This window comes from Pelodiscus sinensis, chromosome 16, assembly GCF_049634645.1.
Source record: "Pelodiscus sinensis isolate JC-2024 chromosome 16, ASM4963464v1, whole genome shotgun sequence".
NCBI lineage: Eukaryota > Metazoa > Chordata > Testudines > Trionychidae > Pelodiscus > Pelodiscus sinensis.
This window is the reverse complement of record NC_134726.1, coordinates 18449988-18556030: the sequence shown is the minus strand read 5'-3', so window position 1 is coordinate 18556030 and position 106043 is coordinate 18449988. Positions and strand designations below refer to the sequence as shown.

At 43.4% G+C, this 106043-nt stretch overlaps 1 protein-coding gene across 2 annotated transcripts; it reads right to left on the bottom strand.

Moving 5' to 3' along the window:
- Positions 1-396: 396 nt before the first annotated feature.
- On the bottom strand, positions 397-99526 carry ABCC1 (ATP binding cassette subfamily C member 1 (ABCC1 blood group)). Of its 2 annotated transcripts, XM_006119586.4 has the most exons (32): positions 99333-99526; positions 60382-60558; positions 58735-58860; positions 55613-55750; positions 54223-54348; positions 51995-52056; positions 50273-50404; positions 47739-47966; positions 44863-45040; positions 43519-43680; positions 42157-42249; positions 39069-39272; positions 34595-34741; positions 32721-32808; positions 30124-30193; positions 28950-29076; positions 26759-26935; positions 23759-23926; positions 22787-22964; positions 20261-20284; positions 18256-18340; positions 17165-17303; positions 15267-15474; positions 14487-14797; positions 13265-13464; positions 12526-12652; positions 11747-11848; positions 8788-8934; positions 5743-5901; positions 4286-4452; positions 3013-3207; positions 397-1981 (listed from the first exon to the last, which is right to left on the bottom strand). In XM_006119586.4, exons 1-32 carry the CDS (start codon positions 99378-99380, stop codon positions 1873-1875), a joined length of 4602 nt encoding a protein of 1533 aa, XP_006119648.2. In that variant the 5' UTR covers positions 99381-99526; the 3' UTR covers positions 397-1872. The 2 variants fall into 2 exon arrangements, with proteins under 2 accessions (XP_006119648.2, XP_006119649.2); XM_006119587.4 differs by lacking the exon at positions 20261-20284.
- Between the last annotated feature and the right edge of the window lie 6517 nt (positions 99527-106043).

The window sequence follows — 106043 nt, the reverse complement described above, 5'->3', positions numbered from 1 at the left end:
GCTGGGCATCTTGAACACTGGAAAAAATCTTCAGCAGCCACCTCGGGGAGCCAATACTTTTTATGTGCCACCCTACAAAGCACACACTGCTCATTTCACATTGTTATTTTAACAGCACTCCATAGAGATACCATGCAGCTGAGGACTATGATCTTCTCACTCAAGGCACATGCTTCCCCATATTCCCTTCCAAACAGGCCTGAGAATAAGGCTCGTTATTCTCATCTGTTAATTCTTTAGCTGGTGATGAGTCTTAGTTTCTACAGGCTTCATTTTGAAGGCATGAACATCAACCTCAGATGCACCCACAGTTCTCTGGGCCTTAAAGACTGTGTCAATAATGGAGCCAACATCAACAGATTGCAAAGCAGTAAAAAAAAATATAAATAGGGACAATCTCTTTCAAACAGAAGTTTACTCCAAGTTCTTTGCAAATATTCCTATTTCCATTCTAGTTATTACAAAAAATACCAAAGAATTTTTCGGTTTACTGAAGTTTAAAGAATCATAACTTACAAAAAATAAAATAAATAGCTTTTGTTCTAAGAGAAGACACTTGGGAGCTATGTTGCTGCCCTTAAAACTAGACAAGAGTCCACATTTCCAGAGTGGTAGATATTTGGATCCACTGAACTCAAACTGCAGTCACTTCGCCATTTTTGTATAAAATAAGACTGTATGGAACTTGAGAAAAATGCAACTTTTCTTTTTTCCTACAAAGTGAAAACCAAACCACTCGAGTTTCTTGGAACTAGACTCCACTGTAAATTAAGCTCTGACAGGACTACTCTGGCTACCCACACATTTTAATGAATAAAAAGGTATATATATTTTTTGGAACAGTAAGAGCACATTCTGCACAAGCATTAAGAATTAATAGCAGCAGCCTCTAGAGAAGGTTTCTCTGTTTCCATAGGGCTAACAGTCCTGGATGTGGCAGGGCTTCTGAATTAAATATTAGACAGTGAAATACAATGACAAAGAATACTACAACCAAATTATAAGATAACTGACTCTGAAGCCTTCAGTCAGGTAAATCCTTACTCACAAGGGTACCTCTCCCTCCACTGGCATAAGTGATGCTTTTCACATAAGTAAAAACCACTGAGTGAATAGAAAGCAAAGAATTGGATTCTCAGTGTTGCAATCCATTAATTTTTGCATCCAAGCAAGTGTTTTGGTGTTAGGGTGACAGAGATTCCATATCTGCTTAATAAATACTGTTTTGACTATGTGCTTTTTTCATCAGTGATACATTTCTGCAAACTTGTTGCTATAAAATATAAACACATATGAAAATGTTAACATAATGCATAAAAGCATTAACCACATACAATATGTGCCAAGGCAAGATCTGGCACACAACAGTATTTCACAAGGATTAAAAACGTTGAGCCATATTGCTATTCCAAAAAATATACTGAGTGTCGCCCATGGCAGATGGTTCTGAAAATGGTAAATGTCAACTGAACACACAGGTAGCATTTTACAGAGATTTTTCGAACAAAAGGACCTTCAGATCATAAGTGAATCAAGAGGAAAAGGACTTTTCTTGCTTTCAAAAGACGAAAACATTTTTCAACTGCAGTTTGATAGATCTGAGGCAAAAGATGAAACAGGTCTATGTTTGGTCTTTAGCAGAGTACATTCGCAACTTCTACTTCTTGCAAAGTAAATCTTTAAGGAAAACCAAATTGCATTTATGCTACTTATATTCTTTGTGTTAAACTCAGATTTTTTTCTGGGTCGGAGGTGGAAATGTTTGGTTTGAATAGCAGAACAAAGGAAGTCAGAGCTCTCAAAATCTTCTCAGTGTCTATATTCAGTCAATTTTCACCCCTCTTCCCCACACGTACAAACTATGTTCTTGTATTACACCAAGCCAGAATCTTTGGCCATATTATAGAAAATGCCTTTCTTCTGAAGTAGATTGGCTGGGGAATCACACTCCACAATTTCGCCTTTATCGAGGACTATAACTCTAAAACAGGAAAAGGAAAAAAAATGGTCAAAATACTGATGTATCTGGAATTTTAGCAATCTTAGCAAAGCATCTCAGTGCCACCAGAAAACACCAGAAACTACTTGTAAGAATTTCACAAATGGACGAATTTGTCCCCAATGTCACTAATCCTACTATAGATACACTGATTTTCTTTGTGCTTAGACTACCTAAGCAAAGCAACAGTGTTACTGTAACAAGAAGGCTGTGAAAGCAAGCACTAACAAGTCATGACACCTAGCATTCAGAGTTGAAATGCTACCTCCAACTCGCTGTTAGAGGACAGAAAAATATTGCTAGGAGCCCCTAGGGCAATCAAACCAAACATGCAGGGGCTTCTACTTGTGAATGGCTGGAGTGCTGAATTAGTACTGAGTGAGTGTTAATAGCAGTGGTGAATCCCTGCAAGTTTGGTGGGGATATAATGCCCATTTCTGCTTTGTCCCTTCAACCATGTGGCTCCCCAGTCCCATTAGAGCACTCTATTGTAAGGTCCGGAAAGATGGGAGGACCACTTGAGTCAGGTGCTTGTCAAGTTTTGATTCCCACATCCTACTCAGAGAAACAGGGAGCATTATGAGCCTATGTTTCAATTACAAGAACAAGTGCTGCCCTCAGCCACATCTGTGCAAACATGCCATGGACAATGGGGTTGCACAACCATCACCAAGGACAGAACTTGACCGTCAGCATGCTTACACTAGGGACACATACAAAGAACCCACGAATTTCAGCTGACAACAGGTCTAGCAAACAGGGCCAGCTTTAGGCCGATTCGGCTGATTCCCCGGAATGGAGCCCCACATTACGCATGCACAGGGCTGCCCCAGGTGAGCGACACATGTGCAGTGCCACCACCCCAGGTGCACAGCACATGCGCTGTCCCACCCCCGGAATCGGGCCCTGTGCTTGTTAAAGTCGGCCCTGCTAGCAAATATAATGCAAGTAAGAGATGCCTATTCAGTGCAAGGCACAGACAATTTTTCTTTGCAACAGTTGCATCACTTTACCTTTCATAGTCCATAATAGTGTTTAGACGATGTGCTATAGTTACAACAGTGCAGTCTTCAAATTGAGTCCTTATTGTTGATTGTATAAGGTCATCAGTTTCAAGATCAACAGCAGCTGTGGCTTCATCTAAAACTAAGATTTTGGACTTTCGAAGCAGAGCCCGCGCGAGGCACACCAGCTGACGCTGTCCAACACTACAAAAATAGAAAAGGTAACTGTAAGAAACTTGTGGCACCTTATAGACTAACAGATTTATTGCAGCATAAGCTTTCGTGGGCAAAGACCCACTTTTTCAGATGCATGTAGATGACATGCATCTGACGAAGTGGGTCTTTGCATAAACAACAAGAAGTCCTGTGGCACCTTATAGACTAACAGATTTATTGGAGCATAAGCTTTCGTGGGCAGATTCAGACTAACATGGCTACCTCTCTGATACTTGTAAGAAACTTGTAATTTGTTTCAAACCCTGACTTGGTTTCCTATACAACCTTTTGCGAATTTAGATGCTGAGAGTTTAGCAAGGTTTAGATATAGAACTAGCTTCAAGTTCTGATACTTCTCTAAAAACTGGTAATGGTAACAAAAGTTTTCAAGTGTTTTCATTGTTAGGAAAATACACATTACCAAAGGGTTTCCATGTAAGTGCACCAGACCATAGCACTGAAATAGTGCAGACTGTGGCAAAGTTCTGTGGAATAGTTCTGTATATGAACTGGTTTGATGGCCAATTTGTAATCCTAAATAAACACCTTCAATTTACTGATTAGCATTGCAGTTCTATTACAAGAGCACTATGAACCCTGCATTTGTTAGGTATAATTCTCCCTCCAAATTATAAGCAACTACAACAGGCTGAGGTTAATCAAAGTTTTTCCTAAGATTGCCCAAGCCAATAAATATAAATCTACTATATTTAACTTACTATTTCTAAATTATGTACTTTTATTTTCATGACTTAAAGCTTAAAAAATTTTAAACACACCCAACTGCCTGGTTTGGCAATTTCACGTTAAAATTTCTCTTCCCAAACACAAGATAATCAAGGTCTTACACAGTGAATTAAAAAAAGCAGAGTTTATTTATATAGTTAGGGCTGTTTTGATGTCTGAGATGGATTTTAAAGGTTCATGGGTCATGGATGGCTTGTGTTTGTACAGTATTGAACCTGGATAAATAAAGTGGGAAGAATATACAAAACGTGTTTCTCAGTGTCAAAAGTTTTAGCTCTAACAGCAAATTGTCACCGAAAAAGAAGGCATTTTACTGTACCTTAGATTCTCTCCACCTTCAGAACACTCGTGATTAAGTTTATCAGGAAGAGAGGACACAAAATTTTTCAAGTGAGCCAATTCCAAAGATGTCCAAATTTCTTCATCAGAATATTTCTCAAAAGGGTCAAGATTCATACGCAGAGAACCAGAAAATAATACTGGATCCTAGTCAGAAAATAGCATGCATTCAACACTTCAATATATAAAGAATATGGCAAAATTTCAAGAGAGTTTTCATTTAAATGGTAAAGAAACAGCTTATTTTGTAGGCAACTAAAGAAATATAAACTCTTGAGTTTCTTTTAAATAAAATGACTCATTTTTTGCTTAGAAAATGTGTTTGCAGAAAGAACCTCAGACTAGTTGCAATACCAAACAATATATAGAACCATCTTCCACTAAGAGGCCAAAACATCTTTTTCAAATAAAATGGCATGTGAAAACCAAATTCAGCATACATTCCCACAAGATCCAAAGTCTGAACTGGCTGCATCAGTAAATGCACCATGTGTTCCAAAAAACATCCCATGCTTGCAATCAACAGTGGCAGCAGAGCTGGAATCTAATATGGAATGATTCAAAAAGGGCAAAAGCAATACAATTCCCTGACCAAACCTATTACCCAGATCCATCATAGATGAATTGCAAAAAACCTCCTACATTATATAAACCCAATTCTTTTTTACATTATTATAAATAGGCAGAAAAGCTTGTAAACTTATTGCTACAGAATAGTAACTCATAAACCCAATTGTTTTAAAAACTAAATTCAATGACACTTCACTACCGCGCCCCGAGTAAGGAAGTGACTCAGTCATGCAGAAATAGATAAGCAGACTTCAAGCCCAAAACAATAACCTGATCAGTGGCATAGTCCCCATCTGATTAATGTTGTTTCTCACAGTTCCCAAAGAGAAGTGAACCTCAGAGACCAGACTTTATCTACCAAGTCATAGTGAAAACAGAGTGAAATGTATTGAGTCCTACAGTAAATCTAGTGAGAAATCTTCACTCTGAAATATGCGATCTATATATACTCTCTATTGGTCCAGAAGCACTAGAGGCTTCTAACGGCCTGCATCGCACCAGTTATACTACCTGCTCCTAACTCTACACTTATGCTGAGCAATCTGCAGCATCAGAAACTAAGTGACTACTGAAAATCTATTATGAAGGAGTTTAAACACAACGAGTTCAGAATGTCAGAAGACCATGGATCCTGCTTCTATGGCATCCAACCAATTCAGCCCAGTGTGACTTTTTACATAAAGCCAGCACAGAAATCTGACCCTCCCGCCCCCCGTCAGCTGAAGTCAATGGAAAGAGTCCCACTGACTTCACTGGGTGTTGAATCAGACACTAATAAGGTATATTAACGAGATACGAATCCAGTTCATTAAAGTCTCAATAGCCTTAAGAAATTAATTGTGGTTTTTGTGGGAACTTTGCACCTACCTGAGGAATAATGGTGATCTTGAACCGCAGCTCATGGAGCCCTATTTTTGCAATGTTATTTCCATCAATAATAATCTCTCCCTCTGCGGACTCATTGATTCGAAATAATCCTAGAGTAAGGGAAGATTTTCCAGCTCCTGTTCTTCCAACTATTCCCACCTATTAGAAGATGCACAGAAAGAAGTTACCATTTACTAATTCTGAGGAAAAGGAAAAAGTCAAAGTGTCACTGAAAATGTCCAGAAGTGGCCACAGCTTCAGAAGGTCTTGCAACCCCTACATCTACCCTGTGCCAAGCAGCTGTGTTAAGAAAACGGAGAACTAAGCTGGCATAAGCAACTGACAGCACATATATCCAGAAAGTGAAAATACCCCTCGAACAGCACATCAAAATCTCAATGTCACCTGAAAAGCTCTGGGACTTTCCTGGACAGGGAAATGGAATTGTGGTGAAAATGCTAAGTAGAGAGGCGCTGACAAAGTTCAGATCACACCTGTTCCTGTATTTGTATGTGTTTTGTGGAGCTACAGGTTTGGATCTTGTTTTGCCACCTGAATTTAGGATACAATTGTGCTTATTAACATAATACTCAGTTGTCTGATTAAGAAGTTACAAAAATGTGCCTTTCTTGGATTTGCGCTTGTATGGTTTATACTAATATAAACTGCTGTGCATTTAATACTTAAATAAATTAATATGCTCACTTACATTACAAAAGGATTCAGAAATCAGTAAAATGGGATCTCTGACATTACTTAGGCTCTTCACAGTAAATACAATTTAAACTTCATACATTTGCCATTTCATTTTGCTTGTGTTGAATACAAGAAAAGGCCATCGGTTAAGGCCACACATTCTCCAGTACATTTATTTGTATTTCTGTACTAAAAGAACACTGAGGAAAACTGAGCATGTGTAACCCACAATGTACAGCATGGGTGTCTGTCCCACTCTAGCTGGCGACTGTGGGCTCTTGTTGTCTTATAAAGACCAGCCACTAAAGGACTTATTGTTTTAGCTCCAATAGAACCTCATCCATCCATTTTCTTCATATAGTGCACGGTCAACCTGTGGAACTCCTTGCAAGAGGTGGTTGTGAAGATGAAAACTAACAGGGTTCAAGAAAGAACTAGATAAATTCATGGAGGATAGGTCCATCAATGGCTATTAGCCAGGATGGATAGGAATGGTGTCAGAGGCTGGAAATGGGTGGCGGGAGAGGGATTGCTTGATGATTCCCTGTTCTGTTCGCTCCCCCTTAGGCATCTGGCATTGGCCATTGTCCGAAGACAGGATACAATCTTCGGAACTGTCATAACTGAGAAAATGGTTCAGTCTTTCTTTAATAGGATAACGAGTCTTGTGGATAAGGGAGAAGCGGTGGATGTGGTATACCTAGACTTTAGTAAGGCGTTTGATTCGGTCTCGCATGATATTCTTATCAATAAACTAAGTAAATACAACTTAGATAGGGCTACTATGAGGTGGGTGCATATCTGGCTGGATAACCATACTCAAGAGTAGTTATTAATAGTTCACAATCCTGCTGGAAAGGCATAACAAGTAGGGTTCCGCAGGGGTCTGTTTTGGGACCAGCTCTGTTCAATATCTTCATCAACGATTTAGATATTGGTATAGAAAGTATGCTTATTAAGTTTGCAGATACCAAGCTGGGAGGGGTTGCGACTAATCTGGAGGATAGGGTCATAATTCAAAGTGACCTGGACAAATTGGAGAAATGGTCTGAGGTAAATAGGATGAAGTTTAATAAAGACAAATGCAAAGTGCTCCACTTAGGAAGGAACAATCAGTTTCATACATACAGAATGGGAAGCGACTATCTGGGAAGGAGTACGGTAGAAAGGGATCTAGGAGTTATAGTGGACCACAAGTTGAATGAGAGTCAGCAGTGTGATGCCATTACAAAGAAAGCAAACATGATTCTGGGATGCACAAACAGGTGTGTTGTGAGCAAGACACGAGAAGTCATTCTTCCGCTCTACTCTGCACTGGTTAGGCCTCAGTTGGAGTATTGTGTTCAGTTCTGGGCACCGCATTTCAAGAAAGATGTGAAGAAATTGGAGAGGGTCCAGAGAAGAGCAACGAGAATGATTAAAGGTCTAGAGAACATGACCTATGAGGGAAGGCTGAAGGAATTAGGTTTGTTTAGTTTATAAAATAGAAGATTGAGGGGGGACTGATAGCAGTTTTCAGGTATCTAAAAGGGTGTCATAAGGAGGAGGGAGAAAACTTGTTCATTTTGGCCTTTGGGGATAGAACAAGAAGCAATGGGCTTAAACTACAGCAAGGGAGGTTTAGGTTGGACATTAGAAAAAAGTTCCTAACTGTCAGACACTGGAATAAATTGCCTAGGGAGGTTGGGGAATCTCCATCTGTGGAGATATTTAATGATAGACATTTATCTAACCTATCAGGGATGGTCTAGACAGTATTTGGTCCTGCCATGAGGGCAGGGGACTGGACTCGATGACCTCTCGAGGTCCCTTCCATCCTAGTATTCTATGATTCTATGGTTCTAAGATGAGCCAGACATATTGGACAAACCTGAAATAAGATGGCTTCTCAATAAATCTTTACAGGAAAGAGATAGAAGAGAGAATTGTGGAGTAGTGTTCTATGTTGGCACAGCTAAATCAATGCTTAAGGTTTGAAAACTAAAAGGCAGTGTTATTGGAAACCAAATTGATTATAGCCCTTTTTTGTTAAAACAGTGAATAATAAGAGTTTATTAGGATAAAGAAAAAAATACATTTGATGGAATTCCCATTTAACTTTAGGGTTTTTTTGTTCTTTTTTTAAATGGACAAATTTTAACAAACCCCTTTTTGAAAGAAATCTGAAATAAAAAAATTAACTTCATGAAAAAAATATGAAAAATACAATCATTTCAATAAAGCATGTACATTTTCCTTTTATTTTCCAAAAAAAGACATTTAATTGAGTTAAGGACGCAACTCTCAGCATTCTGCTAGTAGTTTATAAAGTGGAGTGCGGGTATATAAGCAATAAGCCATAGTACTTACCTTCTCTCCTCCGTTTATGGTCACATTTATGTTTTTCAGAACTAAATCCAAGTCCTCCCGGTAACGTAAGCCATAACCTTTGAACTCTACTTTGCCTTCATGGGGCCAGTTGTCTGGTGGAGCAGTTTGTTCAATACGCCACGGAGCCTGAAAGAACAAATTGCCCACACATTCAGATAGATTGTCATTAACAGATGATCTATTACCCTTCTAGACTGAGCAAACTAAATAAACAGCTCCACTATGGGTTGAATAAGGAAAAAGAGGATAAGTCTAGTTTTCAAAAAGGGCTGTATTTGAAAAACACACAGGGACAAATTCAACTACATTAAAGATATTGAAGTTACAGGTTATAGTCAAGGGCAAGAACTGACTCAAAGGTTATGAAAAATCTATGTCCTGAGTAAAACAAACTTCACCTCCCAGGATAAGTCTCTCTACAGTTGCTGATGTGAAAATAACAAAACCAGAAAATATTATGACAAACTGGTCCTGCAACAGTTACACTCTGCTCTGCCAACCCAAAGAGCCTAAACAGAAGCTAGAAAAAAAGCTTGTCTGAGACAACAAACATTGAATACTTTGTGTGGGGGTAACAAACGAGTTTTGATTTGGACTTCAGTGGGCGTGCAAAAAGAGCAGGGTTTTTTATCCTAATCAGCAGTTTTATTAAAGCAGAGATTCCAGTGAGTTTGTTACTAGAGCCAATTAAACATTTTTTAAAAAAATCAGGAAATTTAAAGTTTTAGAGGAACCACAAGAGGAAAGGAGTGAGGAGAAACCCTCTAGTTTGTATCCCCACCCCGCAAATAACTCAGACTGGCCTGGGTGCTGGGTTTTGATTTGAGTGTTTGGCTTCCTATGAACACAATGCTGAACATAAGTGTGTGTGGAGGAAGGAGGTTAAGAAGAGACACACACATGAACAAAAGAAGTTTACATAAGTCATTATCAGACCAAAAATTAATTTTGCATAATTTAGTATGGACTAGACAACAGACAAAGCTTTCCATAAATTAAGTGCAAATAATGAAAAAATGGGAAAAAAAAAGATACAAATGCTAGAAGTGAAGAAAGAAATGTAAAGTTAACATTCTGCCAGTAAGGGGCAGTCACAGCATTAACTATGAAGAAAAAAAAAAAAAAAATCGAGCTTTTACAAAGCAAATTCCAAACATGAGGATCTCTAGACTTCCTTGTAAGAAACATCTTAGAGCAGATGTGGGCATTCATTTTTGATGGGAGACCCTTCCAAGAATTTGGGAAGTAGTCAAGTGCCGCACTCTTCCATGATATTAATGGAGGAGATGTGGGGTCTGGAATGGAGGTTGGTTGCAGAAGTGAGCTTGCGGTAAGGTATTGGGGTGCAGGAGAAGGTAGGGTCTGGGAAGGAGTTTGGGTGAGGGAGACCATGGTGGCCTGAGGATCGGAGGGCAGGGGTTTGGGCTGTGACCTAGAGTAGGAGGGGCTTGTGAGCCAGAGCAGGAGATTGGGGTGCAGAGTCTGGGAGGGAGTATGTATGCAGGAGGTGGGACAGAGGGTTTGGGTTAAGGTAGGGGGCAGAGGGAGATAATGAGGTGCCAGAGTAAGGATGTTAACTAGCAATTAATTTACTAGTCAAGCAGTCGATGGAGTTTCCATCAACTACTCAACTATTCGATAGGCACTTCCGTGTTCTGCCTTTGAAATGTACAAGAGCCCCAAAGGGGGCACTTGTGCATTTTAAAGTTGGAACGCTGCGTGGAGCCCAGGGCCACTGGAAAGTCCCACTGACTCCAGGCTCCACACAAGTGCATTTCAAAGTGGAAGCACAAGAGCCTCACCGGGGGCTCTTCTGCATTTTAAAGCAGAAGTGCCAAGGTGAAGCCCAGTGTCAGCTGGGGAGTCTCCAGCTGATCCCGGGCTCCAAGCAGCACTGCTGCTTTGAAATGCCACACGGAGCCCAGTGTCCCAGACTCCACCAGGCATTTCAAAGTGGCTTGCAGCCTGGGATCAGTAGGGGGCTCCCCACCTGACCCCGGGCTCAGTCCAGTGCTGCTGCTTTGAAATGCTGTGGTGGTGTTTCAAAGGGGCAACGCCACACAGCTGACCCAGGGATCCATACGGCACTGCCGCTTTGAAACATCGTGGTGGCATTTCAAAGGGACAGCACCGCCTAGAGCCTGGGATCAGCTGTGTGGCCCTGCCCCTTTGAAACGCCACAGCTCTGTGCGGCGCTGCCTCTTTGAAGTACCCCCCTCTTGCTGGCTCTATCTGATAGAGGCAGCAAGGTGGGGGAGGGGGGGAGAAGAGGGGAGGAAGAGAGCGACTAGTTGACTATCCTACTGGATAGTCGACTAGTCCTTAACATCCACATGCCAAAGGCCAGCTCTGGATGGGCGACTTACCTGGGCAACTTCCAGACAGCAGCCCAGCAGGTTTCTCAGGTTTCTGCGTCTGAATTTCTGCAAGCCTGAGGGGAGAAAGGGAGGGGTGCTTTGCGCGCCACCTATTTTTCAAACAGGCAGCTCTCATTGGCCAGAATCCAGACAATGGGATTTTGCTGGTGGCAGCAACTGCACGCAAAGCACCCTTCTCCCCCAGGCTCACAGCTGTTCAAAGACAAACAGGACACCACAACCACCTTCCAGAGTGGTATGAGGATTGGGGCGGGGCAACGCAAGGAGCCTGCTTGAGAGCCCTCACTGCATCCACAGGCCAGATCCAGTGTCTTGGCAGGCTGCCATATTTTGCCAGCCCTGTCTTAGAGGAAGTTCTTCTAGTCAGGAACCAATACCATAGTCTAGCCAACTAAGAACAGCACCGATTTGAAAGAAACTCCCCCCTCCTATCGCATTACAAAGACAATAGCCATACAATGCAAGCCTGCAGCATTGGCTAATAGCAGGGAAGACCTTTTGACATAAAATTATAGGTGCTCTCAGGGGAGAAGTTCCAAAACCTACTAGCCACAATGTACCTCTTTCTCCATTTCTGAGTATTCTTTGACTCTTTCCACAGCGACAATGTTGGTCTCCAACTCAGATGACATGCGAACCAGCCAGTTTAAATACGTTGTAACCTGCAAAAAGAATTGCTCAATGTAGAATTTACAATGCAAATGGACATTAACATACAGAACATTTAGCATGCAACACTAAGCTGAAAACTCAAAGTGCCATCTGCTCATTAAATGCATAAACACACACAACGGGCTTTACCTGGGATAAAATGAGAAAAAAAAACTCAGCCACCTTCTATAATTGTGTGTGATCCTTAAACCAGCTCCCCATTTGTCCTACTAGAGTCAGGGTCCATCATAATTTCATTTAATTGGTTCAAAAGGTTTCTCCTTACAGTCCCTCCCACATAGGAAAGCCCTTTATAGCCACACCTCAATCTCTTTTCAAATCTTATCTGTAATTATTTTCCCCATTGCATGCTTCATAAATTACATACTCTCTCTGGGACTTGTTTCATAAAGAATTCGGGAATTCAATTTGTACGTGACTACAGAAGGCATATCAATTCTCAACTCTAATTCCATTACAAATTTATATCCTGATACTGGGATTAGGGATGTAAAATCCTGTTTAATTAGTTAACCAATTAAACGTTAAATTTAACCAGTTAACTGATTAAATGGGGTGGTGGAGGGGGTGGGAGGGGCTGTTAAGGGTGATGCTGACTGGGTAACCCATTAAGATCCGTAACTGGGATGTGGTCTTAAAGTGCAGAAAGATTTCCTGAAGCATATACCTGTAGTGAATAGGACACTGAGAGTCCAACTAATCCAGGGCTGAGGCTTTTGCGAGCAATCACTGCAAACAGCGCCGCAAAGAGGACTATACAGTTCCCCACATATTCCAACCGGACCGCCAGCCACCTGCAAGATACAAACAAGGGATTCGATTTTCCAGAAATAGGTCACTAAACAAACAAAAAAAACTCAGGGTGAAAATGCTTCAATTCACTTTGTTTTTTTGAATATAGGATTATACTGAGGCATTTACAACTACTCTTCTCCATCTTTGCCAATGACATGGGAACTGGCACATTTGGATCATGTCCAGAAGCATGGGTTGTGGAAGCACATGAAACTAATAAGGGCAGAAATGCTTGTTTTAGCCTTGAGCAGGATGGGCCTTGGGTACCCAGTGCAGCCGCAGTTAAGCAAAATGAACAGAAAGGGAAGGAGGGGCTCCTGCAGGTGCTGATCTCGCCCTGCCTATGCATCCCAAGCACTCATTTAGCAAAGGCCTGGGAAACACGAGCTCAGCAGTCCCATTCTAAATTAAAATCAAAATCTTTCTAAATACATGCTTCAGTAAGCAAAAACCGCTGCCCCTGGCAGCGAAGCAGTGCGTTAGGCCCCAGACCTGCTGTCCTTGTCCTGGCAACAATTCCTCTGAAATCAATGGATTGTACTTGACTGCAGAACCTCACCTCACTATGCAACCGCTCTCGGCGTGCTGATCCAGCCCTCGCACCCGCCTACCTGTTTGCAACAATGCTGGGATAGTACGCTTTCTGATTCTCATCCACCTTCAAGTCACTCTGCTGGATGAAACGCTTCTGCTCCTCAAAGGCTCGAATGACACTGACACCAAGGAGAGTCTCATTGAAGTGAGAATACACTGGGGAGCGGCTGACCGATTCCAGGCGTTTCAGCTGGCGAGAGGTGGCCACATAAAATATCTGGAAATCACATAGAGGAGAACACTAGGAGTCTAAAGAGAAGACACAGCCTGGACACAACTGCAGTCCCTATTAAGTACAGGGAGTCAAGGGAGCCAACTCTCACCCAGACTTCTACTCTGGATAGAAGTTCTACCCATCATTTAGAGAAATCCTATTTGCTTCTATGAAAATTCACTTATTCATGGATTTTAAAACCAGGAGAGACAATATGATCATCTAGCCTGACTGTGTTTGTAAGAAGCATGGTAAACACAGCATCGTGGGGATCGGTCACCACCAAATGGCCCCAGATCACATCAGAAAGACATATTTTTCCCCTCAAATGCTGGTCTCACAACTCACTCTGGGATCTGAGAGCCAAGCTGAGTTCACTTTGGATCAGGTACCACCACCAGGAAAAAAAGATTGCTCGACTGGAACTTGGTGAACAAAACCACCGTGCCAAAAGGGAAGCCAATTCCCTTTTCCAAGGCTGTATTGGCTCAGCAGGGATCACAGGAGCAAAGCAGTGATGTCTTTTTGGCCACTGAAGTAAGCAGGCATGACAATACACACAGGGAGCCCGACTAGAGATAAAGAGTTGCTGTCAATCCTATTCTCTCCCTGTTTTAGGCTTACTTTTCTGACCATACCTCCACTTCATACATCTGTGCCTCTAAGCAGCACGCTGTTTGAATTACACTGGAAAACTCCTACTAGAGCTCTGAATGCGAAATACCCTACATACTGCACCTTAGATTCCTACGATTTTCTTTAAGACCAGTTATATTAAAACATTCCTTTTATCTTCTGGGTAGTCGGTACAATAAAATGATCCCTAATAGCAAAATTATTCATGGTTTGACACAGAGTCCTATTCAGAATGGCCAAGTAGAGCATGCTCAGCTACTTCATACGGTGCCCATAAATGGTCAGTCAAACATGGACTCAAGTCACAATCATATCAAATCTAAAACCCAAGTAACCAAAGGAGAGGAGAGGTAAATGCTGGAGTGAGCTCAATGGCTGACGTTCCCTACCTGCACAAAGACGTAGACAAATCCCAGCGGTGGAATGACAATGGCAGCTATTGGTGTAGCCATGAGAATGATGATGCAGGCCCCAATGACGTTAAACATGGAGCCCATGAACATTTTGATTATCTGAGGAATCATTGAGTCTATAGTGTCAATTTCTTTAGAGAACCGGTTCACTAAGTTCCCACTGGGTGTTCGTTCAAAAAAACTCATTGGAGACCTAAGGACACTGTGAAGCAGGTCAACATGTAGGTGTCGCGAGGCAAATATCCCCCCTATTGACACAGCCATCGAGTAGCCAAACACAGCAATACCTGAAAAAGAAAACCAAATTAACTTTCTTCCCCTCCCTGGGCAGGAACGTTTTACCTAATTATGCTTATTCTTTGTTTTAATAATAAATTAAATCTAAACCATAGAAAATTTAGTCAACACAATTTAAGTCACTGACGGCGGCAAGTGGCATCCTCGGGACGTGGCCAAATCCAAATTAAGGAGTTTGCTAGACATGGGGAGGTTAATTCTGGCACCTCTGGTGCTGGTGCCTCAGCTCTCCCTGGGAGCCGACAGCCTCCCTGCTACTGAAGTAGTTCCACTGGTCGTCCTCCCCCCCAGCTGCTAGACCGGCTCGACTCCCAGCCCCTCAGCCACTGGCCCCTCAGGTGCTGGCCTAGCTCTGCTCCCAGCTCCTCGGACACACGAGTCACTGATCATTCTAACATTCGGCTTAATATTTTGAACCAGTCAGTTTTAAAATAACTTAATAGATAATTCCAGGCAAACCTTGAGAAATTCCCAGTGCTCCATATACTCCTAGCCGGACATGGGTGCGCTGCTGAGTCCCATTAATAACGGGATCATCTGTCCATAAACTTAACCAGTAGTTGGAAGCCAGGGAGGCTACATGGTTACACAAAAAAAGGAAGATGCTCAGGAAAGAGATAAAGAGTCCAATGGCTTTCATATATTCCCAATACACTGTCGCTTTTACCTAAAGATGTAAGAGGAAAAAAAGTCACTTTACACAGGAAGTATCAGGACTAAAACACTCATATTTAAACACCACCAACAGACTGGTGAAATCAACATACTTGTTACAGAGTTTACATCTTTATGGTGGGTCACAAAATACCTACTGGTCCTGTGCCAGAAAGCCAACGTCTGGCAACACCTGCACCATATTCTACCAGAATGCCTTGCAAAGGTTAGTTCTGAGACCCTCACCTGCCCTGGGATGTTGGCAGGCACTGCCACTTTTACATGCATTCAGAAAGCGAGACACTGATTAAGTGACTTTCATTAGGCACTTACCCTGAAAGTGCTTAATCAGTGAATGTCTATGAACTAGGGGGCTAGTGAACTAGGGAGGCTAATGTAGGCTTTCGAAGTTGCAAATGAAGCCCGGGATTTAAATATCCCAGGCTTTATTTGCATCTTACCATCCAGGAGCCATTTTTAAATCCCCTTCGTCTGAACTAACTGCTCGCGGCTACACGTGGCAGTCAAACGTTAACTCGAACTAAGTCCTTTGGAAAAAACCCTGTAGTCTAGACACACCCTTAGAGAAAGACTCAAGTGAAACAGTTGACATCGGTGCTGCAGCAGAGAAGTAACGTATTTTAGAGAATATACCCCACACCCGAAAATACCCCACACCCAAAAATACCCCGTTGTTTTTCCGAGTTGAGTAAAAAAATCTTGTATACCCCGTGCATGAGCATAACCCGCAAGGTATACAAGACTTTTATTTCAAACTGTGCCAGGGTATATTAGCCAATTTACGGTGCCGGGGGAGGGGAGAGAATTAGCCAGCCTAAAATGCTATGGTTCCGGCGGGCAGTCACGTCCCCGGTTCCTGCGCAGCCACCAGCATCCAGTCTCCTGGCAGGGGAGTGCTCATCCCCCCTGGTTCCTGCAGCTGCACAGGAACTAGGGGATGAGCGCTGCCCCACCCGGAGGCTACGCAGGAACTCACCAGGTGAGTAAAAAAAAAAAAAAAATGTTGTATACCTCACACCCGAGTATACCCCGTGGGGGGGAGGAGGGGGGGGGAGAGGTTTGTAAAAATGCATATAACCCACAGGTTATATGCGCTAAAATATGGTACTTTCCCTTCAAAGATCTAGTTCACATGACTTACAAAAAACTCCCGAGTGCACTGAGACTCGGCACTTGGATCAGACCGTGGAAACTTGGTTTTAATCCAGTTAATTCCAATCCCTCTAGAAAGTGGCTCAGGTCACAGAACTGGTCACAACCTTTTTACTTCATTTTTTTTCCCCAGCTTGCCAAGTAATGGTGCCAACCACATCAGTGTAAGAGACGTTTTTATTTCATCCCTCTCTCCCCCTTCTGTGCCTACAATCAAATCTGAGATGCAAGTTTAATTGCAGCACATCTAGAAACGATCAATCCATGAAGTTACACATGACCGGTCAACTCAGCGCCTCCCCGACTAGTTACTTGTTCTCTGCAGGGCTGCTGAGAGCCATTGAACCAAAGTGTAGGCCCTGAATCGAATGAAAACCATTTCAAGCCAAAGAGGGTCCTGCTGCAACCCCAGCATCCCCAATTCCAGCACTTATGGCTCTTTGCTCCTGTATCTGAATGCTATTGTCTGCTGAATCATTAACATTATTGATAACTAGATCCAGAAATAAAAGAAAATAATTAAATCTCACCCTCCCAGTCTTGGCTTTGTCAGCCTCCGTAAGTTTCCAAGCATTCTCTTCTGTGGGTGCCTTTTGAAGCTCTGTTGTACTAGTCTGATTCAAAGACTTCCCTGTTTCTCCACTGTAGGTGGACGAGTTACTGAGTTGTCTGAAAAACATTTTTAAACACCATCAGATTTCAATGACCCAAGTCTACAAGTCTGGGTGCAAAATTACTCTATGCTTCACCGAGTCAGGCAGAAACCTCCCTTACGAGAGAATGCATGTGAGTGTTAAGCAATGAGCCATTATTCTCTACTTGACTGCACTTCCTTGGCACTTGAAGACAAGTGTTTCAGAAGAAGTACAAGATAATAGACTAACATGCCAGAAAGGGTTTCTTGCTTGAGCAAGCAAACTCAAGGAAAAGAGATCCTTTGGTAAAAAAAAAAAAGAACAACAAAACCTAAAATCAGCCTTTCTGGATTCTGCCATTGTTTTGCGCAGATGCCAGAACTCAAGAGTTTTCCCATCATCAGCTGCATTGGAAAATTAACCCCGTAATATTTAATACATAACTTGTCAGATCTCAAAATTTGCAACTGAACTGTCTCTCCAGAAATGGGCACATGCATGTCTATAATGTTTAAAGGAGGCATGGACTGAGTTATGTGTATCCTGAACTGAAGCCCACCCAGAAAATGCAAACCCATGCAGAAGAAAATGCTTACACATTTTCATGGGAAATACAATTTTTACTGGCAAATGAACTCCCGCACAAGGCTTACACTATGGGACTACAAAATAGCCTTAGATGTTCTCTTGAGAAGCCTGAAGGGGTATTCTAAGTCTTTGCTCAGATCAAAGACTTAATTATTTAAGGAAACTCATTCTCACAAAGAGCAAAAATACTCTGTAGAGTAGGCTGCAAACTGTCCAGCATAAAGCAGAAGAAAAAGACTAAGGGTTTGTCTAGATGACGAGAAATTGCACAGACTATTGGGACCGTACATGTGTAGCACATTAGTGTGTCACACACTCGCTGTCTGCATGGATACCACTATTGCACACCCATTTCCCTAGTGCACTTTGATCTACTCTGCTTTGAAACAGCTACACACCTCATTATCGGTTTTCCTGTTGCTTCATTTGCAAGAACACCATTTTCCATCGGCTTTCCTTCTTTCACAGATGGGCTGTTTGCATCTGCAGGAAAAGCAAAAATGAGCAAAGTTAGTCACAGCTAAAGATGTCATACTCAAAACCCATCAAATATTTGTGCACCAGAATTGCATCCAAAAGGGACAACACAATTAAGCAATTAATTCTCTATATGGTAATTATGTCTAATGGGTTTAAACAATCATACTTTTTTGCACTAGTCTGAATCTTAATCTTACTGAGTAAATTCAAAGATATTATGCTCCTTGCCCTACTCAACGCACACTAAAGTGGATACTTGAAGTAGGATTATGGGATGTATTTGACACGAAAGCACTCAGCTTCATAGTACAGTACAAGCTGTGACTAATTTAGAAGATGCTCTGAGCTTTTTTTACTCTTCAAAAATATGTCTTGACTATTCATTATAAAGACAAAGTTATTTTCATTTTAGAGTAAACTTGAAAACAGACATAAAATGGGTTTTAATGCAGTGGTAGAAGATGTATTCAGAATAGCCTGGGGAATGCAAGACAATTCGCACTATGCAGCAGGCAAAAAACAAACTTTCCAATAGGATGAATCAAGTACATGCTATTGAAGCCAAGTAACTAGAAAGGCCTTTCTATAAATCTAACCTTAAGCAAAAAATAAAGTGTTACGTTTCCCTTGAAACACCTATATAAACCCATTCTATTAACAAGAGGAAGTATTGCATTTAGGCAAGTTATCCCAAAATGCTTCGAAAACCAAATCAAAATGTGAAGTTTATACAGCCTGTGAAACAGCAACGATAAACAACAAGAATTAAGTTCAAAAGCTTTCTCTAGACAGTTTAATGAAACTCTAGAAAACAGTGTGTCTAGTACAGCTATTGGATCCTGACACGTGTATCTGTCACTAGAAGATTTATTGGGCATTGCTCGGGTCCTTCACAGGAGGGGGCTGGAGGAGTGGGGAGTGGAGACCATCAGCACTGGCTCCACAGGTGCTGGAGCACTCACAAAAAGAAGTCAGGAGGTGCTCAGCATCCACCAGTGGCCAAGCCCTCCCCACAGCTCCTCCCACCCACTAATCAACTTCTCCCCCTTCCTCCCACATGTGCTGTAGTGTGCAGGAGGTGCTAGGGGAGGAGGAGGAGGAGCAGGGATGAGGCACGCTTGCAGGAGGGGACAGGAAGAGGCAGAATGGAAATGAGGCCTAGGGCAGAGCAGGGTGGCAGTGGAGGTTTGGAGAAAGAGGCAGGGTGGCAGAAAGAGGCAGGGTGGCAGTGGAGGCTTAGAGAAAGGGGTGCAGTGTGGGCAGGCTTGGGATGTGGAGGGAGGGTTGAGCAGGGCAGAAAGGAAGTCAACGCCTACAGCAAAGACTTACTAGTCATCAATTCTGTTATTTAGAAGCCAGCATACCGACTGCTGAAGTTTAAGCCACTGTTTTAATGCACTACAAAACCGCATGCTATCTGCCCAAGGCTGCGGTTCTCAAACTTTTTGGGCTCCGGAGCCCTTTACATGCATAAAAATTTATGCAGAGTCCCAGCAGTCCACTGATTGTATGTGTTGTACCTATCAATGTTTCCAGTTCGTCAGTCTCGCAGAGCCCCTGGAGAGATCTCACGGAGCTCTGGGGCTCCGCGGAGCACAGTTTGAGAAACACTGGCCTAAGGGTATGAAGCAAGAAGCTAACCAACACTATTTTTCATGCAGAAACTTAGGCGGACAATGATGCAGGCACACGAGTGAACAAACTGCAGCCATCTCTACTGCTCTAATAAGAGAGAGTACAAAGCAAAGTGACAAAAAAGAAGTTACCTGTGGCTAGTGAAGGAGGAATGGTTCATTCTAATAAATATTTTACATCTAGAAAGGTATACATCCGCTTTTTCAAAACCATGCAAATCTTTTGTATGACAGTAAACTATTTCCTCTATCTACATGCAGAAAAACACCTGAGCAAACCAACACAAACCTTCCTCGTCTTCTATCTTTGGATCTGTGTGTTCAGGATGGGGAGGCGGGGGGAGAAAAGGTGATGATGTGGTTTAGAAACAAGCACTGAACTCAAATGAAAAATGCTATAAACCAATAAAGCAAGGCAAATCTTCTCCTTTCTTAGCAGCTATATATTAATAGCAGCTAGAAGAGAATGATAACTAAAGAGCAGGATTTTTTTTAATAAAAGGATTACTGGCAATGAAAGTTTACTAAGACAGCTGTGTAGAAATACGGATATGCAGAACACAAGTCAGAGGAGGTTTGTTAGGTACAACTGTATTAGCTTTCATTTGAGCAAGAGAATCAATGTCCAGCTGCAGGATTAGCTACATTTGAGTTAACACCAGAATTCTTTGCCTCTGACATTTCTAGCATTCACTCTCGCCATAATTTTGTCCAGTGCAATTCTCTCTTCACCTGTAAGGCAGGACAAGTGGGTTCACCCCTGTTTTCCTTATACAATGTATATAAATACATCCTACTTGGATAGATTTAGAAAGTGCCAAGTACCTCGTACAGAACACAAAGCATGGAATAGCTTTTCCTTTGAGAGAAAAGAAAATGACCCCATCTTCCTAGAGATAAACGATGGCCTCTAGAGAGGAGCCAGACCCTTACCTGCTGGGATCAAGTATCTCCTGAATAATGTTGACCCAAATACTGCACCAGCACAAAGACTCCAAAGTTCAACATTTGGAGAGAGACCAACAACCAAACTTGATGCTCTAGTGAACACTAGGCACACTGGGAAGGAGAGGGGTGTGGAAGCAGGGACAAACTTGCTGGGCAAAGTGGGGAGGGACCAGCTCTGTGCTCCCAGAAGAGAGCAGGGTGACAGCAGCCAGCCCTCAGCACTGTCTAGAACGTGCTGTGGCCTCTTTCTCTGCCAGCCCTTAACGCTGCCTTGAGCACACCAAGTGGTGCTCTGGTTAGGGATATTCAATTTAGATTAATTAACTCATCGAACACTCCATGGGATTTCCATCAACTGCTATTAGTCAATAAGGGCACCTCCATCTCTGCACTGTAGCAAGAGCCCCCCTGGGCTCTTGTATATGTCAAAAGCAAAACCGGTGTGGGCGGAGACTGCTTCAGTCCCATCCAGCTGTTTCCCACTGTGCCTCTACCTCCCCAACCCCCCGTGGAGACGGTACTGGGGGGGGGGGGCGGGAGGAGAGAAACTAGCTTTTAAGCAGATTCCCCCCAACACCAGTTCCTACTCCCTGCCTTTGCTGCCTCTCTCTGACAGAGGCAGAAAGGGGGGGGGGGAAGTGACTACCTATCTCCACTCTGAAAACTGACCATTTACTCCTACCCTTTGTTTCCTGTCTTTTAATCATAGAAATGTAGCCGTGTTAGTCTGGTGTACCTGAAACAAAAAACAGGACTATGTAGCACTTTAAAGACTAACAAGATGGTTTATTAGGTGATGAGCTTTCGTGGGCCAGACCCACTTTCTCAGATCAAATAGTGGAAGAAAATTGTCAACCATAAATACCAAAGGATACTATTAATAAATAATAATTAAAAAAAGTGAACACATATGAAAAGGACAAATCAAATTTCAGAACAGAAGAGGGATGGGGGGGTAAATGTCTGTGGGCTAATGATATTAGATGTGATAATTGGGGAAGCTATCTTTGTAATGGGTAAGATAATTAATGTCTTTGTTTAAACTTAGGCATCAAATGTCAAATTTAAGCATGAATGTCAGTTCAGAGGATTCTCTTTCAAGTGTGGTCTTAAAAGGGTCTTTGAAGCAGGATGCAGGTAATCAAGTTGTTAAGAATGTCCTTTCTGGTTGAAATGGCAAGAAACTGTTTTTTCTTTGTGATCCTGTCTAATATCTGTTTTGTCTCAGACACTTCGCCAAAGAATCAGTGCCCACAAAACAGATATTAGACAGGATCACAAAGAACAAACAGTTTCTTGCCTTTTCAACCAGAAAGGACATTGTCTCAACAACTTGATTACCTGCATCCTGCTTCGAAGATCTTTTAAGACCACATTTCATGCTTAAATTTGACACTTCCACCCTCTCCTTTTTACTAAGACATATAGAATCTCTATTAATAGACACCCTCGGGACCTGACTGGTCCCAGATCAGGGATTGTGCCGAATCAGGGAAGGTCATTCCTGGCCACCTTGTCAACCCCTGCTGCAACACCTGGTAGCCCCGCTGCCTCCGTGCTTATCAGGCTCTCACGCAGCACCCAACTCCTGCTGCCACTCCAAGCAGCTCTGCTACCTCTGCACACCGGACTCCCGCTGCCCTACTGGGCAGCCCCACTACCTCACATGGGGCTCCCACTGCCCTGCCAGCCTGTAGGGCTCTCGTGCACTAGCTGTCCACCAGGACTCTTTGGTCCTGGAACATTCGTGGTCTGGATGTTGTCAGACCAGAGAATCCCAGTTAAGAGAGTTTCAACCTGTTCCACTAACTCACTCATTAGCAAACAGCACATCAGCTTAGCTCAGTGGAGTTCTTTGCAAGCTTACCTCCAGTCTCCACATCCTGGTCAGCATTAGCGTATGTACGAAGAAACTCAGCAAAGGCCCCATCTTGCTTTAGCAGCTCTTGGTAAGAGCCCATCTCAGATATTTTACCATCAGTCATCACTATAATTGTATCCATCAGAGGCAGATAACTGACTCCATGGGTTACCAAAACCCGAGTCTAGAGGTTAAAATAATAAATACATAATATAAGTGTGTCTCTGAACAGTAACTAAGTGTTAAATTCATGCAATAAGTGTCACAAATCAGTGTAATTACACAAATAATAATAAGTATGTAACACACAAGAAGCATGTGTAAACTTTTAGAAAAAATGAGCTTTCATTTTTTGTTTTCCAGCTGATCTACATCTTAGGCATTTGGAGTCACTAAGCTCTGTCACAATACTTTGTACTGATCTTAGTGCACCTTTTATCTGAGAGGGGTAAAAAGCACTTTATAAACACTAAGCCCTGATTTTATAGCTATTGCTCTGCTCAGTACTACAACATCTGACCGACTTAAGAGCATGTGTGTCAACTTAAAAAGTGACATAGGCATCAAAGTTTCACTAAAATCAATGGAACTTAGGCGCATAAACACTTAAGTTACTTTTGAAAATAAGGCTTAGGTATTGCAGTGCTGAGCTGAGTAGAAAATAAATGCCTTTAAATATCTGGGGCTAATTTGTCACATTCACTTCTCCATTTTTACAAATGAACAAAGCAAGTCGAGAGGTTTCACGTGACTTTCACAAGATCATGTAAAAAGTCAGACATCCAATTGGAAATAAAACCAAGAAATAAAAATGATGAGAACCAGGAAGTAAAGATGAGAACCAGGAAGTAAAGTTGAAGTTGTTTCAAAAGGAGCTTTCCAGTTCTTGAAACCTTTTGAACAAAGCTTACTTTACAGAATGGATCATTCCATGGAAAAAAGTCACCCTCCTCTAATGTAATATTTCAAAATACCTACTTTGTTTTTCAGGATTCCCTTTGGTCCAATAACTTTTTCAAAAATATGCTTCCCAACATGAGCATCAACAGCTGATAAAGGATCATCGAATAAATAGACATCGGTGTTACAGTAAACTGCCCGAGCAAGGCTGACTCTCTGCTTCTGTCCTCCAGAGAGATTCACACCCTGAAGAGGAAGAAAATAAAGTGCTATTGGGTTTTACAGTAAATACATTGTTTGAGTTTCTGAAGTAGGGTAAAAGTTATAGGACACTTCTGTGAAGATATTAAAGGAGATGAAACTTCATGATAAATATTCACAAATAGACATTATTTCAGTAACTTACTAAAAATCATGAGCTAACACCTCCTTTTCTGATATGTATGGAAGATCTTGAGATTAACATCTATCTAGGCCTCTAAATCAATGGTTCTGAAACTTTCTGGCCTGTGGCTCACCAAGCTCGATGCAAACCTTTCCGTGAACCACCAGTTGCTAATGAAAACGCGCCATAAATTAAATAATTATACCCAAGCCATTTTGATAGTGCTGCAGCTATGGAGAATGGTTTAATTTTGTCAGTAATAAAGGAAATATTAAATTATTAAACATATTAAGCATTTTAACTCTCTCCTGTTAGTTTATCAAACTTCATTTTAAATAAAGTGAAATATTTTATTTTAAGTCCAACACAAAAGGTTTCAATGTTTTCTTTATTTATGGCATGGGTGGGCAACCTTTTTTGGATTGGGGGCCACTGATCCACGGGGGGGGGGGGGGGGGGGAAATCACAGAAACCACACAAGTGAGAAACAAAAAAACATCCTCCAAAAACCCTCACTGATGTGGCCCCCAACTGAGACACCTCACTTCTCTGGCGCTCCAGCCCCACAGGTAGAGGGGGAGGGACAAGGAGGACTGAGGTTCAGGGCTTTCCATGGGCCAGATTTACTCTTCTGGGGTTGGATTTTGTGGACTCTCCCCAAGCTCTGGGGTGGGGACAAAAATGAAGAGTTCAGTGTATGGGACAGGGCTGCCAGTGAGTGGGACAGGGATGGAGGTACAGGAGCAAGCTGAGTAGGGTGTCTAGCCAGAGGGGAAGGGGGCAAGAGCAAGGGAAAGTGAAAGAACAGGGCAGGGTACAGGAGCAGGGTGGGGTGTCTGGCCAGGGAGGAAGGTGTAGGAGCAGGCTTTGGGTGCACAGTCTGGGCATGAGGGGGCACTTAGTTGCTTTCATGCCCCATGCCACTCCCAGGCATCATGTCCCAGGCATGGCCTCCCACTGGCTGCAACTCTAGCCAACAGGAGCAGCAGGGAAAGCAGTGCACCGAGGCACTGCCTGGAGGCTGTTTCCCCAGCCAGGCAGAAGGGGTAGGGGGAAGGGAATGGCAGCATGAGGACCTGCTTCTTCCCCACGATCTGGATCTGGTGGGAGCCTCGGGGCTTTCCCCACTCCCCGAGTTAAGTCAGTACTGGTGCTCCAACCTCACAGTGGGGGGGACGGGGGAGGCTGGAGCACCAGCGCAGAGTCCCTGTGCAGGGAGAGGGAAAGAGGGTGGAAGGGGGGCGGGGGGCTGAGCTTGAGCCACAGACTACCTGGAATGTGGCCACGGACCAGTTTGAGAACCACTGCTCTAAATGCATGTTTCCATAGCACCTCCCTAAAACAGACATTCCAGACAGGGAATTTTGGCACCGTTGCAACACAATTATCTCTACTCTACTGCTCGTCCAATTACTAGTTACATTCACAGGATTTCCAAGAATTGAAATGGAATGTAATGAACCTCCTACATCTGCCCAGTTCTAGAAAGCTCCTTCAACAGGACTGTATTCAGTTCTCTTTCTCCGCAGGGAAGCCACTTCGGCTTTGTACTGATAAGCAAGCATTGTGTGTCCATGGTGAGAAGAGGAATTCTTGATTGTATAGAAGCTATTTCATATCACAAGGGGAAAACGGCACACTTTGCAAGTACACTCTGTGAAAAATAGCCCATTTTCCACTCATGTCTGTAGTTATCATAAGAGCAAGCCAAGCTAGCGCACGACTAGCCCTAGGTTTTGCAAGGCCTTATTTAGAGACCACACTGCAGAACTGCTGTTTATAAACCTCTTCCTCCTCTGTGGTCTGGCACTCTGGCTCTGCTATTGTGCAAAATTAGTGCGAGACCATGTATGCTCAATAGTCTGGAACTATTTAGTAAAACCGCACCCAAACTGTGACCTCTATAGCTCCCTAGATGCTGAACACTCTCAAGGCACCAGTGCAATAGACCCTTTTGTGCCCCTTACAATACATGCAGCACCTTCCTTCTACGTGTGTGCTTTATAAGGTGGGCAGGGGCTGAGGCAAGGGTTTTCCAAGCACACTCCTCCTGTTTTTCCCATTGACAATCAGCTCAATTCACCTAGCTGCCAGTTGCCTGCTCCATTCAGGTAAGGGTACCTGGGTGAGGGCTTAGATTATTAATTTGGTTGGACAGTGGCTTCATAGGGCCTCTCTGGAACTTTTCAGCAGCTGCCTTGCTGGTCCCAAAGAGTTTGCATGGAGAAGCATCAAATTGTCTTTCTTAGCAAGTCCACAGTTAGAAGACACTCCTGGCCGATTGCATAGGTGACCTCGATTCCCTATTCACATGCTTTACATTTTTCAACACTTAGCTAAATTTGAGCTAAGGGTGAATTCTCTGGCATCAGAGCCAGTTTTCACAGGGAACATTCGAAACAAGGGTGATATTCAGCTCTTGAACTGCTTAAAAATAACAATGAAAATCCTTACAACTACAATCTATGAATGGGAACAGACTTCCTTCCCCAGCTCTCCTGGCATCCAAGAAGCACTACCTTTCGCTCAACTGGGGCAGAAAAAAAAATTGCTTTCAGGTGGACACTTTGTCTGGAAGGTCCACCCGAAAGATTTTGAAGTTCAGTACAATTCTAAACACAGAGCTAGACTGGGAGGTGTGTGTCTAACTCCAATGATTTCATCCACTCCAATACTAGGGTGTGGCTCGATACCTTTTCCCCAATTTCAGTTCTGTCTCCGGTAGGAAGAATCTCTATGTCAGGCAGAAGTGCACAAGCCTCAATCACACGTTTATACTGGCTCTCTTTTATCTCCCTTCCAAAGATAATATTCTCCTTCAGCGTTGCATTCTGTATCCAGGCTTGTTGAGGAACATATGCGATTGAGCCCTAAAGGAAACAAAAATTAGCTATTCAATATTTCACCCTACTTAAATAATCTCTCGCAGGCATACTCCAAGCTCCTTGCAAACAATAATCCACACTCCGAACCCTTGTAAGATAGGTATGATGCCCAAACAGCCATATCCTATGTTCTACAGGGCTGCTAGGAGCACACTTCCCAGAGCAGGCAGACAGATGTGCTAGCGCTGCTTGAGCTACGCTAAAACAGCAGTGTGGACATGGGAACTCCCATTAGCCAAGCCTTGTCTTCCACCACAATCATGTTACATGTATTATTTTGGGGAATGGGCTTCAAATGGAGCACCCTTCCCTCAACATCCACTTTGTGGAATTCTCCCCGCTAACTCGTGCTCTATAGAAGTGGTTCCCAACCTTTTTTGTACCACGGACCGGCAAACCCATTCACAAACTTTTTGCAGACCAGTAAATTTTTTTTTTGCATATTTATTATGTAAATAATGAATATGCAAATAAAATGTGGCTGGTTTGCCAAAATCCGTGGCCCCCCAGAGCCTCTCAGTTTGAGCCCTAACCCCTAGAGTCCCCCACCCATCTACTACCTACCCAGTGCAAGCCACTGACCCCAGAGTCCCCTGCACCCCCCCGCGCCAGCCTCCTGCCCTCAGAACCCCCCAGTGCCAGCCCCCCCATCCCAAACACCTCAGTACCAGTCCCCTGCTCTTAAGAGCCCCCCACCACACACACCCCAGTGCCAGCCTCCTGTTTCCAGAGCCCCTCTGCACCAAATGCCCCCCAGTGCCAGCCCTTAGTCCCCAATATTAGCCCCATCCCAGAGCCCCCAGTGCCAGCCCTGCCCCCCATAGCCCTCCCATTACTAGCCCCACACCCAGAACCCCCCAATGCCAGCTCCCCACCCCAGACACCCCAGTGCTTCCCAGCATTAGCCCCCACTTTAGAGCCCCCCCTATTCCTAAAGCTCCTCAAGGCAAGTCCCACCCTCAGAGCCCCCCAGCACTAGTCCTGCTCCCAGAGCCCGCCCCACTTCCCTCACCTAGCTCTGCGCTGCCTCCCAGCCACCAACTGAGCGCTGCTGCCTGGGTCACAGCTGCTCTAAGGCTGCCGTGCCAGCTCCGCATGGCCCTCCCGCAGCAGAGTGAACTGCTCTTCTGTGTCTGGAGGAGACTCTGCCCAGCCCAGTGCTGGTTGGCTGAGAGGCAGGAAGGACACGCGTTGGTGGGAGGGGAGGCACTGGGCAGTATACCCCAACCCCAGTACCACCGTGGCCCGGCAGCCAGCGGTTCGCAGCCTGGTGGTTGGGAACCTCTGCTCTACAGAAGCAGTCAGTGGTAAAAAGACATTTTGGCTCATATTCCTCTCCCCTTCCCCATCATATTCAACAGGGTGTAAGGAAAAGGATGGCTTGTGTTGAATATTTTTTCTGATTAAAAAAAGGGAAAGGTGTCTTGGAGGTTGCAACATTAGTAATTCAGGTCTTGTTTACTTCTTTTTTCCAAGAATATCTTAAGCACGATAGAATTAGTAAAACCACATTATGGGCACAAAGTAAATAAAAGTCATTTTATTTGGGGGGGGGAAGAGGGGAGTGATTTTTTCTTCAGATAATTTAAGATTTTTCTATTGGATTTTTCTATTGAAATCTGCATTAAGAATAAAAATGTATAGCTGAAAAATAGGTCTTTATAAGAGAGTCAACCCTGACCTCTCTTTCAATTTAGGACTGTCAGAGCTTCCAAATCATTTTTCTAAGTCTCCCACAAAGACCTCCTGCAAAAACAGGAACAAGGTTTTACATTGGGATATTTCTATGATAAAACCAAAATTTTAAAACGCCATGCACATTTTGAGGCCTCTCTGCATATCATAAAGCAGCAAAATGCAGCACAAGCACACCCTCCCCTTTTATTTAAGCCAAACTTGTTAATTTGTGAGGCTTCCCCTGCCCCTTATGCTATGGAAATGCTGTTATCACTTTAGAAGCCCCCGCAAACAATAGAACTATTACCTAGACATTTCCTACCTTGATAGCCACAGATCCTTCCCTCTTGTCCATCTCTCCTAGAAGAGCAGACAACAATGAAGACTTTCCACAGCCAACCTGGCCCACAATGGCAATCAGGGAGCCTTCAGGGATGGTGAAATTAATGCTGAAATAAATCACACACAGTTCAGCCTTCTTGATACATGACACACAAATAATGGTAAGCATTCTATTATAGTGTCAAATACACAGAAACACCAGATACAATCAGGCCACTCTGTAGCCTCTGACAAGCGCAGTACAGTCTCATATAGTCTCACTATGTGATCAGTCCTCCAAAAAGCAGCCACCAATGCCAGCCTTCTTGCCCACCTGTCTGAGGCCCTTTCTTGAAACTCTCTGCACCAGCTCTATTCCATACAGTCTACGCAACACTATAAATACGGTGTTTTACAAACCCCAGACAATGTCGGTGTCCCCAAAAATATAGGATAAAAACAAGGGTAACAATAAGAGAGGCCTAGGAGAAGTGAAGGCTTTCAGCAGCAACATCATGCAAGTGAGTGAGTTAGCATGCTGCATGCTGAGGATTTTGTATGGTTCCTCTCCCAACCATCTGCAGCACTGGAACAGAGATAAGACGGAAGCAGAGCATGCAAGGGGATAAAGGTGAAAGGAGCCCCATAGATCTAGTCAAAAAACAAGAAAGGGGATAGTTAGTTGTGTAGATCACAGCTTGTACAAACTGCAAGCTATTATCACTTCAAGCCCCTGGAGAAGTCCACTCCTACCTCCGTCCTCTATTCTCTTCCTATATACTAGCCCATACGCTCTATACTGTGTTTTCTTTTAGTTAGTCCATTTGACTCCTTACCCCACTAATAACTTTGACTTCTTTTGTGCAAATCTGTATGCCTGCAAAAGGCTCCTGATTAGAGGATCCAAAAGGCTCCCTTCCCATTTAACTCCCTCCCCCCAACAAAAGCCACATACCTTATAAAGTATGAAACATCGTGTCTCTGAGTTAGAGAAATCTATTTGTATTGCTGTTCCTTGAAGGTTATAAACTCTTTGGAGCACAGACTTACCATTTTAGCATGGATTATTTATTGTGCAGTGACACACACACTTCAAGCTTTACAGAAACAATTAAAAAAGCATAAAAGTTTTAGAGCAATTATAGGCTAGAACTAATTAGGATACCAATTCTTACTCATTGAGTGAGGGAGGATCATTTCTTGACCAACTAAATGTTGCATTCTTCACAACAATGCTTCCTTCAGCTAGCAAATAATAAAAGAAAAATTATGTTTAGATGCAGACCAATTAGGAAACAGTTGTACAACATACTTCACTGTGCCATGGGAAGTAAATCCAGACACTCAGGCTACGTTTAGACTACGGAGTTTTTCTGGGATACCGCCGTGTCCAGGGAATGCATGTGCTCTTCCACAATTTTTTGCCGAAGAGCAGACGTGCTCTTTCGGAAGCCCCTGTATTCCTCATTTCACAAGAAAGAATGGCTCTTCTGAAAGAGGAGGTTTTTCCGAAATTTGGACCTTGTAGACGGGCCAAGTTTCAGAAAACCTTCTTCTGAAAAAACTATCAGAAAAAGGCGCACACATTGCAGAGTGAAATTTGCATACCTTCTTCCAGTAAAACTCCATAGTCTAGGAGTAGCCTCACACGCACACAGGTAGGCCTGGTGCTAGTTTAGTAACAGAACCCCAGCATTCTGTTTTCGTTAATTGTTCATGCTCCATTTTGACTGATTCGACAAATACGTTCTCAAGTTACAATCATGTGCTGGACAAAGTACAGGTATGGCAAGAAAAGCAAGTATAGCAAAATACTATCTTGATATTCAACTGATAGGACTTTGATTCCCAGTGTGTATTTAATCTGCTTCCTTTTCCAACAAATTAGATTTTACTATTTACTCCTTTTAACACTGTAAAGCCAATAAAAGAATCCAATTGAGGAATCTGGATTCTATTCTCACTTACAATTCAAAGGAAATATTAGAGCAGGGGTGGGCTGGATCCAGCCTGCATAACAGTTTGACCCAGCCCACGGACAGTATCTGGCCACTTTCTATTTCTATCCTACTGCTCATGCCACTGAATTTCCAGGCGGTGAGTCAGGCAGCAGGATCCTATTTAAATGGGTCCCAGCAAGTAGCTCTACCACAGAAGGGGCCAGAGCCACGAGCCCTCTACATAGCCACAGCAACCCAGGAAGTTCCAAAGCAACATGGTGGCAGCAGGGTTGGGAGCCAGGAGCCCTTTGTTATGTTTTTAACTCAAAGGGTGTGTCTAAAACTACATGGCTCCGTCGATGGAGCCATGTAGATGAGGCTGATTGGCAGAGGGAAACGAAGCCGCAATTTAAATAATCGCGGCTTCATTTAAATGGCTGCCGTGCTCTGCCGACCAGCTGATGATCAGCTGTTTGTTGGCAGATCGGGGCAGTCTGGACGCGCTGTGGTCGACAAGGCAGCCTTTGTCGACCGGCGCAGATAAGCTTGGTTTCACGAGGCATACTCATGAATGGAATGAGCCAGCTCATGACCATATACCAAAATTCATTAAGTGAGCCCCCTGCAAATATTATTGCCCACCCCTATATTAAAGGCTAAGATAACAAAACTGACATTAGAAAAAGCAGCCCCAACTTGTAAACAGAGCAATTTTGATCTGAAGTCAATGAAAGGCACTGTTCCTACAATGCCACAATACACATTCACTTTTCAGCCCTAGAGGGGCACATTTTCATATCCAACAATCCAGGGGAGTGGTAAAAAGGCAATACACTAATTTAGTTAAGATAATCATCAATACAAATACTGAAAAGTGATTGTGCATAAGACCATCTAGTTTTTTTATGTAGGATTTCAGTCAAATATATTAACGATCATCAGTTAAGAAAAGGAAGAAAGCAGAAAATAAGGAGCACAGAAAGAAACCCTGGTTCTAGGAATACACCAAGTGGCTCTACTAATGGAGAATGAATATGAATGCATTAGAAAGAAAGAATATTTTATTACCTTTATAAAAAAAGATGGGCAGGGAATCATTTATCTATGTTTAAACCTGCTATAATAAAGAGCAGTGCATTTTACAACATGGGACATTAAGATTCTACAAAACACTACAGTTCTGTGACAAATGCACACAGACACCCCTACCAGATAGGGCCCGGCTATGCTAGACACTGTACAAAAACAATGAATGACAATTTGGGTAGAATGGGAGACTGGAGGAGTGCAACAGTATTAATTGTATTTAAGCAGAGCTGGATGACTACCTGCAATTCCATAAATGAAGAGAGGTGTTGGTCAGTTGTGCTAGGGGAGATGCTAACTTCTAAGTAGTGTTTAGATGCTCTCCACAAAAATGACTATGGGTTTTCTGTATGAGAGTGCTTTGGCCACTTCCTGATCAGCACTGACTGGTAAAATTATTCTTCTGTAAGGTGTTCTTCGTGTACATTTAAAGCTGGTTAATTTAATAAGTTATTTTACAGTAACCCTCCTTGTTTCTTACTGATGCTGGACATGAGTGTTTTGTACTATTAACAAGAAGGAAGAAGAAAAAACAGTAGAAACTGCACAAAAATTGGGTTAAAAAAACAGATTTATTTTACCAGACCTAAAACTCCCACAAATTGCAAAAATTCATTTAAAAAGACCCACAAAGACACTTTAGAACCTGCCCAAAACATGCCTATTGATACTTATAGTTTGTAGCATTGGAAGTTAACATTACAAACTGGAAGCAAATAAAAAAAACCCACAAAATAAGGACTTACCATCTTTGAGGGATCCTCTGATTATGCTATCTGGCTCTAACTCTTCATGTGAGAGAAATAACCTGAGACGCTTTAAGGAAACACTTGCCTAGACATGAAACAATTGAAAAACTATTTTACACACAGGTTATAAAAAAATCTGTTTCATTGTGCTTGTTAAAATCCAGTATATACTTCCCACTACACCAGCCACTTCACCTACCTCCACCTCAAAACCAGACATGCATTTATTTGTATTGTGGTAATGCCCAGAGGGCACAATTAGGATTGGAGTCTGATTTCGCCAGGTGCTATAAAAAGGGCAGATCTTTGCTATAGAGCAGTGGTTTTCAGAGTATGGGTCATGACTCAGTATTGGGTCATGGAATGTCAGGCACTGAGTCTTGTTGCTGCAGGAGGATCAGGTGACCAGCGGGGGTGCTAAGGCAGGTACTTGCCTGTTCTGGACTGCAGATTGCACTGTGCCCCAGAAGCGGCTGGCAGCATGCCCAACTCCTCAGTAGGAGGAGGGAGAGCACAAGGGCTCCGTGCCCTGCCCCTGCCCTGAGTATTAGCCTCACACTCCCATTGGCTAGCTGCTTCTGGGACGCAGCATGGTCTGCAGTGCCAGGAGAGGTAGGAAGCTTATAAGAACATAAGAATGGCAGTACTGGGTCAGACCAAAGGTCCATCTAGCCCAGTAGCCTGTCTACCGACAGTGGCCAGTGCCAGGTGCCCCAGAGGGGGTGGGCCAAAGACAGTGATCAAGCGATTTGTCTCGTGCCATCCCTCTCCAGCCTCTGACAAACAGAGGCCAGGGACACTATTTCTATCCCCTGGCTAATAGCCTTTTATGGACCTAATCTCCATGAAATTATCTAGCGTCTCTTTATCTAGCGTCCTAGCCTTCACAGCCTCCTCTGGCAAGGAATCCTACAGGTTGACTACGTGCGGTGTGAAGAAGAACTTTCTTTTATTAGTTTTAAACCTGCTACCCATTAATTTCATTTGGTGTCCTCTAGTTCTTCTATTATGGGAACTAATGAATAACTTTTCTTTATTCACCCTCTCCTCACCACTCATGATTTTACAGACCTCTATCATATCTACCCTTAGTCTCCTCTTTTCTAAACTGAAAAGGCCCAGTCGCTTTAGCCTCTCCTCATATGGGACCTGTTCCAAACTCCTAATCATTTTAGTTGCCCTTTTCTGAACCCTTTCCAAGGCCAAAATATCTTGGCAAGGTAAGTTTGTCTTAGCATCTCTGCTGCTATGCTGACCAGGAGCCAGTCAAAGTAAGCCCGCCACTTCTCCAGCCCTAACCACCTCAAAGCCAGAGCCTGTCCTATACCCAAAGCTCTCATCCTCGCCCACACTCCAGTCAAATTATGTTGGGTCGCAGGCATCAACAATTTCCTTCAACCGGGTCATGAGAAAAAAAAAATCTGAAAGCTGCCGCTACAGAGGTTATACCGACATGCTTATGTCAGCACAGCAGTGCTGGCAGAGCCTCCAGCACAGATGCCGTCCATCCCCACAGGAGGAGTTTTTTGATCAACGTAGTAACACCTCCAAGCTGAACATTATTGGCTACCACGATGGAAGCACATCCATTAACATGGTTACCCCTACACTGCCAGTTACGCTGGCATATAGCTCTCCTGATCAGCAGAGCTATGTCATTGTAACTTCTGATTGAAGATGAAGCCAAACACAGGAAAATAAGAGACTGCAAAACTTTACTTTCACAGGGGAGTGCATTTCAGTGGTGGGTAGAGAGAAGAGACTTTTCTGTGATAGGACTCTAATGCTTTAAAACATTCACAGACCTCAAAAGACACTATAATTCAAAATGATCATTTCTGTAAATTCAGTCGTCAACATTAAAATCTTACTTGTACAACGCTGCTGATGACCATCGGAAGAATATTCAGTGGGAACCTGAGGATGTTGAATAATGCTAAGGAAACAAAAGCTTTCTGAGCATCCAAGATGTTGTTTTTATCTATCAGCACATAAACAGCAAAGGTAGATAAAGCAACCTAAGAACAAAGAGGGAATAATTATGGTCTGTGTTCTGCCCTCTTACATTTATATACTCAAAGACAATGATTCCTCCAAGAACTCGAGCCACAGCGGAAAGCCAGTGAAACAAAACACTTGTTCTTAAGAACAAGAAAATAATCAGAACAAGCCTTTGCAAAACAAACACTGGGTCTTAACTGATCTGTTACTGAACAGTTGCTCTTGGAAAAGAGCCTCACTCCTCACAGAACCAAGAGGAGAGAGGAGGCAAAGCAGAAAATGAAAGTACGCTCATTAACTTTGTGTGTATATTTTTTGGTTTCTCTGCCTCCTGATCAGGGCCGGATTAAGAAAGTGGCTTAAGAGCCCTGGGCTGCATCCACTAAAGCCCCTGTTTTTTAGGCCAACCCGTCCTGGACCCCACACTCCAATCCTGAGCCCCCTCCTGAACTCTAACTGCCCCCGCACTCCCACCTCACCTGCCTGCCCTGAGCTCACTCCCACACCCTAAACTCCTCATCCCCAGCCCAGAGCCCACACCTCTAGTCAGAGCACTTACCCCTCCTACACCCACCCTCCTGCCTCAACCAACAGCCCCCTTCTGCATATTGAACCTCTCATTTTTTACTCCAACCTAGAGTCTAGGATCAAATAGCCCAGAAAAGTTAATCTGGCTCTGCTTCAAATCACCTCTTTTCTTTCTGCTACTTACAACTGCACTGTACCCCACTCCTGAACAGCTCTGAAAGTGGGCACATGGTTTATGTAACTACCACGACTTAGATCTTGCCCACACTACATTTTGTAGAAGGCTACCCACAAGCCTGGTTTTCACGAGCATCTCTTCCATAACTGGACTGGGTGGGTTAGAAGACTCATTTAAAAAAAAAAAAAAAAAGTGTTCTTAACCACACTAGAAAATGAAACACTATGGCTGTGTCTACACTGCACCCCTTTTCCCGGAAAAGGGATGCAGATTAGACACTTTGGAATAGCAAAATCCACGGGGGATTTAAATAACCCCCGCGGAATTTGCATTAACATGGCTGCCGCTTTTTTCCGGCTTGGGGATAAGCCGGAGAAAAGCGCCAGTCTAGACATGATTCTCCGGAAAATAAGCCCTTTTCCAGAGGATCTCTTATTCCTTCAAAGTAGGAAATCCCCCGTGGATTTTGCTATTCCAAAGTGTCTAATCTGCATCCCTTTTCCAGAAAAGGGGTGCAGTGTAGACACAGCCATAGTGTTTCATTTTCTAGTGTGGTTAAGAACACATTTTTTTTTTAAATGAGTCTTCTAACCCACCCAGTCCAGTTACGGAAGAGATGCTCGTGAAAACCAGGCTTGTGGGTAGCTTTCTACAAAATGTAGTGTGGGCAAGATCTAAGTCTTGGTAGTTACATAAACCGTGTGCCCACTTTCAGAGCTGTTCAGGAGTGGGGTACAGTGCAGTTGTTGTAAGTAGCAGAAAGAAAACCCCCGCGGAATTTGCATTCCTACTTTCAAGGAATAAGAGATCCTCTGGAAAAGGGCTTATTTTCCGGAGAATCACGTCTAGACTGGCGCTTTTCTCCGGCTTATCCTCAAGCCGGAAAAAAGTGGCAGCCATGTTAATGCAAATTCCGTGGGGGATGTTTAAATCCCCCGCAGATTTTGCTATTCCAGAGCGTCTAATCTGCATCCCTTTTCCGGAAAAGGGGTGCAGTGTAGAGACAGCCTATAATACTCCACCCAGTTCAGAAAGGGAATCCCTGTGCATACACAGTGGGAACTAGTGGTGCTAAGGAGGCTGCCACACCTCTTGGCTTGCAGTAGTTTCCATCCTATAAAGGATTTAGAGCATGGCTCTCAGCAACCCCATTATATAAATAGATCTAGCACACACATGCATACTTATACAGGCTATGCTTGACTAGACCATCAATAACCACATGTAAACATTGTGTGGCTAATGCATTGTGTACTGACAAAGAAAACAGTAAGGTAACAAAGCCAGGCCTGCACCTAAAATTCCTCCCTTAAGACTGCTCAGCTGATCTGCTCCCTGAGAGCCATTCCCATATGCCTTACATCAAGGTGGTATAATAAATCATTTTGTGACAAGGCCCCCCCCATGCTTTATGAAAATTGGCTTCTGAATATGCATAAACCTAAAACACTTATGCAAAATATCCATTTTGAAGTTACAGTCTGCTGAATATATATATCCTATTTTGTGCATGTGTCATTGTCGTATGTGATGTTAGAAATATGAAGGGTAAATATGGTTTTAATTCTGAATGTGAATAACCTTATTTGTCCTATAAGCCCAGACTGTGGATTGCCCCAGAAAAACAGGTGTCCATGCCACCTGGTACAGGAATCCATCTTGCATGCACTTTTCTATAAGGAGGGGGAGTGATTAACAAGGGTTCCTACCCTCATGGGGGTGGGGGAAGGCTATTTAAGGAATGGAAAGCAATCAGATTTAATCTTCAGCTGGCCTTTGAAACTGCCTCACCCACCCTAAAATGATACACATAAAGAAACCTGACAAAGAAGAACTCTCAAAAACACACACACACACACACACACACACACCCACCCCCAGGCCAGAGTAAATATAATCAACTCTGACTTGATGCATATTACCTGAGCTAAGAATCTATTTAGGGTAAGAAGTTACATGTAACAACTTTCTTAGAATATTGGAATTAGCTGGCATTTTTTTTTATTATAACTTAGTAACTTCCTTTGATCTGTTTTCACTTGCAACCATTTAAATCCTACTTTTTATACTTAATAAAAAAAAGCCACTTTTATTTATCATCAAGCCCAGCACAAATAATTATTACCTGGGGGGAGCAACCACTGTGCATCTCTCTCTTTCACTGATAAAAGGGGCTGAGCTTATGAGCTCTCTCTGTGTAAAACTTTTACACAGAGTAAGACAGATTTGTTTGGAGTTTTGGTTCCTTTTCGAGGTTCCTTTTGGTTATAAAGAACACTGGCCAAAGAGCTACAAAGCAGGACAAAAAGGAAAACTGTGCATGGGAAAGAAATGAACCAATTCAAATGTCCTTTGTAGCGTGCTGTTGCTAATCATAGTAATCTTGATTAATACAAATTGGGGAAAGAATTATATAATATCCCCTTCCTCAGAGTCCAATCATGCTCTTGTAGAAGCTTAATGACAAGGGTCTTCTATGCAATCAGACCCATTGATAAACATTCGTAACACACCGCGTTTAGGTATGTACATTAATCTTGGCTTTGACAGAGCTAAACTGAAATAAGGAAAGTCCTTTGCGAAGCTGTATTTAGAAACTTAGTAAATCAACTTGTTAAAAAGCCATCTCACAGCCTTCTTTTATAAAAACATTCACTAAAAAATGCTTCTGACATTTCCTATGTAAGACGCTGCTTCTTCTGCCTTTCATCATACCTATAATGTCATGTAAACATGGTCAGCACTTGGAGCAAAGGAATCCATGAGTGGAAAGAACACTTCAACACCTTCAAATGGAACACACATATTTTACCCTAATGTAGGCATGGTTTGTTTAGTTCTGCCAGATGATGAAAGCAACTACCCTTTGTTCTTTTAGGGCCACAAGCAATTATAATCCAATGTGTCTCCTTTTCTGTGTAAATTCCAATCAGCCACAAACAGTAAAGAGACAATATTTAAACCAAACCTTTTTAAAAAGTTAGAATTTAAAATGATCCCAGGTTAGAGAACAACTCTCCCATCAAGTCAGCTTTACCAGCCTGGGTGGGAGAGAAGAGGCTTTCACACACATCTACATAACTAGTGTGTGGTGTGCTTGGAATTGCATAACATTTGTTTTAATCAAACCTCTCACCTGGGAATCTGTATAGCATACACTTTCAAGGGTGCTTTTTCTAGAAAATTTACAAAATATAAATGTTAATGTAAAGGGAAGTCCTAAGAGGTGCTACCCAGATAGTCTATATGCATTTTGTTCCAGTCAGCGACCAAACACTATTACTATTATTTGTGCCTTTTTCATTCCAACAATATTCGTAGTACCGGTGAATATGAAAGCCTGAAGAACCAACCAAGAACTCTTAAAGTCACTACCTACCAGGAAATGTTTAACTTGAAGGAGTTTGTTAATATTAAGACAAAAAACAAACAAACAAACAAACAAGGTTAAAAACTCTTTCTGAAAAGTTTACTGTTGAGCTGAATGTTGCTGTGAACAGAGTTCTATTTACAAGACTGAGTTTGCCGAACAGTGAAAGATCAATAGAGTAACTAACAGAAAAGCAGGATTTCACTCTCACTATTTCTTTGGCCTTCTACCATCCTGCAAAACACAACTTCAAATATGTTTTACTTACCAGAAAAGGAGCGCACACCCAAGTGAATGTAGACACTGCTGCAAGGTAAGCAGACTTTTTAAGCACTTGTAGCTCTTCCTGTCTGATCCCTAATACTTTCTCTTTAAAGGCTAATTCCCAAGCATAAAGTTTCAGCACTTTAATCCCATTGAGAATTTCATTCATCAGCTTAATTCTGTTGTCTTTGCTCTTCATATGGGCTACCTAAAAATCCCATTGCAAAAAAAATAAGTAATTAGAATAGCAAAATACTTGGCATGTCTAAAAGCCATTTGACTAAACCGATTTAGTCTATACAAATTTCTTCAATGTATATTTTGTGATGGGGAAGTATGCCTAATTATTATGGAAAAAGACCACTTACAAATATAAAAACAACAAAAGTACCAATTTACCAACAAACTCTGAATTGAAGAATTAAATAAACATTTTAACCAAATGTGGGGGTGGGGGGAGGAAATCTGAAGAAAGGCAAAAACACAAATTTCACAAAAATAAATATGTAGACACCTTTGCAGAATTCAGGAACTTGTAGAAGTTACACAGAGGAGCAGAGCATCTAATCATTAGTAAGGCATTCTATTACTCAAGTTCCTCCTAGCGACACGCTGAATACATGCACATGAGCAGCCTTCCAAGATGAATAGTGGGACCAAAAAAGACAAAACAAACAAACAAAAAAACCACCTTGTTTCAACACTGAGCTTGTAACTTTATGGACATGATAATGCCTATAGTGGCATAAAGCCCATTCACAACTGCTACAGGTTGGCCCTCCCGGGCCCTCCTGGGTTAACCTGACTGGTCCCGGATGAGGGATTTTTCCAGACCAAAGGAGGTCATTTCAGGACCTGCTGCCACCCCTCTATCAATCCTGCACCCTCCGGGCTTCCTGGCTCCCCCCACAGCCCAGCCTCACCACACCCAACTCCCAGCCCCTCCCCAGCACTGCTGAGTCACACGCCAGATCCCAGGCTCGCTCACAGCTCAACTGAGCCATGTGCCGGTTCCTGGCTTCCTCTCTCGTAGCCCAACTAAGCCATGCACTGGCTCCCAAGTCCCCACTCCCTTGCAGTGCACCTGGGTGCTCTGATCCTGGAACATCTGAGGTCATGCCGAACCACGGATGTTGCCAGACCAGAGAATCCCGGATTTTAGAGATGCAACCTGCATTACAAAATATCTCCAATGGCTAAAGAAGTAACACTAGATGGGGAAGGGAGAGCTATCCCTACCAATATCCAACCCGTGCAGCTGCATGGGATACCACAAAATCTGGGGCACCAAATTGCCCCAATTTTCACGGAATCCTAGCAGCTAAATGGTCATATTGGCTCCGTCAGTCCCTCCATCAACGAGTCATGTAGGTATTCTTAGAAGTTTGTTAAAAGACTGACATTAACATAATAAGAGTAGTCTGCTGGAATACTGTTAAGTTTTACCTTGAGGGAGGATGCTTGTAAGTACCCCAAATTCAGTAAAACACTTGATCCAAGCACTGTGGTATATCATAATAATTATATCAAATTAATCTCATCACTATGATCGGTGTCTTAAATCTGTTTCTAAATGAGGATTTTTAACTGCCCATCACAGAAATCTGTATCATTCTCTATACAATGGTGTTCGGGGTATTACTGCACCCCCTGGCCTGATCTTTCTCTCTTATAAACTGGTTTGTAGTTTTGTTCAATGGCTCCCGTAACCCCCGCTATACAAACTATTCCAACTCCCCTGTTGTCAAGAAATCGATTTTGTCACAAAATGTGTTTTTATCAGTAGTGGAAATGACTTCTGGGTGCGAGTGTGATTTTAGAAGTAAAGGGATTGTCAACACTGAATAGGAGAGCCATCTATGTTCAGAAAAATAATACAACAGGCCAACATGGTGACAGAAAACTAGCTCTAAAAGCGCCATCCTGGAAATGTAAATATTTCTCACATAAAATGGACTATAGTCAAGTATTGAGCCACGTTCTCACTTCATTTCATAGATCACTTGGTTAAAAGCCAATTTAAAAAAACTTCACAGTATGCATTTCGTCCAGCATTCTGTTGAGTTGGATAATAGTACCTTACCACTGTATTTCAGTTACTGCATTTAATAAAAAAAAAAAAAAAAAAAAAAAAAAGCCACAGCACACACTGCAGCAACACTGCAGGACAACAGTGCATTTTTATTTTGGAAGTGTTTTGTGCATTAGCTTTGCTAGTTCCTGGTGGGAAGGCTACTGTCAGGTAACAGACACCAATTTAAAAAAACACCCTGGCACATAGGGTTGCCAGGTAGACCCCGCCAAAAAACCAGACACACTTGATCGTGGGGGGGGGGGGGCAGGTAGCAGGGAGAGAACTGGCCGGGAGGTGGGCAGGGCGGGAAGCAGAGTTGGCAGGGAAGGGTCAGGGGCCGCAGGGCTAGCCGGGAGGAAAGGGGGAGGGCGGGAAGCAGAGCTGGACGGGAGGAGAGGGAGCCCAGAAGAAGGGGGGCAGGAAGCAGACCTGGCCAAGGGGGCTGTGGGAAATGCAGCCACTAGCCACAGCCAGAGTCCTTCGGGCCGTGCCCTTGGCAGGCACTCACTTTAGTTGAGAGCAGAAGCCGGGCGGGGGCAGGGCTGGGAGCCATTCCCCAGGCCCGGCTTCTGCATGCAACCAAAGGCTCCCAGCTGGGAGGCGGGGCCGCGATTGGTGCTGGGAGCCTCTGGTTGCTTGCAGAAGCCGGGCGGGGAGAGTGGCTGGGAGTCCCGGCCATCGCCCCACCCGGCTTTTGCATGCAACCACAGGATTCCCAGCACCAATCGCGGCCCCGCCTCTCAGTCACTCCCCCGCCAGGCTTCGGTCCAGCGCCCAGCTGGGAATTCAGAAAATACCGGACATTGCACATGTCCAGTATCTTCTGAATTTTTCTACCGGACAGAGGGTGCAAATACCGGACTGTCTAGTAGAAAACCATACACCTGGCAACCCTACCCCCATAGCACAAGAATTAGAATAGTAAGCATAAATCTTCATGAATCGAATGAGTCACATAGAACAATCAAATAGCAACATGCCCGAAAGCATACACACATACAAACATGAAGTGCCATACCTGATATGTTTTTGTCTTCATTGCTATGACAGCATTTACTGGAACCAAAAGGATCATGACTGCCACACCGGCTAGAACAGAAGGACCTAAATTCTAAGAGGAATAAACATTTATATACACACGCTAGTTATTTAGAAGATATTAGGAAAACATCTTTAAAGATAATTAGCAAAGCATTCTAATCCATCAACCATATGAAGAAACTCGCACAGATAAACTCTCCCTACCTTTAATATCAGCAATTCACAGACACTTACCTTCCTTCCTCCCCCTTCCCACCCCCCCGCATCCCCTTCTGTTCTGCAATGTGATTTGTCCTTTTCATATTTGTTCATTTTTTTTAATTGTATCCTTTGGTATATATGGTTGTGACTACTTTCTTCCACTATTTGATCTGAGGAAGTGGGTCTGGCCCACGAAAGCTCATCATCTAATAAACCATCTTGTTAGTCTTTAAAGTGCTACATTGTCCTGCATTTTGCTTCAACTAAGTAAAACCTGTGTGCGCGCGCATTTTTTTTTTAATATATATAAAATAAAAATACAATTTCTCTATTATTTTCTAATCCTTTCCTCCCCCCTCCCCCTTTTTTTGGGGCTAAGGATAGATACAGATAATTACGATCTTTGCTTCTTCAAATGCTAAAATGTAAGCTCCTTATCTTAATTTTTTGTTGGTGCTATTCTTTCAAAGCAGAATATAGGGGGAGAAGTTTCTGTGCTCCGGTCTTAAATTCCTGGCTGTAGGCAGAACTGAGGCTGCTTTTCTATGAGTTCCCTGATTAGATGAGGACCTGGAACAGAGGACCTAGACTAGAAACAGCAGGTATTATCCCAGCAGGATGGGAGCTGGGATGATGAATCAACCAAAGAGAGCCTTCATCTGCCCACTTCTCTGCTAAGTGACAGAGGGGAAAGTAAAGACCCAACAGTTACCTGGGTGCTCTGGAAGCAAAGGGAACCCTCTCCCCCCCCCCCCCCCAAAAAAAAAATCACATGGGACATAAAAGGGTTGTCAAGCTGGGGGCAGGTGCAAGACTGCTGAGTGGAGGAAGGGCTATTAAACACTCATTTTCTACACAGGAAATGGATAAGAACCACCTTTGTCCCAGCATGGTACTTGAGTAGGCTTAGGCTAGATTTGCAATTCAGAATCTCCTGCCTCTTCTCTTCCATCACAGTGGCAGCATACTGCCCTAAATGGTTCTTCATGCATAACCTATTCTCACTCTCTCCTGTTCTATGCTCTCCAATGGTCTGACATTCGTTATCTATAGTTTTGAACTTCAAAGGAAAACACATGGCTACCAGATGCATTCACCTACTGTAATTAAACAAAAAAATAAGATGTGTGACAATTACCTGCCATAATAAATACAATGCTAATATAACTTGCAGAGGTGCAGACCAAATCATATTTATATAGGTAGCCAAGTCCATGAACCTCTGAGCATCCACAGACATTAGATTTACAATCTCCCCAACAGTAGAAGTCTTTCTTGCAGAATTTGTGATAACCAATGCCTGTGTGTAGACAAAAAGGAAAACATTAAATATAGCAGGCAAAACAGCTTCATAATTTACCTTTATTTCATATTGCAGCGTGAACAGCTTTTTCTGGTGTTTAATTTGTGATCACAGGCAATGCTTCTCCTACGTACAGAGCTGTTTTTTTCCCCACGCACATCTAAAAAGCACTAAAACTGAGTACACAATACACAATCAGGGTTAAATTAAAGAGTTGTTTATGTTCAGGGCTTTTTTTTTTTTTTTCTTTTTCAGTGCAAAGAATTGAGTGCTGACTGCTTGACGTGTTTTCCTGCCTTATCTCCTGAAAAGAAGCCAAGTCTAAAGTTTTGAAAATAATTCCAGCTTGTTTCAGACTGAGGTGATGCAGACGATGCCTGCTTGGTTGTTAAAACCCTTTCCCATTACACTGGCATGTCTCGTTTCTTCATGGCCATTTTTTGCAAGAGATCAATCAAAGCAACTTCCTAACTGAAAATATCTTTAATTTACAGCTGCAGGTTGAAGAAGGTCTCTTACATTCTGTTAACCATTCAACACCTGCCATGGCAGAGGATTCCAACAAATTAAAATTACATAACTTATACAAGTTCATCACTAAGGGTATGTCTACACTACCCCGCTAGTTCGAACTAGCGGGGGTAATGTAGTCATCCACAGTTGCAAATGAAGCCCGGGATTTGAATTTCCCGGGCTTCATTTGCATGAAGCCGGCCAGTGCCATTTTTAAATGCCGGCTAGTTCGAACCCCGTGCCGCGCGGCTACACGTGGCACAGAGTAGCTAGTTCGGATTAGGCTTCCTAATCCGAACTAGCTGTACTCCTGGTTCCATGAGGAACTTCCTAATCCGAACTAGCTGTACTCCTGGTTCCATGAGGAGTACAGCTAGTTCGGATTAGAAGCCTAATCCGAACTAGCTACTCCGTGGCGCGTGTAGCCGCGTGGCACGGGGTTCGAACTAGCCGGCATTTAAAAATGGCGCCGGCCGGCTTCATGCAAATGAAGCCCGGGAAATTCAAATCCCGGGCTTCATTTGCAACTGCGGATGACTACATTACCCCCGCTAGTTTGAACTAGCGGGGTAGCGTAGACATACCCAAAGATATTATTGCAGCCCTACCCCAGTGTTCAGAGGCACCATTGCTCTCGTGTTGATGTAACATTTCAAACATGCATACCTTGCGATAGACTGCACCAATGACAGCTGTTTTAAGTCTCATTCCAGTAACAAAACAAATATGGAAGTATTGGTGGAGAATCAGAGTTTGCAGACAGGCACATGCAAACAGAAGCCCTGTGTACAGATAGCCTTGCCAATTTGGGGCATCTTTATCGTTCACAAAGTTAATTAACAATCTGCAAAGAGAGGATGTGATGAAGTTAATACACACTGTCAGAGTTTATCAAATTTCCACACAGTGACTAGATTATTCTACACATATCAGTCACATGAAATCCCAAATGCTCCAAACTGGTGGTAGCAAACATTCAAGTACACTAGGCCTCAGTCAAGTCACAAGATTTCAGTTATAAAGTCTGGGTAAAAAGTCCCCCAAATTCATCACCACCAGTGTTCTCTCTAAGATTTTCCATCCATAAGCTGAGCGAGTTCTCTCGTGCACCAATATTGAGTTCATGTGCACTTTTTCGGATGGATACCACTGTGGCATCCAACTTACTAACAAATATCTTATAAACCTCTCCCTTTTCCCTCTGCTGCAATGTCTCCCACCCTCCCCTCTCCCCATCTACACCCCTAATGCCTGCTGTCCTCCATCCCTCATGCTCTTTTGCTGTCCTGGCTCCTGCCATTCTCATGCCCCTCAGCCCTCTGGGGACCTGCCCTCTTCCCCATCCTCTCTGACCCCTGCACCTGCCCTTCCCTTCCCCTCTGGACCCACCCCTTCCTCTGGCCCCACTGTTCATCTGTAACTATCCCTCCCAATTCCTTTTCCTAACACACCCCTCTACCCACCTGCCCTGCCACTCTCCTCTGCCCTCTGGTGCCCATTCCTCCCCTCCCCACCCTGTGTCTGCCCTTTTGCTTCACCCCCAAAATCCCCTGCACCTGTATCTTCCCTTACCACCTGCACCCTCCTGGTGCCTCCCCCCTTCCCACACTGCCCCCTTGCCCTCTTCCTCTGGTGCCCACCCTCTCACCACCCTCTGCCCAGTTCTCCTCGTACCCCTCTGTGTCCTTCCTCATGCTCACCCCTCCTTTCAACCCCTCTTCTCCCTGCACCCACTCCTCTTCCGTCCTCTTGTCCCCATTGCCCCACCCCTCTCCTCGCATCACCCTGTCCCCTCCCTTCTCCCACTCCCAATGACAGCTTCCCATCCCCTGCTCCGCTTCCCCTCCCCACCCTGCCCTTTCCCTTCATTGTCTCCTCTTGGACCCTGTCATTTGTGTCTCCTCCACCCTGCCCCTTGGTGCCTTCCCCTTTCTTCTCCTGTCTTGGTTCCCTCCTCTACCCTCAGAACAAGCCCCTTCTTCTCCTGACCTCCACCTTCCCCTTAGTTCTCCTCCTACCCGTCCCTCCCTGCTTCTACCTTCCTGACACCTGAACCCCTCAACCCCCTAGTGCCGGAGCCAATGTATTCCCATATTGTTTTATTCTGCATATTATAAATAAGCATCCACTGGAGAATTTCCTATCCAGTAACTTCACTACTAAGGAACAAGAGGCAGGAACAAGACCCATCTTCCAACCTAGCCACAGATATCCTAGGGCTGGCAGCCGGTATTCAGCAAACCCCTCAGAAAGACATAAGTAACCAAGTACATCCTAGCCTGAAGGAAGGAAAGGAAATCCCTCTGGCAAAGTGTCCTTCTCCCTGAGCACTGGCAGGGAACAGCCCCGGCTGCCAGCGCAGAGTGGCCAGTCCCTCTTGACACGTAGACAGAGTGCCCCCCACCCCTCACTGGAGACCCGCAGGGAAGAGGTCTGTACTGAGCAGCTCGTACCAGCTACCGAGAGCCGCTGTTGCCATGCGGGGGCCACAGGTGCCGAGAATATTGGGTGAGGAGAAGGAACAGCACTCTCTTCTAACCGGAGTTAAACCTCTGCAAATAGACTGAAGCTGCCAGTGCACATGCTGCACCTCAGACAGCGGGAAGCAGCGCACGTCACCAGCAACCTGCTCCCCAGGGTAGATCTCCATGTGCCCTACGTGCCGGGCCTGGAGTCGGAGCCACTGTGCTATTTTTAGTACCGAGGCCCAGCCTCCAGCTCTGGCAGCTGCCCCACTGCTCTTGGGGTGGGGCAGCCACCCACCACATGGCCCCACCTCTGGGAGCAGCTGCAGCCATGGCTCTGCTGAGGAGGTGGGCAGGACTGAAATTCTTCATGCGTGCCTGCACTGGCACGCAGGTTACAGGGAGCACTGACCACCACCCTCCTCTCCCACCAGCCTGTGTCACACTGCCTGCGTGTCCCTCCTTATATTCTCACACTCCACTTTGAAATACGTCCTCTTAGATGTACTGACAGAAATGATCGCTAGGAAGGTATAAGGGCTATGTCAAAAGGAGAAGAATGTGTTGCCTGGGCTCTGCACAGAGATGCTACCAGAGGATTGTTTTTTCCAATCACTGACCTGACTAAGGCACATCATCTCAATTTAGCGTTCCACTTCTTCCCTTACATTATACCAGCGCACCTTTTCCCCTCACCCTTCCATTGCTTCAGCTGCAGATTTAAAGGGTTACTTTTCACTTCAGGAGCTCTCTCCATGATCCCAGGAACAGACACATATTAACATTAGCTTAGATGAAGCAAATTTCCTTTTGTCTCTAAACTTCCCTTTTCTGGCCTTCTTTGTGTTAGGAAGAGAACTCTCAAAGCATGAGTGGTCAATCCGAACTGGAAACCAGTGAATCAAAATCATTTGCATGGAAAGTCTAGAGCAAAAGGAAGCAACTTATCAGCTATCGCAGCTAGCGGATGAGTAGCCCAATGATAACAGCAAGAACAAATACCAATTAATCAAAGAGCTTTACCATGGTACGCTGTATAAACACAAAAACTGAAACAAGCATTAAAGGCAGCCTTACTTCAAGATCTCTGGCCCTGTAAACATCATAAGATCATGAATGGCTTTGAAGAGGAAGCTCATGAGGAAATACGGTCCAAAGGTTTTATACAACGCCATTAACAGAGAAGGCTGAGAGTTCCTTTGAGATGGTTTTACAATCAAAGCTTCAACTTCTTCGGTTACATCATCATCTGAGTTGGTTGATTTCATTTGCTTTTTGGGTGAATACACCATTTTTATGGGTGGCCTGCAATAATAAAGATTTCTTTAAATTAAATACATATATTTTTGTTAGTCTCGAAGGTGCCAAGGGACTACTTGTCTGTTTGTTTTTAAGCTGTTTTTAAAGTTACAGACTAACAAAGCTACCCCTCTGAGAGTTTACATTGTTAGGACATTCTTCTGAATCACACAGTCAACTATTTAAAATTAATGAAGGTCACACCTGCAAATTGAACATAAGAATGCGTAGTCTTAAAATGAGATATCCTGAGCTAGTTCTTCTTGGGTATGAGAGTAGATATCTCTCTACTTACAGCGGTATGCCCTACACACCTGAACCCCAGGGCACAGACTTACACCAGTGGTACCAACCAGTAGATCAGGATCTACCGGTAGATCTTGGAGTCTGACAGGTGATTCTGACTGGTTTGGCTAGGAGGCTATCAAGTGCCTGCATGCATTTCAGCTATCCCTCCCCTACACTGTCCTGCTGCTCCTGCCCAGAGCCTCAGAGCTGCTTCCTGGGAGCCTCCTGCTTATTGTGCAGAGTGGGGGAGACAGAGGCAGGGGGTCGTTGATGTCACTCTGTCCATCCTGCCCCCCCCCCTTCCCCTGTACCTTGGGACGGACAGAGTGACATCAATTACCCCCTGCCTCTGTCACCTTCAGAGAGTGAGGAGGGCGGGGCCTTGGCGAAGGGAGGGGCAGAGGTATTTGGGTTTGAGGTAGATCCTGGACTGATTTAAATTCAAAAAGTGATCTTATGCTTAAAAAGGTTGGAGACCACTAACTTGCACAGGCTCACTACGTGCCCAAGCCAGGCCTCCCATGATGACATTTTATTTTTTAGCAGCATAGGGACCTGCCGCTGGAGCCTTTCCCACTGCAATGAGCGACTCCAGCAGTGAGGAAAGGTGCTTGGAGGAAAGACAGCAGGGAAAGGCTCCAATGGCAGGAAGGTCAGCAGGGAAAAAGCTCCGTGAATTCCCCACAGATAGAGCCTTTCCATTGTGGCACGTAACTGTGTTTCCATGTATATTATAAACCATACAATACGGTGGGCAATAATTTTCACGGGGGGAGCGGGGGGAGGGGAGCACTTAATGAATTTTGGTACATGGTCATGGGCTGGCTCCACCCTGGAAGGGGCGTGGCTGGGGACTAGCCTTCCCCCAGAGTGGTCTGGGGCCAGAGGCTTTGAATTAAGAACACAGCAAAGGGCTCCCAGTCCCACCACTACCATGTTGCCTGGAGGCTGCTTAGGGTTGCTGCGCCTATTTAAAGGGCTCATGGCTCTGGCCCCTGCTGCGACTGGGAGCCATGAGTCATTTAAATAGGATCCTGCTGCCTGAGCCACCATCTGGAAATTCAATGTCATGGGCAGCAGGCTATAAATAGAAAGCAGCCAGATGCAGCCCGTGGGTCAGATCGAAGTGTTAAGCAGACGGGATCCAGCCCCTAGGCTACATCTTACCCAGCCCTGATATCGAGGCTGGAGCCTCCAGGCTGAAATAGTTCCCATTATTCATAGTTTGGTTCAATGACTCTCAGCACGCCCACTACACAAATTGTTACAGCATCCCTGCTGTACACCTAACTGAACTGAGAACAACATGTGAACTTGAAGGAGTTTTCCTTCATTGAACAGGCACTTCAATATGTAGTGATGACATAAGCATGAGAAAAACTGGCAGACACGATTAACATTGGTTGAAAAGGATATAAAAATAGAATACTGCAAAGGCCGTAGTCCATTTCCAAGCTGAGAAATATCCTAAACAAAAAACATATGAAAAATCCTCGTCTCACACAAACTCACAAGGTTGATCCTCAGGGTCTATGCACTTTAAGGCAAATCCTGAGGTCCATACTCAGTATCCAGAAAAACTTCTAATGAGTTTATGGGACTGTATCTGGTAAGAACCAAATAATCTCAGATTTTAGCCACTAGTATCCCAGAGGCATTAATGGGCAAGTGGATTCATTAGGTCCTTTATGATACTTGATTGTCTACTACTTTTGGAACATAGTCATAAAAAATAATTCAACAAGTGAAAATAACTGACTGGATAAAAGCATACTAGCATAGCGTGTGATCAGTTTTACTTCACTAGTATTTCTCAGTGTTAAAAGCTTATTTTAGTTGCACCCATGTATTATTTTATATATAAATAAAATAATAGTTTCCACTTTATATTCAGTTTTCTGAACATCAGAGGAATTCAAGAAAAATGTCCTGAATAAAATGAATCTTAAGCTACTCCATCCAAGTTTCACGTATTCTAATAAATACCAGTTTGTATTTATAACAACTAGCACAATTGAACTTACTTCTTTGGATTTGTACATTCCTTCGCCCAGTATCTAGCAAAGCCTTGTACTACCTCCTCTGATTTGTCCTCGTCGTTTAATGACCACAAGTCTTTAGCTTCCAATGGGTGCCGATAGCCTTGAATCATCAACCTATATTGGAAAAAATCATCTTAATCATCCCTTATATACTGCCAAACAAGTTATGAAATTAGATAAACAGATAAACAAAATGCAGCCAGCTGCAGGCAAAAGGCAGTAATTTATTCGACACTGCACAAAAAATTTAAGAAAAATTAGTAATATAGTGCTTAACTGACATTTCAGGGAGAATTTAGGAAACAGAATTAAATTACCCCCACTTGGAAATTAATAACGCAATTAAAACATTTTATAAACTGAATAAAATTTTTATTAGGCTTCATTTTACGTTTTACTTAAAAAGCAATACCTTTAGCTAAAACCATGATGAGACACTGGCCAACTCCTGATTAAGACAGACATTACCACCTTTTTAATCACTTATAATGCTACATTTTTTCATATTCTTTAGGGCTCTCCCATCCACATAGTGATACCATTTAGCTTGACGTAGCTGTTTTACTCACAATCCAAGGAGCCACTGTTGAAATAGAACAAACTAACTCTTGATAACGAGAAGAATTTTTTTTAAAGTAGAACTTTGGAAAACAATCATCCAACAGTCAAAATGACTTAAGTGCTGTAAGTTTGTTTCCACTCTACCATTCCTATCAATCAAACATTAAAATGCATTGTTTAATGATAATAGAGATGTAGCTGTGTTAGTCTGGTCTTGCAGAAACAAAAGAGACAGGACTATACAGCACTTTAAAGACTAACAAGATGGTTTATTAGGTGATGAGCTTTCGTGAGCCAGACCCACTTCCTCAGATCAAATTGTGGAAGAAAATTGGCATGACCATATATACCAAAGGATACAATCAACAAAAGTGAACACATATAAAATTGACAAATCAGAGCAGAGGAAGGATGAAGGTTAATGTCTATGAGATAATGATGATAGGGGTGGTGATAATTGGGGAAGCTATCACCCCTAACAACATTATCTCATAGACACTAACCTCCCCCCCCGATTTGTCAATTTTATATGTGTTCACTTTTATTGATTGTATCCCTTTGGTATATATGGTCACGCCAATTTTCTTCCACAATTTGATCTGAGGAAGTGGGTCTGGCCCACGAAAGCTCATCACCTAATAAACCATCTTGTTAGTCTTTAAAGTGCTGCATAGTCCTGTCTTTTCTTGTTCAATGATGTGGTTATGCAGATACATGTGCATCAGAAGTCGAGATTTAACAGACCCATCATTAGAATAGAATAAAATAATTATCCACCTATCACTCAATCCACCTAATTTCCTGTATTTAAACAATACCTTCTATTGAAAAATCTTAAAAATGTCTATAGATCAGGAGAGTCTTGATTATTTTCTGAAAGTACATCAATAGTACTTTCTGAAAGTAAAACAATATTTGATTTGTCCTTTTCATATGTGTTCATTTTTTTTTAATTGTATCCTTTGGTATATACAGTTGTGACTATTTTCTTCCATTATTTGATCTGAGGAAGTGGGTCTGGCCCACGAAAGCTCATCACCTAATAAGCCATCTTGTTAGTCTTTAAAGTGCTACATAGTCCTGTATTTTGTTACAATAGGCTGACACTTGATTGCTGCATTTTACAATGACTTATTCTCTTACCCCGTGATCCACCAGAAAGTAATTTTGGAAAGGAATGAAGCACTAGACTCTGGGCAGGGATTCTAAAGAAAAGGAGAGAGAAAAATGTCAACCACATAAATAAAATGTATTTTTTTAATCTTTCTATACAACGTCTATCTTTATGAAATTTACAACTTTATTATAGCAATTCTTCAGCTCCGCTAACTCTTCCTGTAAAAATCCAAACATCCTTCCTCAAGCAGATTATTCTTCACAGGAGAACGCACAACATCGTGGATCCCAATTGTTTACTAGAATGGGGCAGACCAACACTACTCCATTCCAGTAATGCAGTTCCATGCAAAATATCAAGAAGTTATATGAGCTTCACCGCACATGCAGCTCTAAATAACCCAGCAGACCCTTATATTTTATTTTTCAGTAACTGGCAGAAGATATGCTGCTAATGCTTAGATCAGGGTTGGGCAATAAGAGGCCCACAGGCCAGATGCTGCTCACCAGGGTTAGCTTCTGGCAGTTCAACAGAGCTTTATTTACATGTGTGTCTGCAGCTGCAACTGCTCACTCGCAGCTCCCATTGGCCACAGATCAAAGTTCTCCAGCCAATGGGAGCTGCAGGACGTGGTGTCCCAGTCCACAACACTTCCCACATCTCCCATTGGCCTGGAACAGTGATCTGTAGCCAACAGGAGCTGCAAATGGCTATACCTAAAAATGCGCAGGTAAATAAAGCGCCAGCAGCCCATCAAGGGTGGGGCTTACGCCAGTGACGTCAGAGGGACGCCGGCGAGCATCCGGGGTGGCGGGGGATTTAAAACCCACCTGGGCGGCAGAGAGGGGGGAGGCCAGCGAGGGGGGGCTGACCCGCAAGGAGGGTGGGTAGGCACCCGGAGATGCCTTGCAGGAGGGACTGGCAGAGCCGGTAAGGCTCATCACAGAGGGACGGGGAGGAGAAAGGAAGTAGCCCAGGGCAGGGCAGTGAACCAAGCCCGTGGGCTGGCTCATTCAGGGTCGCAATCCCGTCAGCCGGACTGAGACTGCGCTGTAGTCTAAGTCCTTAGGGCCCTGGGCTGGAGCCCACGAGTGAGGGCGGGCCCGGGCCCCCTTTCTCCTCCGTCTCAGGAGGAGACCAGACTCTGCGGAATATCTGGACAAGGGAAGAAACTGGGCGGCTGAAAAGGGCTGGATGGCTGGCCGGCTGGCCAGGCTTAAGAGGGCCGGACGCCCTAAGACTCGGTAAAGGGAGTGAAGGACCGGGGACGCCAGACCCACCCCCAGGAGCGCGGTCACAGGGAGGTGGGCAGCCAGGGATCTATCAGCTGCAAATGGAACCCCAGTGGGCCATATCTGGCCTGAGGGCCGCAGGTTGCCTATCACTGCATTACCAGCTCAAGGAATGCAACACTTCAATTCACAGAAGAGGCAGGTAATACTTCCACTTTGCAACTCAAAGCAGTCTCCAGTAGCTGGAGCCAGGGTATTAGATCTTTAGACTTCAGTGGTGCCAAAACCGGGGCAGCAAAAAAAGCACTTACACAAAATGGGTTTTCAATTAGGAAACTGTCATGTAGAGTCAGATTCAGAGTTAAACATAAGTAAAAAAAGCATAAAAAAAAAAGCTCTGGAGTAGAATACAAAAAAAAAAAAAATACAGATGACCCTAACTATCTACTCTTTGCCTGGAAGTGTGATATTTCAAACTGAGGACTCTCTTAACTTATGTGTTGCAACAAATGCAAATACAGTCGTCACCTACATTCACCTAATTTTACACCTGTAGAATATCTAATCCCTCTAAAGAGACTGCAGGCTTATCATACAACAGATAAAAAGTGAATGCACCATTATACAACAGCAGCTGTATCACTGTAGTATTTCTCAAAATAAAACACAGTGCCTACCATAAAAAATAAATACCTCTACCCTTCATGTTCCAGGATAGCTAAAGCACTCTTCTCCACCAGGCTGTCTCTTAAACAGGCATCACCACCACCAGGCTGTCTCAAACAGTTTACATTATGTATAAAATGCATATAATTTTGCACATTTTGGACCTAATCCTGCATGGTGCCAAGGTTCCGCTCACAATCAACCCACAACAGTAAATGGCAAGTGCTTTCTACTGCAATTAAACTCAATGGGAATTGAATTATTCAGCATCTTCCAGATTCAGGCCCAATGACTCACTTAAAAAGAGTCACAGAGTAGGACACTATACACTAGGCAAAATATTACCAAGCACTTACAGGATCATTAACTGCTTCAGAAAACAGAGGTGGTCGTTCTGGGAAGCAGGACAAGATAAGCTGTATTAGCACCAGGATGAAGTAGCTGTAGAAGGTAACGTAACGAAATACATCAACTTCAGCATCCTAGAAAAAGGATTTGATGTGCTGGTTAGAAAAAGTAAAGCAACGGCTTAATGTACAACAACCAACCATGTAGCAAATACCTTTATTTGGAAATAAGAATATTTACTTCCCTGGAGGCTTAGATGCTTGTCAACCAAGCAAAAGATGGGGTCTGTGCTGCTGACCACAAAGTAGCAAGCTTTCCTTAGGAAAGTATTGGCCATTCTAGGATAAATAGGTTTCAGGGATTCCTCCAAGCATGGTCAACCTTAGACTTGCTGGGGTTCAGAGCAGAAAACCAAAACTCCACAGCAGGGGACTGAAGCCTTGGACCTTGAGCGCTGGCACCCAGGGTTGAAGCCAAAGCCTGAGCTACTTAGCTTTGTGGGGTCCTCTAACATGGGGCCCAAAGGCAACTGCCCTGTTTGCTGCCCTCCCTCCCATCCTCCATGCTGCCCCTGGGTTTTATATGCAGAAAACCAGTTGTTGTGGTACAAGGGGGCCATAGAGTTTTCATAGTATGCGGTGGGGACAGCAGAAAGAAACCCTGTACTATACCATGCTCTGTATAGGAGACAGCAGTTTCTCTTCCTGTGCGTATGCACAGCACAGCTCAAACCAGCACTCCCAAAGAAGAGACAGACAACAAACTGAAGAAAACACAGGGCCACTACTAAATATAATATCAATTTAATAGAAGCCAGTCAAAAGTTTTCAAAAAACCTCACAAAGCTGAGGAACTTTTTCAAGAAAGTGACATTTTATTTTCATTCATTTCTACAATTTAATGAAGTAGCCAAGGGTAACTTCTTTATTTAAAACCCAACCATAACGAGAACTATACAAGAGAACATTGTCCAAAGGGCGTATGAAACTAAAGACATCAAAGCAAATGCTTCAGGAAATCCACTGTCTAATCAACAGGAAAGTGAACTAAACATTACCCTGCACTGTTTCAGATGGAACCGTAAACACCCTCATTCTATTCAAGTAGGTTTTACTTGTTTCTAGAAGTTCCACTAAAACAGTTTTGCTTCTGCCTTGCCAACATTTATAAAACAACCAAACTTTTGATTAGATTCAAACACAGCAAACTAAATAAAAAAGTAAAATAAGCATTACTTAATGGCTCTTAAAAGCTCAGGAATGGAGTTACACTTAATGGATTAACTCCTCTGCTGAGTGTTTTAAGGAGCAATGATGGGCATCGTGGATTAAATCATTAAACAAGTAGCCACTGCTATTACAGCACTTAACTCACTATAATTGAAAAGTAATCACTTACCAGATTTAAGGCATTCAGTATTTTGGACCTGAAAATTATTGTAGCACACAGCAGTGCAATAAACCAGAAAATCAACATTATGCCTGAAGACTGGACTCCTTTCATTCTCTCATATTGTATTAAAAATGTGGCAAGCAACTACAGACACAAAAAAGATAGCATAAACATGTCATGTTCATAAGAGTTAAGAAATAAAATTACACACAAAATAAGCACAATATACATTTATCCCGAACTATGATTTCATGTTTGTATTCCAGTATCACCCAGAGGTTCTAACTACATCTCAAGTGTCTTTGGCACTGCACGAACATAACAAAGCCAGTCGGTACTCCAAAGGACATTAATTTAAAAAACATAATGCAGAGTGGGGAAAAGTGATGGATAGTACATACAAGCAGAACACCAGACAAAATACATTCAATGCCTCTAAAAGGAAAAAAAGGCACAAATGAATGTACACAGCCATATCTGATTATGAAGACATTTTAACCTTTTCAAGGGATTTCCCAGGGCTAATCTCCTGAAAACTGACACAGAAGGAGTTCATCTTTAAATAATCCCCTCTTTCATACTCATTTTTAAAAAATGGTTACACTAACCAATGTGATTTATGTTTGGGTTTTTTCAATTTCCACACGCTGTTTAGAGAACCTTTTATACACTTTGCCCTCATGTGGCATAAAGCATATTTACAATGGGTCCTGGGCTTCCCATTTTAGTTACATTAACAACTCAGCATGAAATTAGGGCCAAAGATGGGTTTGACCTAAGTTATTCTTTTCAAGTACTAATTAGGTTTTAATTTGTATTAATCCTAATCTGGTCTGAAAGTGGGGGAGGGAGGGAAAACAACTTGCTGCTTACTAAAAAGAGGTTCTCCTGAAGAATCACAATGCAGACAGCTTTTTAGAAAGGCTAATAGGATAATACCTGCATTTCCCAGCAAGCAGTCAGCCTGGGATACATAGCAGCTAGTGCACACAACACTAACTTTTAACACTTTCCATCACAGCACCAAGAGTTTGTGCATAAAGAAAACATGAAGTTCAGTCAGACCCAGAGAACTCAAGGATCTATTACAAACACTTATAACAATTTGGAATTTGCTTTTTAAAATTGAATAAGGTTGGCATCTTTCTTGACTATATATTATGGTTTTAAGAACTTCTATTTACAGCCATTCATCCCCAGATTAAATCAAGTTCTCAAGCATGTGCATGAGTAAAAGGCATCTCTGATCTCCAAAAAAGCATAGATGTATGGTGACCGGGTGTCCCATTTTTAAAGGAACAGTCCAGAATTTAAACCCTCCTGCTGGTGTCCCTACTTTTTCTTACAAAATGGACAAACTGTCCCATATTTCTGTCTCCCCCTCACATCATTACTGGCAGATCCTGCTGCTGGTTAATCCCTGTTTGCTTGCCTGCCACCCACCCATGAGGGGGGGACAAGGTCCAGTTGCCAGCAAGGGAAGGGTGGATGGGACAACATTGGTGGTCTGTTGAAGATGTATCGTGTGGGGTCAGCCATGCCCTCTGTTGGTCCTTTAGTGCAGCCCCCCGCTGCATGCCAAGTCTCGGTCAAAAGGGCGCCGCCCACACATTTTCAGCTGGCACTGGCTGCACACTTTGGTGGTTGGTGCGTGCAGGCAGGGTCAATTATGTGTGTCGCTCCTGCTGCCCACCCGCTGGCCCTTTACGTGCTTCCCCTCTCACTGTTCTCTTCCTGCTTTACCCGCTCTCCCCTTTCCGGCCCCACTCCTCCATATCGCCTCCCGTTCTGCAGGGCACATCCTGCTCCCAGCGCTGTGTGGAGAACAAGTCTCTGGTTGGAGCACTAAACTCACCGAACAGTCAGACTTGTAGACTCCTTCCTTTCCCCGCTGCCGCTGGCTGGGCCAGCACCCTGGGAAAGCCCAAGACCTCCTAGTCTGAGGTGCTGAGCCCTGCATGTACCAGAGCCTCATATATCACTAAGAGAGGTGTATAGGAATGCGGGTGAGTCACCTCCTCCCCATGTGAGCCCTAAGGCCCTAAAGAAGCATTGCTTTTTAACAGGGTCTCAATCAACTTGAAGTTATTTTCAATGTTTGTACAATCAATTACTGCTGAACTCGCTTGAATAAGTGTAATTTTACCAGGTGTCCCATATTAAGCATTGGGAACTATAGTTGCTTTATATCAGGGTGGGCAGTAATTTTTGATGGGGGAGCCAATCCAAGAATTTAGAAAGTGGTCAAGAGCAGCACTCTTCCACGTTATTAATGGAGGCGGTGTGGGGTCTGGGATGGAGGTAGGTTGCAGAAGGGCGCTTGCGGTAAGGGATTGGGGTGCAGGAGAGGATGTGGGATCTGGGAGGGAGTTTGGGTGAAGGAGGTGATTGTTACCTGGGGCAGAGGACTGGGATATAGGATCTGGGAGGGGATATGGGTGCAAGGGGCAGCAGAGGGCTTGGGGGGCAAAGGATTGGGATGCCAGATGTAGGCTCTGGCCAGGAGACTAACCCACTTGTCTCCTGGCCGTCAGCCTTCTCAGGTAGATTCCCTTTCTCCCCACAACCCCGCAGTGACTGCAGGACCATGTGGACTTTGAATAGCTTTGAGTCTAAACAGACGAAGGAAGGGTGCTTTGCAAGCTGCCTGTTGACTACAGGCAGCTCCCATCAGCCAGAAACTGGCCACAGGGATTGTGCCAGGGGCAGGAGCAGCACGTGATGCCTCTTCCCCCTTTCTCTGGGCTTGCAGCTGTTCAAACAGGGCTCTGCAGCAGCCACTTTTCTCAGCAACATGTCGGGGACAGGCATGGAGCCTTCATGAGGCTCCCAACTATGTCCACAGGCTGGATCCAGCCTGCCAGTCAGATTTTACCCAGCCTTGCCTTACACAGATGCCTAGAACTAGCTTTGCCAAATGCTGATATGCAGTTTTTAGCACCAAGTTTGCTTAACATAAATCAAAAAATCAGCATTTCAGTTTAGCATCAAGTGAAATCTTTAAATTTTGATTGTACTTAGCGAATGAAAATGCTAAGTAGATGCTAGAAAAGATCATACGTGCAGTTGAGAAAGATAGCATGACTTTGCATCACAGAAGGAATCAGAGAAGAATGACTTGTACTTACCATTGTTATGCCCAAAACTGTAGGGCTAATGACAAAAACTGGAGGTCGGAAAATATTTTGACTTCTTTCCCAGAAAGAGTAGAAAAGGTCTGCCCAGCAGATTATCCATAATAGCAAGCCCAAGGCCTGAAATATGAAGTATAAATAAATATTGAAAGTGAACTTGGACCAAATGTAACAAAATGTCTTTTGGTACAACAAATTAATATCAACCCAATCCAATGAAATGTCTCTATTTGTGTAGTCCTATTAGGCAATTAATACTAGTCCAACTTTATAGAACATACCTAGTAGATGAGGTAAAATGATAATCTTTCTCTGTAGGTCCCCCGTTAAAAGAAATAATTTTAGATTATTGATTTATATAGTTCTGATTTATTCTGAGATATCACACACTGACAGTTCATGAAGTGAAGATTGGTGTATTTCTCAACTTAGGCTGGGAAGAAACTCTTAAATTGCAGGTTTATAAGTGAGGCAGAAATCCCCCAAAATACCCATTAAGATACCAGAACTCCACTCAAAGTCTCTTGCTCGTTTTACAGAGGAATAAATTCTGTTTAAAAAAAAGACACGAGCCAATTCAGTGAGAGAAATGGAACAGGATTAATATAATTATTCTGAAAAGATAAAATAATTCTATGTGCTTTAAGAGGTGGTGAGAAGCCGGATTAGATTTAATAAAAATTTTTGTTTCTAAATTTGAAGCTTAATGATCAAGTTAGCCAACACAATGTGATACTTCCCAACTTCAGGGCACGAGGCATGCTCTGGGGCTGTATTTAAGATCAGTAACATGGACCAGTGCACAAACAAGGACCTTGAAGGATATGCACTTAACAACACCCACAAAAAACAAACCTGACAAACTTATTCTCAGGCAGACCACTAACATGACAGTGTAAGACACAGAAATCAAATTCAGGAGAATCTGATCCATGAATCCCATCCCATTATAAACATGCTGCAGAGTTAAACTATTTAATAATAACTGGGGGACTGAACTCCTGCTCGCTATGCTCACCAACTCCCCTCTATCAGGTGGTACGTGTCTGGCCAGAGGGGAGGGTGCAAAGGTAGGGGAGGGTGCAGGTGTCTGGCCGGGGGGAGGGAGAAGGTGCTGGCTAGGGGATGAGAGGTCTTGGCAGAAAGGGAGAAGGGCTGGGGGTGGGGGGGGGAAGGAAGGGGAGAAGAGAACCAGTCTCAGATGGTGGAGAGGTTGCAGGGTGGCTGGGATGGGAAAGAGTTCGGGCTCAGATGGCAAAGAGAATGCGAAGTGACCGGAGAAGGGTGTCAGGCTCGGATGAAGGAGGGGACGCAGGGCGGCTGGGAGGGAAGGGTCAGGGCTGGATAGCAGAAGGGACCCAGCTCCAGCAGCAGCAGCTCCTCCATGGTAGCGCAGCCCCCTGGGGCGTGAAGTGGGAGCTGGAGCTCAAGCAAACCACGCCTGGAGGGGATAGTGCCAAGGCTGGCCAGAGCAAGCAGCCGAGGACGGTGGTGGCGGCAGCATGAGGATGCAGATGATATCACTCTGTTGTCCCACTGGAATTTTTTTTTTTTTTAATATATAGAAATTCAATTTGGTACAAACCTGAAGAAAAAAAAATCCAAATATGTGGCACAGATTCTGAAGTGAAAGTCACTTACTGTTTTGGCTTTATTAAGATGCGACATTTGGATATAGCCCCTGTCATGACAACGGAGGTACAGGAAGTATACTGGGAAACAAACCCACAGGTAAGTACAAGGCACCCAGACAAGGACGGTGTTCTGAAAGCACTTGGTGAAATCCGGATTTTCTGTGTACCAGGTCAGGTTCCAGTCCTGAAGGAAACAAAACAGATAAGTAGAGAATGAAAAAACAAATTCACCACTTAAAAAAACCCACCACCTATTTATACCTGAGGAGTCTTATTCTTCCTGGACTATTAATCTTTAATCCAAATATAGGTTAAATTCAAATGGGTCAATATTAGAGAATATTTAAAGTTTTGCTTCACCTCACACCATTCATGCACTTTTAAAAGTTTCTGCTAGCACAATAGGTTACAGTTGCTGGGTTGACAACCTTCCCAACCAGACGCCATTGCCACGAATGGCATCTAGTCTGTCCAGTCCAGGAGATTTGGCAACCCTATGTGCTGGTGTCACAAGTTTCACAGCAGTCTTGTCACTCAGCTGGCATACGGAGATGTTTAGCTACATAGATGAAAATTCTCTCAATCCTTGAGAGTTAACCAAGATGACCTGTACAACTAATGGAGGGTTCGGCAAGCGACTTTCCCATTTGGTCTGTTTCTGGCTTCCTCTATGAAACGGTCAGCTGCTAAAGAGGAAGATAAGACTTTATGTACCCAAGAACGTATCCAGATAGGACACTAGCAGGCCTGCTGACATGTGCATGGGGGGAAAGCAAATGTAGCAGTTGCCCCAGGGTCCGGCGATTTAAAAGGGCCTGCCACCACTCCTACAGAAGCAGCCGGAGCCCTAGCCACTTCAAAATCACCAGCAGAGCACCATGCAGCATACTCCAGGTGGCTGAGGGCTAATTAGGGAGTGGAGGAGTCAACATGGCACACACTGGCTATGTCTAGACGGGCATGATTTTCCGCAAATGCTTTTAACGAAAAAGTTTTTCCGTTAAAAGCATTTGCAGAAAAGAGCGTCTAGATTGGCACGGACGCTTTTCCACAAAAGCACTTTTTGCGGAAAAGCGTCCGTGGCCAATCTAGACACGCTTTTGCGCAAAAAAGCCCCGATCGCCATTTTTGCGATCAGGGCTTTTTTGCGCAAAACAAATCTGAGCTGTCTACACTGGCCCTTTTGTGCAAAGCTTTTGCCCGAACGGGAGCAGCATAGTATTTCCGCAAGAAGCACTGATTTCTTACATTAGATCGTCAGTGTTCTTGTGGAAATTCAAGCGGACAGTGTAGACAGCTGGCAAGTTTTTCCGCAAAAGCTTCTGCTTTTGCGGAAAAACTTGCCAGTCTAGACACAGCCACTGAGTCATACTGAGGGCTGGGGGACTCAGTCACACCTCCTTCACCTGAGGCCCTGTCCATTCTGGAAGTACAGAGCTGGGCCTCCCACACCTTGCCCAAGGGTTCGGCAAGTGTACAGACCCCCTCAGACACAAATCAGGGTGTTTATCTGCAGTACACTGGCTTATCACACAATAATGCCCCAGTGTACTAAAAGTGCATGACAGAACTTTGATGTTACTCTTCCTATGCTCTGAACATGGTGCATAACCAGAGTCTAATCTAAAGCTAATGTATATAGAAAAAGAATACTGACCATCACAGCCATTGAAGCATGATCACCATTTTTACTACTAGCCACAAAGCTATACAATGCCATATACTCATTAGCAAAGGAAATCTTATCCCAGGAGAGCTCGTTCATAGTTTGAATTAAGGAAATGGAGATTACAATAAAGGAAGTGATACATGATTATTACTAACAAGGTGATATAACACTATGAACAAAATCAAGTATTGGGATAGTGAATAGCTACAGTAGGCAGGGTTGCCAGATGGTTTCCACAAAAATACTGGACACACTTGACATTACATCACAATCTACATTACATTTTATTTAGAAAGTATCGGACATTTATATTTTCTCAATTTGTTTCCCAAACAAAAAGCTCAAATACTGGACTGTCCGGTTCAAAACCGGACACCTGGCAACCCTAACAGTAGGAGTAGCATTATACTGCAAAAGAGGGATGTAAACCTAGGATTATCAGGTAGTTGAGTCTGCTACTTTAATCCCTCTCCCCCCGCCCCTTGCTGGCACCCCTTGTGGACAGCAGCTGCTAGATCAGGGTCCTTCCGCGTGTAGGAGCTACCCCCGCTGTGGCTTTACACTTTAAATGTAGTAAGAGCCTGGCAGTCTGAGCTGGGCTTGTCCAGTCCCAGCTCGTGCCAGGTCCAGGACCTACCCCCATTGTGCCTCTGCAGTTTAAACATAGGAGGAGCCAGGCTGCCTGCACGCACAGCTCTCACTACATTTAAACTGCAGAGCTGCAGCGGGAGTAGCTCCTGAATTCAGCGTGAGCCAGGACTGAGCAACTTCCCTTACCGACTAATCGAGTAGTTGACACAAATTGTACTGACTACATGATTAGCCAATTACTTTCTCTTAACATCCTCACTGCAAAACTGAAAATACGATATTCAGCAGCAGATCGTTTCTCTTCAAATATTTGAAGAGACCAGTTACTGCCTTTAGAAAATTAATTTTAATTCATATACAGAAGGATACAGCGGGACAAAAGTGATTGTGCCAAAAGTGAAGTAGAGTACTGTAATTCCTCATTTAACACTATAGATATGTTTCAGAAAATGATCGTGTTAAGTGAAAATGTGTTACGCGGGGTCAATTTTCCCATTGAAAATCATGGAAAAGGTGGGAGTTGCGTTTCAAGTGTTGGTATCTGTTGGGACCGGGACATGAGGTTGGGGGAGAAAGGGGACTGGGTTACAGCAGGGAAAGGAGGTGTTTGGCTCTGGGGAAGAGAAGGGAAGGCGAGGGAAGGGGAGGGGGAGTGGGTTGGGAGTATGCCCCTGTGACGGGTCTGCCAGGACCCGCACTGCATCCAGCGAGGGGGAGTCAGCGGGGAACGGCACGACGAGCGGCAAACCCTCCGCCACTTTGCAGGGAGGCGGGCGAAGCCCCCCGCAGCTGCCAGCAACAGGCCAGCTGGGGAAATCGTGTTATTCCGGGGACAGTCGTGTCATTCAAAAAAAGTTCCCCCCCCCAAAAATCATGCTATCGCAAAAACGTGTTATGCGGGGACGTGTTAAATGAGGAATTACTGTATACCGCAATTAAAGACACTTGCTAGCTACCGTTCAAAAGACCACAGTCAACATGTCACATCTGATTTTTTTAACTTATTAATGGTAACTAACAGTTTAGAGAAAAATATTTCTATTTCTTCAGTTCTATTTTACAGCAGTGGTGGGCAGACTGCAGGCCACCCATTGTGGCCCACCAGTAATTTTGTTTAGTGTTGCCCACATTTAGGGTTGCCACATTTCACTGGTTTCCATCCACATCGTTTTTTCCCCTGCAAGTATTGCTGAAGTGACAAGCACATAAAGCCAAGGGACGTGAATTGAGGTGCGCACCGATTCCACACAGCATGAACTGTGAGAGCCGTGAGTACCCTCTGCCTCCAATCAAAGGGCTGCTACTGTTCAATCAGTACACTTCGCATTCTAAGTATGCAAGCACAGTTAGTAAAATTGCCCTATCCTGGGAGGCCATTTTGCTTACGACAATCTTGTGGCCCACCCACTATCCTGGGTTGCCCATCATTCTTTTATAGAACTGCGTAGAAAATCAATGCATCTGTTTGAACATAATGATCTCATTCGCAAACTCATACAACTCTTCATCTGTAGATTTCAAAGCACTTGTTCCTCAGTTTCCCCATATTTTACAAAGGAGGTAAAGATGGCCTTGAGCAAGTCCCTTCACCTCCAAACAATCTACTAGCAAAACTGGGAATAGAATCCAGCCCTCCTGAATCCCAGTGTCTATACAACAGCCCATACTACCACCTTGTAATTTTCCCCTATCCACACAACTCTTGAAGACTGACAGTAATTTATAAATACATTTTGTAAGATAGGAAAATGTACTTACAAAGTTACAAAAGTTGGCAGAAAGGGCTGATGTAACCTTGGAAGTATTTTAGTAAAACTTTTTTCAACTAACTAGGTCAGGCTGACAGGGTTCTAGTCTCTATCATTTCAATTGCCATAGATTACAGTGCTGTTTTATGAACTAATTCCTATGAAGTGTCTAAAAGGGGTGGGAGAGGAACCTATGAAGTATAGAGGTATTCCAGTTTAAGCCAAGAACAATTATCTTAATTCAGAACTAGTGCTTAAAAAATAGCCTAAGCATGGAGCTGAAAAGACAGCAGAAGGAAGCAAGACTCTTTTAAAAACATTCAACATTTGTACCCTTCTCATGTTGTTATCTTCTGTAAGTCAGAGCCTGCAAGATTTTCTGTTTTATCCTGAACTCAGTTCTTGGTTACATAAACAAAAAACAGAACTATGTAGAATAAACCATAACTTTATGGTTACATAAAGTAAGTGATGCATGTGTCACACAGTAGGAGTAGGGATACAAGTGAAATAAGTGGTGAGGTTTTGACTTTTTTTTCCCAAAAATATTCTCTCTTTATTTTTTTAAACCGTAAAATGCAAGGTTTCTGATCAAGTACATACTCTACAAATACATAAAACACAGATTTTCCTAGGAAGTAGTGAGAAGAATAAGCACTGAAAATCTCAAAACTGGAAAACCTGAATCCCTAATTACCTTTCCCATGTACTGTTTGTGTTAAGAGATCTCGCTCCACCTCTAGGTCAAACAACTCCTTTGAGGATTCTGCAGAAACTATCATGAGAATCACATACAGCAACTGCAAAATCACTGTGCAGGCATGCTTATCTATTTCCTTAACCCTAAATGACCCCATTAAAGGTTTTATTGGACCAATGCATGTTGGTGAGAGCGAGACTTTGGAACCACACAGCTCTTCTCTCTCTCACACACACAGACACTGGTCCAATAAAAGATCCCACCTACCTTGTTTTTCTAATATCTTGGGACTGACATGGCTACAATTGCACTGCATACCACTGGGATTTTCAGCTTAGTCATGCTTACGTTTCGCCACCACACGACTGTTTCCTGCTTTAAATATTTCAGTTTTGCTGCTCCCCTTACAATAGTGAAGAGAAAACAACCCATGACATTGAATAGCAATTTACCAGTCGGTACAATTACAGCAGATTCTTGATTTCATGAACACCAACCTCACATGTGACAGTTATACAAAACATTCTGCAAGTGAGGAAAAAGAAAACTCGCCACTTTCATTATGTAACAGCAATGAGAAGGTCAACATCTGTCCACATTCTCAAGCCTTCTGAGGATTGGAAGTCACTTTGCAAAGTTTGGAAGGACAAAAATAAAGTGATGCAGTGCAATAAACTGCAACTTATGCATCACACATACTGCAATTTTGAGATGTTCTCTGATTCCCAATAGGTCATAAAATAATAGTTCTACTAAAAACCCCTTCAAATCTAGACGTGCTCTCAGTTTATGTATGGCAAATACACAATCTTAATTTATGAAAGATTAAATATGTAAAACTACAATTGACATTAATTTCTCTCCTTGTGAACACAATTTCTGAAACCAATACTGAAGTATATGACGTGGAGAGACAAAAAAAGGGAAGGTTGCATCTTTATTTGTGTGTGTAATTTGTGTGTGTTTGCTTTTTCTACTCTTACCTTTGAATTGGACTTTGCTATTAAAAACAAATCTTTTGTTTATTTATATCCCAAGGAGTCTTTGGAGTGCAAACTCTGAAGAGTTCATGTCCAAGTCTGCCCCACAGAGACCAGCTTCTTTCATGCTTTCAGGGGTGATGATTTGGAGTGGAAATGTCTAAATTGCATAGTAATTAACAGCTTGGGGAGGATGGATTTGAAGAAACTCTGAAATGGAGGGACTGTCAGTGTCACCTACATTGAGTCACTGGGCTGGTGGAAGGTTGGGTAAGACTGTGCGCTTGTGGACATGCAGCTGCCCCAGGGTCTGGCAGATTCAATGGGACTCAGGGCTCCCAACAGCTACAACTGCTACTGTGACCCTGTATATCGATGCTGGAGCACCATGCCACATGCTCTGTGTGGCGCAGAGGGCTGGTTGCCCTGGCCTCTGCACCCTCTAGGAATGTGGAGGCCATCAGCTCCCCTGAGAGTGACTGAATGCTGCAACAGCTTAATTGCCAGCTAAAGGCTTGGATGCAAGAATGGGAGTGATGCAGCATGAGAACATGCATGAAAAAGGGAACAAGCAGATGATTTTCAATTCAACAGGTCTAGGTTAGTTAGGCAACCGTGCAATATCTATACTTCCTGTAGTCCAATGGTCACCAACCAGGAGATCGGGATCTACTGGTAGATCTTGGATCCTGTGACAGGTGATCCTAACTGATTTGGAAGAGGCTACCAAGCGCAGCACTTCGACTTCCTCTCCCCCCAATGCTGTGCATCTCCTGCCATTTGCCCTGGAGCTGTCCTCCCCCCACACACACTCCCGGAGCCTCCTGCTTGCTGTGCAGAGCAGATGACAGGTGCTCCCTCCCCAGCATGTATTTTATCTCCAGAGAATGGAGAGGAGGGGCACAACACAGCTTGGGACAGAATTTGCTGGCTGCTTTTCAGAGTGGTGCAAGGCCAAGGCCTTAGCGCCGCTGGCACCACTACCCAGGAGCCACCTGAGGTAAGCACTGTCCAGCTGGAGCCACTCCCAACCACTCCCCCAGTCATAAACCCCCTCCTGTACCCCAAGCTCCTGCATGAGCCCTGAGCTCCTGGACCCAAACTCCCTTGCAGAGCCTGTACCCTGACCCTCCTCTGGCACCCCACCTCCTTCCCCCAGGCTCAGCTCAGACTCCAATCCCTTAGACCAAGACCAGAGCCTGTGCCCCCAGCCTGATGAAAGGGAGGGAGAATGGGGGAGGAAGGACAGAGTGAGCAGGGTCAGAGCCTCGGAGAAGGGGCACAAAGAGGGTGGGGGGACAAGGGTATTTGGATTTGCTGTAGATCATGGATTGCACTTCAATTCAAAAAGTGATCCCATGCTTAAAAAGGGTGGAGACCCCTGCTTCTAGTCCGTGTCAGTTTCGTGGTTTCACAACTTTAGTGCAAACCAAAACTCAAAAAAAAAAAAAAGTCAGAAAATATGCAGCAGAAAAAGAAAACATATTTAATTTGAGTTTATTCCAATACAAATATAAGTAGCAATAGTGTAGCAATATGATGACAAAATGGCATCTCTGCTGCTGGACTCAGAAAAATTAATGCTCAAAAAAAATAAAATAAACCCACACACCACATGCAGGCAATTGCAAAGATTAATAGCTCTTATTTTTCATGCAATCTAATGACACTGAGGCTGTTGGCAGTGGCTTGCAAATTGCAATAACTGTCCCATGTAAAGGATTAGGGGTGAAAGGGACCAACTGATCACAGGAGAAGAAGTGGAGCCTTACCTCTTAGGTTATAATAGGCGTGAAATTTTACAGCAGTTTTCCTGGAGACAGCTACTGGTTTTGTTTTAATTGCATTATTTTAATAAAATGTCAAAATACTCCCAAAGTAGCAGATTAGTACTTTTTAATATATTGATTTTTAATAAATCAACCACCCACTTCTCTCGCATCTAAGCTTACACTTATTTCAAAATTAGTTATATTTCTAGCTCTGTGGTTGCAAAAAAACAAAACCACCACCATACACAAAACACCACAGTCCCAAGTCTGCATTAGAGCACGACATGCAGATGAAGACTGAAACAATAAATCTTGGGGTCAAGTAATAGCTCCTTCCACAGGCACAAGAGTCCTGAAGTGTAGTCACAAAAGCTCCCGCACAAAAAAATGAAAGTGGTGCCAGGTGCCCAGCATTCATATGGACCCACTGAAAAATTACTGTTAATCAAATCTGGAACTGCACAAGATTTGGAAAAATAAGGGTTAAGCATGTCCTCCATTTCCATTTCAAAAGTGAGTGCTGAACTCTCTTTTGATAGTGGATTCCCCATAAAATCTATGCATACAATGCCAAATCTTGTGAAAACAATTTCTGTTTGAACTTTCCTAGACTGAAAAGATGGTGGTGCTGGCAGCAATACTATAAAATGTTAGTCTGCCTCTATTGTTGGGAGAAAAACTAAGGAAGTTGTGTCCTAAATAGGTCTAATTTTTGGAATAAACATTCAAAGCTATGTCTGACCTTGAAATTGGCTGATTTCATCCCTGGCATACAACAGCTGCTGTTAAAAGGAGCAACCACATGCCTACTGTTCTCGTGTCTGTAATCCTTTTCAAAATATGCTTTAGTTCAAGTTTTCCATTGTCAGAGGTGAAAAAATTAAACTTGCACACAGCAGGTTTGAAAGGAAGAAACTGGTCTGAAGGTGTAGGCTTTTTTTTTTTTCCAAAAAATTGTGTGATTAATAGCACTATTAAACAAGAATAGAATATTATGTATATACATATTTGGGGGGGGTTACATTTTAAAATATATCAATTTCAATTACAACACAAAATACCAAGTATACAGTGCTCACAGATTTATTTGTATTACAAATATTTGCACTGTAAAAAACAAAAGAAATAGTGTTTTTCCAATTCGCCTAATACAGGTACTACAGGCCAATCTTTTATCATGGAAATTGAACTTACAAATGTAGACTTATGTACAAAAAAAACTGCGTTCAAAAATAAAACAAAGTAAAACTTTATAGCCTACATGCCACTCAGTCCTATTTCTTGTTCAGCCAAATCACTCAGACAAAAAGTTTGGCTACGATTTGCAGGAGATAATGTTGTCCATTTTTTGTTTACAGTGTCACCTGAGAGTGAGAACAAGAGTCCACATGGCACTGTTGTACTGGATGTTGTAAGATATTTACATGCCAAGTGCACTATGCCTGTGTCCCTTCATGCTTCAACCATCATTCCAGAAGACATGCATCCACACTGATCGCAGGTTCTGTTCAATAACAATCCAAAGCACAGTGGACTGACACGTATTCATTCTCAGCATCTGATTCAGATGTTATCTGTAGAAGGTTGATTTTCTTTTTTCTAAGTTTGGGCTCTGTAGTTTTTGCATCAGAGTGTCTGAAGAATTCTGGAACATCTCACATTTGTACCTTCTTTGCATTTTGTCAAATATGCAGTAAAAGCATTCTCAAAATGAACATGTGCTGAGTCATCATGTGGCAGAATGTGGAAAACACAGATTAGGAGATATACAATTCTCCCCAAGAAGTTCAGTTACATTATATTGGTATCTAAAAAAAAAATAATAATAATTCCTCTGGAATACGGGCCAATGCATGAAGGGGCACATGAAAGTTTAGCATATCTGGCATATACATAGCTTGCAACACTGGCTACAGAGATGCATGTGGTCCCTGCAACCAGCCACTTTGAGCAATGTCTGGGGGCACAGCAGGCGGAGAGCCTACTCAAGATTTCCACCGGGCTGGGGGCCAGTGATGAACACCTGTTTTCACTTTCAGGTAACATTATAATGAAGAAGCAGGCAGCATTCTCCCCCATAACAAACAAGTTTGTTTACATTTAAGCGATTGGCTGAACAAGAAGTAGGACTAAGTGGTCTTGTCAGTGATAAAGTTTTATATTGCTTTGTTTTCGAGTAAAGTTGCTTAAAAAAAATCTACATCTGTAAATCACACTTTCAGAATAGAGAGACAGTGCTACAGCACTTGTATATTAATTGAAAGATATTTCTTTTATCACTTTTACAGTGCAAGTATTTGTAATCAACATGAAAAAGCATTTTAATAGAAATCACTATATTTTAAAATATAGAAAATTGTTGGGGGAGGGGGGAGGAGAGAAAAGCTCACCCAAAAGGAAATGAGGAATTCACCTTGTAGCTCAGAGGTGGGAAAAAATATGTCCGTGGGCCTCATCCAGCCTGCCAAATCACCAGATCCATCCCACCACTGGCCCTCAGGGAGTCTTGAGTAGGCTCTATGCCTGCTGCGCCCCCAGACATTGCTCAAAGTGGCTGGCTGCAGGGACCACATGCATCTCTGTTTGCGCCACATGACCTAGGGGGAGGTAGGTGGCTTCTCAGGCTACCATCATCCCCAGCACAATCTCACAGCTCCCATTGACCACCCCCACCCACTGCCCAACACCCTTCTCCAGATCACAATCCAAACCCTCTGCACTCCTGTTCCAGCACCTATACCCCATCCCAGAGCCTGCAACCCCACCTGGACCCCAGAAGACACCCCCTTCATCACCAAAACTCCCTCTCACACCCCAATTCTCTATCTCCTCTACGCTCTCTTCTGCACCCAATTTGTACCCCATAATCTGCACCTCCTCCATTAATATCATGGAAGAGTACACAACCATTGACCACTTACTAAATTCTTGGAGTGACCCCCATCAAAAATTATTGCCCATCTCTGTCGTAGCTGCTTGGCTATTGATAGTTTTTTTTTTCCCCCAATGAAAAGTCCAAACATATGATTTTTTTTTTTAAATAAAGGAAATTGTGATTACATAACCAGCCAAATAGAGGACAAAAAGATACCTACATGTTTGGTTAAATTTTATTCAATACTCAAATTCACACAAAGCACATTCACTTTTTTTGGGGGGGGGGGGGGGAGGTGGGAAGGAACCAACAAAGCTGTCCAATGTTTTGAATATTAACATTCTATAGACATACTGCTCTGTTTAATGTGCAATCAGATTTCACTTAATTTAAAAAAACAAGATATGATACTATAGGTGATGTAATAACTTTCAATATGATAAATGCCTGTTAAATAGAGAAATCAATGACTATTTTACTTTACTTTTATTTAAACAAATATTTAAACATTACATTGTTGTGATGAATGTTTTGTTTCTGATACTTATTTGGCAAGGATTTATACACCAATTAACCCTTCCTAAATAAATAGTTTGAAAAAGCCTTTATACATTTACATCTGTTGATACTAAAGGTTGCCCACTCTTCTTGGCACCAGATTCTGTATTTGAAAGCACAAGTTCTAAGTAATAATAAAATAATGTTTCTTTAAAAAATTCATGATCTTTTTACTAATATTTTTACACGGAAGAATGGTACTCTGATTATACCAACCATAAACAACAAGAAAGACTACTGCAGTTTAACAGAACTCAGGGTATTTATTACAGGTATTCAAGACAGTAGAGGATGTATTAAAGATACTTATACACAATTTTAAAATGCATTTTTGTAGCTACATATTATGGTAAGAAAGGTATGAAGTGGTATGAGTGATTTGCATAATTCTGGTTTTTACAAGCATACAGAAAATAATTCTATTCACCCAAATGCTAGCATTTGCTCTCAAATCTCCAAAAGATTGTTTACTTTATGACTAATGAAATGAGTAGTCCTTTGGCACCTTAGAGACTAACTAATAAATAGGATCATGAGCTTTCATCAGAGGCATTCCAGTGGAAACAACAGAATACAGGATATATATAGCAGCAAAAGCAGTTACCATTCAATTGTAGGATTCATGTTAATGAAGCCAATTAATTAGTCTAGATATGTCCCATTCATAGCTTTTGATGTGAAAAAGCAAATGTCAAAGACAGGAGAAACTAGCTTTGTAGTGCATTAACTAGTTAGTATATTTATTCAAGCCCAGATTGACAGTGTCAAATCTAGATAAATTCCAGTTCAGCAGTCTCTCTCTGTAACTAGGTGGTGAAATTACTTTCTAAAAGAATGGTTACTATTTAATCCATGATTGAGCAGCCAAATAGATTAAAATATTCCCCTACAGGTTTGTGTGTGTGTGTTACTATTCTCAAGGTCTGATGTGTCAATTTATCCATTGTCTAAAAGACTGTCCAGTGTGGCCAATATACACAGCAGAGGAGCATTGCTGGCACATATCATATTAGATGATGTGCTATTGTATAAACCCCAGTTAGGTCCTATAAGGTATCGCTTGTTTTGATATGTGGACAAAGTTGGCAATGGGGTTTGTTGCGGGGTAGATTCCTGGGTGAGTAATGCCCCCATTTCATAGGGGTAATCGTGATATTCAGAGCTTTTTCTTATATAGGCATCTATCATCTACCTATACTGATTTTTCACACTTATCTGAGCACCCAACTAAAGATCAATTATGCCATTATGTAGAACTATAGTACTAATCACATAAAATAAACCTGTGGACCCAGCACTCGACCTGATTAACTGCTGATCTGATGGTGAGAGACTATTTGCAGGTCCCCCCTTTTTCTATATGAAATACACAGATGGCTTCTACTACCTATGCTCGCTCACTCTCACTCAGTATTTTGAATATCTGGCCTCAAAAGTCACACTACCACCAAATTACCAAACAGCCCATCAGGCTAGTAACAGCCTGCCTACATAAACCTACTTCCACATGTTCATTCCTCAGCTTCCACAAGTGAGATTGCCAAAGTGCATTTGTTGTCATGTGGTAAAAACACATCTTCTTTTGGTCATTGAAGACATGTCTGAAACTCTCATGGAGGCCCATGTGCCATTAATTACTTAAACTGAGAACACTCATGGCAATCTCACTCTGAAAGGAGAGGGGAGATGAGGCACTCTAGCTTTACCAAGAGGAAAAATAAACTAGGAGAGGTCAGTCATGTTTGGGAATACAGTGCTGGCGTAAATGGGATTTTACATCCCTAGTTGCATTGGTTAGCTGGTTAAACATTGTGTTTAACTGGTTAACCAATTAAAGGTGGGATTAGAGGAAGAGGTGGGGCAGGCTGGATTCACCACAGAGAAAGGCTGCTCCAGACAGCTGGCTGTAGCTGCTCCTGCCTGCAGTGGGCCCCAGGGGGCCAGAGCAGCTCCTCCATCTGTGGCCAGTGGCTTCAAACAATCTACCTTGCAGTAAACAGGAAGAATACTTGAGTCTCCACTTAGGGCAGTGGTCTTGAGGACTAAAAATCCTTTCTGAATTTAAAAAGAGCTACCAAGATCTACCGTGCCCCTTCTCCAAGGCCCTTCCCCTTTGACTAAGCCCCACCTACTCACTCCATCACCCTCTCTCACTTTCACTAGGCTAGTGTAGGGGGTTGGCTGGGGGGAAGGAGGTGGGGGTCAAGGCTGGGGCAGGTGCAGGTGCTTGAAGTACAGGAGGGAATATGGGGTGTTGGCTCTGAAAGAGGGCTCAGGGCTGGGGCAGGAGGATGGGATGCAGTGGAGTGTATGGGGAGCTGGCTCAGAGGAGGATCAGGGTTGGGTGGCTGAGGTACAGGAAAGGGTTTGGCATGCTGGCTTGGGAGGCAAACTAGGGCAGGAGTTTGGGGTGCAGGAGGGCTTTTGAAGGAGTTTTGGGTACTGGCTCCGGGGAGGGGTTGGTGCTGCTTACCACAGACATCTCGGCTACATCTATACTGCTTCCTTCTTGCACAAAAACCTACGCAAATGAAGCAGATTAGCATATTGTCTCACTTAATTTACATAATTAGGGGCCTTTTTGCACAAGAGCCATTCTTCCTCATTATTTCGGGAAGAACAGCTCTTGTGCAAGAGGGGAGTTTTGTGCAAAAAGGAGCCGTCTACACAGCCTCATGCGCAAAAACGGCCCCTAATTAATTATGCAAAGGAAGTGCAGCAATATGCTAATCCACACTTCATTTGCATAGGCTTTTGCACAAGAAGGAAGTAGTATAGATACAGCCCTCCTGGGAAGCAGCATAGTGAGGCTGAGGCAGGTTTCTCTGCCCACACTACCCTCTCATCTCCGTTTGGCTGGGAATGGGGAATTGTGGCCAATGGGAACTGCAGAAGGCTGTGCATGCAGGAAGGAGCAGCATGCCGAAACCTTTCCCCTGCCCCCTCCCCACAGCAGGGAATGAGTGGGCCACATGGGGTTGGGGCAAGCAGGGAGCCTGCTCATCATAATCAAATGGGACACTCCCCAGGATCAGCCTCTTTGTGACCATTGACTTAGGCTTTATAATGAAAAGGTAACTAATAGGGATGTAAAATCCCATTTAATTGCTTTTTAATTGGTTAATCAGTTAATGTGATGTTTATCTGGTTAGGTGGTTAAAGGGGGAGTAGGCAGTCGGGCCACAGCTGGGCTGGAGCAACTCCCCCCTTCGCCCCCTCCCCCCCCCCAGACAACTGGAGTAGCTCCTAACTCTAGACCACTGGCCACCTCTGTGGCACATGAGGAATTGCTCTAGTCCCCTATCACTTAACCAAAACCAGTAAACAACACCCATTAAGGTAATGCTTACTGGTTAACCAATTAACCTTTCCCACCCTCTGTAACTAACCTGTGATAGTAACCTCACTGTGTGACGGACCAGGCCGTGTCTGGGCACAGCTGAGGGCATCCGCTCAGGGCGAAATGCTCAAATCCGGGGCTCCTTACAGTCCCCCTGACTGGCGACCTCTCCAAACAGGCCACAAACCAGTCCCACAGAGCGCTTCAGCAGCCTGCCTGAAGCCTCCCGAGCAAAACCCCTCCGACACCCCAGCAATATCCGTGCCCCAGATGGCCCCGGGCCTATACACAGGTGGGGGGGTCCTAGCACCCAATCCCACCTACCCCGAACAAGTTCTGTCCGGTTCCAAGAAACCAGCCACAGATCCCTGGTCAATTTACCCTCTGGACCTTACCACAAATCACGCTGGGCCAATCCTTTAGAATCTATATCTAAAGGTTTATTATTACAGGAAAGAAAAGCATGAGAGTAAGGTTATTAAAGTACAGTACGTTACATGCACCGAATCTCCCAGTTCTCGATGCAGGCTCTAGCAGAGATGTTGCAGCTGCTGGTTTAAAAGTTCTTATTGCACATCCTACGATCAGGATGGGTTCACAGGTCTTCCGGGCTCTTCAATCCCTGCAATGCTGCCTCTAGGATGAAGTGCTGAGCTGAGCACCAAATGGCATCGACCACATGGCCTCTTTATACTCCTTCCTGGCCTCTTCTAGTATGTAGCAGGTCACCTGGTCCTCAGCCTCTCTGTGTTCCCTGCTGGCTGCTCTCAGGACAGCCCCCATTCTTTGGGTGTGTCTTTGGCCCATTGAGAACCATTGTCCCACAGGTAATTAGCATGTCCACAGGCTCGGCCCTGCCCAATGCTTAACCACATGCAGGGAAATCTTCAGTTTCCACACAGATTACAGATCTACACACACAGACATTATATACTCACATAAACAGTGTACACAGGATCAGAAAACAACAAGCTCCCATTCAATACCCCACATGGCTCCCTTTCATACAGATTTCTGGGGCCAACACCCCCACCTAGGGGTGCAGCAGCGATCTGGCTGCTTCCCTCCAATTCGGTAATGTGACACACTGTAAAACCAAAAACCAGCAAAGACAAGGCCTGTATTACTCCTGAACCAGCCTTCCAGCTGATTTTCCCTGTCAGGGATAAGAGTGGCAGGTGTGGTTGTCTAGGAGCCTGTTAATGGAGGGGCTTCATCTCATCCTCCCCCGTGCGTCTGGGTCACTCTGCACTCAAACGCTGAGAGACTTCTATTGTTTATTTACTGTTTTTTTAATAGTCACATGACTAGAGCCTCTCTAAACACAGAAAAAAGCTCATCATTAATACTTTTCAAACCACAACTATAATGCTTAAGGAAATTATATTTTTGTTAGAGCATGGCTTATCTAAAATGGAGTATGACGAGGGAGAAAAAAGTCCACTAGAGTTTATTCTCACTACAAATGCTGCAAGGAACTGATTTGTAACATACTCTACTAGTATGGAATCCTTTGTTGCGTTTTGAAAATTATAAATGAAGATGTAAATTTACACCTCTGGAACTCCTTCCAGTAAAGGGATCTCCAAAGCACCAACTTGCATAATACTGTAGGTATCATAGCCAAAAACAGGAGGGCAGCGTCTAGACTGGCAAGTTTTTCCGCAAAAGCAGTTGCTTTTGTGGAAAAACTTGCCAGCTGTCTACACTGGCCGCTTGAATTTCCGCAAGAACACTGAAGATCTAATGTAAGATTGTCAGTATTCTTGCGCAAATACTACGCTGCTCCCGTTCAGGAAAAAGCCCTCTTGCGCAAATGTATTTGCACAAGAGGACCAGTGTAGACAGCTAAAAACTGTTTTGCGCAAAAAACCCCGATGGAAAAAATGGCGATCTGGGCTTTCTTGCGCAAAACCGCGTCTAGATTGGCATGGACGCTTTTCCGCAAAAAGTGCTTTTGCACAAAAGCGTCTGTGTCAATCTAGATGCTCTTTTCTGCAAATGCTTTTAATGGAAAAACTTTTCCATTAAAAGCATTTGCGGAAAATCATGCCAGTCTAGACGCAGCCAAGCTGTATCTCCTGACTCTTAGTCCTTTGTTTTAACAACTAGATCATATCCAAACATTAAGCTCTCCTCCTGCTCGGTTTTGGCCACGATGTAAAGCAAAAGAAATAAAGATTTAAAGTTCTTGTGACAGAAAGTTACTATTTCAATGGATTCAGTACTAACAACTGAGCATGCAGAGAGTCACAAAACAACCACACACACAAAAAAACATATTTTGCTTAACTGAGCTGAAAAATGGGAAGTGAATGTCTGGCAAGTTTCAGAAAGAACAATTTCCTTGACTTTACATGCCACTAATATTAGCCTTGGTAATCCAAGATCAGGGCCAAAAAAACAAAAAACAAAACCTAACTTTCCAAATATAAAAACAACCTCCATTTATGTAGAGTTTAATTGTCCCCCATCTTGCTGTCTGTTGGTCCAGCTAGAGGAGAAATTTGGCATGTCATTTGTGTGTCATTTCAGGCCCCTATTTTTAAAATCAAAGGGACTTTTAAAGTTATTCGAGGGAACTGTCTTTGATTTTAAACCATGATCAATTAAAGAAATATGGAAGCAACAAGTTGTGGCTTTGTTACTTTGCATCCAAGTCTTTTGTGTTAGCCTCCCTGATGCCATAACTCAAGTGACAGCCAGGATACCGAGACTTCAGGTCACACTATACAAAGGTCTTCCGGTTTTTGTAGCTTCATGTGACACAGAGGAAGAAGTGGTTTATAGGATCTAACGCCATAAACGATCTAGTATCAGGTCAGCCTTATTTTCCCCTCCTGTTACCAGGACATGCTAATATGAGCCCATCAGTAGTAAGCAAAAGGTCAGCCCTTGTGGCAAGTTTTTTTGAGACACGGCCCAGAACAACCTCACTGTAACCTAGATTAACCTTCACACAAGCCAGAATTAGCGAGTCTTTTTAAACACACACAGCACTGGCAGCTGAGGGAGGGAGGGCAAATTTTTTTCTTATAAGTTTTTGGAGTGAACTTAAAAGTGCTCATTTGAACTGAAAATTCATGCCCTCTATTTAAAACAGCATTCCAGATGGAGGACAGGCATCAAGCTACACTTCCCCACTCCTTTCCTGAAGTAACAGACAGACATGGATATAGTAAACAATTCTTTGCTCACTCAGATCTTTAGTTTCTCTATTGAGGCTGCTCAGGCGGGTGTGGCAGTTGTATAGCTCTCAACTTTTCCCTCATTTAGACCTAAGTTTACTTCCATCCCACACTAACTTTAGAGTCTGCTCTGGTTTTCATTACTGTACAAATGAACAGCTGAGTCATGAGAATGAGGCTGTAACTTATTTATGCTAAAGGTAACCCCATTGTTTAAAACTCCGTCATCTGTCATTCTCCTTCTCTCCCTCCCCGCCTTAGTATCCTGTATTTGGTCTTGGTCCTAAGTTACAGGCAAATTTGATCCTACATTGTCAACTGCAGAGATTCCCAGTTTTTTTTTTTTCCCCTTTTGGAACCCCCACCCTTCCCCCCATGCTATAAAAATTCCTCAACCCATGTGTGCCACCACTGTTTTACTGCATATCCAGTAGATGCAAAGCCAGAGCTTGTTATTAGGGGATAACAAGCAAGGCAAGTGCGTGGGAGTCCACACCACAAGGAGCCCCACAAAAGCTAGAAAGCTGAAGCTCAAGCAATTTAGACTGACTGGGGCCCAGGATAACACTGGCTCTGCTCTCTGGTTTATTTTCTTGAAAGTCTGAAACCTGCTTGTAGCCCCCCATGGAGCCCCAGATGTTGGTTGAGAACCGCAGGTCTACAGCACTGTGGAAAAGCAATACAAATTAGCAGCTGTACAGAGCAAGACATTATCAACACAAACCTTGCCACAGTTAAAGCCAGTGGGCAATGTCACTCAATCTATGCTAGTAACTTCAGCACTAGGGGTTGTCACGTGTCCGGTTTTGAACCGGACAGTCCGGTATTTGAGCTTTCTGTCCGGGAAACAAATTGAGAAAATACCGGACATGTAAATGTCCGGTATTTTCTAATTAAGTAAGTTTTATTTTTATCATGAGTATCAGTACGTAGTTGCGTGAGCGTGTCTACCAGCCAGGCAGTATGCAACTACACAGTAGAGGAGGGGGGTAGGGGCGGGAGAGGAGCCGGAGTGATATGGGATCCCTGGGGCTGGACTCGCTCGTGCGCCCCGCCAGGACTGTGCGCGGGACGGGCAGCATCGTGGGATGGGCAGCAGCGCAGGATCTGCGTACACCCAGGCCAGCCCCGCTTCCTGCTGGCTGGTTCCCCCACCCCCACTTCACCTCCCAGCCAGCCCTGTTCCCTGCCGGCCAGCCCTGCTTCCTGCCAGCTGGTTCCCCCCTCCCGATCTCCCCCGACCAGCCCCGCTCCCCCCAGTTCCTCTCCTGGCCAGTCCCCTCCCACACCCGATCTGATATCAAGTGTGTCCGGTATTTTTTTCAAACCATCTGGTAACCCTATTCAACACATACATAAAAGCACCAAACATTAATACAGATATTTTTCAAACAACCCATCCCACACGTACCTGCAAAAACAAGCGTGAGCCCAAATGACTTTTATATATATATATATATATATATATATATATATATATATATATATATATATCTCACTGAGACCAGTGAAAACCAAGAACAAAAGACACCAATTCAATCTCGAAAGTATTCTCATTACCGTATTCTCTCTCATATTAAAGATTACTAATGAAACCAGCATGAATTGTGTATACACAAACTCACATTGTACAGAGAAAGTAGTTATCTTACTGCTGCTAAAATTAAACAAAATCTCGAGGCATCTTTTTGCAGGAGCTGCCATCACTAAATGAAAGTAAGAATGGCCATACTGGGTCAGACCTGGGATGAGGCATACCTGGGAGGTCAACAAATGCCTTTGATGTCGACCGCGGAACGTCCAGACTACTACGCTGAGCCAACAAACAGCTGATCGGCTCAGCACGGCAGCCATTTAAATTTAAATGAAGCGGCAATTATTTAAATCGCTGCTTCATTTTCCTATGCCGGGTAGTCTAATCTACATGCTTCTGTCGCCAGAGGCATGTAGTCTAGACATACCCCTAGTGTCCTGTCTTCCAACTGTGACCAATGCCAATGTCCCAGAAGGAATAAATAGAACAGGTAATCATCAAGGCTATGTCAGCCCTGCACACAATTTGAGATGAAATAAGATATTCAATTTGCACATCTTATTTTAATTTTATTTTGAAATAGCTTATTTCATAATTTAACACTGTCTGCACAGCGCCAAATTTTGAAATAACCCACTATTCCAAAATGTCCCTTACTCCTTGTGGAATGAGATTTACAGGGAAGTCAGAACAGTGAGCCCAAAATAACAGGTTTGCTGTGAAGATGCGGGATTGCTATTTCAGGATACTTCTGTATCCTGAAATAGCGTTTTGCAGTGTAGACATAATCCAGGTAATCCATTCCCTGTCACTTCTGACAAACATAGGCTAAGGACACCATCCCAGTCCATTCTGGCTAATAGCCATTGATGGACCTATTCCCCATGAATTTATCTAGCTCTTTTTTTGAAACTTTAGGCTTGGACTTCTCAATAGCCTCTGGCAAGGAGTACAATAGGCTGTTGTGGATTGTGAGAGATGTACCTCCTTTTATTTGTTTTAAACCTACTACCTATTAATTTCATTTGGTGATTCTTAGTTTGTATGTTATGGGAAGAAGTAAATAACTCCTCTTTATTCACTTTCTCCACACAAGCCATGATTTTTATAGACATCTATCATATCCCACCCCTTCATCATCTCTTTTTCCAAGCTGAAAAGTCTCAGTCTTATTAATCTCTCCTCCTATGGCAATCATACCCCTAATCTTTGCTGCCCTTTTTGGAACATTTTCCAATTCCAAAACATCATTTTTGAGATGAGGTAACCACATCTACATGCAGTATTCAAGATGTGGGCATACCATGGTTTTATGGAGAGGCAACAGGAATCATTAAGAAAGGCACAGAGAATAAGACCGAGAATATCCTATTGCCTCTCCATAAAACTATGGTATACCCAAATCTTGAATACTCTTCAAACTCCCCAGAGCTCCCAACCAGTAGGAAAGATAGTAAGTATAGTTAGAGACCACTCTGGCTTAAACAGGTGATCTTGAATAACCTGTCATATGTCAAGCTATATGATGGTTATATTCAAGGCTAGACAAACCCCAGCGAGAGCCACTCGCCAGCCCTGTACTGTGCATGCGCAAGACTGGAAGTGCGCATGCGCGAAGCGCCGGTAAATGGGGCAAGTAGATTCAGCGATTTGTCAAGCCCTGGTTATATTAAAGAAAAAAAGCACAACATGAGCATGCAGGGACAAAATTAGGAAGGTCAAGACATAAAACAAGGTTCAACTAGCTAGGGACATAAAAGGTAATAGGAAAATACAAGTACATTACAAGAAGAGGAAGAGGGAGGACAGGGTAGGTCCATTACTCCTTGATGAGGGAAAGACCACAACAGACAACACAGCAATGGCCAAACCATTTAATGTCTTTTTTGTTTCAGTTTTCAGCTAAAATAGTTAGCACAGGGTACGTCTACACTAGCCCCCAATTTGAACTAGGGAGGCTAACGAGGGCGACCAAAATTGCAAACCCTAACCCTAATCTCATTCCATGAGGAGTAACGGCTAAATTTGGGTTAGGAGTTTACTTCGAACTCCCGTTTCACTGCTGCGTTCGTTATTCCGGGCTAGTGACAGTTATTCCGGGCTAATCAATTTCCAAAATGGTGAACGCCCGGGAACATGCTAATGACGCGCGGGATATTTAAATCCCGCGCTTCATTTGCAATTTCGGTCGCTCTCATTAGCCTCCCTAATTTGAACTAGGGGGCTAGTGTAAACTTACCCACAGAGAACATCAAGGTAAATGGGGTAGGATCTGAGGCAAAAATAAGGAAACAACAAGTACAGTGATTATTAACAAGTTAGATGTCTTCAAGTAAGCAGAGCCAGACCAAATACATCCTAGAACACTTAAAGAACCAGCTGTCATGATCTGGACCATTAGTGATCATCCATAAGAATTCACAGAAGACAAGGCAAGATCCCAAAAGACAGGAAAAGGGCATACATAATACCTATTGATTAAAGGGGGAGCAAGGACAATCCCAGGAATTACAGACACATTAGTTTAACCTTGGTACCTGGATGGATAATGGAGAAAATAATCAATCAATTTGTAAACACTTAGAAGATAAGGTAATAAGTAACAGTCAAGAACAAATCATGTCACTACATCCCTATGCGGATACAAAATTTGTAGCCACATCCAATCCATGTGACCCAAGGATATAAAACAGATGTCTACAGATCTGCAGGATTCTACATATCAAAGCCACCTAATCTTTGACTGGGTAACAAGCCTTCTGGGTAGGGGGAAGAGGAAGATATACCTCAACTTTAGTAAGCCTTTCAATACCATCTCACATGACTAATCTCAAACTATGGAAATATCCCTGTTCTATATGAACCAGCTGTACAGTGGATGCCCAATTGGTTGGAAAAACATATTCAGTAATTATCAATGTTCAGAATCTAGCTGGAAGGGTATGGGGTCTTACAGACATTTGTCTGGGGCCCGGTATTATTCAATATATTTACAAATGATTTGGATAATCACACACAGTACACTTACAAAGTTTGTGGACAATACAAAGCTAGGAAGATTTGCAAAAGCTCTGGAAGACGGGATTAGTTTTCAAAATGATCTAGACAAACTGGAGAAATGGTCTGAAATAAATAGGATGAAATGCAAAGGAATAATCAACTGCACAAATTCAAAATGCAAAATGATTGCCTAGGAAGGAACGCTAAGGAAAAGGATCTGGGATTAGAGTTGATCACAAACTAAATATGAGTCAACATACTAAATATGAGCCAACAATGTAATGTAATTCTCCACCCAGCACTTGTAAGGCCTCAGCTGGAATACCGTGTCCAGTTCTGGGCACCACACTTGGACAAACTGAAAAACATCCAGAGAACAGCAACAAAATTATTCAAGGTCGAGAAAACATCTACAAGGGAAAAAAATGGATTTGTTTAGTCTGAAGAAGACTGAAGGGGGACACGATAGCAGTCTTCAAGTATAAAAAGATTGCTATGAAGGAGATAAATCATTTAACCACTGAGGAAACAAAACAAACGAACAAAGTAATGAGCTTAAAGTGCAGCAAGGGAGATTTTAAGTTATAGAATGTTGCTTAATGTCTAACTATAATGTCAATTAAACACTAGACCAAATTACCTAGGGAGGTTATGGAATCTCCATCATGGGAGATTTTAAGAACAGGTTAGACAAACACCAGTCAAGGATGGTCTAGAATAGATAATATTCATGTCCTGCCTCAGAGAGCTGGATTAGATCAATCAGGGTCCCTTCCAGTACTATATTTGTATTTCTTCTAAAGGTCTGGGAAAGGTAATCAGAGAATCACAGCTACACGCAAAGTAGAATGGATTTTTATGAATAAGTAGTTAACACATTTTGCATTCAAAATGAAGTGGGTAATTAACAACTCTGCAGTCATAGGAGGGAAGGTACAGATTGTTGGGCAGGTTACAGATTATTTTAATGAGCCATAAAGCCAATATCTATAGTAAGAGCATAATTTTGGTATGGGGCAGAATTATGAATTTAAGATCCCAAGCTCATCTTTTGAAAGAGTTGTGCAGATTTCCTTTCAAGATGAGGACTGAGGGATAAGATATGGAGTGATCTTAGGCAATAACCGGGCGTGGGTATGTGTGTGTGTTCACCTAGAGCACAGCGATTGTCTAGTTTCATCCACACAGGTGGTGTTGGGGCATTTGATGCACTGGACAAGATACACTACATGTTCTGACAGGCACGTGTAGCACCCACAGATCTTGTAAGGTGTGCTGTGGATAGCATTGCTCATCAGAGCAGCTTAGATAAGGCTGCAGGTTTTGCATCGGTTGTTATGGAAGTGCCTGGTTTCCACTTTGAATTGGTGTGTAATGGCCTCTGGGGGTTTGCTTCTGATTATGATCTTGGTGAGATTAGGGAGCTGTATGAAGGCCAGAAGAGGGAGTTTGGGAAAGATTTCTTTCAGAATGAGCTCCCTGTCGAGTATGTGCTGTAATTTGTACATGATACCCCACAAGGGGTCCAGGAAGAGGTGTAGGTGACAGACAGACAGAAGTATGCAAAAAATGCCTCCACTCCCCTACCCCTGCCTCCGGGTATTGAAGCAAGTTCTCTTATGTCTACACTTGCACCCTAGTTCAAACTAGGAATGCAAATGTAGGCATTTGAAATAGTTAATGAAGCGGGGATTTAAATATCTCGCATTTCATTAGCATGATATTGCTGGCGTGAACTAATGCATCCGAGATCCACATTTTCATTAGCATGATCTCAGATGCATTAGTTCGCGCCAGCGAGATTATGCTAATGAAACGGGAGATATTTAAATCCCCGCTTCATTGACTATTTCAAATGCCTACATTTGCATCCCTAGTTAAAACTAGGGTGCAAGTGTCGACATACCCTAAGTCCATAAGGGTGGCCCATTCCACAAACATTGATGTTTCTGAGCTTCAGGCGATAGCCGAGTTTGTCTGTTCAATTAAAAAAAAACAACTGGTCTGGTAGCACTTTACAGACTAACAAAACATGTAGATGGTATCACATGCTTTCATTGGCCATATGAAGAAGTGGGCTGTGCCCACGAAAGCTCAGGATACCATCTACATGTTTTGTTAGTCTATAATGTGATAACAGACCATTTGTTGTTTTTTTTATTGATGTTTCTAAAAAACTAAAGCCAAAAGGTACTTTCCATTAGGGATGTGAATGGTTAACCAGTTACCCAGTGAACCAGTAATGCTTAACGATTCCAGTAAGGACTGAAGCAGCTCCCTATCAGACACAAGACAGGAGGCTGCTCCAGCCCCACAGGCCAGCTGTGGATAGCAGCCACCCCAGGACGGGGCTAGAAGCAGCAGCAGCCCCAAATCTCATTTAGTTGGTTAACCAGTTAAAAGTTAGGTCAACCTAACATTTAACTGATTAGTCAGGATTTTACATCCTTACTTTGTATACTGCACACACGTTTGCTCTGGACATTAAGTTATTTAATTTTAATTTCAGCATTTGCCATGGAAGTTTTAAATCACAGTTGTTTATGCCTGAAAATGTGACATTGGCAGCCTACCATGGTGAATGTGTCCACATGCTTCACTGTGCAATAGCCGCTTATACAAACATCATCATCTGATAGACTACATCTAGACTGGCATGATTTTCCGGAAATGCTTTTAACAGAAAAGTTTTCCGTTAAAAGCATTTTCAGAAAAGCGCGTCTAGATTGGCAGGATGCTTTTCCGCAAAAGCACCTTAAAGCGTCCGTGGCCAATCCAGATGGTTTTTTTTGCGGAAAAGCGCCAATCGCCATTTTCGCAATCGGGGCTTTTTTGCGGAAAACAAATCTCTGCTGTCTACACTGGCCCTTTTGCGCAAAAGTTTTTCAGAAAAAGACTTTTGCCTGAACGGGAGCAGCATAATATTTCCGCAAAAGCACTGACAATCTTCCATGAGATTGTCAGTGCTTTTGCGGAAATTCAAGCGGCCAGTGTAGACAGCTGGCAAGTTTTTACGGAAAAGCGGTTGCTTTTCTGGAAAAAATGGCCAGTCTAGACACAGCCTAAGAGTATAATAAAAGGTTATTGCTATGCAACCTCATCTTGGAACACTAGTGTAGAATATAGCTAGTTAAAATTATAAATAACAATATAAACGGTCTTTGAAATCATTTCAATGTATATCCACCGTGAAGTCTGATTAAATAAATACAAAACCAAAGACATTTATTTGTCCTTTATGGTAGTATTTATCAAGAAAATTCAGTCTCTCTGATCCAATGACCATCCACATAAGAATGGAAACAATATTCATCTACCTCATATGGTTATTATGAAGCTTTGCAAATGTTAGCTAATCATGCAGTGCCCCCACTCAGAAGAGCTATTATACTGAGTCAGATTAGTGGTGCATATAGGTCAGTATCATGTTTTCTGACAGTGGTCAATGCCAGATGCTTCACAGCGAAGAAAAAGAACAGGGGAATTATCGCATCAACTACCCTCGGTTGTTCTCTCACAGCTTCTTGCAGTCATGGACTCAGGGACTTTAACTTTTTTTTTTAATCCAGTTATACTTTTGGTTTTCACTTATCTTGGCAATAAATTCCACAGGTTAACTGCATTGTGTTAACTGAAATTTAACACCCTTCTCCTTATCTGGCTAATCATGTAGCCCATGGGTTCCCAAACCGGGGGGCATGAAGAATTTCCAGGTGACCCAGCCTCCACCCCCATCAAGTTTTTTTTTGCTCAACAAGTTTTGCTGCTATTTTGTGTGTGTGTGGGGGGGGGGTTCAAAAATCAAAAGGGGGTTGGGGCATGATGCCAGAAAGTTTAGGAACCACTGATGTAGCCGATAATTGATACAAATTGTATCAGCTACATGATTAGCCGATAAGGACCACTCTGCAAAGCCACAGCAGTGGTAAATCCATGAGCCGGCTCACACCAGCTCCAGGAGCCACTCGCACTGTGGCTCTTTATTTTAAGGCGACATCTACATTGTGCTCTCTTGCGCAAGAACATGTGCAAATGAGGCGCAGCAATGAATATCGCTGCACCTTTTTTGCATACTTAATGAGCCACAATTTTTGCACAAAGGGCTTTTGCGCAAGAAGGAGCAGTCTACACTGTTCCTTCTTGTGCAAAAACTCCCTCTTGTGCAAGAGCTGTTCTGCCGCCAAGCTCTTACTATATTTAAAATGCAGAGTCGCAGCGTCCCAGACCAGCGCAAGCCAGGACTGCTTGGTCCTGGCTTGTGCTGAATCCAGCAGCCCCTGTTCACAGCGGACACAAAAAAAAAGAAAACCCGGTCGTCCCCTCCTCCCCCCACCCAACACCATCTCTATAGTGCCGCCTCCCCCTGCTGCCTTTATTAGAGGCAGGGGAGCGCGGGGGGGGGGGGGGGGGGAGGGGCATAGTGGAGGCTGCTACAAAGCAGCCTCTGCCTGTGGCGGGCCAAGGGTCGCCGGGGCCAGAGGCTGCTCCGGCAGCAGCCCCTGTCCACTGAGGGCCCAGTGGGAAGCTGTTCAGCCACCGCAAACAGAGACTGCTGCCAGAGCAGCCTCTGCCCCTGGAGAGCCTCAGTCCACCACAGGCAGAGGCAGAATCATAGCAGCCTGCCCTATCCCTATCTCCATGCTCCATCCTGGGCCCTCCTATACCCTACACCAGAGTCTAGGGGGGCTCAGGATAGTAGCTTGTGTGCTCCAGCCCCACAGAGGAACAGCAAGGAGCTGGAGCACCAGTGCAGAATCCCCAGTCCTGGGGGGGGGAGAGGGAGGAGAAGCCCTAAACTTTGGAGGACCGATCCAGGCAAATCAGGGGGCACATCTAGCCCCCAGGCCTTAGGTACCCCATCCGTGCTTTAGTGCTTCTTTAACACTTTGATTGTCCAGTGGCCTCAATAACTTTGTTAGATTTCATGTTCTGATTGTACTCAACACTACTGAGTTCTCCAAACACAAACTGGTGGAAGACCACCTATATACACAGACATTGCATTTTCAGGAAGTTCCCATCAAAGGGTAAGTCTATACTGCATGCTTATTTCAAAATAAACTATTCTGGAATAGTAATAGAGATGTAGTCATGTTAGTCTGGTCTTGCTGAAACAAAAGACAGAACTGTAGTCTACACTGCAGGGAAACTTTGTAATTAGTCCAAGGCCGATTTCCCTAATGTAGAAATGCTATCTCAGTTTAGAGCCCAGGAGGCACTGGGAAGGAATAACTTAGAATTATTAAGCCCCTGGTGAGGGGCTATTTCGAAATAGCAGAAGAGGAGCATCTATACACGCCTCATTTCAAAATAGCTATTTCAGAAAAGGCAATATTCTTCATAGAATGAGATTACAGAATAAGTCGTCCATTATTTCGAAATAATGGAATGACTGTGTAGACACCTGCATTGTTATTTTGAAATAACGCTAGTTATTTGAGTGTAGATGCACTCAAAGTGAAGAGGAATTGGAAATAACTTTTATGTTACATAAGAAAGTTGCCTTTTCCCTCCCCTAAATTCAATCTACTAACTCCGGCAAATTATCAGATTCTACTTTCCAACAGAAAAGCTTGTCAGACCACGTAAGCTGAGACTTCAGTATTGTCCCTGGGAAAACAGAAGGGATGGTACTGGGGAAAAGCTCAACTTAGCAGTCACGCTATCCAGCATTTAATTTTTCAAATACTATCAGAGTAAGTAAGGTATGAGAAGACCAGAGGTTTTTTTTTTTTTAATCCTTTTCTTCCAATACACTTACAAAATGCAAGACTATTTAAAATGTAAATAGTTTGATTTAAGCAGTATTTGATTACAACAAAACATATAGACAAATTAAACTAAGCTGTTAAACTAAAATCAGTCTCTGGACCTAATGACTGGAAGATCGCTAATGTGACACCAATATTTTAAAAGGGCTCTAGAAGTGATCCTGGCAATTACAGACCAGCATGTCTAACATCAGTACCAGACAAATTAGTTAAAACTATAATAAAGAATAAAATGGACAGACACATAGATGAACATAAATTGTTGAGGGAAAGTCAACATGGTTTCTGTAAAGTAAAATAATGCCTTACTAATCTACTAGAGTTCTTTGAGGGGGTCAACAAACATGTGGACAAAAGGGATCCAGCAGATACAGTGTACTCAGATTTCCAAAGCCTTTAACAAGGTCCCTCGCCAAAGGCTCTTAAATAAAGTAAGTTGTCATGGGATAAGACAGGTCTTCTCATGGATTGATAACTGGTCAAAAAAGACAGGAAACAAAGGGTACATTTTCAGAATAGAGATAGGTAACTAGTGGTGTCTCTCAAGGGTCCTAGACTTTGTATCAGATGCTTTACTAGTCTCACATAACCTTCTTATAATAAAGCAGGAAAAATACAATCTAGACAGGGCTACTATAACGTGGGTGCATAACTGGTTGGATAACGGTTCCCAAATAATAGTAATCAATGGTTCATAGTCATGCTGCAAGGGCATAACAAGTGGGGTTCCACAAATCAGTTCATATGGATCAGTTCTGGATCTAGTTCTGTTTAGTAACTTCATCTACAATTTAGATAATGGTACAGAAAGTACACTTATTACGTTTGTGGATCATATGAAGATTGCAAGAGCTTTGGAAAACAGAATTATAATTCAATAGGATCTTGACAAACTGGAGAAATGGTCCGGTCTGAGGTAAATAGGGTGAAATTACATAAGGACAAATGCAGAGTACTCCATTTAGGAAAGAACACTCAGTTTCACGCATACAAAATAGGAAATGGCTGTCTAGGAAGGAGTACTGCAGAAAGAGATCTAGGGGTTATAGTGGACTACAAGCTAAATACGAGTCAACCACGTCATACTGTTGCAAAAAAAAGCAAACACCATTCTGGGATGCATTAACAGGTGTGCTCTGAGCAAGCCATGAGAATTAATTATTTGGCTCTATGTTGCACTAATTAGGCCTCAACTGGAGTATTGTGTCCAATGCTGGGTGCCACATTTGAGGAATGATGTGGAGAAATTGGAGAAGGTCAAGAGAAGAGCAACAAAAATGTTTAAAGGTCTAGAAAACATTACCTATGAGGGAAGACTAAAAGAACTGCATTTGTTTAGTATGGAAAAGAAAAGACAGGGGCGGCCCTAAACTAGCTGCCAGCAACTGGCGCCCTAGGCGAACCATGCAATTGGTGCCCCCACCTCCAAACTCCTCAATGATATTGCTCCACCATTTGGCACCCCATTTAACTTGGCACCTTAGGTGACCGCCTGGTTTACCTGTATAGATGGGCCACCTCTGCGAAAAGACTGAGAGGAGGCAGCTTTCAAGTACCTAAAAGGGTGTTACAAGGAGGAGGGAGAAAAAGTATTCTCCTTAACCTCTGATGATAGGACAAGAATCTGCAATTTGAGCTCATTACAAAGGAAGTTTAGGTTGAACATTAGGAAAAGCTTCCTATTAGGGTGGTTAAACACTGGAATGAATTGCCTAGGGAGGTTGTGAAATCTCCATCATTGGAGATATTGAAGAGCAGATTAGACAAACACCAGTCAGGGATGGCCTAGGTGGTCCTGTATAATCTCCTTTGCCCTTGCAACTCTAGCTCTTTCCTTCTTTTCATCTTTTTCCATGCTCATGTTTTAATTTTTCCCCCCCACACACACTCCCGAGTGACAAACTGGGCCCCAGTTAACCAACAGAGATGCGATAATGCCAATTTTCTAACCAAGAATAGGCTAAGTATGTATAATCTCAAGCAGTGATCATACTCAAATTTAGAAGCATATGTTTAAAGGGGCAGTATTTGAATATTTACAAATGTTATATGCACGTTGCCAATATGCCATGTATTTACCTGGCATTACTTGGGTCCTTAACTCAAACATTTTGTTTTTCTTCATTTAATTTATTGTTCTGGGATAGGGGTGAGGATGAAGGTTTCAGTATGCAAGCTGCCCCGGGGGAGAGAAGACAACCCCAGCCCTCTTACTGTAGCAGTTCAGAGCCAGGTGAGAAGCATCTGTCCATGGCCACTGCAATAGGCACAGCTGGGGGGAAGGAGTGCATGTCCCAACTATGGGACAGACAAGAACGCAGACAAAAAGACAAATATGCAAATTCTCTGAAATACATAGTAGATAGTTGTCCTTTTCTCCATCCTTGCCTCCTGCTGGCCCAATGGGATTATAGCTATCCTGGGCCCCATCTCTGGACCCCTTGCTCCCTCATACCAGATCCCGCCCTTTCCATATTATGAGAAAATCAAATTCCAGGCACATCCCAATGACTTGGCATAATCAAACCCTTACCTTGCTTTAAGTTATGATAAGAGGAACTGCGTACCAAATTTGGTGGTCCTAGTTCTTACCATTTAGGACAAGTTCCTGAACAGATTCACCGATGGACAGACAGATGCACATTTCTAAAATATATAGTAAGAAGATGAACACTGCTATGTAATATATTTGAAATGATTTGATCAGTGTGGTAAAGTTAATGTATAACCATGGTGGGTTATTAGAATGTCCTGTATGACCGCAGTTCTAATTTATTAGAGTGCTTTAAGAAGAAGAAATAGGAAAGCAAAACAATACGTCCAGACAAGGATTCCCCACCATACACTTGAAGGACAATGAGAAACTGTTAGCTTCAAGATCTTGTCTCCAAGGAAGATATAAGTTGGGTTTGCCACAGCTAGGAACCTGGAGATCAAACAGAATTAATGATTTATAAAATGCTTCTCAAAAGAAGAAAGCCTCTGACAAGGGAGCCTATTTAGAGAGACAGAGAAAAAGATGTAGCAGAGGGAGTTTAAACAAGAAGGACCTTCCTATTTTCAACACAGGGCAGGCCTTAAGGAAAAGCTAGATATATATGGTTTATTGTTTTGAGATCTTCTTTTATCTTAATTGCTTTTGTTCTAAATAAATAACAGCTTTATTTAAGGAGTCTGCCTGCGTATATTAACCCTATCACTGCTCTGATGTACTGTAATCACAGTTAGTACCAGGGAACTGTAACCCAGGGCCCAGTCAGAGTGCTGAAGTATCTGTAATTTCATCTGGAGCCAGTGATCATTAAGATACATCTAAACAGCAAGCAGAGGTCCTGACAGCAAGTCTTAGAGCCCGGGTCCATACTAGATTCAGACTCATGAGCTGTCTAGATATTCAAGGCTTGAGATCTGAAGCTTAGTCCCCCCTTGATACCTTCGCAGACTGTCTATATGGCTATTTTAATGCTGTACCACAAGCACAAGCCTGTAGACCTGCGCTATAGGACTCGCTGAGAAAGGTTGCCTGCTGCATGTTGTGTACATGTACTCCTGAAGGAAAGAGACCTACGAGGGGATGCATTCCATTAGACAAAAGGGGTCACAGATGCAATTTACTCAATAACTGACAATTTACTTATGCAGACTCTACTCTAGTATTTTGGGGTGTTTCCCAGTGTTGCACTATAGCACCACCATTTCAGCTTCACAGGTGTTAAAAATGGATGGATCACTAGTGTATTCGGAGACCAGACATTTTTTACGGGGTAAAACAGAAGAAAAAATAACTGTAAAGTGACTACCCTTGTCTTACACTATTGTGAGGAGCCTTGTTAAACAAGGAGGTATTTCTGAAAACAGCTACTGAAGACAAGTGCAAAAGGGAGAGGAAATGGAATTCTAGGAACTCTGTTGCAAGAGGTACTAAATGCCCCTATGCCAGATGCTCTATTCACTGCAGATTATAGCACCTTCTCCTGACCATTATGGGGAATAGCTCACCAGATTAATGCCTCATTCCACAGTTCAAAGCCATCCCTCCACCTCTGTCTTTTTGGCTTTGTCTACACTTTTAAAATTAAAGCACTGCAGTGAAAGTATGGCCATAGCAGGAGCTCTGGGAGAGAGTTCTCACACCGTTTTATGTAAACTTCCTCCACAAGGGGAGTAGTCCCACCCCACCTCAATGCGGTCCCACCCAGGGCACTGCAGCGCTGCCAGAGCGGGGGGCCTGCCGGGCCAAGCAGGAACGGCCAGGGCTCGGACACCTCCTGCCAAGCACAGCTGGGGCCAGGGTTCTGCCAGGCCACTCCAGTACAGCACAGGATCCTGCCGGCCCATTCGGGACAAGTCAGAGTGACCAGGGTCCCTTCTATGTAGCCGGTGTCCTGCTGTCCCAACGCAGGCACGGACCTACCTGACACATACCCATACGACCAGCTGGATTCAGCCAGGGCTGATTCAGGCTGCCACAGTTGGCCATCCAACCAGTTATCCAACAAGCATTCTAGAAAGCCTCCTGTTTACTGCCTAACTGGTTAATCAACTAACCTTTTTTCAACCCTAGTGTAGACTTAGCCTTGGTCTGCAGCCCCCTCTCACTCTAGGAGCTGCTTCAGTTCTTTGTCACTCCGCACTCAGAGTAGGTCACTATCATGGTTTCCCTTTCAGGCTAAGGTGGAAGGGGGAGACTTTTCCCGGTGGCACTGCCCCACCACTGCCTTAACTCAGGCCTGCCTTCTACTGTGGGTTCCGGCTCAGAAACCTTTTAGTCCATCAGTTTCAATTTTTTTTCCTTTCTCAGTTCTCCCCCCCACTCTCACTTGCAACATGCTATGAAAAGCTGTGCCATGTTTTTCTGCATATAAAAGCAAGGGCCAGCATTAAGGGGTAGCGAGCAAGACAATTTCCTGGGGGCCCACAACATTGTGCTCATGGCTCTGGGCTGCAATCCTGCATGAAGGGGCTTTGACTTTCTGCTCTAGGCCCTACCATATATAATGCCAACCATGTTTGGAGAACCTCCTGAAACTTGAAGCCAGTGAGACTGTTCCACCCTGTACCCTGCTGCATTCCCTTGAGCCGTTTCCTAACCTTTAACTCCCCCTTTCTTCCCTGGGTCTTCCAGCTTCAGCACTCCCTTGTCCAATGAACTGTAGGGTCACATGTCCCTGTAGCTTCCAAATACGCCTCCCTCTTACCAGAAAGCAACTGCAGCCTGCTCCAGCAGCCCCTTCTATTGTCACCTTCCTGGCCCTACCTGTACCTGCAGAGGTGAGTTTCTTCTAAATGAAGGCTTCTCTCTCCATTTTAATTCCCACAGCTTGCTGACTAATAGACTAATTGGCCCCTCTGGCCCCGCCTTAACTCTTTCAGGGCAAATGTGGGAAGGACACACCATTACAACAGCCACTGAAGTCAAATGAAGTAGGAGGACACACCATCTTTTGTGTGAGTAGGCTCTTCTGTACAGCTAGGTCTACATTGCAAAGACAAATCAGAAAAAAACGCAATTTGCAGTATGCAAATTGCATATCTTTTTCTGCTTTACTGTCAAAAGAGGTTCTCAAAATTAGGCGCATCTACGCGGCACCAAATTTCAGAAAAAAAGTCCTCTTTCAGCACATCCCTTCTTCCTCGTTAAACAAGATTTACAGGGATGGCGAAAGAATGCATCCGTTTTTTCAAAAGTTTTTGCGAAAAAGCGAATGCGTTCCTTCTACGTGGCATTGCTTTTCAAAGCACTGCAGTCTAGACATAGCCTACGAGAAGAATCTAAAAAGTAGGGGACCACACCAAAGAAGTGGATAGTGCAGGAAGATTCTCAGGAAGAAAAGATGGTAATGACCTACCTATCTGTATGTTTCAGAGCAGCCACAACTTGGGCAGAAGTTTCCTTCCTGTACATTGTTGCATCTACTAGTTGGCTTATACCCTCCACTCAAGAGTCACTACATTTTAGAGATTTTACATGAATTTCCATATATAGTTTGAAATACATTAGAATCAGAGTTGCTATTACTAATTGTTTGTATAAAAGACATTACATTTTGAACCACAACTTTTCTGAATAGAGCCAAAGATGTTATTTCAAAATGTTATAAAACTTGTTTCTTTGTGATGCAATGTATTGTAAAGGGAGCATGACTCATTTTCCCTCCTAACCTGATGATTTCAATTTTCACTCCCTGAAGTAACGGAAATAAAAACCAAACATGACAGACTGTTTCACAGCAAAAAAGCACCCAAACAGGATGCATGTTTTACCATAGCTTTCAAATGGAAAGGAGATGGCCTATAACCTTTGGGGGGGGGGGGAGGGAGGGTGAAAGGGGGGTTTCTAAAAGTTATCTGATCCACAAATTCTAATTCAGTAAGCCTCTTTTTGATGGTCAGCTCTAAGAGTCAATCTTTCCCTACTTGCAGCTGTATTCTTTGAAAAACATTAAAACAGGTGCACATTTCTTTCAAGTCAAGGCTCACAATATGGTCAGAATTTTCAAAGAAACATACCAACTGCAAAGTTTAGCAATAAAAAAAAAAATCTGCCTTTATTCACAAAAAGAAACCATGAATACTCAATATTAAATTTTAAAAGGACTACAAATTAACTCTAAAAAAGGATATGATCATAAGTAGCCTTCACCTTTTTAATTAAGGCCACCAGCTTAGATCAAGCAGAATAAGAATGTCCTAGTTCTCATGCTTTGGAATAAATCCAAGAACAATGGGAGTCTGAAATCCATAAAGTGCTTGCACATTACCCAACTAATTAGTAAAAAATGACACAAAGGCATATCCATCAATCTTGAAAATAAGCTCTATCGCAGAATTTTTCATTTATTTTAAGTCAACAGGAAGGTAGAAAGCTAAAAGAAATATGACACACACTATATGCATTTGCCTATTTCTAACTGAATCAGGCTACAAACCTGAAAAAAAAAAAAAGCATCTAGTCTCTCTCTGCTCAAATATAACAGTAGGGTGAAAAATATACCTCCAAAGCTATTCCCTTGTTTCACCACCAAATCACATCACTTATTATTTGTTAAAACAGTTGTGTACTGTTTATTATGTATTTAAAAACTGTAACTTACAGCTAGATAAATTCATGGAGGAGAAGTCCATCAATAGCTATTAGCCAGGATGGGCAGCAAAGATGTCCCTAGCATCTGTTTGTCAAAAGCTGGGAATACAGGAGATAGATCATTTGATTATTACCTGTTCTGTTCATTCCCTCTGAGACACCTGGTATTGGCCACTGTCAGAAAACAGAATACTGGCTTAACAGACCTTTGGTCTGACCCAGGACAGCTGTTCCTATGTAACATTGTCACTAAACTTTTCCTAATGTAACTTAATGTTTGGACCTATGAGAAACAAAATATTTATCAATATTCACAGTAGGGACATTAAATTTAGTTTAATCAACTAATCAATGTATTTTTCCATTGACTAGTCGATTAGTCGAGAAGCGGGGGAGCTGGTATGTTGTGGGGGGGGACCTGTTGTGAGCCAGGAATCAGCTGTCATCCCACTACGCTTTAGCCTTTTAAATGTATTTAAAAAGCAGAGGCGCAGTGTCTGAGACTAGGGTTACCAGATGGTTTAAAAAAAATACCAGACACACTTGATTTCAGATCAGGGTGTGGGGGGGGAAGCGGCCGGGAGGGGAGCGAGGCTGGCCAGGAGGAGGTCGGTGGGAGTGGGGCTGGCCAGGGGAGGGCAGCGGGTGGGAAGAAGGGCTAGCCGGGAGGGGATAGAGGGGAGCGGGGCTGGCCCAGGGGGAACTGGCTGGCAGGTAGCGGGGCTGGCCCAGGCGCATGCAGATCCTGGGGTGCTGCCCATCCCACACACGGTCCTGGCGGGGCGCATGGGTGAGTCTGGCTCCAGAGATTCCCGCCCTAGCCCCGCCCCCCTCCTCTCTATAGTATAGTTGTGTACTGCTTGGCTGGCAGACACACTCACACAACATGAGCATATCTACCAGCCAGACAGTACGCAACTACGTACTGATACTCATGATAATAATAAACATTTAATTAGAAAATACTGGACATTTATATGTCTGGTATTTTCTCAATTAGTTTCCCAGACAAAAAGCTCAAATACCAGACTGTTCAGTTCAAAACCAGACACCTGGCAACCCTATCTGGGACTGGGCATGAGCTGGGAACCAGCTGATTCCCATCTCACACTCAGTCCCTGATATCCCATCTCACACTCAGTCCCTGCAGAGATGGGGCTGGCGGGAACCGACTTTTAAGTCGGCTCCCACTCCCCTCCTTGCTGCCTCTGATAAATGCAGCAAGGGACAGGGGTGGAGCAACTAGTCGAGAGACTAATCAACCATCTGAAACTTTTGCTAGTTGCTTACATCCCTAATTCACAAACAACATATTTGCTCAACATATTTTGAAGAGCTATTGAGATAAACACCACTAAAAAATAAATTTAATCAATATTCATTGAATTATTTATCTGACATTCTCTCAGAGTATGCAGTCACTCATTAGATGTCCAAATACTATTTGACAGATACATTATTTGACAAATGTGAGAAATTCATATTTGTTTAAAATTCTATTCAACTAGCCCTACTTATTAATCTACTTGTTATATTTCTCTTCACATTCCATTTCTTCTCCTTGCTATAATGGAATCTATTTTTTCCTTCATTTCCTTCACTGTTTTCCTCTTTTCCTACTAATTCCCACTTCTCTCTTCATTTTCTTACATTGTCAATTCTACCTCCTCCTGTGCATGTTCTCTACATATTGTACTTCACTTCTCAAATTTATGTGTTTCAGTCTCTTTCTCTCCCTTTCTGTCCAAATCCATGCATTGGCCTTAGACATTTTACTAGATAACCAACAGCCAGAGCAAAAACAATAAAAAAGCATGGCAACAGCCAAAAACCAATATGAAAGGTAGCTTCCAAAATACCACAAGAGCATAGGTGTTGAGCTACTGCTACTCACCGTCTCTTACAGCAGTCTCTTGGATACAATGGAAACCTATAAACTGGAGCAAAGGCAATGAAGTGGAACATCTGCAGATTTAATCAAAATATGCCTCATACTTACACACTGCATTGTACACATGGCTCACATTTGGCTTCAACAACCATAAGGACTAGAGACTTGGTTTAAATTTGAAAACTTATGCAGAAGTTGATGGCTCCCTCTAGGGAAGTCAACCTACTTGCCATGGGAGAATGGTATTTCAAGCTTCACACACAGCTTTAATAACCTCTTGACAATTTCAGGAAAAGTAGAATTAATGCAAACTGTCAATAGCTACTATGATCCCCCCAAAGTGCCTCTGTCTGAATTCCTCTACAAACAACTCAATACACTCAACCAATAGGTAACCCAGCAATCATTAATATTACCATTATAATCTGATGAGCAATGCAGGCTGCTACCTCAGAAGGATTCATCATTCTACAAACTCTATCTCACTTCAAGCAGGTTGAAGCTTGCAAGAGAGTTCTTTTTCAGTAAACAAGGCAAGTTCCCAACTTTCAAACTCCCAAGTTCTAACTCTGGTAAACCCTTAACTATTTACCAACCTTCCACAAAAATGCAGGTCAGTGATGTGATTTCCTTCTTCAGCCTTAGAAATACCTATCTAACTGAACATGTGAGAGTTCAAACTGTATTTTATTAGATCAAAGTAGGAAACAGTTACTACAATGACTACATATACACACCACTATTTATTTTGGGACTAGTACCTTGAATACATGTCCAGTCTACAAGATACCATGAAAGTTGGAATCATAGAAAGGAGAGGCAGATTAGATTCTATATCTGCAGTAGCAAACAAAGCCTCACTTGGAAGTACGGCCCCACTTGATCTACAAAACAAGTGTTTTCTTTATCATCTCAGATATAAAAGGGACATTTCCCATATGCCTCTATTCACACTCAAAGTTGCTGTTTCCATTACATTCAAGGTGACATCAGGCAAGTGAGCTATACATGTTTTATTAAATAAACAGACCAAACGAAAGCAAAACTAAACAGTATTTCACAGGCAGGGACCATATATACATGTCTGTACTGCATTTAGTACAATGGATCCCTGATTCTGACATGCTAACAGAATATTAATATTTAACCAAAAATACATAGCAGAACCATGTAACAAACCACAGTGTAAGAAAACCATACTTCACTACATGATCTGGAGAAAAACCAGAACATATCCCATGTCTTAAATACTCAAGTATCCAAATACAAAGTGCATTTAAATGCAAGACTGAGGCATACATAGCAGTGGAAGGAGAATCAATGAGGAACATGGGGGGGGGGGAATCAAAAGAATACAGAAGAATCTTTGCTATTTAATTTTTGAGATATGGCAACAAAGAGTCCCCATGCTAGTTTACTTAATACACACAATCTAAGGTTCTGATGAATTTTTGTTGGTCTCTAAGGTGCCACAGGACTACTAGTTGCTTTTAATCTAAGGCTGATGAGACAGGAAATAAGAGGAAAAAGTGCTCTCAGTTAACTCATGTCACAATTACCGTAGCCCATTAACAGAGCAGCTCTACTACTCCATAAACATGTGCTCAGAGCCTCGCAATCTCCTTAGGTGGGGGCTTGTTATTACATAAGCCTTCTGAGTGTGATGAATTCGCACGTTCTCCCTGTGAAGCAGCCTGTACCATGCAAGCGCCCTCACCCCCATCTCATGCCACTAGAGCTGGCTTTAGCCTCCTAACACCTAGGAGCTACATAAACTGAAACTGGGCTTAGTCTGGCGCAGTTACCAAGCTCTTGCAACGGGCAAATAGGTCTTGGAGACCGTCCTATGCGACCAAGGAAAACAGAGCTCGCACAATAAACAGCCATAAACCCGCTTACCAGCCTTTTAATCCACCATCCCAACCCTTTGCATAACCATTAGCCGGGCGAGAGAACAACAGTAGGCATCAGCCAAGCTCCTGGTACCCTAGAGCTATGGAGTGATGGGGGGGGAGAGCCTCCCCCTCTCCTGGACCGGGGGCCCTGCACTCCCTTCCTGTAAAGGGAGGGGGCTGCCCCCTCCCAGAGAGGGCCTGACCCGGAGAAAGGCTGCCCCCTCGCCACGAGGTCCCTAACCCAGCTCCCCTGTGGCACCAGGCGGCGCGCAAGCCCGGGGCGCTGAGTCTGGCTGGCTCCGGGACACGCGCTAGCAGCGGAAGCCCCCAGCGCGGCCGCAGCCCCCGCCACGCTGCCTTACCCAGAAGGGCTCGGAGCCGCCCGCGCTGCACAAGCCCTGGGTCGCCATGGAGCGCGGCGGCTAGAGCTGCCCCCACTCCACGCTCTCCCTGCCTGGGCGGCGGCGACTGCCAGGCACTGGGAGAAGGCGGCCGGGCGCGCCGGCTCGCGACTGCCGAGCGCCCTGATTGGCTCCCAGTCACGGGGATACTGGCGCCGCTGGGCAGATTGCACCGGCAAAGCGCCGCGCTAGGGGAGCAGCACCAGCCTGGCCGACCGCTAGGGGCGCCCTACCGCCCGCGGGAGCCGGGCTGCATGTGCCCGGCGGTGGGTGTAGTGTGAGGTTTGCATCCCCCCCTCCAGCTAGAGAGCCCAGGGATTTGATTCCTCCCCTTGCAGTGCAATTAGCAATGTGCACTTGGCTACATAGTGGGTGGGACATTAGTACACCCCACGCTGCAGAGCCCCTAGTGTAACCCGTCCTACACAGCTGTGGGGCCCTTGAGACTTAATAACTGTGGAAGACATAGAGCAAGTGCCCCTTATGTTCAATAGAACCAGTTCCCCCCTGTGTGCAGTGGAGGGATGCAAAGCACTTGCAGGTGGTCTAGCCTGAGGTAGAAGTCTCAGACGGATAGCCGTGTTAGTCCTTATCTGCAAAAACAGGAGTCCTGTGGGACCTTGGAGGCTTAAGAGATTCACCAGGGTGTAAGCTTCCGTAGGTAAAACCCACTTCATCTGATAACTGGACTGGAAGCTACAAAAACTGGAATATATGTAAGGAAGAAATTGCTGGTGCTAATGAAGCTAATCAAGTCAGGGTGGAAATGGGTCATTCAGAGCATTTGGTAGGGAGATGTGACTATCCAGAGGGGAAAATTGCCTTTGTAATGAATTAACCAGTTGAGATCCTTATTCAGTTCTAAATTGATACTGTTGTATTTGCAAATGAATTCTCATAGACTTTAAGGTCAGAAGGGACCATTATGATCATCTAGTCTGACCCCCTGCAGAGTGCAGGCCACAGAATCTCACCCACCCCACCCAGAATAATCCTCTCACCTATATCTCAGATATTGAAGCCTTCAAATACTTTGACGACCCCAAGATGCAGAGAATCCTCCAGCTGTGATCTGTACCCCATGCTACAGAGGAAGGCGAAAAACCTCCAGGGCCTCTGCCAATCTACCCTGGAGGAAAATTCCTTCCCGACCCCAAATATGGTGATCAGCTAAACCCTGAGCATATGGGCAAGACTCATCAGCCAGAAAGTTCTCTATAGTAACTCCTATCATCCGTCCGTTGACCTATTCCCACAGATAATGAATGGTCAATTAGTTACCAAGATCATGTTATCTCATCAAACCATCCCCTTCATAAACCCATCTAGTTTAATCTTGAAACCAGATAGATCTTTTGCCCCCACTACTTCCCTTGGAAGGCCGTTCCACAACCTCACTCCTCTAATGGTTAGAAACCTTCGTCTAATCTCAAGTCTAAACTTCCTACTAGCCAGTTTATATCCATTTGTTCTTGTGTCCACATTGGTATTAAGCTTAAATAATTCCTCTCCCTCCCTGGTATTTATCCCTCTAATATATTTAAAAAGTGCAATCATGTCCCCCCTCAGCCTTCTTTTGGTTAAGGTAAACAAGCCAAGCTCCTTGAGTCTCCTTTCATAAGACAGGTTTTCCATTCCTCGGATCATCCTAGTAGCCCTTCTTTGTACCTGTTCCAGTTTGAATTCATCCTTCTTAAACATGGGAGACCATAACTGCACACAGTATTCCAAATGGGGTCTTACCAATGCCTTGTATAATGGCACTAACACCTCCTTATCCCTACTGGAAATACCTTGCCTAATACATCCCAAGATCGTATTAGCCTTTTTCACAGCCATGTCACAATGGCGGCTCATAGTCATCCTATAATCAACCAGGACTCCGAGGTCCTTCTCCTCCTCCGTTACTTCCAACTGATGTGTCCCCAGCTTATAGCTAAAATTCTTGTTATTAATCCCTAAATGCATAACCTTACCCTTCTCACTATTAAATTTCATCCTATTGCTATCACTCCAATTTACAAGATCATCCAGATCTTCCTGTATGATATCCCGATCCTTTTCTGAATTGGCAATAGCTCCCAACTTTGTGTCATCCGCAAATTTTATTAGGACACTTCCACTTTTGGTGCCAAGGACAGCAATAAAAAGATTAAATAAAATTGGCCCCAAAACTGATCCCTGAGGAACTCCGCTAGTAACCTTCCTCCAACCCGACAGTTCACCTTTCAGTATGACCCGCTGTAGTCTCCCCTTTAACCAGTTGCTTATCCACCTCTCAACTTTCATATTAATCCCTATCTTTTCCAATTTAACCAATAATTCCCCATGTGGTATTGTATCAAATGCCTTACTAAAGTCGAGGTAGATTAGATCCACTGCATTTCCTTTATCTAAAAAATCTGTTACTTTCTCAAAAAAGGAGATCAGGTTGGTTTGGCACGATCTACCTTTCTAATTCAGCTGTCTCACTTTGTAAGGTTATGTTTAGACTTCCCCTCCCGTGCAAGAAAATATGCAAATGAGGTGAAGAGGTGAATATTGCTGTGCCTCATTTGCATAGTTAATAAGCTGCCATTTTGTGCAAGGGGCTTTTGTGAAAAAAGGAGCTGTCTGCATGGCTCCTTTTTGCGCAAAAACCCCCTTTCGCGCAAGAGCCGTTCTTCCTGAAAAAAAGTGGCAGAACATCTCTTGCTCAAGAGGGGGTTTTTGCACAAAAAGGAGCTGTGTAGACGGTTCCTTTTTGCGCAAAAGCCCCTTGAGCAAAAATGGTGGCTCATTAAGTATGCAAATGAGGCACAGCAATATTCACAGCTTTGCCTCATTTGCATATTTATTTGCACAAGAGTGGGCAGTTTAAACATAGCCTTCCTGTTTTTTTAAATTATTTTGTACAATGATGGCTGACTCTGGCTCTCCTTTAGATGTCATATGGGAAGTGGTTGGGCCAGGTTGTGCTGGAAGAAGCTCCAGATGGGTGGCTGAGGTTGATGCAGAGGAAGGGGGTTTGAGGGAGGAGCCTGTGCGTGCAGCTTGTCTCTATGTCTATGTCTACACTCATGGGTTCTTGCGTCAGAAATATGCAAATGAGGCTAAGCATGGAATATCACCAAGCCTCATTTGCATACCTAATGAGCTGCCATTTTTGCAAAAAAGCCCCGATGGCTAAAATGGCGATCGGGGCTTTCTTAGGCAAAATCACATCTAGACTGGCCACGGATGCTTTTGCGCAAAAGCACTTTTTGCGCAAAAGCATCCATGCCAATCTGGACGCGCTTTTGCAGAAATACTTTTAATGGAAAAACTTTTCCATTAAAAGTAGTTCTTCAAAATCATGCCAGTCTAGATGCAGCCTATGTGCCCAGCAACCATATGAAATACATTTGACATATAGAGCTAGTGTAGGGCTTAGATTAGCATTGGACAACCTAGTCTAGTTAGTGGGCTGCATGAGTAGCACTCCACCTCAATGGGCCGCGAGATTATCGGAACCAAGATGGTCTCCCACTATAGGGTAGTTTTGCTAGCTGCACTTGCATATCTAGAATTTGTGCGGTGTGTCAACTGAATCAAAAAAGTGCTTTGACTGATAGCCGTGTGCTCCCTCTGCATCCAAAATTGTGTGCAATCAGTATGCACCACACATGCCCTTGCTTTTTGAGTCTCACTTTAGTAATATTGGTGAGGAAAAAACGATGTAGACAGAAATCAGAAAATGGCAAGCCTAGGTTTGGACAGTGGTAAACAAATGTCTCACAGGCCACACACAGAAACTGAGAGATCACACATGACTTGTGGGTAACAGGTTACCCACCCTTGAATAAGACAGTATCTTTTAATCAGGTGAACACTGATAAACATGTTTATCTGTACAGCCTATGCCAAGTGTACTGCAGGTTATCCCTACTCAATGATAGCAGGAAAGGGTGATAGGCACAGATGCTCAATCACTGTAGTGTAGTAACACAATACCTGGAAATATTGGTTTCGCAGATCCTGTATTTAATTTTCCTTGTACAGAAAACTTCAGATAATCCAGCACCTTTGGGACCCAGGGGGTGCCGGATTATCAGATATGCTGGACTATAGGAAGGGGGGGCTATGAGGGGTCTGGGGTGGAGGGGGATGCCACCCAAGACCCCTCATAGCCCCCCCTTCTGATAGTCCAGCTCTGCCCCAGGTGTCCCTGATTCAGCCGCTGCTGAAACTGACCAACAGCGGCTGAATCGGAGACGCCTGGGGCAGAGCAGCTGGAGTGCTGCCTGGTTGGTCCGGTAGCGCCGATTCTTGGCACGGCGAGACCAACCTGGCAGCACCCGAGCTGCTCTACCCCAGGTGTCCCCAAGTCAGCTGCTGCTGAAACTGATCAGCGGCTGATTCCAGGAAGCCCGGGGCAGAGCAGCTCTGCCTCGGGTTTCCTGGAGTCAGCCACTGGTCAGTTTCAGCAGCGGCTGAATCAGGGACACCTGGGGTGCTGCCCAGTTGGTCCCGCAGCCCCGAGGGGCAGCGCTAGGGGACCTACCCGGCAGCGCCCCAGCTGCTCTGCCTCCGGCTTCCCCAATTCAGCCGCTGGTCAGTTTTAGCAGCGGCTGAATAGGGAAAGCTGGGGGCAGAGCAGCTCCAATGGTCCGGCTGCCCGGAGCACTTCCGGGTTCCTGATGATGCCAAACCATCAGGAGTGCCGGACCATCAGTTGCCGGACCATCGGAGTTTTACTGTAATGTCTTACACACTTTTGCCAAATAATAGATGTGTGAAAAGCAGTTTAACCCACTTGTGTTACTTGTAGTTAACCATATCTTCACACACTCCAACAGCAACATGTACCATATCTTGCTTTCCCTTTACTTGTCACTATAATAGAGGTTCAACTTAAATGTATATCCCAAATTTAAAAAAAAAAACAGAGAGAACCAAAAGAGTGCCACCGTGGCTTAGCAATCAAGAAAAAGAAACAGCAAGAGATAAAAAGGCATTGTTTAAAAAGTGGAAGTTAAATCTTAGTAAGAAAAATGGAAAGGAGCATAAACTCTGGCAAATGAAGTATAAAATAATTAGAAAGGCCAAAAAAGAATTTGAAGAACAGCTAGCCAAAAACTCAAGAAGTAATTGTATTAATTTTTTAAAGTACATCAGAAGCAGAAAGGCTACTGAACAATCAAGATGCTAATGGAGCACTCAAGGACAATAAGGCCATTGCAGATAAACTAAATTAATTCTGTGCATTGGTGTCATCAGTTTCTGTTAATGGTTAAATTGCCTAAGGTTGCACCTGCCAACCCTGTGGCCAGGGTCCCTCTGGGCTGCCAGCCCCATGGCCAGGCTCTGACTTTCCAGGCTACCAGGAGCCTAGCCTGGCCAGAGCAATACCCTGCCTACAGTGAATGTAGCAGGTCCAGCCAGGCTGCCAATTAACCAATAACTGGTTAACCACTAACATCCCTATGGTATATAACCAGATCTATACCAAATATTAATACACTTGTAATGACTAAAGGCCTGATCAAACACCTGTGTTGAATCTTGCTATAAATTAAACTTCTATATACTTCATTCACCACAAAAATTCTGAACAAAAAAGATCACATTATATCACCAAAATGGACGCCCAAGAATAGAGTAATTTACCATAACAAAGGGGAAAAGAATTCAGACACAGACATTTTATAATTCTAAAGACTAAATTCATTAAGGGGGAGGGAAAAATCAACTAAGAAGGTCAACTGTGTATTCAAGCAGTACAAAAACACAAAAGCAAGATCCTGAACAATGGGGAAGTACAGCATGGACTTGAATTTAAACTTGATAAGACACTTGTGTATCAGCTCAGGTTATACCTGCTTTGTAGAAATAGAATACATACAAAAGAAACCACAAAATTACACAGAAATGCATATCCTTTGTGTTACCAGAAAAACATAAGACCAGTTTTGAACTCTAAGAGCTGCCAAAAAGAATAAAACGTAACAACGGAGACTCTAGGAGAGAGAGCACTAGAGGAAGCAGGGGAAGAAGAATTACAGTGCATGTTAGAAATTAAAGGGTAAATTAAACCTTACCACTAGATAGTGGAAGTGTTAGACAAAGCAAAAGCCCAAATTGCCAAATTGCTGTGCATGTTAGATCACTTTCACGCCTAGGGCAACTCCACTGTCTTACATCAGGCATGAATTTATTGTGATAGAGGCGGTGCTTCTTTGTAACTCTCAGGAACAAGTTGATGAAATTTACCACTATATTAAAGGGATGAGACAGGTGATTTTGCTGCTACCAATGGAAGTCTTGCCTTTCAGCATATTGCTAAATCATTTCTCACAGATGTGATTTATCCTCACTGTTCAAACACAAACGTTTTTTGTCTTAACAACAGTGTTCCTTCTAAAGTGGAATCCAACCTTTTTAACCACAAGACCTTTTCTTCAATGTAAGTGTAATATACAATCTACTTCAAACCCACATACCCTTGCCCTTCTTCCTTGCTGCCCCTTTTTTGAGGCCCTGCCCCGCTCTACCCCTTCTCTGAAGCCTCACCCTGCTCACTGCATCTCCCTTATGAGAGGGTCTCCTGTCTTAGCCCAGGGTGGGGAATTGGGGTCCAGGAGATATTTCAGGATGCAAACTCTGGGAAGGTGTTTGGGTGGAGGGGGACTCATGTCTGGGTCAGGAGGTTTG

What these genes read in the sequence shown, in the direction of transcription:
- ABCC1 (XM_006119586.4), bottom strand. Translation starts at nt 99,380, where the DNA reads ATGGCGACCCAGGGCTTGTGCAGCGCGGGCGGCTCCGAGCCCTTCTGG. An exon ending in CCAGGATGTGGAGACTGGAG is followed by an intron (nt 20,285 to 22,786) that starts GTAAGCTTGCAA and finishes CTGAACACACAG; the next exon opens with ATCCAAAGATAGAAGACGAG. An exon ending in AAAGATAGAAGACGAGGAAG is followed by an intron (nt 18,341 to 20,260) that starts GTTTGTGTTGGT and finishes CTTTTCCTGCAG; the next exon opens with ATGCAAACAGCCCATCTGTG.